This window comes from Talpa occidentalis, unplaced genomic scaffold (genome assembly GCF_014898055.3).
Source record: "Talpa occidentalis isolate TD23 unplaced genomic scaffold, MPIMG_talOcc4v2.1 talOcc4.4, whole genome shotgun sequence".
Taxonomy (NCBI): Eukaryota; Metazoa; Chordata; class Mammalia; order Eulipotyphla; family Talpidae; genus Talpa; species Talpa occidentalis.
In genome coordinates, this window is record NW_023604295.1 from 11,048,529 (window position 1) to 11,192,707 (window position 144,179).

At 36.3% G+C, this 144,179-nt stretch overlaps 1 long non-coding RNA gene and 1 pseudogene across 3 annotated transcripts; one reads left to right on the forward strand and one right to left on the reverse strand.

The window, feature by feature from the left end:
* Positions 1 to 24,321: 24,321 nt before the first annotated feature.
* Positions 24,322 to 74,471, reverse strand: LOC119256754 (uncharacterized). Of its 3 annotated transcripts, none has more exons than XR_005127876.2 (5): positions 74,385 to 74,471; positions 54,377 to 54,492; positions 49,895 to 50,082; positions 47,812 to 47,872; positions 24,322 to 24,400 (listed from the first exon to the last, which is right to left on the reverse strand). It is a non-coding gene; the product is annotated as an uncharacterized LOC119256754 (long non-coding RNA). The 3 variants fall into 3 exon arrangements; XR_008554078.1 differs by having other exon boundaries at positions 24,322 to 24,403; XR_005127877.2 differs by lacking the exon at positions 24,322 to 24,400 and adding an exon at positions 45,545 to 45,656.
* Positions 74,472 to 115,064: 40,593 nt separating this feature from the next.
* Positions 115,065 to 115,162, forward strand: LOC119258320 (U6 spliceosomal RNA; annotated as a pseudogene).
* Positions 115,163 to 144,179: the final 29,017 nt, after the last annotated feature.

A 144,179-nucleotide genomic window follows, 5' to 3' on the forward strand; every position in this document is an offset into this window, starting at 1 on the left:
ATTGGCCTGTAGTTTTCCTTTTTTGTGTTGTCCTTGTTCGGTTTTGGTATTAGTGTAATGTTGGCTTCATAAAACGTGTTTGGTATTGTCCCTTCCTTCTCAATTTTTTGGAAGAGTTTGTGAAGGATAGGCACTAATTCGTCTCTGAATGTTTGGTAGAATTCATTTGTAAATCCATCAGGTCCTGGGCTTTTGTTTTTGGGGAGGTTTTTTATTACCATTTCAATTTCGCTAATTGTAATTGGTCTGTTTAGGTGTTCTATTTCTTCTTTATCTAGCTTTGGGTGATTGTAGAGTTGTAGGAATTTGTCCATCTCCTCTAGATTGTTAAACTTGTTTCCATATAACTGTTCATAGTAGTTACTGATTATTCTTTTGATTTCTGCTGTGTCCGTTGTGATTTCTCCTCTTTCATTGATGATCCTGTTTATTTGTGCTTTTTCCCTTTTTTCCTTTGTGAGCCTGGCTAGGGGTTTGTCTATTTTATTGATTTTTTCAAAAACCAGCTCTTGGTTTCATTGATCTTTTGGATTGTTTTTTTAGTTTCAATTTCATTTATTTCTGCTTTGGTTTTTATTATTTCTTTTCTTCTACTGGTTTTGGGGTTTTTTTGTTGTTCTTTTTCTAGATCTTTGAGCTTCGAGATGAGGTTGTTTCTTTACGTTCTTTCTTGTTTCTTGATGTGAGCTTCTATTGCTATATATTTTCCTCTTATTACTGCTTTTGCTGCATCCCATACATTTAGGATATTAGTGTCCTCCTTGTCGTTCAATTCAAAAAATTTTTTAATTTCTTCTTTGATCTCCTCATTAGTCCAATGGTCTTCCAGTAGTGTGGTTTTTAATCTCCATGAGGTAGGAAAGTTCCTTGCCTTCTTTTTATGGTTTATTTCTAGTTTGATGCCTTCATGGTCAGAAAAGATGGTTGATATGATTTCAATCTTGGTGTATCTGTTGATGTTTGTCTTGTGCCCCAGTATGTGATCGATCCTGGAGAATGATCCGTGTGCGCTTGAGAAAAATGTGTACTCCGTTTTTTTGGGGTTTAGTGTTCTATAGATGTCTGTTAAGCCTAATTGCTCTAGGTCCTTATTTAGAGCTTTGGTTTCTTTACTTATTTTTTGTCTTGTTGATCTATCCATTGTTGATAGTGGTGTGTTGAAGTCTCCCACTACGTATGTGTTTTCTCTGATGTCTGTTTTCAGAGAGGACAACAGTTGTCTGATATATTTTGGTGCTCCTTCGTTTGGTGAGTATATGTTAATGAGTGTTATTTCTTCTTGAAGTATTGTCCCCTTGATCATAATGTAGTGACCATTGGGGTCTTTTTTTATCTTTTTGAGTTTGAAATCTGTTTTATCTGATATAAGTATAGCTGTTCCTGCTTTCTTTTTTGGTCCATTTGCTTGTAGGATTGTTTTCCATCCTTTAACTTTGAGCCTATTTTTATCTTTTGTAGCTAAATGTGTTTCCTGGAGACAGCAAAAGGTTGGGTTTTGTTTCTTAATCCAGGCTGCCACTCTGTGTCTTTTTATTGAAGAGTTTAGTCCATTTACATTTAGAGTTAATATTGATATGTTAACATCTGTATTTGCCATTGTGTTTGTCTTTCCTTTGATTTTATTTATTTATTCTTTTAATAACTTTTTTTTTTTTTTTGCCTTCTTTCATTGTTATTCGTCCCTCTGAGGTTCTGGCTTTAGGACTCCTTGTAGTATTTTTTGGAGTGGGGGTTTAGTTGCAATGAAATTCCGGAGTTTCTGTTTGTCTGGGAAGGTCCATATTCTTTCTTCAAAGAGGAAGGAGAGCTTTGCGGGATAGAGTATTCTTGGTTGGCATCTGTTTTCTTGGAGTCTGTTGACTATGTCCCTCCACTCTCTCCTTGCCCGTAGTGTTTCTTCGGAGAAGTCTGATGTCAGCCTGATTGGTTTTCCTTTGAATGTTATCTGTTTCTTCCCTCTTGCCAGCTTCATTATTTTTTCCTTGTCCTGGATTCTTGGGAGCTTTACTATTATGTGTCTTGCTGTATTTTTCCTTTCGTCGTGGAAGTTTGGTGTTCTTCTTGCTTCTTGTATATCAATTTTCAGCTCCTTCTTCACATTTGGGAAGTTCTCTTCAATTATCTCTTTGAATATTTTCTCTGTTCCTACATCTCTCTCCTCTCCTTCTGGTATTCCTATAACTCTTATATTTCCTTTCCTCATGGAGTCAGATAGTTCCCGAAGTCTTTCTTCGTTCTTTTTCCTTCGTACTTCTCTTTCCTTTTCTGTTTTGGTTCTTTTTATTTCTGTGTCTTCAAGATTACTTATTCGTTCTTCCATTTCATCTATTCTGCTTTCATTGCTTTTCCCAGAATTCTTTAGTTCTTCCATTAATTCTTTGATCTCCTGCATTTCTTTTACTTCCCTCTTTAGGGACTCAATTTCTTTCTTCTGACCATTGTTTTCCCTCTCTAGGACTCAATTGCATTCTTCTGATCGTTGATTATTTTTCCCTTATCATTGTTTTCCTTTATGACTTCTGTCAGTTTTTTAATCACGGCAATTTTAAATTCTCTTTCTGGAAGGCTCAGAAATTCTTCCAAGTTATTGTCTTTGCAATCTGGGGGCTGGCTTTCTTTTTGTGGTGTGCTTTTTCTCTGGAGAGTTGCTAGGTTGCGTGTGGTTCTTCTCCTCCCTACTGTCTGTTTTCTAATTTGCCGTATGCGTTGGGACACTGTGTTGTTGGGACTGGCCGGCATCTTGGGTGGGCTTCTCTGTTCCCCTCTGGTTCTTCCAGGAGTCATCTGTCAGTTTCAAGCAGCCTTTAATGGAGAAAGGTCCCTGTTCTAAAATGCCGATGTGGGGACACACTCCCCTGTGCGCCTGGTCTGCCCCGGCGGTGGGTTCCTGCTCCCCTCTGGGCTTGGACTGCAGGCCAGAGGGGGTCTGGCGTGGGCGAACTTCCCCCGCTCACCTCTGGCTCCTGAGGAAGCCTTCTGCAGGTAGTCTTTACTGAAGAAATGTCCCTGTTCTAAAATGGTGATGTGGGACACACTCCCTGCGCGTCTGGTCTCAGGCACACTCTTCTGCGCGCCTAGTCTGCCCTGGCTGTGGGTGCTCGCTCTCCCTGTGGGCTCAGACTACTTGTTCGGAAGGAGCCAGGTGGGGGCTAACTCCCCAGCTGGCCACTAGCTCCTTCAGTAGCCTGTGCTGGGGTCAAGTCGCTAGGTGGCGCCAGAGATCTCTCCTAGAGCCCTTGGGGAGCTGATTTTCCACCTCGTGGGACAGGGAGCAGAGTGGGGATGGTAGGGTACACCTCAACGGCTTTGGGGTGCTGTGTCTGCCTTGTGCCCCACCGTCGTGGGGAACCCACGCCCCTAATTTCGTGCCCCGGGTCTCAGTTCCAAAGCCCTCAGTTCCAGGACGCGGGCTGTAGCCCAGATCAGTGGCGCGGGAATGGCGCCTTTTGAATCCCGCTCCCCTGCCTGGGCGCCTTGTTCCTGCTCACTCAGGGAGGGCCTCCGCCGTCTCCCCGCAAGCCTAGGTCGCAGGCGCGGGGACCTGGGCAGCTGTGATCCAGTCTGGATCCGCGCCACTTTCCGCGCAAGCTTACCGGGAGGCCGGGGCTGTGTGCTGGGGCTGGTCTCCTCCTGGGCGGGGCTCTCTTTAATGGCGCCTGGAGCTCACCTCCGCGGCGGATCCTGCAGGGTTCGCCTCAGCTCCCGTTCACGGGGTGTGGTGGCTGCAATAGTTCCTTTCCACTCACAGTCCCGCTTGCTGTGTCCGTTTTTCTTGTTGGCCGTTTTGGTTTGTTGTTTCCCTCCTCTCTGCCGGTCGGAGAGTGCCGACTTTGTGGGCGGGGGAGGGGAGCAGGGTTCTGCGCTTCCCTCCCTTCTCGTCCTCTTTTATGGCAACTTTCTTCTTCGGGCAGTTTGCTGGAGTCGTCTGTTTATCTTCCGTGTCCCAGTTCTCACTGGGACCTGCCGCTTTTCCTCCCTATTAACTTTTTTTAATGGGAGATCTTACTCGCAGCGTCTCCTCGCCGCCATGTTGCTCCACCCACCCTCTGTAGATTTTCTTTAATTCAGGAAGCACTTTGCTGTCCTGACATAAACCATAGACTAATAAACACAAGGACTTAAATCTAGGTCTAGGATTTATAATGATTCAAGTGATTGATAAATTCCTAATAATCATATCAGAACGTTGATGTATGGATCCTATAATTCCTAAAAGAACATCAGATGGGAATTGGATAGTCTCTGGCACTATGACAATCCCTCAAACTGGTGATCACAAATTTCAGATTTCTAGATTTATCAGAAGAGACATACCTGTCTCCCCTGAACTATATCTGAGAAGTGTGTTTCCATTGTAATGTGCCAATGTATTCATATTGTGGGGCCTGAAAGGAAGCCAAGGAAATTCAGTCTCTTCTTATTTTCAAAAGAATTGGAGCTGATTTGAATCCCAGTTCTGCTCCTTGTCTGCCTGGTGACCAAGTTAGAATTTGAATGACTCATTCTTCTCTCAATTGACAGTCTCTTCAGGACAATGTGAATAATAATAGTGAAACTCTAGGGGGAGTGGTGAGAAGTTGAATTCTATGATGCATATAAAATAATAAGTTTCTAACACTGAATATGCATCTCTTCATTCTTTCCCTTCATTCTCTCTGAATAGCTCTACCCTTGTGCTGTTTTTCTTAAGCCTGGTGACACTGACTGGTGTCAAGTAAAATCAAAGCAGGACAGGATGATGCTGGAGAGGCACAGGTCCCGATGATGATGATCATGGCATTCTGTGTCTTGCCAGCTCTCCTTCCCTACAATCTCCAGTTCCCAGAGAAGGTCCTGAAGACAAGGACTAGGGGAGGGCCTTCCTTTCTTTGCCTTCTAAAGGAGGAGTTGCCAAACTTGCATCTTGAACTCCAGCACACAAGATTCTTTTGATTATTTAAATATTTATTTATTTATATATGTTTTACATCACTGTTCCTTTTTTTTTTAGAGGCATGTTTTATTTATTTATTTATTTGTTTGTTTGCTTGTTTTGTTTATACAAGCACTGGGCACAGTCAGAAGTGCGGGATGGTGAGAGAATTCACCAGAGCCAGAGGGGGGAGCAGAGCAGGCAGAAGGACCGAGGTACACTGCTGAGGGGAGCAGCGGGTGGCAGGAGAGGTCTGCGCGCCATGTGGGATCCTCCAGTGGCCGGGGAGCAGCCGGGGATCGAGCCGGTGCTGCGGGCAGCTTCACAAACCAGCGCTCAACCACTGCACCACCGGGGAGGCCCCTCACTGTTCATTTTTAAACAATGTTCACCTGTGCATCATCACCACAGTCCCCTGTGCTCCTCCCTCCCTCCCTCCAACCCTGATCCTTCCCCCTCCCCTGCGGGATGTTTCTGCTTTATAATTGTCTGTTTGTTTTATTTTGTTGTGTTTTGTACCATTATTATTTTTTCCCCTGATGTCTTATTTGGTTCCCCTATATTCCTCCTATAAGTGACACAATGCAATATTTTTCTTTTTCCTTCTGACTTATTTAACTGAACATAATTCCTTCTAGCTCCATCCATGTTGCTGTGACCGGCATTAGTTTATCTTTTTTTGATTGCTGAGTAATATTCCATTGTGTATATGTGCCACATCTTCTTGATCTATTCAGTCATCTATTTTTGGGCATTTGGGTTGTTTCCAGGTTTTACCTATTGTAACTAGTGCTACAATAAACATAGGGGTACAGGTGTTCTTTTGAATCAATGTTTTTGTGTCCTTTGGGTAGATCCCTAGGAGTAGAATTGCCAGGTCGTTTTTAGTAGACTGAGCAACCTCCACACAGCTTTCCATAGTGGTTGTACCAGTTTGCATTCCCACAAGCAGTGTAGAAGAGTTCCTTTTTGACCACATCCTCGCCAACATTTGTTGTCAGCACATGACACTCTAATTCAATATATCTGGGCTGGTCCTCAGCCTCTGTATGTTTAAAAAGCTTCTCAAGTGATTCTAATTAGAGCAGTATTTATTCATCTCTGCTCAGTAACAATGTTCAATCAAGAGTCAATGAATGGCCTTTGTTGAACAGATCCATCACTTTTATTTTGGAGAGTTAGTAATAGTAAAGAATAGAGTTTGCATTCTGAAGAAGATCCTGAATTCATTATGCTATCCTGAAATGAACTGGATTTATAAAATATGCTCGAGTGTGAGTGTTAGTTTTCTAAATTCTATCTCCAATTCTATGTTAACACGGCAACAATAAAACAACAGTAGCAGCAAATTTGCTGGATGAGCCTGGCACAAATACCAGATTATGACTTTCATGTTAAAAAAAAATTCTATAATGTAGATATCATCTGCTGACAGAATTAAGATGATTATTTCTCTGGAATCTTCCCTGAAGATATTATAACTTATTACCCTGAGATATAATTTTGCTGCTTCTGGCAGGACATTCAGTTCCATTTGTTGTTTAAATTGAATTTTATTTATGATCATTAACCTTTCAGTTTAAACTATTCTGGTAGAAATTCTTATTGCCATCCCTTGGAGTTCTTATGTGATACTATCCATTTGCCTCTTTTATTCTGTATTACGAAATAATTAGTTATAATACACTTCTGACTTTAAATTAAATCCCCATCTATTTGATTATAACAAAGTTCATGTTTGATATTAAATAGTATGCCTTTTCACATTCGGAACAATTACAGTACTGATTTTGCTCCTACACGATTTAGGTCTCTAAAACTATGTGTCATAGTATGTCCTATCACACTATAACTTGTAAGAATATATGCACATGGTGTTATGTTGCCAAGGAATAGTTTTGACTGCAAAGGAAACACATTTAAACAAAACAGTGACACTGCATGTGTATAAAAATTCACTAAGATTGTCACCAATCAATTACCTGATTTTAGAGGACAGCTCCCAAAATTTTAAGAAGCAAAAAATGTATCAACTATTTAAGCAAACTATTTCAAAAGCTGATTTGATGTGATTTAATTAAAAAAAATGCTGTGGCTCTAACAAAAAACAACTAAGTTGTACATATTTAATGCTCTTATTCATAATATTAATTCCTTTGCCTTTAAAAGAATTGGGAAACCTTTTTTTTGGTGAGGTTTGTGAGGCTCATGCACTATCTTGGGACATTTTGCCCAAATGAAACCCAAACCATATTGCCAAACACGTTTTCTCTCAAAATTTTCACATGTGAGCCAAGGAAAATGTAATCCTTATGCTTTTTATTTATTTACATTTATACTTAAATGCATCAAAATATTGTTTTACAAGAAACTTAAATTCTCAGGGACATAACAGGGCCCCCAAAGTCCAAAGGAAACACTCTATTGAAATTAAAATATTTTATCTTCTGAATATTCATTTGTCTATTTTTAATATATTCAAGAAAATAAAATAATAGAGATTACATTCCCTTTTGATTGGAATGTTCTATAATTCAAAACTAACCTAAATGTTAGATGAATAATGAATACAGAGTGCTAGCATCTATTGAATCCTTTTCCTTTAGGGATTTAAGACAAATGAGAATTATAACTCATCAATTTTTAAACCATTTCTCTGGCTTTCATATCCACATGGTTGTAATTCTAAAAATAGTTGCATAAAACTCACTGAACAGGAAGATTATGAACACACATACATCATAGAGCCCTGTGTGTGTGTGTATGTGTGGGAAATTCACTTTTAAAAGATTTTAAAAACGCTCTAGTAATGGACAATGAAACTGTATCAATAAAAGGATCTGAGCAGAGGTGGCCATGGCCTCAAATAAAATAGCATAAAAGTTAGTGCAGATGGGTAGTACTCTTCTTGACGTATCAGCTCCATAGCCCAAGGAAACAAAATTGTTCTAAAATGATGGAGATTAATTAAAGTATTGTCTAAGCACCAGTCCCAGTTTATATTACTGATAGGAACATCCTATGACACATTGTTTTAGAGACCCAGACATTACAGGAGCAAAATCAGTACTATAATTGGTCAGAATGTGAAAATAATATTCAATATCAATATTCAATAAAATTCAATAACCAAGTTCAAAATGTTGAACTTGGTTATTACCAAATAGATGGGGATTTACTTTAAAATCAGAAGTGTATTATAATTATCTTATTTCCTAATACAGAATAAAAGCAACAAATGGATGCTATCACATAAGAACTGCAAGGGATGCCAGTAAGAATTTCTACCAGTCTGGTCTAAGCTGAAATGTTAGTGACTATAAATAAAATTCAGTTTAATCAACAAATAGAACTGAATGTCCTGCCATTCCTTGGTGGCTGCTGACTCAGAGGAAACTTTTTTGACAGCTCAGAAAAAACATTATCATGTCTTGATGGACTGTGTTTCGGGTCTACTTACCTTCTCAGCCAGATTAATTTGTTGATGAAAAAAGTATGTGTCAAACTTCATCTTCCACCTTCATGAAGGTAGCTAGAAATTTGGGGAGAGAGTGGAAGAGAGCAATCTTTTCCAAAGAAAGTAAATCAAGAAATGGGGGGAACCCACATGGGGAGTATGAATATCACAAATGCACATCTGCCTGTCTTAGCCTTAGGATGGTGCACAGCCTCGGACTTGACCCTCCGATTTGTTATTTAAAAGCGAAATCTGGGCCTCTGTGTTGTCACAGGGGTTAAGGTCACAGAGCTATTAAGCTATTGCCAACCACTGTGGCCTGAGTTCGTTCCCAGGCTAAGGATCTGACCCACATGGAGCAGTAGACCTGTCCTGTCTCGCCTGAGCTTCCCTCACCATGGTATTTCAGTAGATCTACCTGTTCTGCTCCCCACTCTGCCTCTGGTGAATTGTCGTACCCCTGGCACCTCTGGCCTACACCCCAGTTCTTATATGCATAAATAAAAAATGAATTTTAAAAAGCAAAATCCTTGAACAGGCTGGCCATTTTGGATACCTGAACAGCAGCTAGAGTTCCCATTTAAGCAATGACTTGGGCAGAAAACTCATTTATACTATGATTTATATTCAATGTAACACACACTATGAAGTGTTTCTCACAATACAAAAATTGTTCCTAAGCTTTATCTATTTGACGGCAAGAAATTATCTTCCATTGAATTTTCAGTTACATTGTGCTCCATTGAGAACCACACTACATTTCTTCTATGGATGGACATTTGAGATGTTATTATTTTTTAAAGATTTATTTATTTATGCATAAAAGAGCTGGGGTACAGACCAGAGGGGTGTGTGTGGAGGGGTGAGAGGATTTGCCAGAGACGGAGTGGGGAGCAGAACAGGCAGATTGACTGAAATATACTGCTGAGGGGAGCAGCCAGGGAGACAGGAGAGGTCTGTCGTGCCATGTGGGTATCTCCTTGGCCAGGGATTGAACTCGTGCTGCAGAGGCTGCTGATAGCTTCATAGTGCTGTGCTTAACCCCTTGCACCACCAAGGAGGCCACTGAGTTGTTATTTTTACCGACAACTGATAAGATCCTTTTGTGGCTCAACAATAGCTGGATACTCTTTGACATTCTTCCCTTGTAAATGTCTGGACTCTTTCCTCCCTTCTTGGTCTCATTAGCCTGTGATGATGTCATCAATACAATGTAGGGGAAACACTTCCTTGTAGGTTTCAGGTCTAGGTCTAAAGAGGAGTTGCAGTTTCTCCCTGATATCTTGTAGATCTTACTATACATTGGTGTCCAACCCTCTTACTTCCTTCAACTCTCATTCTTCACTTTCATCTCTTGCCTACCAAAGGAAGTTCTTTCTGTCTCCAGACTGCTTGGAATATTATAATAAGTAACAATGGCAAATGATAACCAAATGCAATTTACTCCTACATCCTCACTGAGGCATGCCTTAACCACTTGCCAGGATTCAAAATAGAAGCTTGTTTTGCTGTATATACTTCTATCATTTTCAAGTTTTATGATAAACATTTTAAAGCAGTTGAGGACCTAGCTATCCACTCTTTTTCTTCAATGCAGCAGAAGGAACAGATTGCTACTTAAAGGAATGGGTTGTTCCTGAATATTTTGATATTTGTGATTTTTTTTGTTTATTCCAAAGACTTACCTACTTCAAGTGGAATTTTTAGAGTGAAGAATTAATTATTTTTCTAATATCTGTGGAAACTGAAAGCTAGAAATTGACTGACATAAACTTAGATTATAAGACTTACTTTCTTTAATGGTCATGCTTCTGAGAATATGTGATAGATTTCGACATACCTATTGGAAACCATGGTCTTGCCTCAAAAAAGTCATGTGTATGCTAATATTCAGAAACACACAGATTCCTGGCACCTCGGGATTCAGGTCACCCTGTACGTACCCCATCATTCTGTGATGAAGTCATTTATTGTTTTCTCAATTTGAAAGGCTTTAATTAAATAAAAATGTTCCCTCTAAGGAATTGTTTTGCATTCAAAGGAAGAATTCAAACATTTTTTTTTAAAGGTCCTTACAATATACTTCATCATAATTTACTTTGTATGGGCAAAATTCAAATAACAGAGATGGTCAATTCTCTTTTGAAAGCCTGCATACAGTAAGATATTTCAGAACCTGACTAGAAACATAGATGTTTTCTTATTATTACTTAATAATGCTGGAGTATATTTTAAGTCAGCCACTGTATGATATTCATTTAGAGATGAACGAATTGCATAGCTATCTGTACTTGAAATATTCCTTTTTATTGAGTTGAGTTGTGCTGTCTTCCATATGAGGACCTTGACAAAGATGTCAATTTATGCATTGGCCATAAAATTCATTAACTCATTCGTAATGTGATGGATATGAAAAGGGGTAAGAAAAGGCTGCTCAAAATATTTCAGGATAGCCTATACAAACCAAGCAAAACTTGGATGTTTGAACATACTGTTCAAAAAGATACTGTATAGAATGCTATAAATACTTTGAAGGCTGCCAATTTTCTCTCATGGTTGAAAACTTAAGCATCCTTTTCTCTATAATTCACTTCATTGTTTCTTTACAATAAATATTCTTCTTTTAAAAAGTTCAAATATGTTTATTTTCCCAAAGGTATAGAATTTAACTTTGTTTTATTTGTTAAATTTAGTTTGCCTTCCCTGGAATCATTAAAATTAAAGCTCATGACTAGCATTAATATAAAGATTTTTAGATTTATTAATTGCTTTTTTTTAAGGATTTATTAATTTATTTATACAAGCACTGGGTATACTCAGAAGCGCTGGAGGGTGAGAGAATTCACCAGAGCCAGAGCGGGGAGCAGAACAGGCAGACTGACGAAGTACACTGCTGAGGGTAGCAGCAGGCTTCAGGAGAGGTCTGCATGCCTTGTGGGACCCTCTCTGGCGGCCGGGGATCAAACTGGCGCTGCAGAGGCTGCAGGCAGCTTCTCAGCCCAGAGCTCAACCGCTGTACCACCAGGGAGGCCCTACAAACTGGAATTAATGAGGGGAATTATCACTCTCTCAGTGAACAATTGAAATTCCATGTGATCATGTTAAATCACTTCCCCAAGATGATAAACAGTTGGTATGTTCTATGTGTTGAGAATTGTTAACAAGTATTCAGTACACAGGCAAATAAGGTTATAGACTGAAATGAAATCTTCAGCGCTCATTCAGTATGATTATAACTTTTTGAGTTCAAGGCATGCCAACAACATTAACAACTAGAGATACTAAATTATAATTCAGATAATTAACACCAGAAAGGCATTCATGGTGGGGGGGGATTCCATGAGCCTGATGACCTGAAGCTGGTCTTCAAGAACTGGAAGATTTAAAATCAAGAATTTTTGAAGTCTGGTTAAAGGTCAAAAGCATAAAAATTGCATTTTAAAGTGCCAGTAAAATGTGATCTTAAAAGTCCACAGGCTGGTTTCTGAATCCTTTGAGATTGATCTCCATAAAGTAGAGAACTTGCCTTGCAGCAAGGCACATGTACTTGAATGTACCCTGGAAAGAAGCCTGCCTCCTCCAAGGGTCGAGCAAGAGTTTAGATGCTCTCATCTGCATTCCAGGCCTCTTCACTCCCTGGAGGTTGACAATCAGGGATTTGTGAAGTGGGCATTTATCCACTGCTAAGAGCAGTTCTGGGACAGTTTGTTCAATTCGGGCAAGCTACAGAGAAACCATCTGTGGGTGACTACTTTTGCATGAAATTTTGAATAAACTTGAAATAATGTCCTAGAGGCAAGATTCTCTTCTTTCTCTGTCACAAGTAATCCTGAGACAAATGAGCTCTGTTAGAACAAAATCACTCAAAATATACAAACAACTCTAATCTATTCTCCTTCATTTGCCTCTAAATATATATTACGCTCCTCCAGTTGGCTTAAAAAAAGTAAAATCTGGGCCTCCCTGGTGGCTTATGGGATTCAGTCTTAGCACTTAAGCTGTCCGCAGCCTCTGTAGCACAAGTTCAATACCTGGCCAGGGAACTAACCACATGTCATGGCAGACCTTATCACCACAACTGTTGGTAAAAAGAGTAAAAAACTTTTTGTAATGAACAGAAGACTAGAGATCTTCCTAGGTCTATGGGCCTCTGTGTGATCTATTAAAGAGTAGAGTTTGGATGTAGATTTTTTTCTTTTCATTGAGCATTTAATATTTTCTTTCTGCACCAGTATACCCAGAATTTAACATGTAGGAGAAGAGTTTTATGCTTCAAGCATGGCTACATTGCAGTGAATCAGTGGGTCATTTATTTATAAGAAAGCACAAAATATATGCAAACTGATCTAGTAGCTAGGTCATGGCAATAGAAACATAAAAGAAATGTTTTCTCTTTATGTTAATAAAAATTCATAGCTCTATCCTTCTTTGAAAGAAGGTTTAGAATTAAAGCATTGATCTGTATTGTGTAAAATTATGTAGCTGCTAAAGATTAAGAAAAAAGTTAATCCTTGGTAAGTATGCATGAAAATACCCTAGCGATTTTCATACAATGGTTCTTTTACTGATTTTTTCATCTGTAAAAGTTAACCTCTAAATGTCAATATCAATCATGCATTCCAATTTTTTAAAAAAGTTAAAAAAATGACTTAGATTCTCTTTTATTACATGGTTTTATAATTCAACATAAATATAAATGTCTATGGAAAAAAATTGAACTACATTTTGTTTTCTATCAATATAACTTGTGATAATGCCTAACTTAGCATACCATTTATTTATGAAATCGTAATAAAACATTTCTCTTCTTTATAGGGATCTTAGAGGATAACTTAGATTATATTGATGAAAATTCAGTAACATTTTCAAAAGAAATCCTTATGACCATTTCTAAGACATTCTTGTTATTATAAAACTTACTGAATGAATTTCTCCTGGGATAAGATGTTCTAGTTAATTGAATTTAATTTTCTGTCGAATGAAGCATTAATGGATAAAAACATTTTATTTTATTTCTGTTTACATTGTTAAAATGGTGTATAAAACCTCTTGGGACATAATTTTTCTTGCCTGAACATAGTTGAGTGAACATAAATAGTCCTTTACAACTGAGTTAACAATCTGATGTTAGTATTTACACAACACATTGTATGGAAAATTAAGCTAAACTTGTATTGACACCAATTGAAAAAGGTTATTGATTGATGTTTCTGAAAAACTTTTCTTTGTCAATGTTCTTGTGCTTTGTATTTTAGGTCTGATTGTCATCCACTCCCCTTAAAAGCAGTTGTAATACAAACTCACTAAAAATTCAGGGAGAGAGTATTATAAAATTTGAAGGAATTATATAGTGTATTAAGAAAATAGTAAATATAAACAAGCTCACAAAACAGATAAGAGAGTGTGTGTGGTGGGAGAAATTCTTTACCTTTACATGCCATTATGATCAAATCTCTGTATTGACCATTGCCTTCAACTGATAGACAACTTCATTTGGGATTGAACCTCTGTTCTGCCTTTTCTTTATTTAGTGGTTGATGTTAATCAGCTATTTTCCTATTCTTTTAGTAGGCAACTAATTGTCTGATTTTATTGATTGTGCAGATGAGATATATGATTGTTCCCAGCTTCTGACATTTCAATTATTATTTAAGTTCTTTAAATCAATGTATTATTAACAGAAAGCTAGTAAGTGCTAGTTCATTTTCCTAGTTCATTGTTGATGTATATTAATTAGTTTTTGGATTTTTACCTGGGGCCAAATCATAGACAGGGTATTTATATTTCTGGCTAGATGCAGAAAGCTGGAAGGGACATTTCTAACAATGAAATTAGGTCAAATTTGGTGCAAAATTATACAATTTCATTGCATTCCAAAGAGAAAAAGTCTCCTATGATAGAAGATAGAACATAAGAACAAAATGGAATAATTGGTATAAAAATAAATGAGTAGAATAAAATGAAACAAAATTTTAGCAAATTAAGGTTAAGTATAAACTATCTTCCATGGAAGATTGGAAAATATGGGCATATAGGCACTCTCTTGCAATTTTTTTAAAGTCATAAATCACCCTCAGTAAATTGAGAAAATCTGGAGGCAGGGAAGGAGATCTAAAAAGATCCTATTATTGGTACAGACTTGCAGAAAATGATACTTGCTGTGTTCTAAGGGAAGCAGGTAGTCCTTTGAAACCTTCTCCCAAGCAGCTCCAGTGCATAGTTTGGCTGATATGGGGAGGAAGAATTTTGAGAAAGCCTCTGAACTCCTGTAAGGGTTAGGCTTAGGCTGAACCTGGTTAACAGACAAGTCTTGTCAACCACCACTGCTAGACCAGAATCTAGCAACCGGCAGAAGCTGCATGCCCGTGGGACAAGGGCAGAGAGTAAGATCACATCTGTAGTGAAGGCATGAAAGAATGATGAAAATTGAAGGTGGCTCCTAAATATTGAGAATAAAACAACAACAAAAAAGTTTTCAGGCAGAGCTGCCATCACTTTGCGTGTTAGGCAGCAATCCAGCCAAAAATATGGGAAGCTCGTGGTAAATTATATAAAAGAATAGCAACAGCAAAACCCAAACTTTGTTCCACTGAAATGTATTCAATTAACCCCAGAGAAGGTAGGAAAGGGGAGACAGAAGAATAAAAAGCAAAGGGGAAATTAAGCAAGCAAATAATAAAGTGATAGGCATAATTCCAAACATCAGTAAGTACATTAAATGTAAGTACTCTAGAAAAATGGATTAAAATGCAGATAGTGGGTCTCCCTGCTGGTGCAGATGTTAAGCTATCACCAGCCACTGTGACGTGAGTTCCATCCCTGGCCAGGGAGCTGACCCACATGGCACAGCAGATCTCTCCTGACTAGCCCGCTGCTCCCCTCAGCAGTGTATTTCAATAGATCTGCCTGTTCTGCTCCCCACTCTCACCCCTGTACCTCTGGTCTATACCCCAGTTCTTGTATGCATAAATAAATAAAAAAATATATCTTAAAAATATATTATTAAAATACAGACATTGACAGAATAGGAAAAATCAAACATGTATTTTACTTATAAATATCTCACTCACCACATGATGGTATCTCTCTTGGACAGCTATAGTTGCCTCTCAAAGCTAGGGAAACACCCTAAGTGCCCCCAAACAAATGACTGGATCAAAAAGACAGGGCGTATATACACAATGTAGGAAAGATAAATTCATGCCATTTGTAAGCGACAGGAGTGGAGTTGGAGGGTCTTGTGCTAAGTGAAAGAAGCCAGAACAAAAAAAGATAAGCACCAAAGGGTGTCAATTACATGTGAAATACAGAGGAACTGAACAAAGGTCAAAGACAAACTTTAAAACCAATCCTTGAAAGCTGACCACGGAACTGAGGTAGTAGAGAGGGATGGTGGAGAAATATGGGTGCCCTGGTGGTGGGTGCTCTATGGTGGCTTCCCCTGAGAGGGGAGACCCTTTGCTTTCAAAACACTAACAAGGATATAAACCAGGGGAAACAAAGAAATAATAAAAAGTAAGATACCTCCAAGGCAGTTCTCGAAGAAGGTGAAAATTAGACTTTCCCTGCCATACTGCGACATATTGTTATAAACTTGATTTTACAAAACCATATTAAAATTTCTTTTATTCTTTCCCCAATTGGGAACTTGCCACCTGCTTCACTAAACTAATTCCTCTGTTTGGAAGACAAAGGAGAGGCGCATCTTTGTTCATTTTGAGATAATACAACGAATGTGAAGGCATTTGAATGGCCCTCTTGGGTACTAGGCAGGCTGGCTGAGTTTTGGGAGTTGGTGACAATTTTATAGTAACTTTATAGAGACGATCCCAGGTCAAAGCTTATTCTTATGAAAATGGGAGAAGTGAGAACATTCTGAGACTAGTAGAAAAGCAAGAGCTTCAACAACTAATTATGGAATGAAGAATAATTGCACTAGGGAACAAAAGGTGGCCAGGGGAAAAAAACAGTGGGAGAAGCACATAAACTCGCCGCCCCTTAACTGTGTTGGTGCAAAGGTACCCCTTCACCACTTAAGAGTTATGGACCATGTTTTGTTTTTTAATTGGGCTCCTGTCATTTACTAAGTTGCAAATATGGCTGATTTACATAATATCTTTTTGGTGCATTTCTTTTTTTTTTTTTTTTGGTGCATTTCTAGGCATCTGTACATTATGTTGATATCTGAATTAAATACCCTGTTACCACAAGAGATAAAGGGATTAAAATAATTTTTTTTAAAGATTTATTTATTTATGCATACAAGAACTGGGGTACAGACCAGAGATGTGGGAGGTGAGAGGATTCACCAGAGACAGAGTAGGGAGCAGAACAGGCAGATGTATTGAAATACACTGCTGAGGGGAGCAGCCAGGGAGTCAGGAGAGGTCTGCTGTGCCATGTGGGTTTTTCCCTGGGTAGGGATCGCTGATAGCTTCATAGGTTGTGTCTTAACCCCTAGCGTCACCAGGGAGGCCCCAAATCTCTACTTTAAACTTAAGAAAAAAAGTAACAACAAAGGAGAAATTTCATTAGATGTGACTTTGAGGCATATACTTAGATATCATTAGAATTATATCACAATTTCAGATTTTAGAAATTATTTCAACATTTATATATATTGATAGAAATGTTTTATGTCAGAAAAAAGTAAGCTTCAGAGTCATTCACCCAGTGATCTAGTCATGTAGTAACTAGATTCTGTGGATTCTGACTCTTAGTAATTTCATGGTGATTCTAAGCTGCAGTTAGTGTCTGATATTCCCTGGGACAGGAGAGTCTAGATAAAGCTAATTATTTAGGTATAGTAGAAAGAATGATCAAAGCTAACTGGAAACATGCAGTGTCTTCCCTGCTTCATCTGCACAGATTCTATGCATAGAATCTATATAAATTTCTATATTAGCAGTGTATAATAGCAGGGTGTGTTTACTTTCCATTTTATTTTCACTTCCACCACTGGCTAATTTTGCATTTGAATTTAAACAGTTTTGGGCCAGTGTTTCTATTTCAGGAAGATAGGATCAAGTCATGTGAAAAAGAGACTTGAATTCTCACTTATGCATGATTCATAAAAAATGAGGAAGAGACCTTAAAGAAACTCAGGAAATGATATAACAAAAATGAACCACTAGAGTTAAAACAATTTATTTTTGTTATAGAAATATTTCAAATTTGGAAGTCTGCATTCACCATTTTCAAACCACTGAACTAACTTATCAAATCTTGTATATTAAATAAATTGTTTCAGGAATATGTAATAAACAGTCGTTCCAGGGTATAGAAATGATAAGGGAAATTAAAAGTGCTGACTTTGTGAAAGATGGTTCATAGGTTGTGTGTAGTTTCACTCCAACTAATGATTAAAAGGTATCAACTGTCACCATGCAGTTTGTATGTAGGTTTTTTTTCCACAAGGCAGATGCCTAACTCAGCCAGCTGAGAGAAGAATTATAATCAATATTCTCCTGCAGAAAAATGCCAGGGACTTACAGTACCATGGGGGAGCAGAAGCAGTGTTGGAAGAATGACTGGAAGACAGAAGAGCAGTAACCAAAAATAAAGAGGAAAGGTTGTGCTGTAACTTAAACTGGAGTGAAGCAAAACCTTACTCCTTTTTCCTAAGCAAATAGGGCCAACAGTTATTTCATATTGCCTTTCCACCCCGGGCTCCAATTCCCTCCCCTGCCAGGACTGTGTGTGCTTTGCCTGGAGTGGACACAGAACTGTTCTTTTGCTTCTAATTAAAACAGTCAGGGACATTACTGATGAAAGGTGGGGAAGCAGAGAACTGTTTTCATTTTATTCCAAATGAGTTTGAGCCTACCCAAGATGAAAGGTTGCACAGACCTGCGAAAACAAACAGAAAAACAATCATTAGCTGACCCCATGGCATTTCTTGGAAGTACAATGACCGTGACCCTGGAAGACTGACTTAGCCACCGCCGCATGGGCGAGGGGTGTTCCCACCAGGGTGTGGCTCTGGGTTCCCTGTTTCTGAAAGTGCATTTTGAGGTTTTTGCAACACGTACTTTGGGCAGAACAGTCTCTAGCTTCCAAGCACAAGTGATTTACAACAAAACATATATGCACATGCACACACATTTTGCCTGTGGACAGGAGGTCACTTACCGGGGGTTTTATACTTTGTGCATTTCATTGGGATAGCCTTTGCCCTGAAAGCTCAGCCCGGGGTCGTTGGTGCTAGTGAGACCTCCTTATAATATTCATTATAACATGCCTTAAAAAAAAAAAAAATCTATTTGAAACAGCAGACTTTATTTTCTGGAGTCAATTATTTTCATCACATTTCCTTATTTTCTTTATTTCAGAGCAATGATAAATATCTACTCATCTACAATGCTAAAACTATCAGCTGCTTTTCTTTTAAACCCCAGGTCCTGGTTACAAAGTAGCATTAAACTGAGGGTGGAAATGAGCATCAAAGTGAACATTTTGGGTTTGGGATTATTATGAAAGTTTGGATTAAAGAAGACTGGCCAAAGGTACACACTGGTGCACAACAGTCAGCTACCAGTCCTTAACAGAACCACACATACCACAGCATAAGTCTGATTTCTCAGAAGCACAAGATGACTTCCAAACTGAACACTTAGTGCATTAGATTTATGACTTTTAAAATGCAACTGATGTTGACACATAAATGTATAATTTAAAGATGTGTACGAAATCAACACATTTTCACCAGTTAATACACAGCAGTAAAGGGCACTTTGGTCTTCTACCACCCCCGTAATGAAAACACAAATACTCAGTTTCAAGTATCAGAGCTTTGGAATCAGACTTTTGAAATGCAATGGGTCCAACACACGTGAATAGAGATCTTTAGAATTAGGTATTTTATTTTATATTTAAATTGCTTGGCAGATTCCTGAATCTTCTGTTTGAGAATATTTAGTGCAGTTTCTCTCTTAGGGAACTTTTGAACTGAAACTGAAGAGATGAAAAAATGTTTCCCCAATAAATATTTCACACTGTGTTGTAACTTTGTCTGTATTCAGTAAAAATGAAGAATGAAAAAGAAAGAGAAAGAGGAGATTAAGAGAAAACCAAGGACACTTGATCTAAAAGTTGAAAGAGTAGCTTTTAAAAATTATGTTTTTTTAAGTAATGTTGGTTTAAAACACTGTATTTTAGGGATTTGGATTCATACCTCCATAGATGTATCTTACCACACCACACCCATCACAAAGCTCCCATTCTTGAATTATGAACCACTTCTGAGTGTTACCCATTTTTCCATGAGTATGTCCCATATATACATGCAGTAAACATGTTAATAAACTGTTTTTCTCTTTCATTAATCTTTTTAAAAAGGAATTTAGAAGAACAGAGGGAAAATTTTTACCTCTCCCACAAATTCATTAGATTATTCCAGAAAATATGGAATAATCTTCCATATAATGGGTCATATTTTTCCTGTAGGGTTATAAACTCACGTATTCTCATATTTAAAGTGTGAACACCCTTGAGGGATCTTTATTCTCCCTAATACAGAATGTCAGCTTAGTTAATTTTTAAGAGAAGTAAGCATGTTTGATTAGTGTCAAGACTTACTGGGCAACAAAGTGGTTTGAGGTGGTCATTATAATTGAGCATCATGACATACAAACATTATTTTTTCTAGGCAATGAATTACATAATCTGTGTATGTAAGAATCTGTTGCCCAAAGGTGTAAGTTGATCTTTTCAGATAAGGAAGATTTAACAATGGGCACCCAGCCTTTGCATCTTTGCAGGGATTCTTTAGAAAGGAAGAGAAGAGACCCTGCATTTTCCTCTCACATCAGCATATCTTTAGATGAGAATAATTGACAACAGGAGTTCCTTCATCAAGAATAATCACATCCTTAATGTCAGTGACTCATTGTTTCTAGCTCTATAAACTAAATTGTAACATATTTTTTTGGTGGAACAGCTCTTACAGAGTGAAATCAAATAGACTGCTTCTCAGGTACAAATCCTCTTTCATTATCTAATAAACTCTTTGTCTAATTATTCTTGAGACTTTATTTTTTCAGTTAACAAAGTAAATAGGTATAAGTGACAGACCCTCAGTCCCCATGTAATTCTTTATTCAACTCAGATTTGCATGCACTTAGGATGAACTATATAATTTGATATTTAAATATACAGATATTTTTATATTTTTTATTTTTTACTTCTCCTCATTATAGAATAAATAAGGAAGAAAAATTGTAACCAAATGGGTAGGTGAGTTTCTCTTTACATGCAAAACATATCCTTGAAAATTTAGGGCCACTGAATGATGACTTATAAGGGAAAAGAGCCCTTTCAAATTTCATCAATTTATTTGTGAAATATATCCTGAGTTTATAAGCAGTAGGACAAGCACTTTGCTAAATTTTAAGGATTGAATAATAACCAAAATAGAAACAAGTGTGTGTTATATATTGGTTTACTGCATGATTCTTTCCACCAAAATTTGGAAATCTATGTTGGAGTGGCCCAGTCCAGACAAGAGGTCAAACTCCATCCCCTGATTTGCAGAAGCCACCCAAGCAGGAAGAGACAGTGCAGGGCATGGTCAGCGTGTGGTCTGAACTCTGCCTCTGACATCCTGAGCAAGTGGGCTGCTGGAAAGGGCTGAGGGACCATTTTATGAGCCTTTAAGAGGCAGTGATGCATATGGGTTTGCTCTTCTTTTATTCACTGGAGCTGCACTCGATACCGAACTCTGGCCTCAGTTTCCCCCAGCCAATAAAAGAAAACAGAGTCTGAGGAAAAGGAAAGTGGTTTAATTTGTCAACAAATGAGGAGGGCCGCAGACTCATGTCTGAAAGACACCATCCTGCTTTTTGGCAGCCTGCAGGATTATTTACACAAATGGGAAAAAATGGGTGGAGATGGGTAAGGATCTGCAAAGGGGAGGGGGAAGGAGTCAGCATGAAGATGGGTGGGCGCCTCCATGTCTCGTATAGGCAGGCTTCTTCTCAAGGGAACTTGATTTTCCTTCACACCAAATCAGTACTTTTTCATTTCCACACTTCCCCTATCACACTCCCTGGTGCCCTTGGGTGGCCCATAAAATGGTAGGCTTTCATTCAGAGCACCTCATCAGTGAGTCAGATCTCCCCACCTATGGGGCATGGATCTAACTATTTCCTGGTGCTCTTCTGCAGGGAAATACAGAAATTAGAGAGCTGTCTCTTTGCTGTCTCTTAGTCTCGCTCTATCCAGTTACTGAGTCAGGCTCAGTTGTTACTTTCAGTTTCACCTGTCCTAATTGACCGCCTGGGGAACCAGACCATTCACTTGAGAGCTTTATAATCTCAATAAATAGCATATAACTGAATGCTTACAGGTTAAAGTTTGAGACTTAATATATTTCAATCTTTTAAAAAAAATCTTTCAATTAAATTTTCACAACTTTTTATTAAATATTCACAACTTTTTATGAGCATGTCATTTTATTAGGAATTCTCTGTTTCCTCTCTACCTTGGAGATTTCAAGGTAAAATACTTATATAATAAACTATTAAGACATTGAATGTCATATAATTAACTAAAATAAGCATTTCAGCAAGATGGCAACACTGGCAATTAAACTTTTGAGTATTTCAGGTTCGTTTGTTCCCTGTAAAAGATCTTCAGCCTATGAATTTGCTCCCAAAATATTAAAATAATTATGGCCAAATTTTCCACTGCACTGTTCTGTTTACACTGGCAGTACTTATATAAAATAAGTAAGAAATACTGCATATAACAGGGAGTTTAATATAAATCAACATTATTTTGGAAATTATTAAGTAGAAAGTTGTAATTGTAAGTGCAATAAAACATTTAGTGCTATCTAGATATATAGGGACATGTATATCTAGTATGGAACATACTTCTTATGTGGGCAAATTTGTATATTTGTTTATAGGATATAGACAAGATACGACATAATGAAAATAAAACAAGGTATCTCAATAATCCAGAAATGCAGACAAAATAGATCAAGGAGATTCCATAATAGCCATTAGAGATAAGCATGAACTTGGGTTGCTTCACTGCTTTCCTAGATCTCATTGTCTTTATCTTCTGATATGAGTGCATAATGATCAAATTAATGTTTATCCCACAGCTTTGTATAAAGGAACAAGTAAGATAAAACAGCCAATTATCTTACTATAATACTGGGTATTAGTTCAGCCCTCAATAAAGACAAAGACTTACTGTGATTATTATTATAATAAAATCTAAATTCAAACACACACCAACTGTATGACCAGAGCTGCAATTTTCTTATCTGTAAAGTGTGATAAAAACATTTCTTTCAGGGATGTGAATTTGTGATGTTGGAGAAAATGATCACTAGCTAGTGACCCCAATTAAGTTAGAGCAATTAGTATTAAGTATAAAAGAAATTATCCTAATTTTTCTCTGAAGTGATATGTTTATTGACATATCATTTAAGGAAAAATTGCTCACATAAATATTGTTATCAGTATAGTTTATATAATACCAAATATATCTTCTATGTTAGTGATTATTGATTGATATCTTGTTAATATTTTTGATAAACAAACCATGCAGCTTACTGTTTTTTAGTATATTTTAGTCTCACAAAGATTTCCATGGTATTGCCTTACATAGAAACCCAATATATTAGCTATTATATATAATCACTATCACAAATACTTTTCTCCATTTAACTTGGGTCAGTGAATGTTCAATGCAGTATAAGAAAGTTCTTCGACATAGCTCCTGAGGTCAAAGTCACATGATTTGCCTTTTTCATTCTTGTCCTTTTGCATTTTCATTGACAATCTAGGTTTCTATGGGAATGAACATAGTTTGAACAGTGGCACCAAACAGTTAAATTACTCAGTGTTTTCCTGAAAATACTAATAATTACTTTTTTGAAAGTGCATGTTTACCCTAGGGTACTCACTGTTCCTGCCACATGTTAATTCCTGTGATTCTCTCAATTGCCTATTAACTCCCATTTTAGAGAGGAAGAACTAACCATCAACCACTGAAACAATTGGCTCAATATCATGACAAGTAGGTGGAGGAAAAAGAATTTAAACCTAAATAGTCTGGGTTAAATTATTTTACATATTTAAAAAAATAAAATATTAATATATAATATTATAGTGTTTCAATTCTGACCTTTAATACAACTGATTCTATAATTGCCTTAAAATAATTTGTTCTATTCCTTTTTCAATAACTTTGTTAAAAACCTCTTTGAAGAGTCACTCTGCCTCTCTTAAATACTTCCAGTGACGAGAAATTTATTACCATCCAAGGCAATCCATATCATGTTTGTGATGATAGGTCTCTCTGATTTTACATTTCTGTTAATTAATGCCATTTGGTCCATTTGACTTAGATCTGCAGGATTCCCAGAGGCTATAGAAAACACATATACCGTCCTTTTTAAAGGATGACTTTTCATATGATTGATAAAATTTGGCTTCAGTCAAATGAGTTTTATCTAATATAAAATTCTCAGTTCTCTGAACTATGCTTTATCACTTGACATTGAATTTCCTTTAACTACCTTGATCTTTTTCTTCTGAATATTATTCAGAAAACTTTTACAATAAATAGCAAAACATAATAGACATAAAGACATAGCATTTGAACAAAACATTTATGCATTTATTGTGCAAAGGGAGAGGAGATAATTATAGGTTGATTTCATCTTAAGGTGCTACAACTACTATTTTTCATCATGTTATAGGTAAGACAAAGTAGGATAAAATATGACTTGCTCTATTAGATATTCTCTGGTGTATAGTATCTGGTTGCTTAATCTATACAATTTTATATAGATACATCCTGTAACAGATTTTTGGCTCTAATATTGGGACCCTTCATGATTGCTGTAGAGAATTTATATCTGTTGATATATTCTAGATAAATTGGGAAGCAATACCACGGAAACAATATATTTGCTCAAAAAGAACTTGCCTCCATTCTTTTGCCCGTGGCCATCAAGTGCTTTCTCCACTTCACCTCTTAAAGTCTTTGAATTCAGCTGGGACTTTAGGTAACTGCTGGGAAGTATTAAAACTCATTACTTGCTTGACCAGAATATTTGCCCTCTCTTATTTTCCAATAATGCTCTCTGAATGGTTTCCTTAATACTTTTAAAAGATGTGTGCACTGCAGCAGAGTACAATGTAGGACAGGAATTATAGTTATCGTTGCAGATGAGGTGTGTTGAAAGGGTTCAGGATGACGCAGTTGGCAGTTTTCAGGACTTGCCTCCTTATTATTACCATCTGTGTCAACTTGGAGACTCCGTTTCAGAGAGGACAAGAAATTGAAGCTCTGGTTGTGTTTTGGGAGATAATTTTTTTCGTTATGATTGACCTTGGTACAGGCACTAAACAGGCGAATGAACTGAATAACTGTTCTAAGATATTGCTGGATATCACCTGTAACTATCTGCATATACAATTAGTATGTAAAAACTTTCCCCTTCTACACAATTTTCTTATAGATATTTCTTTAGAAACATAGTAATAGTCATGATAAAATATATCATTTTTTATGGAACCTGGTAAAATTTGCAATATAACCTCTGTATCAAATATATTATTACTGGCCAACAAAAATGTAGTACATTTTTTATAACAAAGCATATTGGCAGTAGAAATGAGCAAAGAACAAGTATTGTGCAGTCTATATGAAGTGCTTGGAATGTTAAACTATTTGGAAGAAATCTGACTCATTTCAGGGAATTATGTAAGTCAGAATAACCACAAAATGAAGAAAGCAAAGAAAATGCTGAGAGTCAACTTTTAGGTTTCTCATGTTGGATTTATAAGCAGATGACATCATATAAAGACTTTAATGTAGGGGCACAATGAAAAAACATCAATGCATAGCTAATCATAGGTATGAAAAGGCTAAACTGAGCAGTTTATTCTTCTTAACAATACACAATCATTTTTATATAGTAAGACTACATCAGACACTATTTTTTTTTTTTGGGGGGGGGGGGGCTGATGCACCAGACTATAGGAAGTAGGAAGTGTCATTTCATATATTAAAAAAGTATGGAATTTAATTTGAGAGTAACACTGTGGTATTTGTAGATTGTTTAAACATACTTACACTTAATTTATACAGTCAATAAGGGCTATATTTCTCCTTCTTAAGATATCAACAGATTTATCCATTGATTTTTCCTTAGTGGGTCTTTTAATTTATGAGTGGTATTAATCCTATCCAAAATTAATGTTTCTTATGACAAACAATAGCTTATGAGATGGAAATAAGTGAACAGAAGACTACTTGTAGGGGAAAAGAACGAGGTTTCTTAATAAGTGACGAAAAGTCTGGAAATAAAACATATTAAGAAAATCGTACTTGTAGGAAGAAAACAGTCATTTGCAGATACATAGAGAAGCTGTACTTGAGTCCACTTTCAGTTATATGTTCCTAGAAATCCATGGACTCCTGTGAAATACAACCTGCAGCAGGGGTGTCCATCAACGATTACAGGCTCTACAAGCAGATAGAGGATGGCCCATCAGGTGTTAAGTCAGTAAGTCTCCAATGTGGTATATTGATACATTCAATTTTCAGTGATGGGACTTGAGTGAGAACAAGTGACATGACCAAATGCTTGCAAGGCTTTGCTAACCTAAGTCTGCATCCCAAAGATTATCTCAGACCTCTTAAAATGAACTGCTTGAGAAATTCCAACACTTGCCAAAAGAATTTACTATTTCTTCCAAAAATCATCTGATTATACACAACCAACCTCCCTTTTTTAGAGCATTTGTTTTTGAAAACTAGAAATTATAAATTCCTTCTTTGGCCCTATTGAGATATAAATCCCCTACTATAAGGCAATAATTTCTCAAAGACCTAGATACCACCTCTTTGAAATGCTAATGTCTAGAGTGATTCCTTTAGTCTCTTAGTTCCTTTGGGGATGGGGGTGGGAGATCTTGTCTACTTTTATGTGCCTTGGTCCAGTTTGCATAATTGCCATAAAAATATGAGAAGATTGTTTCTCCACTTTAGGTAGAGTTGTTTAGAAAGCACAGAGGCCCTGATCACATTGACAAAGCCTTCTCTTCTAATATCCTTCAAAAACATTTCTTTTAGCACACACTGGCCTTTAAAAAGATCTCTTGCCATTTGTTTCAATGGAATTGACCCCAAGTTGACAGTCTAGTCTCTCTCTTTTACTCTGGTAGTCTGAATATAATACATCTTGCCATGCCCAATGAATTATTATTTTTTTTCATTTAGATGGGAGCTAGTTCATGAATGAGACCCTGCCAGCCTCAACATAAGGGAGATATTATGACAATGGCCACTAGCCAGGAGGTCAGTATGAGCAGCGAGGACTGAGATGTAGTTATGGGTGACCAGCATCGAAAGGTGTATACGACACAAAGTCTGACTCTTGTAGCAATTCTCTGATTTCAAGGACTGATACACACTGAAACCCTTAATTCAGTTTGATGTTTCTTACTGTAACTCATCAATATGTGGTATGGTGACATAGACACTGCAGTTGCTCAAAGAAGTTTATTGAATAAAGAGTAACTCCCATTGTATAGAAAGCAAACGTGCTACTTTCAACTGTAAACTTCCATCATGCAAACAATGTTTTGTTCTCCTTGATTAGATTTAAGCAATCTGACATCTATCACTTTAATGTTTTCTAAGACTGCATTTTTTAGAGCAGTTTTAGACTTACAGTGAAGATGAGAGGGAGGTTCAGCAATTTCTCATCTATACCTTGTCACTGCACAGGCAGGGCCTCCCCCGTTATGAATATCACTCACCACATTGGCCTGTTTTTTACCAAGCAAGAATATACATTGATACATCTTAATCACCAAAGTGCATAATTCACTACAGTAACATGTATTTTATGAGTTTGGACAAATGTACGATGACATATATTCATCATTATAAAATTCATACTGGTAATATTTGTAGAGTATTTTTACTTCTCTAGATATCCTCTCTGCTCTCCTTATTCCTCTCTTCACATACATCACCCTCATCTTCATGTTCCCAACAATCTTTGATCTTTTTGTCTCCATGATTTTGCCTTTTCTAGAATGTCATATTATTGGAAATATATAGTATGTAGCCATTTCAAGTTGGCTTTTTAAAAACTTAGTAATAAGTTTTGCCCAAGCTTATTCATGGTTTGGCGGCTCATTTCTTTTAAGTGCTTAATAATATCCCATTGTCTGGATATGCCAGTTTGCCATTTGCCCTACTGAATGATGTGTGGTTGCTTCCAAGTTTTGGCAATTATGCATAAAACTTCTACAAACATCTGTGTTCAGGTTTTTGTGTATTGTGAATGTACGTGTTCATCTACTTTCCATAAATACCGCATAGCACAATTGCTAGATCCTATATGGGAAAAGTGCTTTTAGTTGTGCAAGAAAATGGTAAACTCTCTTCCAAAGTGGTTGTATCACTCACATTCTCACCAGCTAAATATGAGTTCTTGTTGTTCTACATCTTCTCCAGCATTTAGTGTTACTGGTGTTCCTAATTTTGAGAAATTTAATAGGTTTATAGTGAATCTAACAGTTGTGTTAATTTTCGTTTCCTTGATGAAGTGATATAGATCACCTTTCCATGTGCTTATTTGTCAAATATCCTTTTGTGAGGTGTCTGTTAAGATAGTCAGTTCATTTTTTAACTCAGCTTTTCGTTGTTACATTTTAAGAGTTCTTTGTATAGTTTAGATAATGGTTCTTTATCAGATGTTTCTTTTGCAAATAATATTCTTCCAATCTTGGGATGAACTGTCTTCTCAGGCTCTTATTTTGTCTTTTTCAGAACAGAAGGTTTTTATTTTGATGAAGACAATTTTATCAATTATTTATTTCATGTTTTTGGTGGTGTGTCTAAGAAGACATCGCATACCAATTGTCAACCAGGGCTTTGCCTGTGTTATCTTCTAGAAGTTTGGCATTCAGTGTTTATATCAATCATCTATTCTGAGCTGGTTTTTATGAATAATGTAAGATCTCTGTATAGTTTCATGGTTTTGCACGTGGATGCTCACTTGTTCCAGAATCATTTGTTGAATTCACTATCTTTGTTCCACTGTGTTGCCTTTGTTCCTTTGACTATATTTATGGCAGTCTATTTCTAGGTTTTCTTTTCTGTCCCATTAATCTACTTGTCTGTTCTTTCATCAATACCATGCTGCCTTGATTATTGTAGCTTTATAGAAAGTCTTGAAGTCAGATAAGATCAGTTTTCCAACTTTGTTCTTCTATCACATTAATTTATTACTAACTCTTGCTTAATCAAAACCACTTTTAAAGTGCAAGATTACTTGCAAGTAACCAATGAGTGGAAGGAAAGATGAAAGAAAAATAATACATGTACAATAATTCAGATCTTGCCATGTCATAAGTTTTGGTGAGTTGCTGAGGAATTCATTCAGGTTTTCTGATTACTACCAGCTGGGAAAGCTAATCAATGTATTTTTCCCTAAGATTCCTTATCTCAAAAGTGACCAGTTCTTCAATTGCACTAATGAGAACACTCCTGATACTCCTCTCATATGTCATCATTCATATTTAGTATATCATAGAGCCTTGCCAATTTTACCTGTTGTATGTCTCTCAAATCTATACATTTCTCATTATCTCTACCACTACTAATAGGCCAGGTCATTAACTCTGGCCTGGACTATTACAAAAACCTCCCATCGAGCTTATGTTCCATCTTGTGATGAAAAATATATCCTTACATGACAAAGCAGAATATTTTATCATAGCACTGTCCCCACTTCACATATGCCTGGCTGTCAATTCTCACCTACATTTGCATAGTATTTGTTATCTTCAAACATAAAGTATCATTTATTTATTGTCTTGGCTGATATATATATCTGCAAATGTCTAAAACAAGTCATAGACTAGGCAAACGATACATATTTGTAAGATGAATATTAAATGTTCCGAAGATGAATAACAAAGATGGAAAACTTGCTTTTGCAGAGGCTCACCTGTCTCTTTATCAGTACAAAATCAACCAAGCCTACTGCTCCATTTTTTCACCTTTTTTTTTTAGATTTATTTATTCATGTATACAAGAACCAAGGGTACAAGCCAGATGTGCAGGAGGGTGAGAGGATTCACCAGAGACAGAGCGGGGAACAGAACAGGCAGACTGACTGAAATACACTGCTAAGGGGAGCAGCGGGCGAGTCAGGAGAGGTCTGCTGCGCCATGTGGGTGTCTCCGCTGCTGGCCAGGATTGAACATGCACTGCAGAGGCTGCGGACAGCTTTACAGCGCTGCTCTCAACTGCCTGTGCCACCAGAAAGGCCCCATTTTTTCACTTTAAACTAATTGACTTACTCCCTTTACATGAGCAGGAAGCTATTTCAGCAGGATAATTTGTTCTCTCCTTGCTCCGATGAAACCTGCAATACCCTTTAGTTATTGAAGATTTTGTGGATAAAAGACATATTCACACAAAAGCAGATAATACTCTTCTCTACACTACAAACTGAAGACAGAATTCCTAGCAGGACATTGTTTTTTTGAAATTTGATGAAAGGTAGATACGTAATTGGATACAAAGGCTAGGTGGGACTTAATTATAGCATATTGAAAGGGGGCAACTGACCCTCAAAACTCAGGGTGAGGGAAAGTGGTGAGGGGATGGTTGAAAACAGATGGGAGAAAGCATGTATGTGGTAGCTGCCATAGAAAATGAGCACTTGGAAAAGACAAAACTCAGAAGAGATCTTATAAGAAGTACTTCAGTTTAAAGTAATCCCCCTCTATAAAAAAAAAAAATAAAGTAATCCCCCTTCTGGCTTATTTCACTGAGCATGATCCCTTCCAGCTCCATCTATGTTGCTGCAAATTGCATGAGTTTATCTTTTTTGATTGCTGAGTTATATTTCATTGTGTGTATATGACACATCTTGATCCAGTCATCTGTTTTTGGGCATTTGGGTTGTTTCCATAGCTTAGCTATTGTAAACAGTGCTGTTATAAACACAGGGGTGCAGGTGCCCTTTGGAATTAATGTTTCTGTGTCCTTTGGGTAAATACCTAGGAGTGGAGTTGCTGGATATATATGGAAGCTCTATCTTTAGTAGGTTAAAGAAAAAGAAAAATACCGGATGGTCTCACTCATAGCAGGAATTTAGAAAACCTAAATAATGGACCAGTAAAAAGACTAATTGTAATAAAGTAAAAATCAAAATCAACAAGCAACCATAGACCAGAGACATACTACGGTGGTGGTGGTGGTGGTGGGGTTGGGGTGGGGGGAGAGGAGGTTGTTAGGGTCTAAATAAGGGAGGTGGGAATTGTATGAGGACTATAACCAAAATGAAAATGCATACACTGTGCAAAAATCAATAATGATGTAAGAACTATATAAAATAAAATAATTTAAAAAATTAAACAAAAAAAAAATAATCTCCTTCATTTTCTATAGCCTATGTTCCTGTAATCATACACTGTTGTAAATCAATGTTACCCAATTTAATACACTTTATTGTAAAAAAGAATCCTCATTTAAATAATTACTTAGTTATTCTATAGTTAGAATGTACATTGTATATATCTAAAACACAAATCCACATCTTTGGCTATTTATTTATATATCTATTTTAATTTTTTTAAAGATTTATTTATTTATTTGTATAAGCACTGGGTACAGTCAGAAGTGTGGGAGGGTGAGAGGATTCACCAGAGCCAGAGCGGGGAACAGAACAGGCAGACTGATGAAATACACTGCTGAGGGGAGCAGTGGGCGCAGCAGGAGAGGTCTGTCGCGCCATATGGGACCCTCGCCTGTGGCCGGGGATCAAACCGGCACTGCAGAGGCTGCCTTGCCGGCAGCTTCGCAGCCCAGCTCTCAACCGCTGCGCCACCAGGGGAGGCCCTGGCTACTTTTTAAATGTCAATTAATTTGCATTTTTTCAAGAACAATATGAGTTGACTTATGATTTTTCTAAATTCATTCAATAGACACTAAGCCAACATCTTTTTTTTTTTTTAATTTGCTTTGACATGTTAATCATTTAAGTGCAGGAGATAAATTAGTGAAGAATCATACTCCCTGCCCTCAGGAGATTAAATTCCTAGAGTAGAATTGCAAATTAGGAAATGCATCTATAAAATAGAGTACATAGATAGGAATGTAAATAGTGTGATACATTTTCAGATAACTTATGGAAAAAAGGGAAAAAAAAACTATGTATATAGGTCATGAAGGAAGGAAGACACTCCAGGGACAGAATGATACTCAGGAATCTTCCCAGGTCTGGCTTTTGACTTGGATTTGACCTCAAACCAGAGCTGCTTGCCTCCAGCGTTGGATGCATTTGAGACATCTATTCAGAGATAATATTCTGTCCCCAAACTTTGAGTTGAAATTTATATTTCCCCCCCTTTTAAATGCTGTATGCCCAAGTACTTTTAAATTTTCTGTTATTGTAAATGAATTTGTTTCTTTCCTTTTATTTTTTTCATTGTTCATTGAAAGTCTTTAGAAATACAATTGATTTGGGCATATTAATCTTGTATCCACAATTTCACTAAGTTAATTTTTTAGTTCTAAGGTTTTTGTGCATGTGACTTCATTAGTATTCTCTGTGTCCAAGCTCTGTCATCTGGTAATAGAGATAGTTTTATTTCTTCTTTATAAATCTAGATGCATTTTGTTCTTGCCAAATTGTGTTGGCTGGTACTTCCAGTACAATGTCGAATAGAAGTGATGAGACTAGACATCTTGATTTTTTCCTGAATTTAAGGGTAAAACTTTAATCTTTAACTGTTAAGTCTTATGTTGGCTTCAGGTTTTAGTAGGTGTCATTTAGCTGATCTAGCAAGTTTCTTTTAGTTCTAGTTAATTGAATGTTTTATTGATTTTATCATGGAAGGGGCTGGGTTTTGTCAAAGCTTTTTCTGTCTATTGAGATATTTAGGTATTATTTGTTTGTTAGTAATTATACTGATAAGATATATTACATTGATTTATTTTTAAATGTTAAACCATGTGTTTATTACTGGAGTAAATCTTCTGTAATTTTCCTTATCACTTACATGATAATGTGCTTTGATTCAAAATTTTTTTTAAAATTTTAATGAAATCCAATTTTAGGATCTTTTCTTCATTACTTATGCTTTTAACATCATGCCAAATGATCCGATGACAAATCCAAGATCAAGAAATGCTGTTTTCTACTAAGAGTTTTATGATTTTGGTCTTATTTAGGTCATTGAATCATTTTTAATACATTTTTACATGCATGAGGCAAGTGTATAACTTTTCATTTTACATATGAAAATATTGATGTTCTAGTAGCATTTGTTGAGAGGCTATTCTTTCTCTGTTGAATATACTTAGACCCTTTTGACAACCTTTACCCCAGAAGCACCGGCTAGTTTTTGTACAATAAATGTTATTCCATTGCTATTTCTGAACTGAACTTTATTCAACTTGGGTAATACTGGAATGACAGCAATATCAAGTTTTCTAATCTTTCCATTTATTTACATCTTTTTAAGATTCTGTCAGCAATTCTTTATAGATTTTAGTGTATAATTCTTTCCCTTTCTTGGTTAAGATTTTCCTATCTATTTTATTTTTCTAAGTGCTAATATAAATAGGATTTATACTTTCATTTATTTGTCATTTTGTATCTATATTCCTAAGGAATGTTGATCTATAATTTTCTTTTGTTATGAAGTTATTTTTTTTGGCTTTGGTGTCAGAATAATGGTGCCTTATATGATGTCTTAGAAAGTGCTCCCTTCTCTTCTAACTTTTTTGGAAGAATTTGAAAAGAATTAGTGTTTATTCTTTTAAAAATGGTTGGCTCAATTCACCAGTGAGTCCATCTGATCCTGGCTTTTTTGGTTGGGAGATATTGATCATTGTTTCAGTCTCTTGTGTTTCTGTTGAATTTTTTCTATTTCTTATTGAGGTAAATTAAGTAATATGTGTATTGCTATGATTTACCTATTTCCTCTAGATTATCTAATTTTTGTTACAGAATAGCTTGTAATATTCACTTATAATCTTTCTTGTCATTAGAGATGATTTCTAATTAATAAAATCGTGGTATTTTCCTATTTCTACAACTGTCAAGAGAAAATTTTTCAGCTTTTTATTTTTACGATGTCTTCCCTTTGAATATTATCCCTCCTTGGGGGTTTTGATAGGTCAGTATCACATAAAATACCAAATTTCAAAATCTGATTTTGAACCTTTTGTTGACAAATTTTTGGCAACAATAAGACACTAGTGAAAATTATTGACATCATTTTGGCTAGTATAAGAAACTTTACTTGAAGTGAAAACATTCAATTATGTCTTATTTTTATGCTAATACATTAATATTCATAAGCAATATGGTAATGTGCCCATATGTTGGAAGTTAAAGATGACATATGGAATTGAAGATATTTTACTTTCATCTACCATTCAGGGAATTATGAAAAATACATATGATCTGGGATAAATCTCTCTTCTAACAGTATCATTTGAGTAAGCATTACAAGCCCCCCTCGCCAACTTATGCATACACACACACCCTCTTCATCAGAAGTTAGTGTCCTCATACAATAAAAATGTGTCCTTCTTTTGTAGGTCTTTAACAAGTTCCAAAGTAGAAAATGTCAATATAAGGGGACATTTGCCTTTTGTCACTTGAATGAATGATTCTGTGAAAAAGAGTATTAGGCATTTTATGTATTGCTCTTTGTTCAACCAGAGAAGTTGCACAAATGCTTTACTCTGCCATCTATAAAGCCACCTGCCATTACCCAAAAGTGTCCAAACCAAAGGCAATCAATGAGATTTCCACTAGGTGAAAAGCACTGACTGGATGATGACTCAGATTCTCTTCTAGCCTAAAGTTCTTGGCATTAAAAATAGTCTGTGGTGTCTAGGGTTAAGAGATCAAATTGTGTTCCTTTGTCATTGGAAATCCCCATGTTAAGACCTAAGAACAAGCCATTCAAAATCCATCCAGAGGCAACACATTTGGTCGAAAAGCATGACTTCATTTTGGCATGATTCGTTTTTAAATCAGGTCAGTGATTTTCATGTGAATGAGTGGATTGTTCATGGGCACCGGATCAAATTAGACTTTCATTTATTTTTAGAAATTCATTAGGCTAATTATGACAATCACAAAGGGATGTCTTATGACTGAGAAGTGCAAATTACAAGAACAGTAATATTCTTTGTTAAGTAAAAGATGAAAATTTATGTGTATCTTATTGAAACCTGCTTCCTTTTATGAAAATGTCTTTTATGTAATGTAGACTTCGGGTAAAAGGCTTGAATTCTGAGGGTTCAACAAGCTGGTAAATTCAAATTGTTTGTAAAATAAATTGAGGTCAGAATTTATAAAGGAAATTGAAAATAGCAAGTTTCTCCTTTATCATTAAGTTCTTAGTTGTGCAAGTGGTACTAATTGGGTTTCAAATACGTGGAAACAGGAACTAAAGTTATTTAATGCTTTAGTCATTTATGCCCACATTTAAGCAATTCAGACAAAAATACCTAGTGTGTGCTTGAGTGAGAAAGAAAGGGCATGGACTTTCTAGTCTGATTCATTTATGTCTGATTGTCTTAATTTTTGACTTTGCTCAACTCTGAAATTTCCCAACTTTAATTTACTCATTGCTAAATTTGGCACACTACACATTTTTTTAAAGAATAAAATATCAGTTAAGTAGAGAACAGTGTGTATAATACTTAGCATATAAGTGATTCTTCCTAATATTAGCTATTTAATGTAATGTATCATTATGTGCATACATGTTGATAAAAATATTAAGACTTATTCTTCTCTTTGCAAATATTTAGAAACATCACAAACACAAATATTCTATTTGTAAAACTACCTTTTTATTTGCTGTAGTTAACCATTCCCTAATCACTTCAATCTCTCCCTCCACAAATAGCAAAAATAAATACATAAATAAAGATTTCTAAAACCAAAAATATTGGCATTGAAGATAGATTTCTGTTGAGTTTATATTTTGTTGTAACTGAAATCATTTAGGGAGAAAACATTAATCCTTTTGCCAGACTGAAAACAACCTACTAACTAATTCACAACCTACATGAAAAGTTTGTTGCTTAGAAAATCTTTGTTTAATAATTTAAGTTTCTTCATGCTTATTACATCCAAGTCAATGAAACAACTAGAAAAATAAACTTCTGAGTAATATTATCTTTCCTTAACTATTATGTCACACATTGGAGTCATCTTGATTCTTCTCATTAATTAAACCATGTAATAAAAACATTTACTATACTAATATATATTTTTAATTTGGTAATTTCAGTGAAAATGCAAATATAAACTGCTCTTATAATACATTTTATTGTATATATTGGCTTTACAGAATTGTCTAATTGTCTGATTATTGTATTTGTAAAGGGAGGGTTTTGCTTCATCTTGAGAAAACAAAACCAGTTAGCATTCATGGAAATTGTTCTAATAGTTTTAGAAGTCAATAGTTTTAGAAGGTAATGTTACCAAGTGAGATTGTACTTTTTTCTCACAAATAATGTTCTGGGACCCTAGTTCTTTTAATTGTGAAACCTATTTCAGATTAATATCCATAACTATATGTAACAATTGATGATATTATAATATAATCTTTCCAGTCAGAACAATATGATTTTGAGTTAGGGATTCAAGGGATTCAGATGCTATTAACTTTATCTGAAACTGTATAAACATCTGGTTTTGTGAGGGTGATGATTGATGATGATTATCATAGAATTGCTAGTCACTTGACAGTTTAAGTAACAACAGACTCTCTGTTCAGTCACAGCTGTAGATGACTGCCCAACTTCCATTTTCTTAGTATGTTATTTACAAGTGAGTCAATTATTACCATCACTAAGATTTCCCTTTTCAACTAACAGAGGATCTGTGGTTTCCATTGATCATACCCTAGGGTAGGTCTGTAGAAATGGAAGTTGTTAAAAAAAAAAAAAAGCTCTATTAGTAGCCAAGACAGTAACCAGAAAACCCATTTACATGCCTATTTCTCAACTGGATTAAATTTTCATGAATGTGCCAAAAAAACAAGTCCATATTCTAATTACCCTTTGTTTAATAGGAATAAAGTAATGTATTTAAACAAAATAGACTCAGGGTCCATTTTATATCTCAGAACCTTGTTTGATTATTTGTAGCAAAATGAGGTAGAGTGGGAAATACCAGGAGGTCAAAAGCACTATACACCCCGTAGAACAGAAGTTAGTGCAGAGGCAGACATTGCTCATTTAAAAAATCAGGGCAGTTAATACCAAAGGTAGCAGAAATTTGAATTCCAGAAAAGCAGTCATTAAAACTCTGTGACAGAGAATAGAATACTCTAGAAATGAGAAAATATTGGCCATGACCACATGACTAAAGCTGGAAAGCATGTTCCTTCCCAAGAGTCAATCGGGAATTCAGAAGGGAAAATAGACAGAGGCGCTTTGCACTTTACTAAAGAAGTATCCCAAATATAGGTATTAGAATGAGATCAAAGGCAAATATACACATTTGAATTGTCTTTTATGTATTCTATGATGAGAGAGAATCATACATTTTCCAGCTCTATCCAAGTTGCCATGAATGACAAGACTCTCTTTTTTGATTGCTGAGTAGTATTCCATTGTGTAAATATACCACATCTTGACCCACTCACCTGTTTTTCGGCGCTTAGGTAGTGTTGTAAGTAGCGCTCCATTAACTTATGTGTTAAAGTTTCACTTCAATTAATGTTTTTTGTATTCTTTGGATAGATAACTATGTGTAGAATTGCTGGCTCATATGGCAGACCCATTTTCAGTGTTTTTAGTAATCTCCACACTGCTTTCCAGAGGGCCTGGACCAATCTACACTGTAGAAAATGCCCTCAACGATATAAGAGAGCTCCTTTTTCTCCACATTCTTGCCAGCACTTGTAGTTTCTTGGCTTTTTAATGAGTCATTCTCACAGGTACGAGGTGGTAGCTCATATTAGTTTGATTTGCATTTCCTTGATAAGTGATGAACATTTTTTCATGTGTCCATTGGCTATCTGTGTGTCTTATTAAGAGCAGTGCCTATTTATTTCTTCAACCTATTTTTTGACTGGGTTATTTGTGCTTTTTTTAAAAATATTTGTTTCTATATGAATAACTGGAACTTTTAATAGTATTTTTTTTATTTTTATGTATTGCAGCAAATGTCAAAATAGATTTTTAGAGCCCAATATTAAGCCCAATATTTCTTGGAGAAAATGATCACATTCTAAATCAAAGAACAAAAGTACTAATAAAAGAGAGTATAATCTAATTGCTAGAAAATGATAAAACTCATAAATACTAAAAGGATCAACTAGGTTTTTTAATGGAACAGACTTCCCAATATGCTGCATACCTAGTTTTGTTTTTTTTTTTTTGCTTTGTTTTGTTTTTATTACTTATTTTTATTATATTTTGAATTAATTTAATCTTTCTCCCAGGTATTCACCTGGTATCTGAGCTATTGAGTGTAATAAGAATAAATACAACCCTGAGGCAAAAATGGATTCAGGGAAATTACATAAATTCTGGCATGCTTTCTTTTCTTAGGAAGGTTAATCACATGAAATTAAGTAAACCACTTTGAAGTAGAAAAAAATATTTATTGGAATTTTAAATGTAAAATGTTATTACAGAAACAGCAAATGTAATCCCAGTGTAATTCCTTTGCACCATTTCTCAATTTCTAAAGGTTTTCTTCTTAAAAACAAAAATTAGCTATGTTGCAGAAATCAAATCTCTAGCAATGTCAAGGTTATAAAGACTAGAGGTATTCCTTCTTTTCTCTGTTTATGTCTCAGTAGCTAAATGATTTTTTTTTTCCTTTTCATTTGGTGATGAGGATGCAAGAAGCACAAAATGCAAATTTAGCAAAGCTAAATTGAACTTTATACAAAAATTATTGAATGACTTTGGTGAAATGGCTTACTATAAAATATCATTATAATCTTAAGTTTACATAGTTTGCTGCTTTTGGAAGATGAGTAATTGTCTGTATGTCTATCTTAAAAATCATTTCTATATCAGAACATTGACTTATTTTCTGCTCATTTCACAATTTTAATTTCAGTTTTATGAGAGTTTGAAATATTAACCTTTGAATGCTTGACCTGTCAAGAAGAGCACAGACAGATGATTCAATCAAAAGTTGAATCTGACATGTTTTTCTTTGGGAGTATTTGGAAGGAATATGAATTTAAATAAAGCAAAATATGTTAGGTAGTTGATAATTATCCTATCCAAAATTTTGATCTGAGTTTGAGAGATAGTTTACATTTTAAATTCTACTATATTTGGCCAAATCACATAAATATATTGTATTATCCAATATTCACTCCGTCTCTTTCCTCCCTTCCTCCCTCACAATAAGTACCTTCATGTTACCCCATTTACATTTTCTACACATATGTGATTTTTTTTTTCTGTTCTCCTAGTAACCTCTCAAGTGTTAATTTGATTGTTTGATCAGCTTTGGGAGAACCTAGAGCAGTAGGAGGAAATTTATTCTCCACCACTACATCTGTGTCTAAAAAGCAAAATTTAGTCAAACAGTTTGAGATATCATTGAACCTGCTTTGATACTGATTAATGTCATTATAAGTCACTGTGCTTAATAAGTTAATCATGTCACTATACAGTGTTGTGGTAGAGTGAAATAAATACAGTATGTACAAATTTGTATGGATTTTTTATATATTTATACATAAAACCATAGCAGGGAAGAGGGAAGACATATTTTTAAATAACATACCATAATTAATTTGCAATATTATGAAATTCAACTTCCTCAAGCAAGGATTTACAGCAAATGTAATGTGACTTCAGTTCATGTCATTTGTAGTGAGATAAACTATTTGCATATGTGATAAATGCTTGAATAATTTGTTATTGAAAAATTACCTACCCTGACTAATGTCTATTTTTTGTAGCATGAAATGGCACCCCCATATGTTAATTAAAATAGCAAGGTTTTGAAAACCAATCTAATAGGAATTTTTCTCATTCTTCCTTTATGGGAAGAATATTGAGTCTATTCTTTCAACACTTTTTTTTGTTTTTGCTTTTTATTGTTCTTTATATCACAAATTACATCTATATTGTACATTCATGTGAAAAAAATGGAGTGAAATATGCACTTTTCTTGGAGTGTGAAAAGAAACTCCCTCCCCCTTAGAGAACACTGTAAGAGCCAGTTTTAACGGCCTCTCCCCAGAGTAAAGGAAAACCCTTTTATTTCTCACTATAAAAGAAAGAATGTGTCTATGTCAAGATTTCTTTAATAACTGGACCCATTCTGTCTTTATATGAACCAGGGTCAAGGGCTCTGGAAGTTTATTAATCACATGCCACATTCTCTTATAGAAGCTGAAACCTTGAAAAGGTATCCTGAGAGAAAAATCCACTCTATTTTAAGGTTACACTTCACTTGGAAAGATTTTATCTTTCTCCATCAATCAGAGCTAAACTAGAAATATATATAGATTACATTTATAGTACATGTCATATGTATTTTCTACTCCAAGGAAAAACATCGTATTTAATTTCATTTTCCTTTTGTGTATATTCCAAATTATAACTATTATTTAAAGGGACCACTGCTGGAAAATTTGGAGAATCAGGGATTAAAATCAATGCAAAATTAATGCTAGAGTTCAAGTAATGAAAATTAAAATAATATGGAATTTATTTGCTAATTGAACATCAATTTTGTCTCAAATTTCTTAAGATAGTATATTAGCTAATTTCAATGATGTTTTTCAAGCATATCAGAGTTACCTACATTCTAAAACTTAATCTGCTGGTCTTGATCAACATAAAAGTGTTCAAGAAACAGTAGAAATAGTCAACTAGAGGTATAGCTAAGGAGAATAAACTACTAGTTGTATTTTTCTTCATTCACACAACATAATGCCTAAGATCTACTCCATGAAGGGACTTAATTTTCAACTGAATATATCTCATTAAGGAATGTTTTTAAATTTTTGCTTGAGAATTCCAAATATGTAAGTATGGATATCTATGTTTCCCAAGAACTAGAGGAGTAGGAATTCTGTTTGCAATCATGTCAGAGAAATTTAATGGGAACTCTACCTTTTATAGCTAATATGCTTCATGTCAGGTCTGTTGATCTCTCCCTATGAGTAGAGTTAACACAAGGAGGATGGGCAGAGTGAAGCTGACTGATGAGTTCCCAAACAGAATTTTGTCCTGTCTACCCCAAATTTGAGCTTTGTTCATTAATAGGACAGTGATTACAGGAAAAACATCATTTTATCCTTAAAGAGATTAAGATGTCAGAAGTTTGTGCCTATGAGAATCAATGGATTTTTTTAAAGCTTCATTTATTTATGCATACAAGAGCTGGGGTACAGGCCAGAGATGCGGGAGGGTGAGAGGATTCACCAGAGACAGAGTAGGGAACACAGCAGGCAGACTGACTGAAATACACTGGAACAGCGGGCAAGTCAGGAGAGGTCTGCTGCGCCATGTGGGTCACCTCCCTGGCCAGGATCAAACTCATGCTGCAGTGGCTGCGGACAGCTCCATAGGTTGTATCTTAACCCCCTATTAAAATCAATGGATTTTAATAGCACATTTAATAGCCAAACATCTTTTCCCTTCACCCAAACTCCCTCCATCAACAATGTTCATATAGATTTACCTTAAGTTTCCAATAACCAGATATTTTCTGCTCATGTGAGCCTCATCCATTCTCAGCTTTTGTGAAAAATTATATGACAGGACCCTGTGCAGGCTTCTCTTGGCAGATTCCTTAGTTAAAAATTCATGTAAGTTTGAACATATTCCTACAACTATTTATAAATTTTATTGTTCTATTATTTCATATTCCTGGTTTTGGAGTGATGACTTTATAATAATGCCATTTATATTATTATTATTATACATGCTATATCACATATAATGCATTAGAACAAATGCTTTATGATGTAACAATAATTGCTGTCAGTCATTAGTCAACATGTATATAGCAAGTCTGCACTTAACATTGTCAATTAAGCATTTATTAGAAATTGCTACTTTAAGTGAAACATGTAAAGAAAATTCTCAAAAAACATCATTTTGTTCCACGTCAGCTGGGATTTTTTTTTTTTCTTATCAATGTTGCGTTAAAATGACACTTGAAGAATATAACATTATCCAACAACCTGCTGTATGTGAGTACAGGCAGGTACTTATTAGTGTATGTCATGTACCTTTAGAGAAACAGTAGGTGTGCTTTCATTAATGCTCAGAGATGGTCTTCCTGGTGGTGCAGGAGTTAAGTCTCATCACTATGAAGCTATTGGCAGACACTGCAGCACGAGTTCGATCCCCGGCCAGGGAGCTACCCTCATGGCACAGCAGACCTCTCCTGTCTCCCCACTACTCTCCTCGGCAGTGTATTTCAGTAGATCTTCCTGTTTTGCTCCTCTGTCTCTGGTGAGTCCTCTCATCCCCTGCACCTCTGGCCTGCACCCCAGCTCTTGCATAAATAAATAAATCTTAAAAAATTCCTCAGAAAAACTTTATGAAGAAACTGTTGTCTAGAGACAAGACTTCCTACGGAAGCACACACTTGTGGTGGATGCCGTGATATATGGGCCAATCCTTCTTCTATAGGACTTATTCCCCCAAGTATGGAGAACCTGGCCACAGAAAAGCCCTCAGCTGTCCACACACTCAAGAAATTGTCCTCAAATGAGAAGCACTGTTTTCTCCAACATAATTCTCATTCTTGGGCCCAGACCCCTTGCAGTGCATGGGATAATTCTCACAGCCCCTTGCTCCAAAAGGAATAGCTGTGAAGGGCCACTCCAGCTTCAGAGTTCCCTGTGGGCAGATTCTTGCTTCTTTTCCCTTCCCCTCTGGTAGATCCAGAGAATATTCCCAGTAAATTCTTTGCAGACTAGTCTCTACCTTCAGAGTCCACATCTTGGGGAGCCCAAACTGTTAACATTGACCATATTGTCCAAATTGAGGCTTGTTTTGTAAGTGAAAAAGTGGCCTAATTAGACAGAATGCAGGTTTCAACTGACATAAACTAGAATTTTCCCAAGTGAACTGAAAATTATGGTCCCTTAGGTTTTTGATAGAATCATGGGTTTAATACCACCTTACTGCTTGTGGAATGTTATGCTGATTATTAACCTTGCTATTATTTTTTTAAGATTTATTTATTTATTTATATAAGAACTGGGATACAGTCCAGATTCGTGGAAGGGTGAGAGGATTCACCAGAGGCAGAGAGGGGAACAGAATGGGTAGACTGATGAAAAACACTGCTGAGGGGAGCAGCGGGCACGGCAGGAGAGGTATGCTGTACCATGTGGGATTCTCGCCAGCCGGCCAGGATGGAACCAGCGCTGCAGAGACTGCAGACAGCTTCACAGCACTCAACTGCCTGTGCCACCAGGGGAGGCCCAAACCCTGCTATTATTAACCTCACTCTCTATCATGAAAAAAAAAAATGATACTTCACTGGGTAAATGTGAGATTTGATTAAGATAATGTGTATACACTACTGGTATAGGACTTAATGCATGTAGCTCTTTTCATGAGGTTCTGAGAGGTTAAGTAAACCCACGTGTTGCACATCTCACCAAGTGGAGTAGCCAAGAGTCAGACTCACTCGTCTGACACCAAAACCCATCCTGATAAACAAATTGCTAGATTGTTCATTTCATACAGCGTTTCTGGTCATTTTAAGAATTCCTACTTTAAAATCCAACACTTGGGGCCTCCCTGGTGGTGCAAGTGGTTAAGCACCACACTATGAAGCTGTCCACAGCTTCTGCAGCATGAGTTCAATCCCCGGCCAGCCAGGGAGCTACCCACATGGCTCAGCAGACCTCTCCTTTCTTGCCCTCTGCTCCCCTCCGCAGTGTATTTCAGTCAGTCTGCCTGTTGTGTTCCCCACTCTGTCTCTGGTGAATCCTCTCACCCCCCACGTCTCTGCCTGTACCCCAGCTCTTGTATGCATAAATAAATCTTTAAAAAAAAATCAACACGTGACTTCTCAAGTATCTGATTATTAACTACTATTTTTGACTGTAAATGGCAAAAAAAAAAAAAAAAGAAAAAGAAAATCAAACAAACAAACATGAATCAGCAGAGGAACTTGTTCTCTTGGGTAATAGGAAAGCTTGGGGGGTGGGGCGGGACTCTGCATTCAAGCCTGGCCAAAGATAATGTGATTTCATTTAGTTTTTTTCAGTTCCTTTGCTTTGCTTCTTTATATTCCACATCTGAGTGAAATCATCAACAATTTGTGTTTCCCCTTCTGACTTATTTCACTTAACATCACCTGCTAAGTTCCCTAGAAACCTAACTACAGAGCAGAGGCAAGGCTGGAAGTGTGTGTCGAGGTTGGGGGGCAAAAGGGAGGGAGTTCAGTGGACTATGGGGGAGCTTTGCTGGTGGATGTGGTAACCTATGTTTAAAGAGATGTGAGCCTGTGCTCCGACATCATATACGGTGCTGTAAACAAATGTTACCTCAATAAAAAAAGTTACAAAAAAAGGTAATGTGAGAATTTTACATCTCTCATTCCATATTTGGGCTGGTTTTTTCTGTGTTGGTTTTATTTTCACACTTTTCTGCATGTTTGGAAAGGTTGGTATTAGCAGCTCCACGGCTATGTACCATATGATTCCAGGGTGGACCAAAGCAAAACTCTTTCTTTTATTTTTTTCTTTTTTTAAATATTTTATTTTATATAATTCTCACATCATTTTTCATTTTTGCACATTGTATGCATTTTCATTTTGGTTATATTCCCCATACAACTGCACCCCCCCCTTATTTTGACCCTAATCCTTCCTCTCCCTACCACCCCCCCACTGTAGTGTGTCTCTGGTTTAGTTGTTTGTTGATTTTGATTTTTACTTTGTATTAATTTAGTCTTTTTCCTGGTCCCTTATTTAGGTTTTCTAGATTCCTGCTATGAGTGAGACCATCCGGTATTTTTCTTTTTCTTTCTGGCTTATTTCACTGAGCATGATCCCTTCCAGCGCCATCCATGTTGCTGCAAATGGCATGAGTTTATCTTTTTTGATGGCTGAGTAATATTCCATGGTGTATATGTACCACATCTTCTTGATCCAGTCATCTATTTTTGGGCATTTGGGTTGTTTCCATAGCTTAGCTATTGTATAGTAAGCCCTCAATAGGTATTTTTGCTTATATTCCCCTAAGAGTTTTATACTTTCCTCAAACATTTTCTCCTCCCTTTCTCAGCTGATGAGCTTTTCATTTTTTTCTTTGTAAATTCTTTTATTAGAGTAATATTGGTTTACAACAGTGATTCAGAACTCTAGTATCCCACCTCTTTAGATGGATGTTACCCTATCACACCTGATCTAATTGTGATTATCAATAAAATGGTGACAATAAAGGCTAGTTCCATTCAGAGTCTCAGATGAGAAAATTTGGTAATTAAATATCTTTATAAATTGTTAAACACTGTATATATATGTATAATAAAAATATACATATATAAATGAGTGTGTGTATATATATATAAAATGAGTAAAAATACAGAGGCAGAAGAATGTGATCTGTGCATGAGAGGCAGATTATATTTAAACTAATAGCATAGATTTTGAGGATGGGAGTCATTCGTCATATGTTATTTAGCAACCAGTACACATGAGGAATTGTATCCTGAGCTGGGGATTTGATGTTGACTAAAACAGATAAAATCATTGCTATCTGAGGTTTACAGTCTAAATACAGGTTGTCAAATGAATTAAGTCCAAATAGGGAGTTATTATTAACATTAAATGGATTATTCTTTTTTTCTGATTATTAGTCATCCTTTTGCTGATGCTGAGATGGCAGAGGTTTTATATATATATATATATGTATATATGTGTATACATATATACATATATATACATATATATATACACATATATACATATATATGCATATGTATAGTCATGGGTATAGTGACAGAGTATCTATTTGGTCATAGTAAAAAGACTTCCTTATTAGAAAGTTTGAAAATTCTATCATATACTCAATTAAAAGGAAAGTCCACTACCATATGCTTCTTGGAAGATAATAATTCCTTAGTTTGGCCTTAGTTAAAAAGTTATGAAATATGAAATTTGAAGGTTTTTATGGGAACATGAAAGAGACATTCATATACAGAAATGACTTCCCTCTTGTCAGATGCATACCAGAAATTAAACATGGGCTTGTCTTCCATGAAAATCATTGGCTTTAAATTCTTGACAAAGCCTGAAAGGAAAAAAAAAAAAATATATATATATATATATATATATTATTAAATTGAAATTATCAGATTAAAAAATATACTGAATCCACTTTGAAAGGAAACTAAGTACTAAGCAAAGTGGGAGGACTGGCGTGACACAACATGTTTCAGATAGGGTTAGTAAGGAAATTTCTTCCATTTTTGCAATCAACTGGAATGGTTAGGCTGGAAGCGAGGAGATTGAGTTGGGTGGCTAAGTTAAGACTAAAAGCATTCCTGGGCATCCCTGGTGATGCAGAGTTAAAGACAGAGCTATCAAGCTATTACCAACGAATGTGGCAGGAGTTGATCCCCCATGTGGGCCAGGAGCAGCCTACAAGGCGTAGCAAACCTCTCCTGCCTTGGAGGAGCAGACCGCTTGCTCCCCTCAGCAGTATATTTCAGTAGATCTGCCAGTTCTATTCCCCACTCTTGTCTCTGGTGAATGCTCTCACCCCCTGCACCTCTGGTCTACACGCCAGTTCTTGTATGCATAAATAAATAAATCTTTAAAATAATAAAAAACCCCAAAGAAATAAAGACTGAAGACATTCCTTTAAAATCAAGAGCCACACTTATCTTGCTGATGATATTTTGGGACATTGTTTCTACATCTCAAGATCAGAAAACTCATTTGGAATTCTCACCAGTAAGATAATTTCATGAACTTGGTGAAAGGGATGCTTCCCAGTATTCTTTTGCAGCAAAGTTTTTGCTAAAGAATGCATAAATAAATGAATCTTGTTAAAAAATGACTTCTAAAGTTTAGTATTGGATCTTGATTCAAGTCATAGAGTCTGTAATTTCTTGGCATCCAAACAAACCCAGTGGGTAGACATGAGCAGAATTTGGCCACAAACACTAGTAATCACCATTTTCTCTCGAGTTTTAATAAGAGGCCTGTGGTTGTGATGCTATTTGCCAATGGACAGCAGCCCTCCTATCAACCTCAGTCATGAATTTGATTTATTTTTAAAAGGAAGAAACTAGGAGCCATCCAGGCAATGCCCACAACTTGTGGTGTGAACTTGAGCAGTACATCAGAGCCACCGTCCAGGACCAAAACCTCTGAGTAAAGGGAAAATGTAAACTAAACAATAAGGAAAACATGGGCAAAGAGAGAGATAAAGTAAAACCTTCCAAATACTAAGGATCAGCATTAATGTTTTGTCCTGAGAAGTGGAATATTAATCTTCTCAAAAATTGTTGTCCAAAAACCATGTTAGAGTAATCGATGATAATAAGATGATTAAAATAATGGCAATCATTAATAATTATTCAGCCTAGAAACTGCAATGGACACTTTTTGTGTTAACCCTCCTGGTTCTCTCAAGTGAAAGCTAGAAAGGTAAATAACTGGCCCAACCTCTGAATGCTCCCTCTGCCACATTGCACACAAATGGTGGGATCCACATGCAAACATGAATTAACTATATATAAACCTTGCGTCGTGGGTACAAATAAAGCGATCGCATCGGGGGTTCTCTGCTTTCTAGTACAGCAGCATGTACCTTGGGTGCCCAAGGGTACTACTCTTCATCTACCTATAGTGCCCTTTGTTGTCTTGAAAGGCTGAATAATCAAAGAAAATTTCCCTTCTATCTCAGTATGCTGTATTTAACATTTGGAAACAATATCTTAAAAGCATCTTCTAAAATGATATCCAGTTACTCATTCAGGGCCTCCTTGGTGACCCAAATGTTCAAGTCTCAGCACTATGAAGCTATCGCCAGCCACTGCAGCACAAATTCGATCCCCGGCCAGGGAACTGACCCACATGGCGCAGCAGACCTCTCCTGTCTCGCCCGCTGCTCCCCTCAGCAGTGTATTTCAGTCAATTCGCCTGTTCTGTTCCCCACTCTGTCTCTGGTGAATCTTCTGACCACCTTCCCTCCTCCCCCGCACCTCTTGCCTACACCCCAGCTCTTGTATGCGTAAATAAATAAATCTTTAAAAAAAATAAATAAAATGTTACTCATTCATTTATTTCCCTACCTAGAATTTCCCCAACATGTATCTTAGGCAAGCATTTTGGGAACAGATATTCAGAATTGTCACATAATTGGCAGCAACCTAGAGACTGGTAAGATCTGTCCAGCTGATGAGAGGCTGGGTGCCCAAATCAACACTCTCTCTCACCTCAGAAGCTCTGCTGTTGCTGATGATACTTCACTGCAGCCAAACTGCATCCTGTAAATGCCTGGGGAGAGTGAGTGGTCATAGGATTAACTCTCAAAATCACATTCTTTCAAACTGAACTAAAAACCTAGAAATATTCTCAAATTCATTGTTTTTTTTAAAAAATAAGGAATCTAAGAAAATCCAAATTGAAGATATCTTCACATTTTCTCATAATGACAGTAAAACTTATTTTTTGAAGAAAGATCAAATTTTAAAAATAAATGGAAACAGGACCAAACATCTTCTAGAAGGCTGTTTCTTGTTTATTTAACACTGTGGGCAACTTTTATAAGAATGAGAAAATTGGATTTACTGAAAATGAAATTTTGATGAAGTGCTATTGAATTTTAATATTCTATGAAATCCCATGTTACTTTAGAAGGATCTAAATGACAACTGCTAGTTTATTATGAGACAAATATAATTTAACAGTTAATGCTCCCCCTAAATTGTGGGATGGTGGCTATTTTGGTGTTTTTTGTAACATGTAAATCATATTACTCAACATTTAAGTCCACATCATAGCCCAGTTACTTCATGAAATTTGGCTTTACTGCAAAAACCCGCCTGTTTTCCTTAGCTTCTGAAGAACTGCAACATTTAAAATTAATAACATGCAAGTATTTTCTACTCAGTGATAATCTCACATTTTTTCTTGTTTCTGAAGAACTGCAACATTTAAAATTAATAACATGCAAGTATTTTCTACTCAGTGATAATCTCACATTTTTTCTTGTTATATTCAGTTGTTTGTAAATATCTGGATCATGCCTTATACCATGACAACTTATCAATTATAAAACAAGAGGTTAGCTAAAAAGTCATATTGGAGACAAAATGTAACCTAAAAACAAACATGTTGAATTAATTGAAAACAAAAGAGGAAAAAAATGGAAAAAATGATTGGACAAGTAGTAAGCATGTCAACGTCAACATGGTAGTTTTACATGTAACTGTGTTGTTGATTACATTAAATACATATTTAAAATATTCTTAAATGTTAGATATTGTAAAATTGGATAAAAATGTAAGATGCTGCTACACCACACTGTTTTGAAGAAATTTACCTTAAGCATGGAGCAGCAGACCTCTCCTGACTCACCCGCTGCTCCCCTCAGCAGTGTACTTTAGTCACTCTGCCTGTTCTGTTCCCCACTCTGTCGCTGGTGCAAATTCTCACCCCCCACACCTCTGGCCTGTACCCCTCCTCTTGTATGCATAATAAATAAATTAAAAAAAAACTTTAAAAAAAGGCTTTCATCCATAATGAACTTCAGAAAATATCATCATGGACAATGCTAGCTATTTCATATTTACTAATATGTATGCACACAATAACTTCAATAGTTTGAAAACATAATAGAAAAACTATTATAAATGAATAGCATAACTGAAAAATCTCAATTATAGGTGGGGATTTCAAGAGTCCCTTTTCAGGAATTAATATAATAATTAGGCAAATGTCAATAAGATAAAGAGAACTTTACACGTATTATTGACCAAGTCGATTTAATTGAAACTTTAAGAGATGTTTTTTTTTAAAGATTTATTTATACAAGAACTGGGGTACAGGCCAGATATGCAGGAGGGTGAAAGGATTCACCAGAGACAGAGCAGGGAACAGAACAGGCAGACTGAGGAAATACACTGCTGAGGGGAGCAGCAGGCGAGACAGGAGAGGTCTGCTGCGCCATGTGGGAGCCTCTCGGCAGGCCGGGATCGAACCAGCGCTGCAGAGGCTGACGGACATCTTCATAGTGCAACACTCAACTGCCTGCGCCACCAGGGGAGGCCCTGATCCTTATGTCTTCATCAAGTTAGGTACCCTTATGAGAATGAAATCCTTCTGACTCATTGCCAAGCTCCTGTCATTGTTAAGTAACTTTTGGGTTACTTCAAAAGCAGACTCTGAGACAAAGATTTGGGAGCAGGTAGTCTATTCAAAAATTGCTTTCAGAAAACAGATGAAAGTGGGGCAAGTGTAACAGGGTATGGAGAATGACAGTGTGCAATGAGTTAAGACTTCTGTGTTCAGTCTTACCTGGGACATCTGGAACATGCTTCAGAATCTTTTCCGAGGCAACAAAATACACCAGAGCATTTCCTCACCTACTCTCATCTTCCATTGGTTGACAGTTGTCTAAGTGGCATTAACTCCCCATTTCTAAGTCCTTCTTTGCTCCTGCCTAAGGCTGAGGATCAATGATTAGCTGGGAAAAGTTCACAAGCCTAGAATCAGAAAATACATAGGCACAAGTTGAGAAGCTATGAATGAGCCAGAAACAAGTGAATTTCAGGTGAACACAGGGGTCCAGGAGATAGGGCACAAAATCAATATTGTCTCTTACAGCCAGTTACACTGAAGCACTGTGGAAGCCCTGCAGTACAGGTCAAAGGACAGTCAAGATAGGGGACAGGTCACCGTCTATAGGTTCTCACCCCTGCACTCAGCTGGAAGAACACTCAGGCTCAGGGTTCAACTACAGGGGGGTTATTTACAAAGGAGAGAGACAAGTTGGGAGAGAAGTTGGGATAAAGGAGAGTTAATGACAGGACTAGTGAAGGTCATAGGGTCTGGAAGTTTGCAAAGGTGAAGATTTCGAGGTCCCAGCAGACACGGCAACACAGCAGTCAGCACAGCAGTGAGGAATGTCAGGCCAGGCAGCGCTGAACATTGGACCAGAGGAGAGTCTTAGAATAAGATTGCATGGTAGACCAAAACAAGTTGTCATCCTAATCAGCAATAACACATAATCTCTAAGGTTATAGCCTCTTTCCCAAGAAATCTCCAAAGAAAATGTTTACACCATTTTGCAGCATCTGGCCTCTGATGAAATAGTGAATTGAAAGTCAAGTAGATATAGTTCCATGGAAAATGAAATAACCGTGTTAACTAATGCTCTAGTCTGGCATGGGAAGGTCATGCCACCCAATCTTTGCCGTATTTTCAAATGTTAATTTTTTAAAATTATATGCATCTTGAATTTTTAGTACATTTCAAGTTATATAAATTCTCCAAGTCAAGGGGGCCTCCCTGGTGGTGCATGCATGGGGTTAAGATGCAACCAATTAAGTTATCTGCAGCCAGCGGTTGAGTGCTGGGCTGTGAGGCTGCCCGCAGCCTCTGCAGCACCTGTTCGATCCCCAGGCCTGGTGAGGGTCCCACATGGCGTGCAGCCCTCTCCTGCCGCCCGCTGCTCCCCTCAGCAGTATGTTTCGTCGGTCTGCCTGTTCTGTTCCCCGCTCTGGCTCTGGTGAATTCTCTCACCCTCCCATGCTTCTGACTGTACCCAGTGCTTGTATGAATAAATAAATAAATCTTTAAAAAAAAAAAAAGTTATCTGCAGCCATTGTAGCATGAGTTCTATCCCTGGCCAGGGAGCTAACCCATGTGGCAAAACAGACCACTCCTGTCTTGCCTGCTGCTTCCCTCAGCAGTGTATTTCAGTCAGTCTGCCTGTTCTGTTCCCCGCTCTGTCTCTGGTGGATCCTCTCAGCCCCCCACACTTCTGGCCCATACCCCAGTTCCTGTGTGGATAAATAAATTTAAAAAAAGAAAGAAAAAAAAAGAAATTCTTCAAGTCAAGTCAGGGTTTATATTTCAAGTGTTTTCATTTATCCCTTTTTAATCAGACAGCAGTGTATTAAACAACTGTTTTTATCATATAGAAATGTAGTTACTTTCTGATTGCAGGACAGACAAGCCTGATGGAATTCCTGGAGAAATAAAATGAATCCTGGACATCAGGTTTAAAAACGTAGTGAGGGCCTTCCCGGTGGCGCAGCGGTTGAGCGCTGGGTTGCGAAGCTGCCCGCAGCCTCAGTGGCACCGGTTCAATCCCCGGCTGCTCCCCGGCCACCGGAGGAGGGTCCCACATGGTGCGCAGACCTCTCCTGCCACCCACTGCTCCCCTCAGCAGTGTACTTCGGTCCTTCTGCCTGCTCTGTTCCCTGCTCTGGCTCTGGTGAATTCTCTCACCCTCCCGTGCTTCTGACTGTACCCAGTGCATGTATAAACAAAAACAAACAAACAAATAAATAAACATGCCTCTATAAAAAAAAAAATGAAAAAAAAAATAAAAACGTAGTGAGACAGCTCCTATCTTCTAGTTTCCTCATAAGAAATAAAATTGCCAAAAATAGCACTAAATTGAAGTTGCCTTTCAATTTAAATGCATAGCAATAACAGACACAGCACTCCCAATCGTGGGTATAGTTAATACACATCTGAGTGTCTGGGTGTCATATTTCCTAATGAATTTAAGAGCAATTATCCAGATGGTAGAGGGGTAAGAACAGAGGGAAGGAAGCCCAGCGGAAGAAGGTGGCAGATTATGGGTAATTTGGTGGTGAGTGGGAATACTTCAAGGGGGAGCTCTAATGATACCCCAATTAAAAAATAATTATTTTTTAAATAAATAGATGCCACACAGATAAGAATTTGTGTTGTCTCAGTAGTAAAAATATAAGTCCTGCTAGGATATGGGAGAAACAGCAGTTATCTGAATCTTAGCGATTAGACTAAACATCAAGGAATGTTAAATGCCTCCTCAGTTATTTTAGTCCACAGGACTACAGCCACTGCTGCAGTTACCATGCACCTTCACATTCTTCAATCAGAAGGTGTAAAAGTTGACTTCGCACAGCTTCATTGTTTACCCAACAATACTTCAGATCTCTGCACATTTGTGACACCCAGACACTGTCTCTATAAAAGGGCAATGTCATTTGTGCACAAGAAGACAGAGAGAGTCTGATCAGGGCCTCCCTGGTGGCCTAGGGGTTAAGTCTCACTGCTACTGCAGATACAGCCCACCACCAGAGCCCACCACCAGGGCTTGACTTTGATCCCTGGCCAGGGAGCTACCCACATGGAGCAGCAGACCTCTCCTGTCTTGCCTGCTGCTCCCCTCAGCAGTGTACTTCAGTCAATATGCCTTTTTTGCTCCCCACTCTGTCTCTGGTGAGTCCTCTCACTCCCCACACCTCTATCCTCCACCCCAGTTCTTCTATGCAAAAAATAAATTAATAATATCTAAATAAAAAAAGGCAGCCCAATCATTCAAACCTGACTTAGATGACATCAACCTGAGGTGCACATTTCTGAATTTACATTTTGAATGACTTGGGTATAAAATAAATTGATATAAAGGTGAATTAAATGTTAGAAGTACCATTAAGTAAGCACATTTGCTTGGTATAAAAGATCAAATGATACAATGCAGGTACAGATACATAAAAAAAGTGAAAATAGAATGCTAAAATTTAGTCATTTACCATTTAGCACTTTTTTTTTTTTGTTTTTCACTGCTACCATGACTAAGGAAAACACTCAAGGAATATGCTATATGTTACCTAAATAATTGGCAGTGAATTACCAAAAAGCTAGGCCATTTAATTTCAGTCCTTACAATTTTGTCTCCCCCTTGTTCTTCCTCTCATTCCTTATTTCTTCTTTTTTGTATGTTTTTTAAGACATCATAACTTTTCTGGCATTAAAAAGATGTTCGAACAAACTGATGTTAACTCTGCCAAAAAAAGTTCGTTTAAAAACTTGAGGTTTAGTTAACATGAACAAATGTGTTAAATTATTAATAATAAAAAAAATAAGAAGTGCATCTGCTTATTATAACACATATCCCAAAGTGGGCAAAGTCAAGTTCTGTAAAAGCCAAGATTCTGCCTGTGTTGGCCTAGAAGTTTATTGTAAATCATTACTGAGCCAAGGACATTTAGGGGATCAATGCCAAGTTAGTATAAAGGTGCCAATGTAGAATAATCCTTAAAAGATGGAGGCACCATCGTTGAAGTAACTGAAAGTACAATTCATGTCATGTCAATTTAACTGGAGACATCTGTTACTAAGATCTAGAAGCATATCAGTCTATTAATTTCTAAGTAGAAGTATTCAGTTTGTGCTCACCCACTTAGTTTTAGTAAAGACTCTATAAAATTGTCTTTGCAAAGGTTATTTTTCATGAAGCCAAGTTTCAATCTCTGCTATTCTTGATCATTATTTCTATTTTAAAATATAGGTAGAAAAGGAGAAGTTGGTGCAGAAAGAAAACCCTCATCCCTATTGGAAAACTGATTTCTCAGGAGATAGTTTTCCTTCCCATAGTGAACCCTGGGTGTGTCCATGTTATCTTAGTGCATCAGGCATCCCTTGTTAGTCTATTTTATCCATTGTGAACACATTTTGTGAATGTCCTTTGAACTGGACTTGAAATATGGCAAGTTTGCAATGTGTTTATTCAATAACGATCAATTAAATTTTTGGATTCTATGAGAGTAAAAATATGATGAATAGGTTAATGGGAGAATTTCTGAAAATCAAAGGCTCCCTCAATAAGATAAAGAGATGGGGGGGAAAGACAAGGAGGCACATTAGTAGTCACATTTATATGGTTTAAATAGATGAATGTTAGAGATATATCAATAGGCAGAATCCCAAGTTTCAAAGAATAAAGAGTTTATATACTCTTTTTCATTCAATAATTTATTTATCAGTAGCTTGGCTCACCAAGGGCACATTTCTTCAGTGGATCATCTCACAATATAATTTGTAGTTTGATATTTTCTAGACAATACAATAAGTTTCATTCTCCATGATGATACACAACATCATATCCCTCTACCCTGAAACACACAAAAATAAGAATCAGAAATTACCTGCCATCTCAGATGGTTCTGAAACAATCTTGCCTTTAGGCAAGTTTTAGACAAGTTCTTCAAGGAAGGTTTTGACACTGGATGGGTAGCTTATAAAGTGTCTAATATCATCATAAAGTTCCCATATTGCTCCTGTTTGTATTGTATCCATGTAAGATTAGTTTATTTGAAGTAAGTCAACCTTGCTTGTCTCTCCATAGGTGCAGTATTGTAAAGATGACCCATCCAACTTACTGCAGGACTATAATAAATCCACAGAATAAGCAATATAATAAATAGCTTCTGCTTTTCTTTGGTTCTAAACAAACTTTTCTAAACCTAGCACTACAGTTAAATAAATTTAAAAGTATCATTTAAAACATTGAATTATCATAATTTACTCATTAGGTCTATTTGGATTTACATATTTCCATTAATTAATGTGATTTTTTTTAAATAAAATATGGAACATAGTATTTAGGATCTGTCAAAATCAGTTCTTTTATACAAGGGTGTATTACTCAGTATTGATTAAAAAATCTTATGCAAAAATAAGTTTTTAATTCTTTCGGGCTTCAGACTGAAGTCAGTTGTTTGGGAAGTGAATATTTAGTGTTAGATGACTAAGAATTCTGCTGTATATTTAGATAGTAACAGTTAAATACAGGTTTGGACATTAAATTTAGTTAATAGGGCTGAAAGTGACCTCAAATTTGGAGGGAAATTGTGTACACTTCCACCTCCTTATGCAAACCCCTGCTTTGAGATGAAGACTAACTCACTGGAACAAGACATAACTTTTCTATTTCACCAGCCTTTGACACTTTCTAGGCCAACTGCAAGCTTATATAGTATTTCATATTTCCATATTTCAGCTTAAATTTAAAAATATTATTTCAAAATTAACCAGAAATAATGGAAATAATTTTGTGCAATTATTTCCTTAATAGAAAGTTTTAACCTAATTTCTCCTTGTAGTCTGTGAAATTTTATTTTAAGTACTGAAATACCTGCTTACAAAACAATCTCTCAATTACATTTCTGAGCAGGAGCCCCTCAACTTTGTTGGTGAAATATGTATATTAATATACAACTTTTAATATGCTTTAAAAATCACTAATGAATTATGTGGAAAGCATTCTTTTAGACAATATCGTTAAAATAACTTTAACTTTAGACCTACTTTATTATTAATAGGCAAATTATTTTATTATGACTGTATTTAAAAAAGAGTAAACTGGTTTGTGTTTTCAACTTGTGACCATTTCTCTTTTTTGCACTATAATTACCAAAACCACTGATGTCAAGAACAACATCTGGACTGTTCTCCAGTCTCTCTTTGGCACTTGGGACACAGAAATAAGTCATTAGTTGCTAGCCAGTATGCAGAGTTGGGATCAGAAGTTGCCTTATTCTGTCCTCAAGAAGGTACCCCACCAAATTGACAGGAAGCACTCCAAGTTAACCCTAAGTTCTGAGTTAACCTTTAGAATAAATACACAGGTGTTGACATTCTAAATAACCTCTTCTTAGTAAAAAAGCTATGAAAACATAGCTCTCTTAAATAATGTGCTTGAGGTTAAAGGAGTCAGGGCAAAGTAAAAGACATCACCAACCTTATATCGCTGTGAGGTTAAAGGGATAGAAAGGACTTACTTAGAGGCTACACAATTTTTGTCCTGGCCTCTATCTGACACTTGTTGTTCACTATTCAAAAAATGAGGAGAGGAATCCTTATGTTATAATAATTTCCAAGGATGTGAACCTTATAGGAAATCAGATGAAGGTAGCATATAAACTAAATGTTCATGTTAGAAATAAATCTACTGGGCCTCCCTGGTGTCACAAGGGGTTAAGTGCCACACTATGAAGCTGTCCACAGCCACTGCAACATGAACTTGATCCCTGGCCAGGGAGGTGACCCACGTGGCACAGCAAACATCTCCTGTTTCGCCTGCTGCTCCCCTCAGCAGTGTATTTCAGTCAGTCTGCCTGTTCTGTTCCCCACTCTGTCTCTGGTGACTCCTCTCACCCCCCACACCTTTGGCCTATACCCCAGTTCTTGTATGCATAAATAAATAAATCTTAAAAAAGAAAGAATCTATTAATTTATTTTACTGATAGAGAAGTCAGTTGACAGTAATATGGAGTTAGGGATGGGGAGGTGGACAAATAACCATACAGACACATGTCATTTCCTCATAGTGCAACTGAAGGCAGAATACTGCTGAGAAAAATGGATTTGGATGTCTAGTTTGGGTCTGAGTTGTGCTGACATGTAAGAGCCTTGTAATCTTTTCTCCCTATAATTTATCCTCTTCATAATCTTTCAAATGAAATTCTTGGTTCAGATCATCAATAAACTCTAGAATCAACTTTAGTCAAACATATGAAATATTCAATCTCAGTTAATCTCTGATATTCAACTTCTTTCTGAATTTTCCTGTCTGACAAAATCTTAGACTTTTCTAGACTCATCCCTCTTTTACACCTCTGGTGAAGTGGATCCAGGGAACCACTTCTCCTGTGTTTGTGGCTCCTTCACATTTGTGTGGGGTGTTCACCCTTCAAGTGTAGAATTTTAATGATAGAATGACAGTTTTACATTTGGAAGATGTTTTAGATCAAATGAAAGACATTTTGAAGACTAAAACTCCTGGCTAATGTGGTTTGATATGTGACTGATGGCAAAGTAGACTTAATTTTACTTTAGAGGTGACATATATAAAGAAGTGGTTCTTCCACACCAGGAGTCTTCCTTCTACCCCCTAGACAGGTAAATGCTTTGATGGGGAGATCAGTGCACATTGGTAGGGGCTGAATTCAAATTTCAGGTTTGAATTTCTTTAGCACTCTGAATTCCCTAACCCTGACCTCAACACTTTTTCCTCTGGTTTTCTCCATGAACCTACTCATGATGGTGGACTACCCTGCCTCATTTATTTTAAATGACTATAGATAACTTTTTTAGACATATTTTAATGCATGCTAATTTAATGTATATTTGATAATTTATTTCTTTACACTATACTTCCTCTTGCCCGTTTATTTCATACTCTGTAATACATTCCTAGACATCTAAGAGTTGATATGCCTTGACTATTAAGACGGAGAAATGCATTTCTCATGGGAACGTTACTCCTTTATTAACTGAGTTTTCAATCAATGTGGATTGCATATGGTGAAAACGAACCTTGAAATATGTGATGAAATTTAATTTAAAACAAAAACTTGAAAAAGAGTGTCATTTATATCATAAAGCAATGTATGCATTGTGTAGAAAGTTAAATGGCTATTGGTGACTGTAAACGCAAACATCGAAAGAGATTGTAGAACCGACCTTTCCTGGTACCTGAAGCCACAATACCTTGGCCCACCAGTGAGACTGTTTATTTGCATGAAGTTTTCCAAATTTCCACCTCCAGGAAATGTCATGGCATCTTTCCAGGCTTCTCTGTCCCAGAACATTTTTAGAAGCTCAAAAAGGATGCTCAGCCTGAGTGTAGACAGAGTCAGGCAGTGCTCAGGATTTAAAGAATCTGGGAGCAAAATTCAACTAGTGTGTGGGGAAATCAGGAAATAAAACCCTCCTTCCCCATTCTTCTGGAGAACAACTCTCAGCTATTGTTTTTTTTTTTTTTTACTGTTCCTTTAAGAGTCAGTTGCAGGACTCATCCCATTTGCTACAGAGAAACCAACTCAATAATTAACTTGCAGAATTCCAGATCAAGTATTATGTTGAAACAGCCTTGATCAGTAACATAATCTTGAAGTTTTCTCACCCTTCTCTGGTTTTTACCCCTTCCCTGTCTCACTGTTTTTCTTTTACTTCTGTTTCTAAGAAAAGCTGAATAAAACGCATGTTGTAGGGAAACTGAGTGAAGGAAATTAAATAGCTTTATGCTGTCCCATACCTTTTTGCCTAAAGATATAGAACCACTTACAACACCTTGCTTGATCAATGTTAATCTTCTCTTAGCTTTAATAGACATTAGCTATGATATTTACCATCACAATACAATGTCACAATCACAACTTCAGCCCTATTAAGGTCCCCTCACATCTCTAATAAATGCCTTCATTTAGAGAGAACAAGTCTTATTCAAGCCTGTACTGTCACTGGTTAGTTTTAGTTTTAGTACTTAATAATAATTCCCCCCAAATTTTAATTTGGTTATACATTTTTTTTGTCTTTATAAGACTAATGGCCACTAGGTAGAAAATGATAACAATTAAGATTAAATTCAATGAACTCACAGAAAACCATTAAGAATAGTATCTGTTTATTGATTGCATATAATGAGACTACTTATTCTTTTTCTTTAAAAATAATTGAAATGACTAGTCTTATTGCTAAAATGCATTATAAAGTATAGAAACACAATCTGATATCAAACAAAAAACATAATGCTAATTTTAGTAATCCATATTCCACCATTATTAATATACACTTATCTAAATCCAGATTAGCAAGTTTACTTTAAATTACTTCTCATAGGCATTAGACACACAATGTACTTGTTTGCAGAGCATCTCCATGTTCACAACAAAACAATAAAATGCCAACAAAAAGTTTAAATAACTCTTGGGGTTGGTGGGGGCATAATGCACAGACTTAAAGGAATATTTTTAGAACTTCATCAAAGTAATCTCAATAGAGGAAGTTGATTATCTCCAAAATTCCACATCAAATGTCATTTAAGACAGAAATGATCAGTAACATAATCTTGAACTATTCTTATCTTTTAAAATATTCTTCTTTGAGGGCCTCCCCGGTGGCGCAGCGGTTGAGCGCTGGGTTGCGAAGCTGCCCGCGGCCTCTGCGGCGCCGGTTCGATCCCCGGCTGCTTCCCGGCCACCGGAGGAGGATCCCACATGGCGCGCAGACCTCTCCTGCCGCCCGCTGCTCCCCTCGGCAGTGTACTTCGGTCCTTCTGCCTGTTCTGCTCCCCGCTCTGGCTCTGGTGGATTCTCTCACCCTCCCGCGCTTCTGACTGTACCCAGTGCTTGTATAAACCAAATAAATAAATAAATAAATAAAAGACTGTCACTTTAAAAAAAAAAAATAAAAAAAATAAAAAATAAATAAAAAAAAATAAAATATTCTTCTTTGAGATAAGTTTTCTATTCACTACTTAAAAATTTCCAGTAAGAAACTAACCAATCACTCGTGGATAAGATAAATATGCAACAATACTTTCTCCATAAAATAATATATAATCACCTAAATACAATAATGGTGAATAATAATATGTTGATTTCATTTGTAAAATGAAAGACTCTAGATTATTTTGAATATGGAAGAATACATTGCCATTTATTCATTTTATCAGAAGTGCTTTCAAATGTATAATTTTTGAGCATTCAGGTGAGATTGGATTGAAGGAGATTGGATTTTTGAGACATATTCATACAGATAGTAAATATCTGGACAAAATTATATATATCCCATGTTAGAAAATGTCAATGTGAAACAATGAAGCTGCTTATGAAAACATCAGTCTTGCAATTGTTTTGCTGATTTCTAATCATTATTTGCACATTTGATTTATTATTTACACTTCTTTTCAATGAGTTTTAGAAATATATTGTATCTTTTTCATTTAATTGTATGAAGGAAATATTTTCTCAGTTAAAAAAGGTGAAAATGACATTTTTGGCATTCCAATGTGATTTGCATGAGTAGAAGATATAGGTTATCCAAGATGCGCTGAATATTTTGGTCTGATTTCCCAGGGGTGAAACTTCAAGGCCAGTGCAGCTGTTTATTTTATCAGAGATTTGTTCAACTTCAATTTATGTACTTATGGGTGTTCCAAGAATGACCTCCCATTTTTTTTTTTAAGTTTTTTGTCAGGTTTTTCTCCTTTGTATTGAAAGGCTCAATATATTCATTCATTAATCTCCATCAAAGTTTAATTTTTAGAGGTTATTCATTTATTGTAAATGCAATTCACAATGGAGTAGTGAGTATCTTTGACAAAAGTATCTGAGGATTTACAGAAAATGATAGAATGATGTGCACACAGGCATAGAAAACTAGGAAATGCAATCCTGGGGGAAGGATGCTCTGTTGTTTGTCTGCTGTAGTCATGTACAGTTTAATTTTTCCTTAGGTGAATAAGTTATTTCTGTAAATGAACTCAAATAGGATGATAGGCCTAATAAATAATTAATGAAAGAAGTGAGTGAAATATTATTATTGCATGATACCTCTTAGATTTAAGGAAAATATTACATGCCAGGTCTAATATTTATGTGAGTAAAAAAAGATATATATATATATATATGATTATAGAAAGGTTGTATCCAAGAAAGAATTTGCTGAATATTTGCAATTTAATTGACTTTTAGTCATATCTCATCAATCTTAAGACTTGTTGTATAAAGATATCCATTATAAAGAGTATCATTATAGAAAGCATAAACTTTTTCATGTGTAATACTTCTAACACATAATAAATCTGATTCTTAAAAGGCAATGGAAGGATTTATAAAATGAGAATTTGCTGCCCTACCCAGTGGTCTTTGCTGACATGTTGCTTTTATCTTCCTCTATTTCCTTAAACCACACTAGTCATTTAAAGGACAGAACATACCTCTGGGTCTGCACTCTAAAACACAACTGTCAATTAATGAAAAATTTGTTTTTTCCTCATTTAAAATGGGTAAGGGTATTTTTGTCCCATTGTTTCACAAACCCACCCTGCTGTTGTTGCCAGATAAGCAGAAACAAGATAAGACCACCATGTTTTCAGTCTCCTCACATCATTTCTCATGTCAGCCCTCACAGAACATTGACACTTGCTAAATTAGTCAAATCAGTCTTAATTCTTCCTTATCTTTTATTATTTTGACCCTCTCAAGATTCCCACAATCTAAATTTGCCTGGAAAAGTTATATTCTTCCAAGTCAAGAATGCTTTTTCCTCAATAGTACCATGAGTTGGCCATACTTTCTGGTCATTTGAATTCTTTGTAATTATTTTCCTTGACTCAAGAGTTGCGGACTAATTCACTCATTCAGTTAGTTAACAATTTCTTTGCCTTAGTTCAGATTCTCCCCTCTCAGTAATTTTCTAGTTAGTGCTTCCTGCTTCTAAGTTCTCCACATTCAATACCTTCTTTACTTTGTTCCTGGGATAATCTTCCAAAACTGAGAATTGTCTACAGAAATAAGTTATGTTTCTATAGCATGAAATATAATGCCCTTCACAATCCCACTTAAACCATTTGCCATTTCTCCTTATTTATTTCTTTTTCAGTCTCTACAAACATGACCAAATCACAAAGCCATGGAGTGATTAACAAATATGCTGGGAATTGTATGCTCATAGCTCTATATTTTGCAATCATCCATTTCTATATCTACATTGAATAATTTTTTTCTGAACCTTTTGCACATGGTCCACTCCCATGTAATTCTTTAAAGCCCAGTGCCATACCTTGTGGCATAAAGTTTTCTCTCAAATGCCTAAGCATAATTAATTTATTCTTTTCTTTGTATTTCAAAAAGAATGTTTGATGTACACCACTGCATTAAAGCGCTCATTACATTAGTTCCTTCATTTATGGTTAAATTGTGATATCCCTGCTAGATATCAGGCCAATAGAAATTATGTATTCATAACTTCTTAAGTTCTCCCCTATTCCTCAATTCAAAGTTGTTTTTTTTTTGTTAGAAGCCATGCCTTCCACAAAGTGTAAAACCACTTGCATCATAAGATTCTAGAAAAGAAACACTATGGTTTATATTACCTTACACAAACTGCATTGGATTTTTTTTTTTTTTGCCAAAGTGCTGTATTCTATGGATTGAAAATTTAAAATAACATTGTCATTGCCATAGAATAGTTCATTATATGCCATTTCCCAAATACTCAGATGGTGAAACGAAGTGAAATATGACATGTCATAATTTATAGAGATGTGCAGGTGCACAAATTAACATTTAAAAATAAATACATAGGGGCCTCCCCGGTGGCGCAGCGGTTGAGCGCTGGGTTGCGAAGCTGCCCGCGGCCTCTGCGGCGCCGGTTCGATCCCCGGCTGCTCCCCGGCCACTGGAGGAGGGTCCCACATGGTGCGCAGACCTCTCCTGCCGCCCGCTGCTCCCCTCAGCAGTGTACTTCGGTCCTTCTGTCTGCTCTGCTCCCCGCTCTGGCTCTGGTGAATTCTCTCACCCTCCCGCGCTTCTGACTGTACCCAGTGCATGTATAAACAAAACAAACAAGCAAACCAGCAATCAAATAAATAAAGCATGCCTCTATCAAAAAAAAAATAAAATAAAATAAATAAATAAATAAATACATAATTAAAAATACATTTGTACTACAGAATTTTAAATTTTGCTTCATTGAATGGTGGCCTTTAAGTGGTTTCCTTTTAGTTTTCACTATCCCAGGTATTAAATTTCATACATCTGAGAAGACAGATATTTTTCCTCTTTAATTCCTGAAGTCTATTAAGCAAACAGCAAAGAAATTATGTTGTTTTGATATACATTCAAATATTTTGACAAAATCAGAAACACTGAGCAAAAATGCATGCATCCAATTATCCGATGCATTCAACAAAATACAGTAAAAAGTTTTAGATAAGTAGCATTTTTAGCATCATTTAGAAAGAGGTAGATCCTACAGCTTCAAGGAGAATAAATCATGTATATGAAAGAAAAGAAAATCTGATGTGCAAGCTATTGGAAAGTTGATGTTTGTTCTAAAAAATGTCTCAGGTAGCAAGACTTTTTGGAATATTTTCCTTGTCATTCCATTGTTTATTTCACCTTTTATCATCACACAAATGACTTAGACTATCACAACATTCTAACTGGATAGTTCTATGAAAATACTATTCTGAAAAATGTTAGTAGATATGGAGTTTCAATTTCTGTTAATAATATTATAACTGAATGCATATTAAATTAGTTCAGTATTTTGTTTCATCTAGATACATGTTAGAAATCAATACTTTTTAATGTCGGGGGGAAAAAGACAAAATTAGAAAAAAATTCTAATTAATGAATTTTCAGTTTAAACTGATTATTCTAAGACAGAATTTTGTCAGTAAAATTTTTATAATCATATTTATATTTGAAAAAAACCTAGAATCTTTTTAATATGGACTATGTATGTAAGAAATATAATATAATTATATCCATGTTTCTTCAAGTTATTATCATTATTAGAATTATTAACATAATTTTTGTGTTCATGGCTTAAGTAGTTATATCAACCAGATTGTTTTACAACATGCTACAATAATAAATGAACTCAAAATCTTGAGTGCTTAAACAATTGTTTCCTTCAGAATCTAATGTCCATCATATGTTAGGGAAAGTATGGTTCTACTCACTTCAGTTTCAAAGTGTGTCAAAGATTGCCAATGCCACTTGTTGGTTTCAGTACCATAATGAAGCAGAGCACTGAGTCTCCTACCAATGTAGAAATGACATTCTCAAAATTAATTGGTAAGACTTAGTCACATAGCTGTGTGCGCAGAAAGAAGAGAGATAGATCTGTTCAGTGTATGGCATCAATGACTAACACTGCTTAAGAAATGCAAGGTGGACGACAGTGCTCACTGCCCTCAGCTTTCTGTAATTTCTCTTGCAATATAATCTTTGTAAGAGGAACTGACGAGTTATTTGGGGTCAAATAAAATGGTAAGACTTCCTATTTTTTATTCTTATTATTTAATTCACAAAGAATGATGAAAGAATTTCATAAAAGTTTGCAATGTTGGCTAGTTGACATTTTCTTTAAATGCTTGAGTAATAGCCAGCATACATGTTATTTTCAAGTCATTCCTATCTTAACTTCTCTGTGTCTCAGTTTTCCAAAGAAGCAGCAAGTGATCTGACCACATAATTCTACTTAATATTGCTGATCACATTGATCTGAAAGAGTCTTATAAATAAATCCAAAATGACTTGAATCCAAGTCTTTGGTCTTGATGGCAGCTAGTGAGACCCTAAGCCGAGGACCAATGAAGCTATGTTTTAATCCCATGGAAACTGTAAAATAGTATGTGGGAATCGTTTCAGCTGATAATTTTGTGGTAATTTGTGATATAGCACAGACAATTAACAAACTCTACATGAAGAGTTAGTTTAGGGACCCAAAAACTTAATTTTGAGATATGTTATATATATAAATTATACTATAAGCTGGAGTTATGTAAAGCTTTCTGGGATAAGTTTAAACAGATTGATGGAACTTCAGAAAAAGGAATTGGGATTTCTTTCTAACAGAATCAGGAATCCATAAATAAAGCAGTATTGCTTTCATTTAAAAGTGAAATTATTTAATGACTTACATGAATAAGACACATTGGCAGCTGTTTGTAGACTAGTGAGTTATTTGCATGGGTTGAAAATAGAATATGTTAAGAAAATAGTAAAACTTCAGGTTAAAAGGTATTTTGGAGCCTCGTTGGTGGTGCAGAGGTTAAAGACACTATCAAACTATCTAGGCACTATCAAGCTATCTCCAGCCACTGCAGCATGAGTTCGACCCCAGCCAGGGAGCTGACCCACATGGTGCAGCAGACCTCTCCTGTCTTGCCCACTGCTCCCCTCAGCAGTGTATTTCAGTACATCTGCTGGTTCTGCTTGCCACTCTCTGGTGAATCCTCTCACTCCCTGTACCTCTGGTCTACACTCCAGTTCTCTATGCATAAACAAATAAATCTTTTAAACAAAAAGGTATTTTTGGAGACCGTTAGATATTATCATAGTTTGTTTTATTTTTGAATATGTTTTTGAGTGGGAGGGAGCTAAGATGGTTTTCCTTTCATTAGTTTTGTGACTTTGCACAAATGATTTCCTTAAGCCTCACTTTCTCATCTAGGAAATAGTTAAAGAAAAGTTTACTCTTTTGATGTTTTGTACACTAACTGCAATGTACTTATACAATGACAAAAAAACTAAGTGTTCAGCACAGAGAAGAACTCTGTAGTGAATGTTATCATCTATATAATGTTTGGCTATAGTGTGGAAGATATGCTGGGGAGGAAGAAGAGATGACCAAGAGAAATTCAAAGGTACTATGATGGACTTGGACCATCATGAGAGATCAATACATGAATCTGTAAAGACATAAAGAACTAAGAATACTTGTCAATACCAAGCAGATCTAAAGGTCAAAAGAGTCCATCAAGGAGATTAATAGTTCTTTTTTTTTTTTTTAACTAAGCATGACTGTTTTTATTTTGGGTTCTATTTGTTGTTGATGTCATTATCATGGCCGGTATTTTCATTTTTACAGCTGCTCCCAGCAGAATTGATTTTATTGTTAATGGAAGTGATTGAACATTTTGAAACATGGAATAATGTGATCACACTATTCTTGAAGAGCACCCATGTCATGACATATGGATCCAAGTAAAGCAACAGTGGGTAGATATGCTGAAGTTCCTCTGTGTAACCTGGTAAAGCGACCAAGGGGTCTACATGAGAGTCATGATGGGGAGAATAGAAAAGCTGTAGTAGGTCTACACATAATCCAGAGGGAGAAGATAAATGAGTGACTTACAGAATAAAATCTGGAAGAAAAAGAGGTGATTCCAATGACAATCTGGGGAGAGTTTGCATTAACTCCCAAGAACATATTTTGCTTATCTTTGCCAAATTTCTGGCCAGTAAAAACAATATGTTATTGAATTAACTCTGGTGTGAGTAATCACAATAATGAAAATGGCAAATACTACACATTAAGACTTCTTTTTTTTTAAAATGGGAAACTAGTTAAGCTTGCAACAGCGCATTACTGAATAATTCTTGTTTTCACATGAATATTGAGCAATTATGAAGATAACAGTTCTATGAATTGGGAAATGTAAGTCAAGAGAAGAAAAAAATTGAATTGAAAAAGGTAATGACATAAAAGATTTATGATGTTCTGGTGGATAGAGATGGAGGAAAATAATCATCAGTTTGCTCGAGGGTCTTTTGGGTCTCAGGATCCAGGTGTTAGTACTCCATCTACTTATATTTCATTAATGTTTGTTGAATGACTAACTTGTATGCCCTCCAATAAGGAAATCCAGTAACATCTCAGAATGTGAAATTTGACATTAGAACTACACGCACAACTAGACATACACACACGCACATGATATAAGATCATTGATATAGGATGATAATTGAAGGAACAAAATAGAGGATTTCATTAAATGTGTGGAATGAAAATAAGAAAATAAATGAATTTTAATTAATTTGTGACCAAAGACTATTGAGAAGGAGAAAAAACTTGTATTGACAAAATCTAGTGAGGGGGGAGAGGAATTCCTTTTTTTTAAAGATTTATTTATTCATGTATACAAGAACCGGGGTCAAGGCCAGATGTGTGGGGGGGTGAGGAGATTCACCAGAGACAGAGCAGGGAATAGAACAGGCAGATTGACTGAAATACACTGCTGAGGGGAGCAGCGGGTGAGACAGGAGAGGTCTGCCACTGCATGCGGGTATCTCCCCACCCAGCTGGGATGGAACCTGCGCTTCAGAAGCTGCGGACAGCTTCACAGCTCTGCGCTCAACTGCCTGTGCCATCAGGGAGGCCCAGGAATTCTTGAGAGTTGGGATGAAGTGCTGTAAATCAGACAAGAAAAAAAGCTTTGAGGATCGACCAGAGGATTTGATGATTTGAACTTCCAGTAACCTGTGGGGTACAATGTGTGCAGGAGTTGAGGCAGACCATACATTTAATGTTCCTCAAAATTTACTCATCATAAGAAAACACCTGGATCAGGTAAATATTCCTGCAGTGAACATACTGGTGCAGATCTTTCTCGTGATTTTGTTTCTGTTGGGAGAACTGAATGAAGGTGGTCAAGGTACAAACCTCCAGTTATACTATAAATAGGTATTGGGTATGTAATATACAACCCAATTACTATAGTGAATACTGCTGTAGGTTTATTTGTAAGTTCCTATAGAGTAGATCCTAAAAGTTCTCATCAAAGGAGAAATTGTGTGTGTGTGTGTGTGTGTGTGTGTGTGTGCGCGCGCGCTCATGCATGGAAGATTCTGGGTGTTAACTAAACTTGTGGCAATCATTCACTTATATCTGTCAGTCAAGTCACTATGTTATATACCATAGGCTTAATGATGCTTACTTCACACATGATTGAAATTTTGAAATATCCTCTTAGGACAGTAATATATTTCATGCCAATCCCATTATAAACTTTCTAAATGTAGAAAAATATTTTGCAGACATTAAGTCATGTTGAAATCAATACATTTCTATCTTAGAAAGAAAAACTAAAAAGGACTCTGAAGTGGCATATTTATCTGTCATCTACCTATCATCTATCTATCTATCTATCTATCTATCTATCTAACTTATTATCTGTCCATCTACATTATATGTGTATAGCTATATCAATTTTGTTGCCACATGGTGTGTATGTAAATACTTATACATGTTCATGGTATAGAGAATTGTTACAGGAAAGCAAACAATACCGTTCCCCTCCTTTGAGATCATACTAGTCTCCAAAGTCTTCTTCCCAATGAACTTTCAATGCCAACCAGGCTCCAGGTCAATCCAATGTCTTACACAGGTTCTAAATTGTTATTTAACTCTTTTTGACAGTTTGTACAAACATCGAATCAGGATATATCAGAAAAATAGCCAAATAATGTTCAATACTAATATTTTTAATTAAACTACATTTTTTATTGTTGAGGTAACATAGTTTTACAATATTATCAATATTAAAGTGTAATATTGCAGGTGTAAAATTCACACCAAAAGCTACGCAATCAGACCCATGCCAAACACTAAACTGTTTTTGCTCCCAGTTTTAAAACTGCGACAAAACATATACAATATTTTATGTAGATACATTTCATGTATTTTAATTTCTGTTATGTGAATATATGAGACCTATAACATCAAATAACTTTTGGTCAATAATAAGGATACATAGTAGATCTTAGATAAATCGGAAAGAGAAAAAATAAAGAAAAAACTGGTAAATCTAGACTTTTTTAGAGCAAAAAAAATGTGTGGGTTGGAGGTAGATGTGGGACTTAGAACATATTCAATGAAACATCCAGTTTAAAAGAGTTTATAAAGATTCAAAACATTGTGTCAGCTTAAAGATGAAAGAGGAAGAGAACATAAGAAATTTCCTCTGAAATGTTGATAAAATATAATTGGTATTTTTGTTCTTCATATTATCAGACATTGAATTACAATTTCTGTGTAACACCTAAGATTAAACCTTTAACTTGGAGGGCTTCTCACCATCAAAGAAAGGATGTCTTTGTCTTCAGGATGATAAGATGAGGCCTGAAGAATTTCTGAGTATCCTCAGGGCCAAAGAGAATCAGTATTAATATTTGGACTATTTTATATATTTCTCTAGGGAACCCTCACATCTGTTTTCCTATTTTATCCTCACAATAACTGAAAAGCAGGAAAGACAAATATCACGGTTCTCATTTTATAGATGGGAATCTGGGGTCCACTAAGGTCAAATGACTTGGCTGAAGTAAAAAATAGAGATTAGAACCCAGGCCTTCTGAAGCTTCACCTAGAGCTCTGTCTATCCTTCCCTTTAGGACTATTGAAAGCAGCTTTGTGATATAAGGGTAAGTCAGTTTTCTTCCTTTGGATAAGTTCTTTTCATTTGCTTTATTTTCCTAAATTAGGAATTTTAAGCCAGCTAACACCTTAGTGTATGTACAATGGATTTTTCCTATTAGGTAACACTGCCCTTTGCTTCACCCACTGCACAGCTGGGCTAAGTAATTCTAAAGGAATGCTGTCATGCCAAAGACTCAAGGAAAACTAGGTTGAGTAAAAATCAAATTATTAAAACAAATCCAGGTTTTTTCATTGGTTACACTTTTAAATTTAAGAGTCCCTTGGTTAAACATAAGGTGTTCTTACCACAGAAATAAATAATAATTTTATGTGTTTGGATATATAGCAAAAACGTAAGAACGATTACACTTTCTGAAAATGTGACTATTTACAGAGCCTCAGAATGTGTACTTTCAAAAAGCTTAGAAACCAAACTCATAAAAACACAAACAACGGTGCTTTTGACACATAGACATATTAGACTGTAAGAGAAAGAGTGATTTTGACGATGAAATTATAGTGCCATATTTTTTTTCTCTTAATGATTAGCTCAGATGATTTGTTTGGGAAGTTCTATCAGATAACTGTCAAGATGGATTAGGTCCAGGTACTCATTAAAAAATAATAATAATAAAGATATTCATCAAGCAAAGATGAAGGTCTAGTCCTAACCCCCGCCCCTCTGGCCTAGAACTTGGCTTGTTTTGTTCCACATGAGACAAAGCTCATGTGATTTTTTTTCCTCCTGCAATCTAATCTGTCAGCATACAGAGGATTCATAGTAGTATTTCTAAAAGATCTGCCACTCTTAACAGCCTGTCCTCTTTAAATAGAATTCACTTGAGATGACACTAGAGTTTATATTTCACTCATGGCAGATAAACATTGACAGCCGAAACTGAGTACTAGATTTTCTTAGATGTTTCAGTGAATTTACAATGTTGAGTGAACTGAAACCTAAAAGGAGAGAATAATGCAGCTGCTATGAGGAGTGCCAGGAAAATAATGTGGGTCCTTTTCATTCTCTCAGGAGAGGAGGCAGAGTGTAACAACTTCTAAAAATATACTGTGACTTTAGGACAGCACTGCCTACGAGATAATATTGCAAGCTTGAGTATTCTGAAAGCTGGGTCAGCAAGTGGCAGAAGCCAGGTGCCCAAAAAAGCAAGTGATGGACGGTCAGATCAGAATGAAGGCAAGACAAGAACTCCAGAAAGTAGAGGGAAATGGTATGTTGGCTTTGCTTTTTGTGACAGCTGTTTATATCTCTTGAGTAAAAGAAAAAAGGTAATGACTTGAGACACCACAATCCGGCCGTCTATTGCTTAAATGGCGAATAATTAAACGGTGAATTTTGTAGCTCCATGTGACAAAACACAAAATGGTTTCAAAGCACAACAAATGCCCTTTGGGTGTAAAATCCTTTTAGGAAAAACAAAACAACAACAAAAAAACGAGGGCCTGCTAAAATTTAAAAAAAAAAAAAAATCTATCCAAGAAGTACTAGGAAAAGAATTCCCAGCTACAGCTCTACCCAGATGTCTGTCCTGCTCCAGGGTGGGTTTCTAGGAAAGCTCCAAGTTCACGTGCAAGGAATGTCAGCTAGGGATTTTCGAATTGTCCTGCTCTTCAATACTCCCTAGCAGCCTTGAGATGTCAGTACATACTTCTCTTATGGAATAAGGCATTTCCCCATCGTTGGCTTGACTTCAGTTTTCTGGCATTTATTTCTCATCTTGAAAGTACCTGCATATTAAACTGCGGACTGGGCAATTTTAGGGGGTCTGGGTACCTGCCACTTGTGTTGAATCACTGCATACAGCTCCGAGCTGACACTGGGGTAGCACTACTAGCATGCCAGGTCCTGTTCTAGATCCTTTCCTATAATAACTCACCTAATCACTCACAAGGAGCCCATGTAACAGAGGAGGAAACTGAGATATGGAGAAGACTTGTAGGTCATTGAAGGTCTGACAATTAGTAAGTAGCAGAGCTGCTGTTATTTCCCAGCTGGCCTGGTTCAGATTCTATGTGCTCACCCCAGTAGTCTACACACCCGCAGGCAGGTGAAGGAAGCAGCCCTGACATGTCATACTGAATGTTCCCACCTCTGCGCCATGATCATCTCATCTCGTCACGCATGCTGTTCTCTGGTGTAGTTTTCCAGACTAAATCTTCCCTTAGTCTCCTCAAATTCTGTAATACTCCATCATGGAAAGGTTCCCATTATTGCAACTTTTATTCTCCAGAAACACAAGGCATGAGAGAACTCTACAGCATCAGTAAAATGGACCAGAGCTTTAGGAGGGAGAGGATTTTCTATAAATTAATTCACCCTAAATGAGAGGTTATGGACAAACTTGCATTTGTACGACCAAAGGAGCAGAAAGAACTAAGGAATCTTTAATTCCTTGAATTACAAGAAATTACAGTTTTGCCTTTTGTAGGCAAAACTGGACATCAACATTCTCATTTGGGTCAACTAACAATGTAGGGTAAAGGAGGAGTTACTTGGTTTCACATAAAATCCAGTGCAAGCAATCAGATTCACTGGTGATAACACTAGTGTTTAAATCAGTCCCTCACATAGACAGGAGACTCCAGCACTATCTTCTAAGGCCTCAGGACACACCTTGGAGTGCTGCCATTTGTTGCTCCACCTGCTTTATTCACCAAGCAAGACTATTGTGATGTCTCTGGAGTGGGTACCTGGTCAGTAGGGTGTCCCCTTGAGAAGCTACCTTGTGAGTCCTGCTCCAAATGCTGAGCCCGTGCTCTGAAGAAAGAGACATTTTTCAAGACAATGCCTGAAGAAAAAGCTACTGGCTGAGTTAGCTGCTTCACTTGATGTGTTAGAAATGATTCCAGTCATATTTCAATACCAATGAAGAGTAAACAGGAATGTTTGCAAATTTGCAAAAAAGAGAAAAACATTTCCTATTGGCTATGAGAAACCTGTGTTTTACCTTTGGTAATATTTTGTTGTGAAATGATCTTATTGGTGCATGTGAGTGCACGTGCTTGTGTGTGTAAGTGTATTGCTTGTATTCCCCTAAATACTGCTTCTCAAAATATGGAAGAAGCATTGACATATCAAGGTGCTTAATGCCTAGACTGCACTGTTTTCTAGTCGTGTAAAATGGTAAACCAGCTTTATAAGGACAAAAAGATGATTTTTCAACCCTATTGAATCACTGAAGAGCAGCTAATGTGTCATCTATATGATATGAAGTTCATCACATTTTGAACAACAGTACTCAGTAATTTGAGTGCATTAACTGGTCATCTACTCATCACCCCACCAGGAATTTCTGTTCCTGAAACTTCCCTGAGTAAAGGAACTTTGACCTGGCTTTTCCACAGGTAGCTGGGGTGCAACTGAGCATGGTGTGGTGTTTCTCCTCCCTCCAAGTCCTGTTCTGGCCTCAAGAAGACTGCCCCCTCCCCTCACCCTCAGCTTATGGAATATGTTTGTCTTTGGCAACTGGCCACAACTGGCCACAACTGGCAACACCACAAATACTAGTAATAAACACGTAATCCTAGAATAAACTGATATTCACCCAGCTGAACTTGTAAGAAAATTTCATAGGCACAAAGTCAAGTAAATAATCATAAGAGTTGTATTTATATATATATATATATATATATATATATATATTTGCTCTAGTCAGTCACTCCCTCTATTCATCATGGTTTCTTTCAACATCTGTGAGATGACTTCTGAGGAAAAACATTTCCAAAGCTATTCAGATATTATTATTATCTACTGAGATAACTTTGAGTTTCACACACATTTTTTTAAAATAAAGAAACAGATCATTTCAAACATGTAATTTCTTAAGACTGATTCAAAGCAGGAAAGATTTTGCCTTAGAAGAAAGTAAGGAAAAATCTATGACTGGCTTTTTTTTTTTTTTTTTTTCCTGCCCTGCTTTCTCTACCAAAAGGAGCATGTGGTAAAGAGCTTACGCCACAGACACTGGCCTTTTCTTCTGGTGGAAAAAAGGCATTGCTGTTTTACGGTGGCCTGGAGGCCCGCAGCAGCTCTCTGCCAGCCGAGCTGTGCTAATGGCTTCACCAAGCACCGCACCAGCTGGGGAGCAGGCCATTTGTGTGTCACCTGGTGCTAAGGTTCTCTGCTTTCCAGAACCTTCCTCTCCCCTTCCTCTTCCCTGCTCTTACACTCCTACCTCTTAATGAGACTCTTTGCACTGTCAGAGGTTCCCCATTGCAATTGGGAGGGAAATGTTCTGGAAAGCGGAGAGCCTTAGCTGAGGTTGCAAATCAGCGTTTTTATTTGAGTTGACATAAATGGGATTAGAGAGAGAGAGAAAGATGAGTCAGATTAATATATTTAAACTCACAGACTTTTAGACCACATATGAAACTTTGATTTATCTGCTATTACTGTATTTTTGTTATTAATATTAGCCATATGATTTAGTGAGAAAAATGTTTACAAGCAGTGTCAGCCTCTGAAATAAATTTTGGCTCTGTTACTGAAGGGCCTTGTTAACTTTTCTCTACAACTCTTGCTGCATCTGCAAAATGCAGGTCTGAGATAAATATAAAAGATTACGTGGGAGTGTGCCCAGCTTTCACTTGGCATTCAGCACACAGTTAATTATTTGTGTTAATACAAAATAATTGTGTGGTGTGCTTGTTATAGGTGAAATTACCTTGTGGTCCTTTTAAAATTAATTATATTAATTAAATACATTTTAATTAAATACATGCAGTATTTTCCCCATGTGAATTCACTTTATCTTGTTATATCAAAGTATTAAATGGGGACATATTTTGGTAATACTTGAAGAAGGAAAGGTTCTTTTCAATTAGATTAAATTCAGAGGTAGGTTTCAAATAAGTCATTTCCTAAAATTAAAAAAAAAAATAAAAAACAGTATTTACTAGTTATTTTGGTCTTCACACCAAACAATGTATGCCTATAGTTTGCCAGTAGATTCTTGATTTGGAGATTTATTTAAAAAAAAAAATCTCAGAAACTAAGAATGTGTTTTATATTACAAGCTCTCTGCTGGTCAAACTGTGACTCTGTTATGATAATGTTGGCATCACCGGGGAACCTGTTAGAGATCAGGACCCAGGTATCAAAATCTGTATTTCACAATAATGTGTAATTCTACACAATAATGTGTAATTGTGCATCTGCAAATGGACAGCTTTGCCACTAGCGGACAATCTAATGACTGGAAATAATCCACCCTGAAGACACAAGAAGAAAATATTCTTGTGTCAAAAGGGTAAATGATGACCTTACCAGTCAGAAAGGTAGGGGACATTTCCTTCCCTCCTGGACATGTCTTCCTCATATAATTCCGTGACATCCACCTGAGATGTTGTGAGTGTCAGCAGTTCATTCCTTTTCATTGCTCTGCTAGACCAGTGACTTAATAATAGCTTTTCCACTTTTCTAGAATCTTAAGTATTCATAGAACACCTAAGGCTGTTGCTGGATGAAGGGTCCTGATCTTGTTAGGAAGAAAGGATGTCCTGAACAAACTCCATACAGGTTCTGTGGACTCCACCCCCATTCCAGACCAAAGCCATCAAGATACTGGGAACTACAAATCCCATCATCACCAAAGGGAGGGTTGCTGGGAACTGAGGGTGGAGTTAAGCAGCCAGGTTTGGTATAAAACCAGACATGTGAGCCTTGGGGGCCTCTTGGCCTCTTGACTCGGCTTTTCACCGGCTCTCTGCACGCCATTGGGATTCCAGGTCAGCGGAACTGGTAGGACGCACTCACCAATTTATCTCCCTCTCTTTCTCCCTGAGTTATTCATTTCTTCATTCCCCCTTCTTTTGTAAATAAACCCTTATTAACCGTTTTGTGTGTGTCTGCAGCTGAATCTGGTTATAAATCCCTTTTAGCCACAGGTGAGGACCCATATTCAGGCCACCCATTTCATATTGGGGTTGCCCTGTAACAAGCTCACCTTAGTTGTTTCCTACACAGCACAGGATAAAATCAACTGCTTGAAGTTAATTACAACATATTTTAGTTTTACATTAAGAGGGAAAGTAAATATGGCGATCTCTGTTTTATAATTTTAGCAACTGACCTAAAAATGCAGAAAAAGTTAATTTGTCCTGACTTTTTCTTAGTCAACTTGTTCTGGGTCCTAGTGACATTCTTTTATGTCACTAAAGGGCAAGGAAGGTGTAAAAGCAGGAAGGACACTGAGCAGGTTTTCTAGGATCCAGCAGACCCGGTAAAGGAGGAGTCCTGGAGCCCTCAGTGGTTTTTGCAGGCTTTTATTGGGATTTACCCGGTACACAGCAGGCAAGGGTTCTGGGGGGCCAGGAGGCTGGCAGGCCTCCCAGCCCCCAGCAAGTCTTCACTCTATCTGGGCTTTCCGGCCTTCTCTGCTTCTCTTCTCTTGCTTCTCGCTCGTTCTCGGCTTCTCCATCGGCTTCTCCTAGCATCCCTGTGACACCGCCCTTAAAAGCCCAGTCTTAGCCCAGGTGCATCCCATCTACCTAGGCCCACACCCTATTCCAGGTGCCCACCATCAGGCATGCATTCATGACCACAAGGATCCATCATCTATCCTGATGGCGGGAGGGCAGAATAGCCTGACATTTTCTTTACCCTACAGAAGGCACAAGGGATCATAGGAGAAACCCTGGAGTCACAGGCATTGTTCAGCATTCCCCCAGCATGATGCTAATGATTCCAAATGCATTGCAACTGGATAGAGCTTTTCCCAGAACCAAGCAAGTCTCTCCCACCAGCTGGGTGGAGCCATTGTGACACTATCTACCCAGAGATAGTATCAGGAATGTTCTTCTGAAGTAAATCTTTCTTGGTGTTGGCCCCCATCCTTGTTGAATTTGCTAGTTTTAGTAAGAATCTTCTAAGTTAGGTTAGACAGAACCCCATCCTCGAATTTCTGGGTGGCACCTGACCTCACCAGTCCCTGCCTGTTTTCTTGGTCTGTTTACCACCAGCCCTCCCAGCATTTCTTTGTGCTAATCACTATCTTTCCAAAGAATCCCTTTTACTTTTTTTAATATAAAGATTTATTTATTTATGCATGCAAGAGCTGGGGTGTAGGCCAGAGGTGCGGGGTTGGTGAGAGGATTCACCAGAGACAGAGTGGGATGCAGAACAGGTGGATTCACTGAAAGACACTGCTGAGGGGAACAGCAGGCAAGACAGGAGAGGTTTGCTGAGTCATGAGGCTCAGCTCCCTGGCCGGGGATCAAACTCGTGCTTCCGTGGCTGTGTATTTCTTCATGGTGCTTGAGACAACACCTTGCGCCACCAGGGAGGCCCAGAATTCCTTTTTCTTTCAAAATTAGTCTTGCTGTTTACAGTGCCAAATTTGACATTGTCGTTAATGGTGGCAAAAAGAATAAGATTCCCAGTACAGCCATTATTATTTGATGTCATTTTTTAAATACTGGCAAATACATTGAACAAAAGAAAAAAAGAATGATTCAAAAGTCTGAGAGGCACGTGGCTGTCAGCAGCCAGAGGTCAGGGGCCTGGAGACTGGTGATGAACTGGGGTTGACTTCTAGTGTTGGAAGACGGAGAGAGTTCTGGAGATGGTTGATGGTCATGTGAATGTACTTACCACTTCCAAACTATACATTTACACTAGTTGAGTCAGAAAATTTCATGTTCTGTGCAATTTGTCATTATTTAAGAAAATTAATTAAATAAACATGTTTGAAAGCCCAAATTTTCATTATTTGCACAATATATTATTTTATTTTCTGGAATCAAAGTAAGTCAGCTAAAATAGAAATAAAAATTATATATGAGAAAGCATAAAAGATATAGTATTTAAAAAGCTATTCTTCATGAAAATAATAATTAGAGAATATAATGGAGGAAAACATTTTATTTGCTATAATATACAAAAAAAAGTTTAAATACATATTCAGCATTGTGAACTTATAAAGTAAAATCTGAGAAAAACCAAAGAGAAACCTCATTTTTTATGGTAAAGAGAACAATTTGTAAGTCATTCTGTGAATTCAATACAATGACAGGTGAACTACTAATAGATATATTTTCCTTTTGGAATGTGAGACAATATTATTCACATCTGTTAAGAAAAAATAAGCATGCAAGATAAATAAACTTTTTGAAAAGAATGAGATATGACTAATCAAAATACTACTTTAAGAACCTATGATAATGGAAATGAATTAGTGCTAGTATGGTTATAAAACAGGTGACAATGAAAGAAAATGAACTGGTCAGAAAGAAAAATATGTGGGAATTTAGTATGTGATAAAGATAGTATTTTAAATAAATGCAAAAAAATATATCATTAAGCAAATATTGTGAGAAGATATGACTAAATATTTCAGTAATTTCAAAATGGATCAAATCTTTACTTGTTAAATAGAAGACCATGAAATGACTAGATGAACATAACTATTAGGTGAAAAAAAAATTAAAGGAAACATGGATAAATTTGACTACTACAAATAAAACTGATAAAGAAATATGGAATAATAATAACATAAACAAATCCCCCCAAATGAACTGACAACTGATAATCCAGTATCTGCAATACACATCCAGGCAAAGAGCTAGTTTTCTTTATGTACAAAGATTCCCTCCAAGTCAGTTACCCACTTAGAAAATAGCCCATAATAGTAGGAATTTCACATACACGTGGGTGTTAATAAATATGCAAATTGCTTGGGAATAGGTTTAACTAATAAAACATAAATAAAACCTGAGCTATTGTACACCACCATCCAGCAAAGATGAAAATGTCTCCCACAATTGTGCAGAGTAGTATAAACTTTCAAGGAGGTAAAATTGCATTATCCACCAAAATTTAAAACATAGACTACTCCTGATGTTATTTTGAAATATTTATATTATAGTTGGACCTACACAAATTCACCAAGTTACATGAATAAAGATGTTTACCTAAGCTTAATTTGTATTTTCAAAACCCCCTGGAAACCACCTTCAGCTCCATGAAGAGAAATTAACTACATGAACCCTGGGACAGCCAAAATATGTTCCTGTTAAAAAGAACTCTACCTAATGTACCAATTTGCTAATAGGTCAATGACAAATTGTTAAACTAATGAAGCATGTTTCAAAACTGTATGTCTAATGAAATTTCTGCCAGGTTGACAAAAAAACCAAAAGGTTGTGGATTTGCATTGGATTGAGGGGTTATTTTCTTTCTTACACTAAGTCCACTTAGTAATGTATGTTTTTTTCACAAGAAACTGCATTAATTTATGAATAATTATCTATGACTATCTTTTTTTTTTTAAGATTTTATTTTTATACAAGAGCTGGGATACAGGCCAGAGGCATGGGAGGGTGAGAGGATTCACCAGAGACAGGGTGGGCAACAGAACAGGCAGATGGACTGAAACACACTGCTGAGGGAGCAGTGGGTGAGTCAGGGGAGGTCTGCCTCGCCATGTGGACATCTCCCTGGCTGGCCAGGAATCGAACCGGTGCTGCAGAGGCTGCAGACAGCTTCACAGCACTGCGTTCAACCCACTGCGCCTCCGGGAAGGCCCCATGACTATCTTTTAAGCATCTAATTATGAAGGCTCAGTGATTATCTACCCTAAGTTACTGATAATCATTTCTGCTATTCTTGTAAACATTTGCAACAGGATTATTGCAAACATTTTAAAGATAGGAAAATATTTGCTTTTTCTGACTTAAAATATCATGGTTTGCCTTGTGTTGCTTGCAGAACATTTTTCCTCCTGAATTCTATGGGCACTTGATAACACTGATCAAAACTAGTGCTTACTTAGACAGCTACCAGTTGCCTTGCAGAAAACAGCACTCACGTCCCAACACATGCATTCCTTCTTCAATAACTTGAACTCACTGTTTGTTTCTTGAGCTTGTAAGGCTGCTGCTAAATCATTTGCTTCTCCACCCTGCAAATGATTATCTCACATAATTTCCCTGTGTATTTTGACCTTTCCTTGCTCTTGAAGCAATTCTGAAAACCAATTTTAGCCATTGACAGTCTTGCTTGCCTGCGCGATGGTAGTATTTCTCTATGGTGCCTGTAAGCAATATCTCTTTTTCTTTGCTTGATATTTTTTCTTTGCTTTGATATTTAAACATGATGTGTACATGTTCAAATCCACCCTTCGAGACTCAGCTGTGTGCTATTAGCCTTCTTCTCTATGAAGCCACTTTCTGCCTCGCAGGTGACACACTGCTTACGTTGGACAGTAGGGGTCACTAGAGGGAGATTGAAGGGCGGGCTGGTGGAGGAAATGAAGGCTCTCCTTTTTGTTTACTGTTCTAGCTTTTCCTTCCTGCTCCTATTAGCATCACCCCAGGAACACTTCCTCACTGTGCAGTGGGTATTGTTCCAATAGCAGCCTTTGTGTGGTCTTCCCAGCACTTACAAACACACTCCTTGTTTCTTCCCAGAGACACATCCACAAACCAGGCAGTGCCCCTTTTTGAGGTTTGAGTTTTCATTCCCTGAGGTTTCTTCCTGCAGCTTCTAAGTTTTTTAATAATGTGTAATGCTTCTTTTGTTCTCCCAGCCCTAAGGATGGTAGCTTCTTCCTACAATAGCTGTCTCTGAAACACTTTTTTTAATCTTTCCAGGCTTTAACACCAAATAAACAGCTCATCCTATTAACTTACACACACGTACACACACACACACACACACACACACACTTTATTGAGATATGATTGACATACCAAAAATCTGTACATAATGTGTATCTTGATAAATTTGGACATAAATATATACCCACAAAATCATCACCCAAATCAATACCTTAAACATATCCATTATTCCCATATTTTTCCCAATCATATTTTCTTTCTAAAAATTGTATTTATTTTATTTTTCTGTGATAAGAACTACTCCAAAAGATTTATCCTCTCAGCAAAGGTTTAAGTAGACAATACAGTATTGTTAATTGTAAGTATTATGCTATTCAATGTATTTCTAGGACTTACCTTGCGTAATTGAAAATTCAATTTGACCCACACTTCTTCTATTCACCTTCCCTCCTCCTTTGGCCCTTATTAACTACCCCTTTACTCACTGCTTCTATGAGCTTGACTATTTTAGTCTCCTCATGTAAGTGAGATTTTTTTTTGGGGGGTGGGGAGGCGAGGTTAATGGGTTTTTTTGTTGCAACTGAACTATATCTCCAATCACCTTTGATTGGCTGAACTGCCTGCATATTATATTGCTTAATTTTGCCTCTTCTAGCCCTGCTTCTGCTTGGCCCTGCATTTATCACCTTTGTCTATGGCCTATTCAATCCTGTGATGGTTTGGGGTAGACGCACCACAAGTTGGGCAGCTGGGATTGCACAGTTACCTGCAATCTGCAGCCATTTGATCTCTTTATGTCACAGCACAACTTTATGTCACTCTTCAATGGTACATAGTTTTTTAGTGAATATGGCCAAATTTCCATAGAATGCGAAGGGTCTATATTTTTATTCTCTTATAAAACTAGATGCAAGAGCCTTCAGTTCTCATCTACCATAGGCACCACTAGGACAGTTGAGGCTGCCACGTCATGTGAGTGTTGGCAGGATTGCAACATTGCCCTGGCCCACTGGACTCTATCAGCCTCTACTGTTACCCATCAGAAGAGTCGCAGATAATTCTCACATGGAGGATTCGTGCCTCTAGAATCCAGAAGTGCACAGCAAGCTTTGTGTTTCTTCCTTAGTGCTGAAGGTGCCAGACACAGTGATTTGCTCTTTTCCATGGAACATATATCTCAGTATACCCAAGATCATTGAACACCAAAACATTTACTGCTTGGACAGGTTTTAAGAATGATTGTGTCTGTTCTAGAGAAAGGCTCTGGGTGACACAAGGAAGTATGCCCTACAGTCTTATGACTTCCCATGTATTACAGACACACGTCTGTATCTTATGTCCTCTCCTAGATTAAAACATTTCATTTCTAATGTACCAGGGTATTTGTAAAATTATTTAGAACATTCTTTCTTGGACATAATAGGTGCTTAATGAAAATTACTGAATTAATGTCTATCACCCCAACCATTTAACTATGTAGGCAGGAATTACTCAGTAAGGAGAGACTGCACAGTGAATATATTGCCACCGCCAGGTATCCTATTAAATAATTCCAGGATAATGCTGTAGAAATTGAGAAAAAGTTAATTAAACTTTGTTTTCAGTGAATAACTTGTTTAACTGTTATTTTCAATATTAGAATTGCTTTAGTTGGCAGACAAGTGAAACAGTACAAAGAGTTGGAGAATGTCCCATGTCCTGTTTCTCCTTTGCTGACAACTGACATTAGCAGGAAACATTTGTCATGATTAATGAGGCAATAATGATCCATTATTATAAATCACAGTTCATATTTGATTCAGACTGGGTTTTTGTTTTTACCCAAGACATTTTTTTCTAGGCCAGGATCCAATTCAGGTTTGCATATTATATTTAGTCAACTCTCTTTAGGTTCCTCTTGGCTATGAAAGTTTCTCAGATTTTCTTTGGTTTTGATGACCTTAAAGACTTTAGAATCTTGTAGACTGTCATGTCAGTAACTTTTGATTCGCTGAAATGTAAAAGGAGATGACTACAGTGCTGGCTTGCCATTTGACTCCTTTTCACCAATCTTCATGTTCTTAGAGTGGGATTTTCCTGTTTTATTTTAGCCAAACTTACATTTCTGGAAGTGGTCACAGTGAATAATGAAATAAAAACAAACCAGCTGTTCACTGACTTTTGCAATGACAGTGTGTAGCTTATAGAGGAGTGAGAAACTTTGAATGTCGTGAACACGACATTTTTTATTTAATAATAAAAAATGCATATTTAATAAATAAGCATCCCTTTCCTGGCTTCTCCATCTTAAAGCTAAAAAATCTATTCAAAATTTTATTTAAAAGAAACCCTCCCTTTGTTGAGAAAGTTATAATGTGGAAGCATTTTGCAATCCTCACACAACTAACATTGCTTATCAATCTTCCTCCATACGAAATGATTACTTCATATAATTGTATTTTGCAAAAGCTGCTGCAATGTCGTTTCTTCCATTTATCCTAACACTTTCTTACAATAAATTTATCAACATATTCCAGGAACCATTTTTAATAGACTTTTTTTTTTATTACTGATGTGCCATTAGTTTATGATACTGTGTAAATTTCAGGGACAGAGCTTCACATCTTGATAAATGCATATACAACACTGCCCCCACCACTAAAATTCTACTAACCATCATTATCAAATTGGCACCCTCTATCCATTCATCAAAATGGAATTCACCATGTTCTTGTCAGAGATCCAAGGATTATTTTTGTTGTTTTGTTTGTTTGCCTTGTGTCTATATTCCACATGGGTGAAATCATTTTGCCTTTCTCTTTCTGATGTGTTATGATTAGTATAATCACCTCATGTTCAACCCATGTTGTCACAAATGGCAAGGTTTCATTTTTTCACAGCTCAGTAATGTTCCATTGTGTATATTTACACCATTTTTGTTATTCTGTCATCTGTTGATTGACACCTTGTTTGATTCCACATCTTGGCTATTTTGAATAGGACTGCAATACACTGGGGTATATATATATATGTGTGTGTGTGTGTGTGTGTGTGTATATGTGTGTGTGTGTATGTATATATATACACACACACATATGTATGTATTATATACATATATATGTGTATATATGTATGTATATATATTTGAATTAATTATATATACTTGAATTAGTGCTTTCACAGTCTTCAGATAAATAGAAGTTGAATTGCTGGATCATAACAGAGTTCTATTTTTAATTGTCTATATTGTATGTAATTTTTAAATATTTTAGTTACATCCAAGTAAAAACAAAATATTTGTAGGGTACTAGCTATTTATTTCATATGCCATTGCAGATGGGATTGGTAGTGTAAAACTACTATCATGTATCTTTTCTCCAGAGTCTAGGATAATGATGTGTATGAATAAAGAACTGAATTCAAAAGGGGTTCATGAGGTAAGATTTACTCATAGCATCCAGACTCTGTTATGATTGTTGCTCTCTCTGGTAACAAACAGTTAGGAGACTGTGATGTAGTTTCTACTTCCTCTCCAGGGATGTGTCCATCCAATCATGGTGGAGTGGAGAGAATGGAGGTGACCTGTGCTGAAACACACTTATTCTTCCTGCTCTAAGCTGACCCAAAATACATTTGCTGGATATACCTGAGTGTACTATGCCACCCCACCCCATCTCTACTACCACGCACGTTATAGTCCATAGTGAATACCATCCCTTGGATTTCTGTACACCTCGGCGTGCAGGGAAATATGTACAGTTAAACCATATATGAGTTACCCAGGAATATCAGAACTACTTGCTTGTTGTCTATATAAAGGGATTTATTTTATAGTGGTTGGAGTATGAAGATGATTATCCCAATAAATCTTTCAATAATTTTTAAGTTCTAGATTGATAGGCAGATTCCTAGAAAAATAAAATTTACCCAAGTTGATATAGAATTCAATAAAAATCTGAATGGCTTGTGATATTTTAAAGAAATTGAGTCCTTGACTTAAAACCTTCACAACAAAAAGATTCCACATCCAGATATCAGTGAATTCTTTCAAACATTTAAGGAAAAAATATAACATCCATCTAAACAAACCAATATCTTGTGGAAAAAGAGTATTAGGGGAAAAAAATCCCAATTTGCAGCTATTTGTCCAACTCCTTTACTCTCTCTCTACCTAGAGTCTCTTTCCCCAGGTAAACACAATATCCATCACCTTCTCTCTCTGGATTCCTTTATTTAAATTCCACCTTTTCAAGGAAACTGCCCAAAGTTTAATGCTATGGCATGAATGCCACATATAGTCCTTAAGTTTCCTAACATCCTTTTCCATTTCTATTTTCTTCTCATCAGTTATTGTCTGGTGTGCACACCTCACTGTGTTTATTCTCAGCCTATCCCAAGAGATACTAACTCTGAGATGATAGAGCCATTTTTTGTTATGTTTATTGCTGTCTCTTTAATGCCTGGTACATAAAAATACTTAAATAATATTAGTTGGATGAATGAATGAATGAGCAGAATAAAAACAGACATGAGTTAATGTTAAGAGTGTTCAGAATGATTACTTTCATATACTGAAATAAAACATCTGCAATACTGCCTCAGGTTAGAAGCATTCTATAAATCAGACAAACTAAAGTCTTAGCTGAATCATTTGTATATTTTTTATTGTGAAAGAAATAAGCAAGTGAAATGGTTTGTCCACAGCTTGTAACTGCATTACCTAGAAAGAAACCTTCTGAAAAGAAATTTGATGGCTTGATTTTACCTTTTAATAATAAAAAATGGGGATAAATACAAATTCTTATTAATCTTGGATTCTAATCTGCTGAACTTGTTTTGAACTTTAAATTAAAATACACACACACACACAAACACAAACTAACAAAGTTGTCCTACCTTTCAAGTCTGTCTATTCTTGGAGCTAAATACTCTTTTCACACATATGACAAAATCCCAAAGTAATTGAATTACTAGAGGGACTTTTAGTATTAAAATGATATTTTTCCAGACTCCAAAGTACAGTTTTGACTGGGAGTGATACCATAGTTTGAAAAGTTATTTGCTAAGCAAAATCTTTCAAGAGCAGTCATTTGGTTAGAACTGAAGCAGAATTACGTCGCACCAGGAGTTAAGGAAAGTGAGCCAAATAATATGAGATTTACTGGAATTTGGTTAGGGAGTAGCTAAGAAGCTTGTCTGATTCATTTCCAGTTATAAAAAGGATTTCTGCATTGCCTTTTCATGGAGACTTAACTTCAAAGAGTTTGTTAGTGACTGTCACTAGGAAGGTGTAGGCGGGATCCTAGTTCTCAAGAGCATGAACCCCTCACCATTTTTAACAACTAATTAGATTTTTAGAAAGGAGCTTGGCTTCTATATGAATATTTCAAATGTAAAACATTCTTCAGGCAGGAGTTCTCAGTCCCAGATGCCAAGTGCACACTTGTGAGCTTGCAAAAGAGCTGATGGCCAGCTTCCTACCTCTGTATTCTGATTTTATATTTTCCAGGAGTTGAGTCCAGGTGCTGGCATTGTTTCAAGTTCTTCTAAAACTTTAAAACTTATTTTAACGTTTTTTCAGATATTTGTATTTTTTTTTTAGTATTTGAGTAAGTGTTGGAATGGACACTCTCTGCTATCTTTATGGGAGTTGTGATTTCATTTCTGAATAAAACATTTGAAGACCTTTGATGGTTAAATATAATGGTGGTTAATGGTGGTTATGTGTAAACGGTAAAAAAAAATAATACATCCCTTGAATTTTAGTATCAACTTCTAAAGAATCTAATGTTTCCTAGAACATGTGAGTAATTTTATTCTATGAATGCAGATAGTATTTTTCTTTCACACAATTGTCTTGTAAAATAGTAGATAAGAACTTACATTTGGAAAGATGAAGATGACTTGGTTTTGTAATACTCTGAGTATTTCCTTTTCTTTTCTATCATTATTTATTCCTACTGAGCAAGGGAAAATTTTTATTTACTAGAAACATTTGAGTCTTTTCCTAGAATCTATTATAAATTAGGACTAGAACTTAATAAAAAACAAATTGAATAAGTGGCACAGAAAATCTACCGTAGTGATCATCTAGCAACCTTATTTTCATCAGAAAAGCAGGATGTAACTGAAGACATCTGGGAGGAAATGTGGTCATTCTTAGTGGTATCGATTACAATTTCTGGAGTACCCGCGGCTCTGCTGTGCTCTTGAATCATTCCTGGTAAAACGGTTTCATCCTTGTTATTAAATTTCTCGCCATGAACACTTTACTCAGGGCAAATCTTTCCCTTTAGCCAATGGAAAAATCCTTTGAATAAGAGTCTTAACACCTTTCCATGACATAAGACTCTCTTTTGGAAACTCTTTCTATGTTAGATCCCTTTCATGTCATGACTTCCAAGAGCCAGCTCTGGCTGGATTGTTAATTAAGGTTAGAGACAACCATTTAGCCCTCTCTTCCTTGGCCCACATGATTGTCTTTACCTAGTGGAGTGCTTTTGGGCATGCGCCTCGTTTCTACCTCCACCTAGTCTGTGGCCATCTAATTGCTTTTTAAAATCCCATGAGGCTGTGGCTTGAAGTCACTATTTTTCTTTTCTGTGAAGGCAAGTTTGGTATGTAGAATAATGTCACTATTTAATTTGGAATTTGACCAGACTGCTGGGGCTATGATCTGCTTTGAATGAAGTGTTGAGGGATTTCTTTTTTTCCAAATCACAAATAGTCTGCCATGTCTTACATAACTCAGAGTGCTCTCATAACTTACTGGAGAACTAGCTTAGTCCTCACTTGAAAGGTAAACTCCCAAAGACAAGGCTGTATATATATGACTTGCTGCAGGATCTGACATTTCCCATCTGAGTTCAGTGTGATAACTTATTAGAGCTTGTGGAATTATTGCTCCAGAGTGCATATCCTAAGTGACTGGAGGCAACTGGAACTTCTAGAAGAGTGGGTCTTATTTTTTAATACACATTTAAAAAAATAAAATAATACAATTATAATTTAGACTTATGACCATAAGTCTAATATTATAGACAGGAAATTCCATATTTTAGTAGAATTCAGGCAACCTATTTGTGCCATTGTATATGTATAGCTATTTATAATTACCTGAAGATTGAGACAATGTAAGAAATAACCAAAATAATAATAGTTATAGCCACCATAGATTAAATGCTGATTTTGCTAAGTGCTATGATGTGTTCTGTATATATTAGCTCATGTATCCTATGATACAATCCTATAAGTGCATGCAATACATATAGGCATTTAACTATGAAAAAGTAAAATTTTCTACAAAAAGATAAAGCAGCTTGTCCAATGTTACACAATCAAAAATGAATGGTCTGGGTTAATGACAGTGAATTATCTGCCTCTCACATGCATGCACATTTTTCAGTGGTTTTATCCCCACTATGCCTTCTATTCTACACCTCACATAGCTGAGAGGGACTGAACACTGAGTATAAAGATTTCTCTAGCATAGGGAGATTTACATTATTTATTTAAATCCTCTTTATAAATAAATAATCCATAGCAGAGTGCCCATTTGCTGATACCGGATATATAGCCAGTTGCTCAGACAATTAATATTTAGTGAGTGAAATCGGGCAATTTATGCGATCATGATAACCCTGATAATAACACAGCTATAGGTTTTCTGGGACTTTCTGGTGTCAATGACGAGGATCTTCCATCACCTTGGTTGTTCTCATTTGGAAATATCAAGGGTGTTGCACAGATCATTTGCTGAGTCGGCATGACAACATAAGATGGGGGTGGGGGGTAGAGGAGGATATGTGCTCTTTCCTTTTAACATGAACCAGAAATTGAAGATTCTCACCACTCACATTCCAAAGCCTAGTCCTTCATTCTCAGGCAAATCTACATGCAATCAAAATTGGAAAATTTCGTATATTAAAAAAAAAACTAAACTAAAAATTGAGCAAATAAAATGAAAATACAATGAATATGAGAGTAAACAGTTGTCTCTAATAACTGTACACCGAATATAACAGGCAATTATTTTGATGTACTTATTTTCTGATATTTGTTCATTTAATAGTTACTACAGGTGTGTATCTTGTCAAAAATGCAGAAAACAGTATCATGACTATTAGTGTTTTGTTCCCTCATCCCCAATAATTCTCGTTGCCTACTGATTACCAAGTGGACAAAGTGAGGAAAGTATTAATTTTGAGAAAACGGATGTAATTTTGTGTTCTAATGGACACATTTACCCACATAACTCACTCAAGGATTGATTAAATGAAAGGTGGATTTCAGTTAAAATGTAATTGCAGTGTACATGTTTTCTTAGAATTAGAAATCACACAAAAAAGTTTTGGAATTTCTGTATGTTCACAAAAAGGTATGATGATTTAAATACATTTCCAAATTTTATTAAATAAGATATTTTTTCTCTGACATTTACTTATTTCTGAATTTTAGTTTATGTCTTCATTTAGTCAACAGATATTTATTGATTACCTCATTTATAGATACTCTTGTATATTTACTGAGTTTCTCTTAATCATCGGATGTCATGGTAATAAAAGAAGAGTCATAAAACTTGGAAAATAGTCTTGAAAGAATCGTGACAGGATTGAAGACAGTCTCACAGGAAAAGCATAAAGGAAGAGTCACAAAACTTGGAAAATAGTCTTGAAAGATTTGTGACAGGGTTGAAGACAGTCTCACAGGAAAAACAAAACAATACAAGATTAAAAAAAAAAAAAAAAGAGTGCATGTAAAAGCACACTGTGCTTTTCCTGGCAGGCTGGGGGTCTGATTTGCAAATAAATCAGATGAGAGAGAACCAGTCAGAGAGAGCAAGCAATTAAATTTGACTGGCTGGCTGAGGAAGAAGTCAAGGATGAGATACAATTTTAGGGAGGCCAACGAAGAGCTAACTTTCAGGGTAAGCCCCTAAGGAATAGAGGGAACAATGTGACTCTAATTCTGGAGGATGAATTACCTGGATGAGAAAACTAGAACTAAAAGGAGACATAGGTGGTTCCCAAAGCTAGAAGACCTATGAAATATGAGAGGCAGCCTGGGACTAAAGCATTGTAGTCTTGTCATCCAGGGACAGACGATGGGTATTATTCAGAGCCTGATAAAGAGTCATCAGAGGTTTTCATGAATAGTTGGTGTGTGGTCTGATGTACATTGTTAGCTAAATATAAAAATAACACAATTTAACATACTACTGAGCATATTGGAAATGTTTCTATCATTTTATTAAACACAACTTTAAACTATTGTTTTGTGACATTTAAATTCTGCATTAAATACTCAAGGACTGAACCCTCTAAAGGAATTAATTTTGTTTATTAATAAATATAGCTAGCATATTAATGCCAAGAAAATATATAAAAGAGCTGTAAGAAGCAGTCAGGTTGATGGTTTCAGTATTTAGTGTGGTTCTAAGAGAGATATCTATTATTTTATTTCACAGAACTTGTTATTTTGGTCCATCCACAGTTTTTTCAAAGCATTTGTTTAAATTGTAAAAACATTAACGATAACAGTTAGTACATCAAACCATTTCTTGTAGGAAATTGAATGGTGAAGTATGGTTAATGATAAAGTAATCTATAATGGAAAATATAATTGATTATTTTTCTATGAAAGATGACCCTTTTCTTCTGTTCTAATAGCAAGTTCTTGGTTACCAGCAATAAGAAATATATGTAACATAATTAAGTTATCTAGTTGCTTAATGTACAAGCAATATTCTTTTTTTAAAGATTTATTTATTAATGCATACAAGAGCTGGCATACAGGCCAGAGATGCTGGGGGTGAGAAGATTCACCAGAGACAGAGTAGGGAGCAGAACAGGTGGACCGACTGAAATACATTGCTGAGGGGAGCAGTGGGCTAGACAGGAGAGGTCTGCTGCGCCTGGTCGGCTCATGCTGCAGAGGCTGCAGATTGCTTCATAGTCCTGTATTAACCCCTTCCACCACCAGGGAGGCCCCTACAAGCAATATTCTTGATAGCATTTAATTTCCTCTATTTTCTTTTAGCCATGACAGAACTATGACAGTGGTACTGTTTGACCAATATTTGATACATATATGTATCTATCTGAAATTTTAATTTTATTTCTCCATATATACATATATACATGTGTACGTATCATATATATGTATTGTATCATAGATACATATGATTTTTAAAGCCTGGAAATGGGAAAAAAATGCCTGATATTTGACCATTTATTAGATTGTTACCTCTTTATCAGCATGCTCTCACCTGTGTGGTAACGGTGGCTTTTTCATCTCGTCTGTAAAGAAGTTGTATTTTCCTCAATTCAAAAAACAATATGAAAAAATACTTTTCAAAAACAGAACTATATTGCCTTAGTCACATTTTATTCTCATATTTTTCTACTCTGCAAAATATCTCAAATTCCTGCATTACTTCTAGCATTGTCTTAATTAATTCCTTAAGATCGGATTTCTGCCCACATAATTTTAAACAAATCATATTAACAAAATTCAACATTGGTTCTTGAATCCATTGTTTCTAAACCTACTTCAAACCCAATAGACACAGTTAGAACAATGTATTTGTGAATTTCTCTGGCTCTATGAAATGTGCTTATTAGATTCCTATTCCTTGTCCAGCTTGTATGACTTATTTATGAGCTCATAATGTTGCTACTTCCAAAAGCCTAGCTAGTCCTGTACTGATTTACCTCCTACCCCTATGAAAGGCAGAGAGAAATTCACCACATAAGGTTTTCAAGACTGGAAGGGTGTCTTCTACCTTCAAAACTCACTGAGTTTTAGTTTCATATTTTCATACACTTATGGAACATTCCACTTAAATTATAGTAATCCATTGATTATAATAAATCCCCTTTTTTACCTTGATCTCATTAATCTAAATTGTAGAACTAACACTGCTGAGCAGAAAGATGGGCGCAAAGGGGAAAGAGACCTGATGGATGGGCTGTACTGGAGGACTATGGTGCTTTGGGGGTGGGTATGGCGAGGTAACATATATCTGAAGACCTGAGAACCTATACTTCTGAACGTGTTGAAAACAATAGTACCTCAATCAAAAATAATACACCTAGACAACAAGTAATAAAGAAGACAGAAAAAATCTAAATTACGTGTATTATATTTATCCTTCAGGTTACATCATAAGAAATGGTAAAATTTGGTATGTAACCTGAAGGATAACTATAATGTATGCAATTTAGATTTTTTTTGTCTTCTTTATTACTTGTTGTCTAAGTGTATTATTTTTGATTGAGGTAATATTGGTTTTCGATACTCTATGGTTCAGAAGTATAGGTTCACAGGTCTTCAGATATATGTTACCTCTCCATACCCACCCCCAAAGCACCATAGTCCTCCAGTACAGCCCATCCATCAGGCCTCTTTCCCCTTTGCTCCCATCTTTCTGCTCAGCAGTGTTAGTTCTACAATATTGCTTTATCTTCCTTATCTTATTCATCTTCCAACAATATCATACATCCCAGATATGAGAGCCATATTCCTTTTTATTTATCATTATTATTGAAGTAACATCGGCTTACAACATTGTACATGAGTTGCTATTCTTTTCACTCTATAATATATCTGGAAATATGTATGGGTAAAGTACAAACTTAGAGTGAATATTCATTTGTTTTCTTGTTTTCTATGACACATTTTAATAGTGGCATTCTTTCTAGAGAGAAACCAAGATGATACTTAGCTACAATTTTGAGGTTATTTTCCGACCAAGTTTTCCTCGTAACACTGGGGGTTGTGATCAATCCAAAATTCTTGAATCATTTTAACTTCTCATTATGTATAAAATCATTGAAATTGGGGAGGTAGTAAGTAGGAGCAGGTTGTTGTTGAACACATATTCCCAAACAATTTCTTAAAAGATGCAGATTTACTTCTGGGTTCAGGAGCTAGAAGTTGCCATGACAACCTATGAGGCATTCCAAGTTCAAAACCTGACCCATTAATTCATGCTACATTCATTGCTATAACAGTGCAGAGTTAGCATTTTTTAACTACCTTTACAATTTTGCTAGGAGGCAATAATCAGAGCAGCAGTTTTTAGGAGACAAACTTTTATTAGGATTTCTTTTCTCTCCGACTACAACCTTACCTCCACTTTCTTGCTATAGATAGTCTGGTCTCTTTTGAATATTAATAGGAGGATAACCATAAGGAAATCTTGGCCTTGAACTGTTGAATTTTATCCTTTTCCTATCAAGCCTATGAAGGCCATTTTCATCAACTTCAGTGTGTGACTTTTTATTAATGTCATTTCTGCATTCAAAGTTTTAACATGCCATCTTATTTCAAATCTTCCTGGAATTTCTTTATTTCAAGCATGTTGACCTTGTCCACAAAGAAAAATATGAGAAGTCAATTTGGCCTGTTTTCTACCATGAGATATGATGTGACTATAGCAATTACCAGATAAAAGGATTCAAAAGTTATCATAGGTAACTTGACTTTTCTGCTGATTTAATTTTAGCAGAATAAAACTAAAAATACATCAGAGTTCTTTCTAATTTAGGAAAGGAAATGAATCAAACGACCAAGATAATTTGAGTTTGAGTTGGGCTTCAGGGCGCCAGAAACAAATCTATTCCTACTCTTATTGTTATTTGAAACAATATGTTCCTTCCTCTTTTGAACTTGTCTCATACTAAAACACACAGAAAACCCTTTTATATGAGGAGTTTAAGACAAAGGGCTAGTCTATTTGAAGATTTTCATGAATGTGTGTTTACTTCTGACCCAGAAATCAGTTTTCAAATGAGAAGTAACTGGTTTGCAGGCCCGTTGCAACTAGAAGAGGCAAGAATTTTCAATTCCAACTTTGTCCTGGACATTCTGTGTGGTCTCATTTGCAGAATCCATCCTAGATCTGCGACCTACATCAGGCAAAATACACTTGCATTTGAAAAATGCTTGAGGGTGCAAAACCCTAATTACCAGGGTTGTTATTTTCTAATTAAGAAGTCTTTATTTTTTTTACAATTCTATTTTTTCATAACCATGCTCACAAAATGTAGAAACAATTTTTCAAATTTTTTTTCCACCAAACTATGGAAAAAATTATGTCTTAAAAATCATGCTGTTATATATGATGTATTCACTTCAGATTTTTTTTTAATTTAATATGATCTAATTCTTCTCTACAGTAACAATTTGTCTCTTAAAATAACAGTGGTGCCAGAGAGTCGTTCATAGGAATAAACTCAAAAAGTAATTTCTGTCTTCACTAGTTGGCCTTCCTTTTGAACCTTGTGCTGTTCTGTATGGTTCCTGTAGGAAATTATAAAAATAACTTAGGTCCTAATGAGAAAACATGTTTCCACAGCATTATTCTGAGACTTTCATTCCTCAGTTGCATTTATAGGTGACAGAGTTCTATTGTGTTATATCATTATTCATGATCACAAACTGTTCTAATTTCCAAGAAGCACCAAGCCAAAGGAGGATTTTAAATTCAGGAAGAATTTTTTCCTCTTTTACTAATAATGGAATTGTTGCTGGAAATTTGCTCCATTAGATAAGCTCCAGTTGTTTACTTGTGATGTAGATGCCTCTGAATGTCCTTTGTCACATAGCTAAAAAGATATTATTTAGGCAAAGGTTAGTCATAAGAATTCTCCTGACACTTTGAAAATGATCAGAAAATGTTTTCTAATCGATATCATGTAAAACATGGTGATTTTCATGTTATTTTTGCAAAGGGCATGCACATATCTTGGGAAATAAATTTTGCATCATTATCTTTTACATATATGCCCAACTGAGTCAGAATAAAGATAATAAAGCTGCCTGGTACTTTGGAAAATGAGATTGCACTTGTAAAGTTTTTCATATAACAAAGAGCATTTTAAATGTTCTATAAGCAATTTGCTACTTACAAGGCCAATTGCAGGAAAGAACATTTTTATAATTTCAGCAGATATTAGTATCAGAATAAACTACATTGGGAAAGTGCACTCAGAATCCTGATTTTCATGGGCATTTTAATGGGTAAAACTAATTTTGAAGACTTGTTAATGGTTAAGCACATACTTCAGTGATTCACTCTTCAGTTGGGCAACATCTAAAGAAATGTTCTATTGTATTTTTATAATTGTGTAATGGCTATGCAGAAATTAATTTTCATTTTGTGCATAGCCTTGGGGTAGAAGGTGAGGACCAATCCTAGTGTGTAGCCATGCACACACAAAGCTCCTGTCAGTGTATTTCTGCCTTCCCTCCTCTCACTTGTCACACTCAAGTGAACAGAAAGGAAAGACAGTGTGCGTTAACCTATCAACCTTCACATATATTCTGCAGTAATCATGTAAAGACTCAATCATAAATGTGTGGATTAATAAATGAATGAAAGAATTTTGAAAATAATCCTCTTACTCCTAATAAAACACTTGTTCCTTACCTGGGGGATGTTTATATTTTAAGTTATTCATTGTAGCTATAATATAAGAGAAGATTCTTAGTAACAATATTTATGAAATGTGTGCTGCCATCAATTAAAGTGGTTAAAAATCTTGAAAATTGTATTTAAATTAAACAGAGAGTTACACCTATGTACTCAGTGGTTGCTGAACTTACTTAGAAAGGTGACATGCATTCCAAATTCGGAAGTCTGAGACTGTTAGAAAAGTGGTGAACTTGAAGGTCATTTTCTTTGTTATCCTAACAGAGGGAAAACATTTCTATATGCTTTCCGTGATATGTCCCTTATTAAGTGATGATTCTTGAAATTCATTTGAGATACTGTATTTCTATCTTCCTTTCTACCACTGACTTGGTGACTCGTGATTTACCAGTTTCTATTAAGTCCTGGGACAACAAATTGAGTAAAACTATTGTAAACTCAGCACTTAAACACGACTGACACATCATGTCCCTGTGTTGTTCATTCCACTTGGCAAGGAACATCTACTGATCACCCTTGTGAAAATTCAATTTTCCTTCCCCATTTATGAGAATATTTTTGCCTTGTCGTCTGACCATTATTGTAGCTCATTTAGCTCCTGTGTAGACTCCATGTCTCTGGTAGCTGGAGAGTTGATGTGATATTCCCTTCCTCAATCATATTTTTCCCCCAGAATCATCCGTGTTAATGATTGTTTGCTCTGTTCATGAAAACTATGACTCTTAAATGAGCACATCATAAAGTAGCTGTCTGTAGGGGCACAGGGAAAATCCCCCCTCTCTCTGGCTGGTTGGGTAATCAATACAGCATCATGTTGGTAAAAGAAGATCAGTGTAATAGTATTCTAGGGGAATCTGCATAGGTTATGAGGATTTTATCTTCAGTTTGGGAGAAAAGGGATTATGTACTGAACTAATTTATGGGGTAGAGGCCTGGTACATTATATGGAGCAGAAGGTGAATTTGCACACAAGAAGTGGGGTGACTCGTGCGTTCCTGTCAAATATAGGCAGGTAGTTCAGACATGGAGGCCACTTCTGAAGATAATCTCACATCTGTTAATCACCCCCATCTTTATTCTTCTATATCATAAAGGAATAATGATCATTTCTTTGATTAGGGGAGGGGCAAGTATTTCTCTGTAGCCTTCAAGGTCTCAAGTGAAAGAAAAATAATTCCTGTGCCAGAATAGAGCACCCTGAGGAGACCTGCTCTGATCACCTTGGGGAGACCACTGTGAGCAATTTCAGGTCCTCTCCCAGTGTCTGAAGTTAAGTTAGTGCGTTAAAGCATATGTATTTAGCATGTTCAACCCAATTTTGTAGTCTCACACAAACTACTTCATAATAATATTCTAAAAATAATCAGTGACCCCCAAAGTGACCTTGAATTTTTGACTGTTCCACCTCCCCTGGACTTGAAGTCTCATTTATTTCTGCAGTCCCAAGCATTGTTAGCACTCTTTCTGCCAGGTACTCTCTCTCGTTAAGAGATTCTGACATGAATGTTCACTCTATATTGTAGCCTCGTTCCATTGTGTTTCCTACTTCTTTTGAACCATGTTTTTTATCTCTTTTCCTCCCTCTTCCTGCCCAGACTTTAACTTTCTCCCTTTTAGTCAAGTCCTGAACTTTGCTTCCTGAATCACACAATGTCTGTCCTTGACTGCATGGACAATAGAACAACAAACAACAAAACTGAGAGTGACATCTAGTTTGTTGGAATGATAGGTACAATTTTAACTTCCTTTATCTGACTAAACTACCATTTGCTACTGAGTGCATAGAATTTGACATTGCCTTGTGTTTAAGTAAAATCTATTCTATCAGATATGTGTATGAGAGAATGAAAGAGAAAGATTTATATACAGAGGAATAGATATACAAGGTAGTGTTTAGATCTGTTTATTTTTGTATTGAAGGTTGTAGCGACAAGATTATTTGAATATTTCCATTTATAAATGTAGCCAAAAAATGAACAATGGCAATACTAAAATATATGATGACAAAATATCATACCATAAGGTAAACAGTATAGATTGGGTCATTTTCTACCATATTGTTTTTCATATTATGTATTTTTCCATTATGAACGATCAGGAGAATTAGACTTTCACTGGTGGATATAAATTGTTCAAGACCCACTAGTGATTGTCCTGGAATCATTGAGTTAGTTTTCAGAGACTCTAAGATGTGTTATGTTGGGAAGCATGATTCCCATCCAGGCTTTTCTCCTTGGCTGGATGATCTGAAACAATTTGTTGCTCTTCTGTTCTTTCAGTTCAACTTTCCCTAAAATGTCAGACTTCATTAAACTTATCAACCAGTAAATATGTGAAAATTTAATTTTCTAATTAAAACAAATAACATAAAATGTATCTTTAATTGTTTTAAGTGTATACTTGTAGTGGATGCCTTTCTCTGCTAGTAGAAGTCCACTTTCAGGAGTGTCATGAAAAACCAGTAATAGGGAGGTTTTTGCAGAGCCCTCTCATTTTGAAGCTTTGATAGGAGTAGAAAGGGAAGCTGATGACCCCTGGATGCTGCAGCTCCCCTTGCATTGTCTCAACTAGGTGCTGGAGTAGCTATGTCCCCCTAGAGTTTAGTGAGAGTGCATGCTGGGACCAGCAAAGAAACTCTTCCAATTCCAAGGTCTCTGCTGGCAAATCTTACCTTCTGGCAATTTTTTGAAGGACTCATAATTCTTAGCCTGAGAGAAGAAAATGAACAGTGCAGTTGGATCTGGATGACAATAAGTTGATAACAGTGCCACCACCACATTCCTGAGAACTGGGGTTTTTGTAGAATCTTTTATAATTTCTGTTTACTTAATTGCTTTCTGGATGAGAACTTGTAATAATAACATAGATATTTGGCATTGTCTGTATCTAAAAATTATGCAAAACTGGTAAATGAGGCTAAAAGTGAGCAGCATGTACTTTTTGTGGCATGGGAAAACAAACATCATTCAGAATTTATGAACAGCAAAAGTTTCAGAAGTGTGGTGCCTGGTTAAGTTTCAGGATGTTCTAAAAATTTAGGTGAACTAAAATTCTCAGGTTCAATGCAAGACCTACTGAGTCAGAAGCTCTGGGGGGTGTGTGGGGAGGGTCCAGAGATGGTGTTTTACAAGTTGAGCCTCCAAATTGATGAGTGTGTGCTCGTTTGAGAACAAATGGTTTAGGGTAAATTGGTTCAATTCAATTTTTACAATTGACTCTAAGACTTAATGATGTTACATGTTATTCTCATTACTGAAAAGAAAGTTAGGAGTTTTTCTCTAGATGAGGAATAAAATAATGTCTTGTGATAGTAACAGTCAGACTAAAATGGCAGAGAAAAATATACAAATCTCCCATCAAAGGGGACATTATAAAATTAACAATTGATTAGATACTACAACTGTGATTTCCCTGGATTCTGGTTGGACTAGATTATTTGTATGATCCCATGTACATTAAAAAATTCAATTATTTTATGATCAAATATTAGGGAGGATTTAAATGCCTGAGGTTTCTAGAGTTGGAAACAGAAACAGAAACAAAGACAAAAGAATGGGGATGGAAGGACAAAAGTGGAAGAAATGCTGAATATAATTATAAATATGGGACTATTTTTTTTAAATAATGTTGGCACATCCAAGTAGGAAAGTCTGGGAGACATTTGGAATTACAGGATTGCATCTTAGGCAACATATTAGTTTTGGAGATATATCGCCTAGTGTTTTTCTCCAATGATTTCTTAATTGTGGGGTTCTCTGTAATAAAGTTATAATCCAATGAGCACAATTCCTATTAATTCTTATTCAAAACAGAGACCACAATGGGCACAAATGGAGTTGAAATGAATTACAAGAGACTCATCTGGATCTAATCATGTTGTGTTTGAGTTTGCAAACTGGCACTAATCATGATCACACTTGAGATGCTTGAATTTTGGTTTATTACTGAACCAGGAAATAAGCATTACACAGGATAGATGAATAAATAATGAGTAAAGAAAGTGGTTAGAGTTACACAGCTCTTCCAAGTTTCCCTAATTTGTCTTAAAGGCAGGCAGAACTATATTGGCTACTTACAGGTAGTAATGCCCATTAGGTAGAAGAAATCAAAGAAGTTAAGGGCAATGTCATTGAGATGGGAGAGAAGAGTCACTTTACCATTCAAGAAAAATATCAGTTACTCACAATTATGTGCTTGAAGTTGGGCTGTGTCACTTGCCATGACCTAAATCACCTTCCAGAAATCAGTTTCTGATATGTGCCCAATCATGTGTCAAACACCTTTATGGTTAAACAGATTTGAGGTCTGGTTAAGAACACAACTCTGGAGTCTGATACCAGTAATTTAGAATGAAGCTCTTCCACTTGCCTTCTTACAATGATGGGCAAGTTATTAATCTTCGGGGAAGCTTAATTCCTCCTATGCATAGTGAGATAATTATAGTACTTTTGTCAAGGCATTGCTGGGAGTATAAAATTATAGATGTTTGTAAAGGTTCAAGCAATGCTTGGCATAAAATAAATCTTCAAGAAATAGAGGACTTCTAGTATATTATGTAACACAATCAGTTGCAGTTACCCTGAGTGATATGTTGAACACTGTTCACAGATAAGAAGACTGATGGTGGGGTTTGCACACCCCCCAAAAAAATGAAGCTATAGGGGCCTCCCTGGTGGCGCACAATTGAGCACTGGGTTGCGAGGATGCCTGCAGCCTCTGCAGCGCTGGTTCCATCCCCGGCCACTGGGTGAGGGTCCCACATGGCGCGCAGACCTCTCCTGCTGCCCGCTGCTCCCCTCAGCAGTGTACTTTGTCAGTCTGCCTGTTCTGCTCTCTACTCTGGCTCTGGTGAATTCTTTCACCCTCCCGTGCTTCTGACTGTACCCAGTGCTTGTATAAATAAATAAAAATATCTTAAAAAAAAAAAAGAAGCTATAAAACAATGAGACACAGCTGGGAAAACTGAGAGCTTCTGGATCAGTTAATTTTTCCCTCAGAATGTTCATTCTCTGTTGAAATACAGGTAAAGAATTAGTCAAAAGATGAATTATGAAATTAATAATATAATCACAAAGTTTGAACAAATATGGTTTGGAATGAAACCCTTGATTTAAAAATATTTAATGTTAGTGCTAAATAGTATGCAGAATATCATAATATACTATATTTTTAAAATCTTCATATACCAGTGACAAAAATGTAAGTCAGTATTTAGCAACATATATGCCTCTGATTGGAATGTGGCATGATAGAGGACTCAGGAAGTATGGCAATTGTTTTAACCTAGGAGAATTTGGATTAATATTGTGTGAAAGAGGAAATAACAGTTACATATCCTGGCCACATATAAGGAAAAATGGAATTATAATGGAGGACAACAGAAGAAGAAAATGGAATAAATGAGCAGAAGGAAAAGAGGACTAAAGAGTTACTGATGGAATGCAAAGAAGCAAGAAGAAAGAGAGGGAAGAACTAACTCTCAGAGTACTAATCAAAAATTTTCCAGACCTCAGATGATACATTACTATTATTTTGGAAACTGCTTCCAAAGAGACCATTAGCTCATGAATTCTAAATTCTATAACTTCCATTATATTTTAAATTTGAGCAATTCCTCCTTGAATGGGGGTAGTCATTATAGTCTTCTCAAACAAATATCTTCATTACCCATAAGAATATGGGCCAGAGTAATGATTGATGTTCATGGTCTTTATATTCTTATCACCCACAAACAATATATGAGATTGGAAGAGACTTTTCTAGCTCTTAACAAGATCACTGAGGATTTTTTTTTTCTCTTTATGTAGTGTCACTATTGTAATCTAAACAGAAGTTGGGCAGATCATCACTATCCCTTCTAGAAGTTGCATGCCTTCTGTTCATATAGAGTATCTAGATATTGAGTAAATATTTTATTTTACTAACTGAAGGAGGGAAAGCTTTCATAAAAGGGGGAGTGAGAATATAGCATCAGGAAGTCATGAAGATGTTGGTTTGACTTTGCATTAGACATATATTCTTGGATGCACATAGGAGAAATACTTGGCCAAACTGAACTTACATTATAAAGGGAAGCAATTATTTTACAGCACATGATTCCCAGGTTTCACGAGGCCCTAGCTCTGGAAGTTGAAAGATCCGTCTCCATTTCTTTCTGGTTCTCTTGGCTTTTTCCTCCTGCTCATGTGGTCTTTACCCTCAGGAAAATATCAGTGTGTTTCCCGCTGTTCCAAGACTCAAGCTCAGACATAAAACACCCAAAGGAAGAAAAGGCAATGACCTTCATGAAGGGTGACAAAATCCCACCTAAAATAATCGAGCTACATACTTTCATATTCTAATGGTCAGAACTAGCAAAAGAAATCTTATACCATGGCTGATTCAGTCAAATCAGAATTTCCTCTGTGCCTTTCCTCCATAATTCAGAGCAGCCTGATATGTATAAATACTTGGGATAGAAACCAAGAAATACAAAAAAGGTCTACTGACTATTGAGGAACGACAACTCAAATATTATATGTTGCTACCACAAGTTGAAGCATTTTTCAGTGTGCAGGTGTATGGCAGAGAGTGGATGTTTTTTCTGCCTCATATTTCTACTCATTTTCTTCCACACTAAAGAGCAGCTGGCCATCATGACTGCTTGACTAAAGATTCCCAGCCTCTCAGAAAGCTGGGTCTGGTGGTTACATGACTGAGTTCTTGGAAAGTTGTGATTAAAGTATAGTGCTAAGAGTAACTTCTGGGAAGTTACTCTCTAAAGGGAGTGATTTTTCCCTTCTCCCACTCATTTCTTTTTTTTTCTTTTTTCTTCTTCTCTTTTAAAGTCATTTATTTGTGCATGCAAGAGCTGGGGTGCAGGCCAGAGGTGCGGGGGTGAGAGGATTTACCAGAGACAGAGTGGGAAGCAGAACAGGTGGATCTACTGAAATACACTGCTAGGGGAAGCAATAGGTGAGACAGGAGAGGTCTGCTGCACCATGTGAGTCAGCTCCCTGGCCAGGGATCCAACTCGTGCTGTAGTGGCTGCTGATAGCTTCACGATGCTGAGACTTAACCCCTTGTACCACAAGGGAGGCTCCATTTCCTTTTTTTTTTTCAGCAGGAAGATGGAGTTGGTGCACCCATCATGGACCATGAAGTAAAAACTGTGTGCTTATGATTGCAAAGCAAGTAATACATGTTTCTTACTTCCCTCTTAATCTGAAGCATTCATACAGCTGTGGAATGAGATTTATGTGACAGAAAAATCTATTCTGCATTGTTTGCTACATATTATTTGTGGGTTGATAGGTCAATGAAGAAATCAAAAAGGAAATTAAAGAGCATTTGGATACTAATGAAAATGGAGAGACAAGCTACCAGCTCCTATGGGATGTTCTAACAATAAAAGCAGTACTATAAGGAAAGTTTATAGCAATAGGCTTAAATAAAAAAAAAAGAAAGAAACAAAAATCTTAAATAAACTAACTCCACATCCAAAGGAACTAGAAAAAGAATAAAAGAGTCTAAAACTTGGTAATAGGATGGAAATGACAAAAATTAGAAAAGAAATAAATGAAATAGGTAACAAAAAGACAGTCCAGAATATCAGTGAGACCTAGAGCAGTTTCTATGGGGAATAAAACCAAACCAAACAAAACAAAATCAATAAACCCCTAGCTACGCTTACTAAGAAGAGAGAAAATTCAAGAAAGTAGAGTCTCAAGTGAAAGAGGTGAAGTTACAACAGACGCTGTAGAAATATTAAGGATCAGAAGAAAAACCCACTATGGAAGTCTCTATGTGAACAATGGAGTGAACAATGCAGATGAAATGGACAAATTTTTAGATTCCTACAACCTTCAAAGTCTGAACCAGGATGTTATAAACAACTTAAACAATCCAATCACAAGCACAAAATTGAAACAGTAATAAGAAATCTCCCTTAGGGACAAAAGATGGCTTCTCAGTGAATTCTACCAAAACTTCAAAGAAGATCTTTTACTCAAACTTTACCAAAAAAGTTGAAGAGTATGGAAAGCTCCCTAACATATTTTGTGAAGCCAACTTTTCCCTAATCCTCAAACCAAAAAAAGGCAGAACAAAAAAGGGAAAACTACAGCCTAATATCCCTGATGAGGATAGATGCAAAACTTCTCAACAAAATCCTAACAAACCAAATACAGGAACAAATTAAGAAAATCAACCACCACAATCAAGTAAGCTTCATCTCATGGATATAAAACTGGTTCAGCATATGTAAATCAATGTCATTCACCAGATGAATAAAAAAGAAAGTTGAAATTCACATGATTACTAAGCTTAATACTAATTATTATTAGTAAATATATTAAGGAGGAGCCATGGAGTAATTGATCAGACTCTACTTAGAGAAGGCAGATATTTAGTTCCTCCTGGCAACTTAATTGAAGACTTTATTCACTATATATACTCTACAGCATACTTGATCTCTCCAGTTTATTGTCAAAATTAAGAAAACAGTTTTTATAGAAAGACACATTCTGTCTTTTAAAAAAAAGGCACATTGTGATCAAAATTAGAAATAAAAATTTTGTAATCTGTACAGTTTTGTGACATATTGCACAAGTAATCTTTTCTTCATAATTTTGATCACAATGTACCTTTTTTCTAAATAGGATCAATACTGATTTTAATCCTGGTTGCAACATAGTTTCTTTACAAGTTAAGCTAAGCTTTGTATTTACTAATAAATTAAGGTATTTACTAATAATTGCTTTAATAATAGTTTAACACATTGATGCTCACATTCTATGCAATAATATAACCTTAATGAATTTCTAGTGTCAAAATTTTCAAAATTGGTTTCAAAGATGATTTCAACCATTCATCTATTTTCCTTATGTATAGAACTCTGGTTATGTGACAGTATATTTTAAATATTGCAGTAGGGGGCTATTGCCTGTTGTGTAGTGTTATATGGATTTGATAATATAGAAATTATTTCTTGAGTATATTTTAGAATACTCTCTGGGTTAAATCAGTGTGTTTTGAAGCATGTTGTTTCTTATATTGTATCAAGCATCTTTCAAAATAGACTCTTTAATCAATATTTCAATGTGAGTAACCAGTGTGATCTCTGCAATCATTTCCTACTACTATATTAAAATTCAGTAGTTTAAAAGACAAGAGAAGCAAATTATCATTTATCAAACAGTATATGCCAGATTTTCTTGTGTGTGGAACTTTACAACATTGTATTTTCATTCTGATCAAAATTCAATCTAATAAGAACTGGCATTCCCAGTTTACATATATAAGAAAATCTATTCACACAATTACATTAAATCTCAAAGTCTACAGAGAAGGAAGTAAACTTGGCATATATACCCAACTCTATTAAATTCCAAAGTCTTTTCCTTTTCCTTTCTTTACAAGAAATTAGTGATTACTCTTTGAGTCCTACTGTTCTCCTTCACCACCCTCTATCTAACTCAAAAGATTGGCATTTTTGAAAGTAAACCAATGATTCCCCTGTTCCTGGGCTTCTGGTTAGGTTCATCTAGCAGCAGAGAGATGAAACTAAGGTTATTACAGCTTATGTATAATTATGTTCAGGTTGGGGAAAGTCGCAGAGATAGGAGTAGACTCTGGAGGGAAGGAAGGTAATAGGGAATATCAAAAGTTTCATCAGAAATACTGTCATTTTACACATTTATAAATAATTGTATGTTCATATCATTTCTGATAAGACTAATGATAAAAACACAAATAAACCAACTTACCTGAACCCTGCCTCTAGTATGAAATATACAATCAATTTTTATAAACACTAATAAATATGGTTTCAAATTATGGTAACCACTTTGAAGACAAGCTACCAATGGAATGAACAACTGAAGCCGAGGATTTGACTTCGAAGGGGGTGTCCAGGACAGTTAATGCTTCGTGTCGTTTGTTCTGGGACCATTTTAATGAGAAGCATGGGTGAAAGGGTCACCATTCAAGAGAAAGTCAAGGAACAACAGAGGAGAAGGGTAGGAGCTGGAGCAAAAGACAGAAGCTGGAGTTGGAACAATACAGAAAAGATCATGTGGATCATTCTGGTGGGTGCGAATAGAGAAAAGGGGAGCTCAGTTTTATCCAACAAAAAGTGGAAACCCAGGTATAGAGATTTAAAAGTGAGGGGGTAAGGGAGACAGATTAGAATAATTATAATAAACAGCAGATCAAAAGCAAATATGTATATCCTAAGTGCTAGCACAAAATCTTTGGCAAAACAATTGTGAAGCATTTAGAGCATGTTTATCCTTCTCACATTCCTATAATAAAATCTCAAATAGACATGACTGAGGCTGAAATGTGTGGTCAGTTCAATTACCAGGAGCAGTAGAAGCTATATTGTTAAGTCTCTAGTCCATCATTCCAAATGAGCTATAAAATCCAATATCTTGGTCTGATATCTTAGTCCCTTTGATCCTGATCCTGCCTTGCTTTCTAAAGCCAAGCCAACAAGATGCTATGCAACGTTTAGTCTGGATTCAAAAGTGTTTGGCAGCTCTCTACACAGTAGCAAACTATTATATCTGAGGGAATAAACAATTGCATGGGTGGCCACATCCACATGCTCAAACTGGATTTAATATCTCCAGAGTTCTTTGAAGTCCTGACTTTTACAACATAAACAAACAAGGGAAGATAACACTGGTTGCAACCAATAAAATATAACTTAATTTTAAAATTGCCAAGGAAAGTTAAACTGTTTCAAGTGAAAACACAATGAAAATAAACATATGAAGATAACTGAGCAAACACAGCCAAATTAATGTCTCTATGATAATGGCTTATTCACGAGCACAGTTAAAAAAAACACATACACACATACAGGCTTAGATCTACACATGCATGCATACACACATACACAAACAAACAGCATTTTTCAGTTGAGACTGGAACAATATTGGGTTGGCCCTCCAGGCCAGAAGAATTGGGTACAGTGGAGAACTAAACCGGCTCGTAAACTGGGAATGCACCTAAGGAATTAGACCCTGGTGTAGTTTATTAGTGAAAAGTTTAATACAGCAAGTAGTGATCAGACATAAAGTAGTGATAGATATAAAGTGAGGCAGAGCCTCAAATCCTGACTAGCCACTTAGAGAGGAGACTCTCAAGATGGTTTTCTGATCTCAAGGGTCAGAGCTGTATAGATTATTGTGTGGGCAAGAAATACTTTGTTCTCTTGTGAAGTCATTGAAATTTCTTTAGAGTTGCTCAGCCTATCCTTCTAAGTCTTAATTTTATTATCATCTAAACTTAAGTAGACAAAGGATTTTAAACATTATTTTAAAAAGCCCAATAATGTAAGGGTGCATTATTGTAAGTCTTAATGGTACTTTAGTGTTTTATATTTAAATGTCTAAAGACTGAGTTTGATATAAAGGACACTAGTAAAAATGAATGTTTGCTCCTACAATCTTTATTACATCTAAATTCTCAGTGAATATGCTGTCTATAAATTATTTTAATGAGAACAAATTACCCCTTTGTATTTGAAGTAGCTTTTGAGGAAAAATATTCTCCTATAATACAGGAAGGAAGTGACCAAATAAATTAAAAATACTAAATTACCAAATAAGCAAAACATTTAAATTTACAAATAAAAAAATCATAGCAGGCAAAAATTCGCTAATTAACACAATTTCTAGACAATGAAAGACTAAGAAAAAAATGCAACACACAAAAGACAGAGGGTTAATATCACAAGAAACTTTTTAGAAATAGTTAAGAAGAACAAGTAATAAACAGGAAAATATGCAAAGGATATTTACTACTACATAGCAAATGAAAGGCAAAGATCTTAAATATATAAAAATGTAAGATTTCAAAAATAGTCAATGAGTTCAATGGAAAATGTGATAGGATTTTTAAAACATCATTTACTTATTATACAAACTCTAATTGTTTTCCCCAAACATTCTCAATGACACAGTACTATCCTTAAATAAAACACTTACAGCATTTAATGATTTATAATAATAAATGCTTATTGGAAAAAAATGGAAACATCCCTAATTCCCAAGAGTGAGTTAAATATGGTATATATTCATATGTAATACTGTGTAGCTTAAAGAATAATAGGTGAGATTTTAGTATATAAAGTAGATGTGTGGTCATGATTACACTAATGAATAAAAAAAACAAATATAAAAGTGTACAATATAATATCTGTAAAATGTAACACAAATGAATGAAAAAACTTAGAGATATGTATGTATGTATTCATGCCACACTCTTTCAGAGCCTCATATATTCCAGGCAGTATTAGAATACATTACTAAAACAAAAAAAGAAAATCTGCATGTGAAAAGCATACATTCTAATAAGGAAAGACAGACAATAACAATAAAATTAGTGAACATAAAATGTAGATTGTGTTAGAAAGTGGCATATTTTGTGGAAAAGAAAAAATAGATAAATAGTGTGTATGGGGGGAGAGGTAAACTGCTGTTTAGCATGAAGTGATGATAATTCATGATGATAATCACATTCTATTAGTGTGAGACCATAGCAGATATTAGGCCATGAAAAGTTGATAATGCAGAGCCGGACTGATAAAGATATGAAAGTCAGAATTAACACAAGCAAAATAAAATTAAGATTGTTATCCTTCTGTAATAACAGTGAATTGAATATATATATTTTGATAAAGTACTAGCTCTAAATTCCTTCATATTTAAGGAATAAATATTACATCAAAAAAGAAATTGAACAAAAAGAACAAGAATCTGTAAATTATTTTGAAAATATGGATGAAATTAAAACTACTAGAATATTTTATAATGATATGCTCCATAAAGCAGTTAATAGAACATCCAGCACCTATTTTTATTTAGATACAAAGTACATTGTGACTATTACTATAGATGACTGGCAGACAAAATCTTAGTGCAATAAAATAAGTGATAGTAAAGCAAAGTAAATAGATTAAATGTTAGAAGTCTTAAAGGAAAATTCAATTCAAAGTAGCTTAACCCTTAAAGAAAACATACTGTCTTGCTTAACTTGAAAATTCAGTTAGGGTAAGCTGCAGGCATGGCTTGATCATAGCTCTGGTGTGGTTTTCCAATTTGTCTCTCAGGATTTCTCTCCTCGTCAGGGTGAATTTTGTCTTGGCTTAACTTCTTTCTGGGCAACAAAATAGCTGAGATAGTTGCATAATTTACATTAACTCTAGACACTGTCTAGAAGAAGGAAGATTTCCCTTTCCTCAACTTGACTTGTGTCTGATTAAAGTAAATCAAATGTGTTCAGCACATCTGAGTCCAAATAGATAACATTATAGGGTTGTCTGCCGAACCAGGTTCCATTCTAAAAAGGGGAGTAGATTCAATCAAACATACTCAGATGGGTTAGTGGAAGGGTTGCAAGAAAAGTTAATCCAGGATGCCCAATTAAAAGAAATATATAGCAAAAGCAGCATGGTGAGAACCCAAATTAAAGAGAAGAAAGATTACATAAACCCTTTCAGAGAGCAGAAGGACTTCATTGGAAATAAGAGGGTATTTGGTACATAGAAATGAAGATCACAAAGAGACAATTTGCAAATTAGAAACAGAATACAAAAACAAAACTGGTAATCAATAACATAAGAATAGTTTCCACATAAGAAATGGACTTAGATTGAAAAACAAAAACTTGCATAAAATACAGTATGGTTATTAAATCAACGAAAAAGAAATGAGGAAGTATCTCAAGAAATTATTCCCAAATGACTTGAAATTAGGCACATTGTATTATATATTTTCCATACATGAAAATATATAATAGAGTATATAATAGAGTTACTTAGTTTCAATCCTCAGTATTATAAAATTGCCAGATAGGGTCTATATCATCTCCACTTGGCGCTTGAGGAAATCAAAGCTGCTGAGGACTTATACAACTGATAGAATTGTCAAGTTTCCATTTGAACCTAGGCAAATTCGAAAACAAAATCAGCATGTCTTCAATTGTCCCACTTAAGAAAGCAAAATGAAAGGACAGCTTGCCAGAAGTTTGAATAAAAAGTAGAACTCTGTTACAACACTGTTGCTGTTGATGTGAACTTGCAATGACCATGGAAACTAAATACTCATTATACAGATAAGGAAATAGGAACACCCCCCCTCTCCCCACAGAGTGACTTTCCACTGACATGAGCCAAAAGTGGTTTTAACTCACCCACACTTAGCAAACGAATAGTGTCCTAAAGTGAAAGAATCTTCCATGTGTTCCCTATAATAGGTGCACAAAACAGACTGGTAAATATTCACGTTTCTCTACAACTAATAAAGGGATATATTCAGTACTATTAAAACAAGTTAAAACATGGCAATGGAAAGATATTTTAGCAAAACTATTTCTAACTATTTCCAACTGCCAAACCACTAGCTTCCTTTAATTTAGGCTTTCCCCTGTTAATGCACAACATTCTCAGTGGTTGGAAAATCTTCAAAGAAAAAGCAAGAGAGAATAAATAAAACAAGATATTTCTTTTTTTAATGCCAAAAAGCCAGAGAAATATAGAATAATATAGACACATGACTATGTTTTGGTATAAAAGTTGATGAGACATTGTGTTCTCTATCTTTCCCAAATCTACCAGCTACAATACATTGACTTGGGAGGAAAGTCTTAGCATAGGATGCAAACAGTTTGCTAAGTATGGTGTAGTGTAGTATGCTTACCTTGTGCTAACCTTGACATTGAATGAGTCCTCTCCCTGAATTACCAGATTATGATTAAGCAGACATTCATTGTGTGCAGAGCATTCATTATGAAACAAACAGAACATTGTTCAACATCAGTTGTATATGCTGTGTATTGAATCATATCCCCCCTGCTAATCTGTGTGTTGAATTCTTGACCATTAGTACCTCACAAAGCAACTTCATTAGAAACAGAATCATTGCAGATGTAGATAAGTACAGACGAGATCATCCTGGAATAAAGTGGGCCTTAATCCAGTCTGACTAGTACCATAAAAAGGGCATCATCTGAAGAAGAAGGCAGGTGGCAGAGTGATACAGCAGTAACAAGTATGCCAATTATTGCCAATAAATCTCCAGAAACTAGGAGAAAGGCACAAGACAGATTCTCCCTCACAGTCCTCAAAACCCCTGGATCTTGGACCCCAGCATCGGGAACTGTGAGGCCGGGATTTTCTGTTGTCTCAGTCCTTCAGTTTATGGCACATGGTTATGGCCATTGGAGCAAAGGAATGCAGTTTGTAGCATACTACTCCTTGAGGTGCTGACTATGAAAATGATTAATGTCTGTGAACTAAGGACCACAGTACAGGTGTAAGCAGCCTATTCATCCCAGGTAAGAAAAAGAGAAGCAAGACCTTCAGAGAATAGAAGAGGCAGCAGCTGTGCATTCTGGGCAGGGGATGTGCTCTGGACCCCACGAATCTCGTCTCTGCAAACATCAGATAGTTTTCCTCTGGGTTTCTCTGGCCTCAGTGAACAGGCCATAGGAACTTTGCAGGGGACAGGAATACTCGTAATGATGCAAAACAAGACAAATTAGACCAAAAACATCTTTCTTCACAAAATTAAATAGAATTTTAATTAAATGTAACACACGTTACACAGATAACATGTGAACTTGATTAATTAGAATACTTAATATTCATCAGCTTCTTCATACTTTATTGAATAAGCTTCTGAAGGCGACAAGAGGTGATATGAGCTAAAAGCACTCAATTATGGACTGGTGTGTCCATGACATGAATGAACAATATTTTAAACAGATATTTGCTTCCTCCCACCCCTTCAGGTGTAGTCCCCACAGACTTTCCTTCCCCAATGCACCTGTGCACCATCACCTCAACAAATATAATTTTAAAAACACTCAAAAAGCAAAAAATCACTTTCAGATACAGTGTTTTTATAAAGCTACCTCTGTATCAATTTTATTCATGTTTCAAAAAATTATCAAGATTTTGTTTAGAAAGTCATGGTATTTTAGTCTTTCTGTAGGAGAGAGCAGAAGCCTGGGGGCAAGAAGAATAATGGTCCACCACCATTATGAAGTTTTTGTTCAAGAAAAACAATTTAAAAAGACCTCTTGTGGCATCAGTTGCAATTCAGTTCTGCATTTCACTCATCTGCATGACTTTTTCTTCATATATTGAAATCAGTATAATATTGACATTCTAAAAATAAAGATTCTTATATGTCAGTAATAAACAATGAACCAGAAAATACAAAAAGCTGGTGGTTGAGCATAAGGACCATCTTGCGCAAGTTGCTTAAGAACAGAAGCATACTCTGAGAGCATGAGGAAGGGCAGAGAGCTATTTAGATTCCATGACCCAATTAGAATCTTGATTTTATTCTACTGATTCTGCTAGTCACCTTGTCTGCTGAGCACAGTGGACTCTGTTTAGTTAGTTAGAAAAATCTTTTCATGAATGCCTCTAGGTGATTATGTATTTAATATACTGTTTGCAGGTAGAGTTACCTCTCCAGGACATGGAGAGCAATGAATGAAGATGAATATGAGGCTAGGAAAAAGGACCTACCACACAGACAACTTGGAATAAGAACAAACTGTGGCCGAACTTATTCTGCACAAGTGCTGACTCACCCCCAGTTATAGGAGCCTCTTATTCTTTTCCATTAAGCATATTCCGGCCACCCTAGAGCTCAGCATCTGAACTTCCCCATTGACTAAAGAAAACAATTTCATTGCCATCCTTCTTCCTTACCAAATCTAAAGAATACTGTTCTGGTGCTTGTTCCCTATCTCAGGACTCACTGCTTTCCAGATTGACTGGATTTGAGAATCCCATCCCTCATCATGGAAAGTAGAACTCTTTACTTACAGAGGTTGCCCTGCCCTAAGACTTCATGAATATAACCCATCAGAATACGTGAACCCTGCAGAGCATTACATCTGTTCATAGATGAGCTGTTCCACATAAAAATAGCTCCTGAGATGAATCCTTAATCATAGATTCCAGTAGATGTCAGCAATCCAGGGTAGGCCATCCTCATGGCTCCTCAACTAGCCAGGGGTCCCCATCTAATACAGCACTCTTGCTTCCAATATCTTGAATAAATGCAAAAGCAAGACCACACACACAGGGCATTTGCCAAGAAGCAATAGAAACAATAAATATAATTAGGGAAAGTACAGTCTTAAACCATATTTATAAAAGAAACATTTCTAAGTGGGATCCTGATCTGCAGACATAATGAATGAAGACTTTTATATTATTTGGTTGTGCAGCTTAGTCACTTGGAGCCAAGATGTCTGGAGACTCAACATCCCAGAATGGGAACTTACATAAATGTTGCATAATTGGAAACCCATTAAAGTGATTATCTGCAAACCATAAACTTCCCTGCTTGGAAGGTAAACTCAAAACTCCAACTTAAATATCACAGACCTAATTTTCAGTTCTGAAGTGTTAAGTGTTTCTGTTTTCTAATCAGGGTTTTTTGGGTTTTTTTTTGTTTTTTCATTTTATTTTTGGACAATATATGATTTCTCCCCACAGGTGTGACCACCATAATTCTCCCACCACCAGAGCACCCATAGTCCATCACCATATTCCCTTGTGCTCTTCACATCCTCTCCATTGTCATCTCTTCCCACCCTCTCTTCCTCCTCTCATGGATGCCTCATATCTATTGTCAGTTTTCAAGAGTTGCCTTTGTCTGATCCTTTGTCTGGCTTCTCTGTATTACACACATAAGTGAACCATCTGATATTTATCTTTTTCCTTCTGACTTATTTCACTTAGCATGAACCCTTCCAGTTCCATCCATGTTGCTGCAAATAAAATGAGTTTATCTTTTCTGATCACTGAGTAGTATTCCATTGTGTATATACACCTCATCTTCTTCTTGATCCATTCATCTGTTTTGATGAGTATGTGGATAAAAAGGGACCCTCTTACACTACTGGTGGGAATGTAAACTAGTCAGCCACTGTGGAGAGCTGTGTGGAGATTCCTCAAGACACTAGAAATGGATCTGTCATATGACCCAGTTAATCCACTTCTATGTATCGACCCAAAGAACACAAAAACATTAATTTGAAAGGAAATCTGCACTTCTAATCATCAGTAAAAAAGAACTTTAGTGACCAAAATCAACGTATAGAAAACTTGAAACTTTGTAGGAGAGATATTACAAAGGAAATATTAAGACGAAGGGAAAAGGATCAGTCTCAACACCAAGACAATTAACACATTGACCTGATAATTGCTAAATCCTCCCAGTTTCTTAGTCATAGGTCACATTGACCTATGGTAGTGGTTTGCATAACTGACACCTTCAAATTATTCTTCTCTTTTTATGTAATATTTGTGCTCGTATATGTTGACTAGGGCTGCCACCACAAAGTGCTACAGGCTGGGTGGTTTTAACAACAGAAATTTATTTTCTCATGAGAAAGGTAAAATCCAGGTGTGAACAGATTTGTCCCCCTGAGACCTCCATCTCTGACTTTCAGGAGACCCGGCTCCCCGTGTCCACCCGTGGTTGGCCCCCAGTGCATCTGTCTGCTCTAACCCCCTCCTTACAAAAACACTTAGAAAGTTGTATTAGATTAGGGCCCACCCTGATTACATCATTTTAACTTAATTTCCTCCTTAAATAGTATGCCAGATCCAGTTCATCCTGAGGTATTGAGGGTTATTGCAGGAGACAAGATCCAACCCATAACAACTTCTCTATTCCTGCTGGCTCTTTATCCGGACTTCCCCAGGAATGGCTGCCCTTTCTCCACCAAAGCAGTGCAGATATTGAAATGAATATTGTGGTGAATGTAATAGACACAATTAAAACTACATACAATATTCCATAATTCTTTGTTTGTCCTGTAAGTCTTTACCCTCAAATGAATGATGAGGACATTAAATGTCAAGAAATATTCAGGAAACTAGAGTCCAATGGATGTGTACACTGCACTGCATGATATAAAGGCATTAAAACCTTTGAATTACTTCTTGTTTTGATCATTCTGAATGTACATATTAGGTTTGCTGTTACAAATAGCACAATGATGATATTGATACAGAAATATTTGGGGGACATTTCATTAACCTACAAGATAAATTCATAAACATAAAAATTGTTCTTTCTGAATGTGAACCTGTCTAAGACATTAAAGCTATTCCTCCAAATTGCTTTTAAGAAAGAGGATATTCTACAGATCACACCACAGTAAATCTCCTGTAACAAAAACTAATGACATTAATTTTTTGTAATGATATTCGCAAGTGAGTGCTTATTGTCATTCAAATTATATTTCTTCACTTAGGTTCATTAAATGCTTTGGCATTTTAGTTAGTTTTTCATTTATACATATTCTTGCCCACATTTCTATTGATATGTTTGTGTTATGTAACTGATCTTTACAAAATCAGCATAAAGGTCAATTTGAAAATAAAATTCATTGACTTGTCTACACTGCCTTTTCAGTAAAGGGAATTCGCCTGATTGATCTATCCATATTTGATCTTATAGGAAACAAAATTAGAACATGTAGAACACATTATGCAATATAGAAAAACTGCCTAATTTTAAGTCTGTTTATTATGAGCATAAGAACACAAGGTTCAAGACAGTTTGGTTAAGTCTTTGTCCTCCTGATTTGTTTTATGTGTTTTTAGCATAAAATAAACATAAATTGAGCAGTTTCATTTTTTTCTTCCTTGCTTTACATGGGGGGGGGGTGCTATGTTTCTCTTAAGACAACAGAGAAATGGAGTTATTTTGCTATCACCCTCCCACATGGTTGTCAGTCAACTAGAACACTAGTTTGGAAAGTTTCCTTATGGGAGAATCAAGTCTACAGAATATCAAGGCAATTGAAATGCCCTAAAAAGATTAACTGGGGGAAAGAAGAGAATATACCCCAAAGAGAAGAGAAAGAGATGCATTTCGGACTGAGAGCCCACAAGAAATAAATAAGTGTTGGTGGAAACAATAAAGTTATGGAAGGAGTGATGTTATTTAATATAGAAGGGATTACCCTTTAGAAGAATGGTTAGGGTTATGTTCAGTGACCACAGAAATTATGATAATAGCATTACATACCATAGTAAAAATTAAAGGAAGGTAGAAATTGGTTCTATATGAGATGATCCAAATTTAGAGCTCTTGAAATAATGGACTATAAAGACTTCCTTGTGATGTAATGAACATCCATCTCTAAGAAATCAAGTGGTAGCTAAGCCATAATCTTTCAGAGATATTTTAGGAGAGGCTCACAGTCCAGAGTATTGGCTGAAATGAGAATAAGTGACTGTTACTATCTTCAGTTCATTTATTCTCAGTTCATCCTCACATATTTTGGCCATGCTTTTTACTATGAAAATAACAGGAAGTATTTTATTTATTGCAACATATTAAAATAGAAAAAAATATGCCAAATGAAAATTTATAATATAATTAGATGCCCATTTTTTATAATTACTGAAATCTTAGGAACATGTTTTTATTAAATTTGAAGCTACTGATTTAACTGCAGATAATGCAATTATGATGTTAAGTTCAAAAGAAGCATATAAAACTAGCTTTTGTCAAATTAATATTTGAAGGCTGGTTTTAATAGTGATATTTTATTACAAATTATATACATAAAAATAGGTGAAAAAGGGAATAATATGGACTCTGTGTGACTGTAAGAAAAATAATTGTTACAAAAATAATGTGTTGTAAATATGAATTATTTCATTTTTTCTTCTAGTTCCATATTCCCTTAAGTCTTCCCTATGCAAAGCTGACCCAGAAGTCCTGAATACTCCAGGAAAGCTGAAAGCAAGTAATAGGGTCTTTTGACAAACAGCAGAAAATCCATAAAATTTGTAAATGCAGGGATATTGGATAGAAGGTTTTTCCTATATTCCTTTGGAGTACTGAGAACCATGCCTGGAAGCTTGTGTGTGGATATATTCTTTAGTATGAAGAATGCACTACTTCCATGGTGACATTAAAACTAGTTTTGCAGAACTTGCTTTGGCAGCATATACAGCAAAATTGGAACAATACAGAGAAAATTGGCTTCTGTGCAAGGATGACACACAAATTCATGAAGTGTTCCAAATTAAAAAAATAAATAAAAATAATTTTGCAGAGTCAGCATCATATTGTTAGAGAATTATAGTTAGTTGACAAAAATATTGTAACATGAATCTTTTTGTTTTTAATATTTATTTATTTATACAAGTGCTGTGGTACAGGCCAGAGGTGCAGGAGGGTGAGAGAATCCAACAGAGACAGAGCAGGGAGTAGAACAGGCAGAAGGACTGAAATACACTGCTGAGGGGAGCAGCGGGCAAGACAGTAGAGGTCTGTTGTACTATGTGGGAATCTCCCCTGCCAGCTGGGAATTGAACCAGCACTGCGTAGGCTGCAGACAGCTGCACAGCGCTGCGCTCAACCCACTGTGCCACAAGGAGGCCCTGTAACATGAATCTTTAATGTCATTTTGATCTTCAGGTTAATATAAGGAGATACTTTTTAAAAAATAGTATCTCTTTTGTAATCTAGTAAGAATTCTGTTTAGTTAACTAAATGTTCAAACAACCATTTCAGTGTCATGAGTTTATTATAGTACTAATATTTTAAAATTGAATTTTATTTTTTTGTTTTTTAATTTGACATTTCTTTAGGATATCTATCTATTCATCCATCCATCCATCCATCCATCCATCTATCCATTCATCCATCCATCTCTTTCTCCCTAACTCTCTCTATATGTACAGGTTCACACCTCTTCATATGTATGTTACCACACCACATTCACCACCGAAGTACCAACAGCACCTCCATCACAGACCAACTCAGCCAACCTTCTTGCCCAAAATTGATCCAAGTATCCTTTTAACTTAAAATTTCATAGCAACTAGAAATTATCACTAAAATAAATACAATTTAGGCATCTAGAGATAGAGTAATGTTCTTGGGGAAGGAAAAATACTTGTGCAAACATGAAGAGATGAGAAAGAAGACAAATCACATGCATCCAAAGAAGTCTGTTTCATTAGTGTTCTCAGCATGGGATGCAAATTTCAGGAGCCTAGGCAGGAAGTGAGTTTAATATTGAAATAAATAATAGAAGCTGGGCCGTAGTTTTAGTGTGGGTAGAAATATAAGTTGAATTTTCTTTAGCTATTGTTTTTCCTTCTTTTTATTTTTCTGATAAGACCTACCAAGTAACATTTGAGAGTTTGCTTAATAATGTTATTTAGTACCTGAACATTTTAAATGCTTCAAGACTATATGGGCTTGAACTTTTTTTGAGAGGGAGGTTTATGATAATAAATTTAATTGAGTTAGAAACAGACTATTCAGACTTCCCTTTTCTTCCAGTTTTGTATATTTTATTTCTCAAAGAATGTGCCCATATCATCTAACACTTAACGTTTGTTGGAATAAAGTTGTTCATAAAAATTCTCCCATTACACATGTATTGTCACTAAGAGTTACAATGATAGATCTTACATTATTTCTGGTATTAGTAATTTTCTATTTGATTTTATCCTGTATAAACAGGAAAAGTCATACTTATGCATAGTTTTGAAGATTCAATTCTAGACTATAATTGGTACCCTATAATTGTGAATGTTTCTGTTGTCAAAAAAAAAATGCCATTGATATCCTTTTGAGCCTACCTTAAGACACATGAAAAGAATCGAAAGATTTTTTTTTGTCTTTGATGTAGATGATTAATTCCAAAGAGATTTGACAAGCAACATACTGCTTATGTTACTGATGAATGCCTTAGAAACTGGGTGGGCTCAATTCAACATCTGGGTCCCTGCCAGCTGCAAGGAAGCAGGGGAAGAGGTCAAAGTCCCGTTCTGGAGTTATCAAGCACTAGGTGGGGTGTCAATGTCCAGTACTTGGCGGGAAGGAAGAAGCTGGATGGAGAAAAGCCTGGGCAGATCACAGATACTGAAATTTATTCAAAATGTAATAAACATGTAGCTTGATCTCACACTTTTTTTTTTGTTTTTGTTGTTGTAAATCTGATTTTAGGATGCCATTCAACAATGGGATCTTTAACCAAAGAGAAAAATTGGTGAAATACTTTAAAAATTAAATTTCACATGTTATTATTTACACACTGAAGTTAGTGAGGATATATCCTAAAGTAACCCCATTATTTCTCTTTAGTGGAAAAATAAAATTTAATAAATGGCAAAAAAAAAAAAATCTGGAGATGACAGTCCCTTAGGATGTGACACAGCTGTGGAAGAAAAATTAAAGCTGAACCCTCAGTAAATGCTGAGACAATGGTTCAAAATTGGTTCAAAATTACATTGAATCATTTGGTAAATTTACTTGAAGAAGAACACATCAGCCTAGTAATATCAAACAGAAATGTATTTTGTATATATTACTTCTTCATTGGTTTCAGTATAACAGTGACACATAGATCTCGCTGCTATTCTTTTGATTGTCACAACCATTTCCATATACCAGAGATAAACATTCTTTTATCTTAAAAAGAAATTGCCTTATTTTTATTATTTTGAAATATTCAAAATTTAAGAGAAGCCCACTACAATCCTTTAAAAAATATTCTTACCATAATTAGAAGATTTTAATTGAAAAGAAGGAAAAATCAGTAACCCAATACATTATAAGTAGATGAGGATGAGGTGATTACCAATCATGACCATTATGTAATATTCCATATTAAACAGAATATTGAAAAAATGGAAAGTCAAGGATTATTAAATAAATGACTGATTTTTTTTTTTGGTTTCTGGGTGGCAGAAATATAAGAACTGTATTGGTGGAAATTTCATGACTATATACTGCACTCTATTATATTTCTACTCTTCACTGTCATCAACAAAGAAACGTCCAGATATTAAACATGGTGTATATTGTAAACAAACCAATCTTAGGATGAATTCCACCATTTTGCACTGTAGCATAAATAGCTACAATTATACATTCTTTTATCACAGAAAGGATAAGAGTAGCATTGGGTAGACAAAAAAAAATGATACAGAAAAGAGATAAGAACCACATTTTATTCCAATGCTGGAATAAACCCCAGAAAAGCAGAGAGAAGCAAATAAATGAGCCCGTCCTGTTGTCTGAGAAATATCTGATAAAGAATGAATCTATCTTTCACTTCTGCTCACACCCGTTTGCGGACTGTTTGGCTCAATAACCTAACAGATGTGTCATTTGTACACGATTCCTTCTTCCTCAGTACTTGTTTCCCTGAGAAAGGAAAGCTTTCTCCACCTAATTCGTGTTGATGAATTGAGAGGAGAGAAGTAGACAGGGAGGAAGGACATACATATTCAAGGAAGCAGTGAGGGGATCTTTGAGTTGAGTTGAAAAGACTTGCATGCAGAGAAGCAAGAAGGGAGCTGTGGTGGGACTCAGAAGAGAGAGATGTTAAAACACAACTGGTATCCCTGACTCACAATTCTACAGTGGGATGGAAGCATTTTCTTCCCAAGGGAGAAAAGTGTGGGATTAATACACATGGGCTTTTCGTGTCTGTCAGTGCTCTTTCCCACAGAGAAATAGTACCCAAACATTGTCTGCTGATGAGATTGGGGATTAGGAATTATCTGTGAATATGGAACCTTCTACTTTGTCCTCTTTCTGTTTTAATTAATATCTTCTTTCTCATGACACAAAGATTCCAATAGATTGTCTCTCTACTTCTGCGAAGATAAGTACTATTTGTGAAGGCAGGTGTTTTGAAGTCCAATTCTGCCAGCAGATTCATATTGATTCCTCCAGTCAAACTCATCTGTAAGAAATGGATGGTATTTTGAGCTATCGCCTGTTTGACTCTTATTTTCAGTTCTAAATTGAATTTGACTTTGAAGATTGGGTGGACAGGGGAAGGTCAATAAAATAGCATCTTTTTCTTGTAACACTTGTCTGTTTTTCTCACCTCTGCCTTTGCCATATTTCACTGTGCTTGGCCATATGAATGAATCGGTGAGTGAAATATAGGTGGAAGTAAAAGTGAGCCAATAAGAAGGTATTAAAGGGGCCTCCTTGGTGGTGCAAGGGGTTAAGATGCAACCTATGAAGCTATCTGCAGCCACTGCAGCACAAGATCGATCCCCAGCCAGGGAGCTACCCACGTGTGCAGCAGACCTCTCCTGACTCGCCTGCTGCTCCCCTCAGCAGTGCATTTCAGTCAATCTGCCTGTTCTGTTCCACATTCTGCTTCTGGTGAATCCTTTCACTCTCCACACCTCTGGCCTGTACCCGGTTCTTGTACGCATAAATAAATCTTTTTTTTTTTTTTAAAAAAGGTGTTAAAGATTGTTGTGTGCTTCTTACCCTCCTCCTGGATTTTTGACATTAACTATGATAAAGAGCAGACCCAAATAGCTTGGGCCCTGACCCACCTGGATTAGACGTGGATTCACCTTGCTTCCTGTGTAGCTGGGTTATCCCACATGACCAGGAGCAAAATAAAGGCTTTTTTTTTTTAAGTTAATAAGACTATAAGGTAGTTTATGATGCAATTAAGACTTCTACAAAGAGACCAGGAAGGACCTCAGGGTTGCCAGGGAACCAAATATCTCCAACAAGCAAGTTCTAGTTGTTGTTCCTCCCAAAAATCAAAGGAGAACAAAAAACAGGCCTCTTTATTTCCACTACCAATGGATGAACAATCACATAGAAGAATTTATTAATTTTTTTTTTTTTGTCTGGTTGGAGACTTCTGACCTTTGAGGACAGGAAAGAGAGACAAGCTGACATGGAGTTGTGAGCCAAGCTGCTGCTGACTGACCATTCTGATTTGACCTAGGAATTTCCAGAAAAGAAGTATTGAAGAACCACAATGATCTAAGTTTAAGGAGTTTCTATTCATCAAGTACAGACATTGAGGCTGAAATTAAATTCAGATCAGAAATTTTAAAAAATACATTACTCAACACACTCAAATAATAAACTGTGAATCACATGCTCAACACATTTTTAAGCAAGTTATAATATCCCACAATCCACAGTCTTTGGACAGCCAAAGGATGGATTTCCTAATGTCACTTACAAAGAAGAGCTTCTAAGGCCACTTCTCATGGCCGTGACTGATTGCTTGTCAAAAGTAACTGTTTGGGAGAATCTGTTTTTGTTTCTCTAGCTTGTTCCTGTCATATTTTTCTTCCTCATGGACAGATTCACTCCATCTCCCTATAGACCTGGGCATACCTAACTCTTCTGGAAATCTCAGATGTCATCAGAACATGTCTAAGAAAATTGTTCCCGCTTATCTGCATAAGGACTATATTATTTTGAGGTAAATGTGTAACTTTAGGAGTCCAACTTACATAAGAATTTTCTTTTCTTTTTTTTAAAGACTTATTTATTTATGCATACAAGAACTGGGGTACAGGCCAGAAGAGTGGGGGGTGAGAGGATTCACCAGAGACAGAGTGGGGAGCGCAGAACAGGCAGATTGACTGAAATACACCCCTGAGGGGGGCAGCGCGTGAGACAGGAGAGGTCTGCTGCACCACGTGGGTCACCTCCCTGGCTGGCCAGGGATTGAGCTCCTGCTGCAGAGGCTGTGGCTAGTGTTACAGTGCTGTGCTTAACCCCTTGTGTTACCAGGGAGGACCTGTTTTCTTTTTTGAGATGTTCTTGTGCCTCATTCAGTTAGAAAATATTCCCCTAATGGCATAGAAGGTAGTGTTTCTTAAATATTAGCGTATTTATTACTATTATTTGAATGTTTGCATCCCCTGAAAGCATATGTTAAATTCTTAGCATTCAGTGTGATTGTGTTGGATAATGGGTCAGTGGGAAGTTCTGGCCTCATGAATAGAGAGTACTCTATTCAAGAGAACTTATAGAAAAGTCTCCAGATTGCTAATATTGACCCTTTCCTCTGTAGGAGGACTTGGAGAGTAAGTCCTTGCTCTGAATGAGGAAGAGAGTTCTTACCAGACTGCATCTCTGCTGGAGCTGATCTTGACTTCCCAGACTCAGAACCAGGAAAATTAAATTTCTGTTCTTTATAAACCACCCATTGCAGTACTTTCTTACGAAGTCTTGAACTAAGCACTGATACAATCCCATTCTTTGTCTCTGGGTTTTTCATTAAGATGTGGAGTCACTAATATTAATCCCATTTTCAATTTAATGACCCCAATTTTACCTCCCCTCCTTTATGCTTTGTTTGAGGGAGAAAAAAAAAAAAGGAAGATCTTCTCTCCCAGATGAATCACATTTAAGCCTCCAGGCATCCGAAATCAATATAAATAATGGTCAATTGATTCCCATGAGACTTAGGGACTCATTAAGAAAATTAAGAACATAGTCTCAACCGTCACCATATGCTATGTTGGCAATATTCAGCCTATTTATCATTCTATCATCAGTATAATCTAAAATGTTAAACAGATCAAGCACTTTTGAGTTTTATAAGCTCAGCAGAAAAGAGAACAGAAAGTGCTTATTAGAGCAAAATTGAGAAATTTCTATTTCCAGGCAAACATAGAAGGTAACACCATTAGGAACTGAAAGGCTTCTATCTCAGTGTCTGAACAACATCATTGCCAGCTCCATCCTTCTAGGAACCCACCTACGTGTCAATTCCCATAACTTCAGAAGAGAGAACTGTCAGCACTGCCTGTTGAGCAAAAGAGGACAAATAAATATTCATTGTCTCTCCCTACATGTGGCACTCGAATTGTGAAATCAATGTCCGCATTTCAAAAACATCACCTAAATTTACCAATGTTGAGGAAGAAGCATCTTAAAACACTCTTTTTTTGGTCACTTAAGGATTCAAAAGAGAGGAAAGAGAAAATGTGAGGATTGTGAGAATCTAATTATTTATATTGGCAATGTAAGGAAAGGCAACGTGGGATTCTGGATGTCAGTCCTCAAACATCAAAATGTAACTGTGGCATATTAGGAAGGCTTTAGGAGGGAATGCAATTTTGTTCTAAACCATTCACTGCTCTACTTGTTATTAAGTTGCCTCAAAATATTTTGCCAAATTTGGACCACTGTTAGCAGTCCTCATTTCAATTTTCTGTTAAAAATATTCTCATGAGTTTAAAAGGTATGCATTGTGTATTCTTGAATGTGTGGTATGACATCTGAAAACAGTGCCAACAACTTTGGTTATATACACATGGGTAATCTAGGCATAGAGAATCCTAGATGGAACAGAAAATATATCAGCATGTTCAGGGGACGCTCAGATTCTACTTTCAATTTGAAATTGGGGCATTTGGAATATATAGAGAAGTATAACAATATAAAGGCCAAAATGGATTCAATGATGCCTTATGCACGATGCTTTAAACAAACATACCTCCTTTCTACGGTCTTTTAATTTCAGGATGTTTCAAAAGCAAAGCAGTCAGTGAAATGGTGAGACATACATTGTCCTTTCCTTTAACACTGTTCATCTGCAGCTCTTTAGAAAAAGCAAGTTTAGTGGGTTCCCGGGTGTGACAGACACTCTAAATATGTAAGCATATGCCTGAGAGACTGCAAAGGAGGTGGCAATTGATTTTGAGAATCATATGACCTTCGTTTGGGGAAGGCCTTCATAGTGGAGATTGTGATAGGGCAAAGCCCATTAAAGCTAATTGCATCTGAGGGAGGACAGAAATATAACAGGAAGAGGTAGAAAAAGGAGCACCATGGGAAGAGGAATGCGTGCTCTCTCTAATTCATGCTAATGATTGACATCATTGACTTTTTTCTGACAGATCTGTGAAGACATTTCCAGAACAGAAGGGAAGGTTTTTTTTTTATTATTATTACTAAGTGCGTGTGTGTGTGTGTGTGTGTGTGTGTGTGTGTGTATTACATTGGTCTTCCTTTTTGTACAATGCACACTTTCTCCTCTCAGGTGTAGTCCCCACAAAATTCCCATCACCAATTTACCCATGGACTGTCACCATAGTCCCGGGAACAGTATTTTTATCACCCTTTGACAGTAAGTTTCTTCCAGCCTGCTAGTTCTATAAATTCAAAGTAGTGTGTGACCTAGTATTTTGTTGGACTAACAAGAAAAGTGAACCAGAACTTGAACCTTGAAAAACTCTAAATGGTAATCCTTCAGATTAGGAGGTGAATGAGTTAGCCAATGAGTAATCAGTAGGGAAAAGAACAAAAACAACAAACAAAACCAAACAAAGACAAAACCAGGAAAAGATGGAGGCAGACAGTAAAAGGACTGCATCGCCTTCCTTGAAAGGGCCCAGCTAATAATCTAATAATGTTGAAGATTGCTGGGTTGTCGACGGAAAACCCTCCACTGGATTTAGAAACAGACTAAAGTCACTGAGCTGTGGGAAGAAATTATAGGAGAGGCACAAACTGTAGTAGTTTAGGGAGCAGGTGAGATGTAAAAAAAAACTCAAGATTGGCAGGGGACACTATTTTTTTCGTGATGTTTGGCTGAGAAAACAACAGAAAAGTAGGGCAGTGCCTGCTGGAGTGAGTTTGTTGGAGGGAGAAATTATGTCATCTTTGTTTTAGATATTAAAGACTTGGATTTATTTAAATGCTCATGGAGAAGGAGCTGCATAAAAAAGATCAAGGGAGAGAAACAACAATTATGACACCTAAGACCTAGAAAGAGGATAGGTTTAATTGTCACATGGAAAAAATGGGTCTTAGATGGTTGAAACTGTTTTTTTTTTTCTTTTCTTTTTTTCCTTAAAAAGGAATAGTGTGTATGGGTGCAGATGCAGGGAGGTTTATGGTTTATTGCTCTTCTTATTTCTCTATCTCCACTACAGGTTTTTGGGAGTCACTCACATTTTTAGGGCTTATCCCCTTGCAGGTATATTAAGGAAATACATTTGGATAACTTAATACTCAACCCTAAAATTCATTAAATTGTTTCTTACTTTCAATTATTCCAATACCACAAAAATCTTACATCTTGCACACCACTGGATTTTATATGAATAGTTGGTTTGACTATTAAAAATGACTATTTTGGCAAAGTGCATAATTCATAAAGAACATTTATGTGTGTGTGTGTGTGTGTGTGTGTGTGTGAGCGCTAATGTGATTTTTTTTATTGTGTTTGTTCTACATCATCAGATTTGCTGATGTGACCAGTGGTTAATTATGACATTTCAACCATTGCAATGGCTAAAGTGTGCAGGAAAATAAAGAAAAATTTGTAAGATGCTTTCATCTTGATTATCATTCTGCTTTCCTTTTATTGGTATTTTAGACCTTGTTTTTCTCCACTACATTTAAAAAACAGCTATCTTGAACTATAATTGGTACACAAAAAACTGCACAATTTTAATGTGTGAGTTTGGGCATATGCATGCCTGTGACACTGTAAGGATGACTATTTATTAAAAAAGGCAAGAAAAGAGAAAGAAAGACAAGTGCTGATACAAACATAGAAAACAGGGGAACCTTGCAGACCATGGACAGACTTCCGCATAGTGCTTTTGCTGTGGAAAACAACATGGAGGGGCCTTATGAAAATTGAACTATATTATGATCCAGCAATAGAATAAAAAATAGAATTGCACTGCCATGTCTATATCAAAGAACTGAAATCGGTATTTCAAAGATATGTATGCACACTCATGTCTCTGGCAGCAACCTTCAGAATAATTATTGTATTTTGAAGACATAGGTTTTTGATTGACGATATTTAAATGTCCCAAATCAAATCCTATTTATGATTGTTTAAATTCATTCTTCCAAATGACCTCAAGTTCCCCATGGTATTTTTTTTTTTAAGATTTATTTTTATTTATTTATTTATACAAGCACTGGGTACAGTCAGCAGCGCGGGAGGGTGAGAGAATTCACCAGAGCCAGAGCGGGGAACAGAGCAGGCAGAAGGACCGAAGTACACTGCTGAGGGGAGCAGCGGGCGGCAGGAGAGGTCTGCGCGCCATGTGGGACCCTCCTCTGGTGGCCGGGGAGCAGCCGGGGATCGAACCAGCGCTGCAGAGGTTGCGGGCAGCCCGGCGCTCAACTGCTGCGCCACCGGGGAGGCCCTCCCCATGGTATTTTAAAGAGTAATATGAATGATTCAATCATCGTGTGACACCAATGTAAAATTTAAGACCCAGTCCTTTTTTTTTTTCCTTTTATTTAAATTTTATTGTTATATTCTCCATACACTTACAACTCCCTTTTTTTGACCCCAATCCCTCCTTTCCCCGACCCCCTTCCCCCATAGAGTGTCTCTGGTTCATAGTTTTTTGTTGATTTTGATATTTTCTTTCTTATAGTTATTCTTTTTCCTGGTCCCTTATTTAAGTTTTCTAGATTCCTGCTATGAGTGAGACCATCCGGTATTTTTCTTTTTCTTTCTGGCTTATTTCGCTGAGCATGATCCCTTCCAGCTCCATCCATGTTGCTGCAAATTGCATGTGTTTATCCTTTTTGAATGCTGAGTAATATTCCATGATGTATATGTACCACATCTTCTTGATACAGTCTTTGTTATCTCAGAAAGGATGAAGTTATGTGATTCATGCATGATAGTCACAAATGTGTCTAAAACCATCACAAAACACATGATGCAGTGCCGTCAGTGTGTGGTAGGCACTTTACTTTTGCCTCAGTAGGAGGAGTTGTCGCTGAGTCCATTTTTGAACCAACAAAATTGAGTCCTTTCAAGCGCCATCCGCATTCTATGTTGCCCCAGCAGGCAGCATTAATGGCAAGGTTTTCCTCCAAAGAAATGGGTTGTGAGAAAGCAACACTTACTCTCTACAGTCCCATATTGCATTCTCCTTCTACGTATAATTTCTCGCAGAACTAGACACACAAATACTTTTGATCAGCACTGCAAAGGACAGCTTCTTTATTTCACGTATTTGCTATTCGATTGACATTAAAATGAAAGCTTGTATACAATGTTCTTGGCATCAGGTAATAAAATAGGCAGGCTAAAAAAGATTGCCCTTCAAACTGGCCAAGTCTGTAATCTTTTTTTTTTTTTTTTTCAAAGATGTTAGGAAAGAACAAAAGAATGCATTGATAATTTATCTGAATAATTTCAAAGTTGTTCTATTCTCATTATACCCCAAGCTATGCATTATTTTATCTTTAAGCATCATGTTGATTTTGGCCACTAATGGAAATGCATAGGGCACTACAGGAAAGTTTATCTCCAGTGTTAACAATAATTTATAGGTTACTTCTCAGCTGCTTTTGAAGAGGGCGCTGCTCACTCACAGCGTTTTCACAGGCTGATCCGGACCAGGCACCAGGGGGCAGGCTTGGATCACAAAACGTTGTCAGCACGCTTTCTAGAGCAATAAGTGTATGATTACATAAACCTTTGGAGCAATCATTTTTTTAAGATAAACTGGGTATTTGATAAGAATGTCATTTGTATCATGTATGCAAATTCAAGATCTATCATTCATATAAAATTTTGCATTTTTGTAAAATAAACAATAGACTTCAATTTCAACTTTCTGTTCTGTATTATTCAGCACACATTTGGATAGATTTTTTTTTTAACAGATACTAATTCCGTCTAACATTAATTTTATGTACTGAAAATTTTTGTAAGGCAAACAGTATATAAAAAATACTTAATAGGTTATTGGAAAATTAATTTGGGATCTTAGATTAAAAAATTATTTAGTTTTCTTTTTATTTTATTATAGAAACTTAGAAATTACTGCCATGCAAAAATGGAAGAACACCTTAAGCATTATACTTCCCAACACCAGAGAAAAACACTGTTAACATTTGGTGTATTTATATTAAAATATGTCTTTCAATAAAGATGCTTCTTTATAACCTAATCTGTCTTTCTTTCCCAAAGCAGATGAGGAGGTTGTGTGACCTTCTGTTCTTCACTTAATAACTTATTTTTAAAAATTCCCCTGTCATTGAATTTTCTTCTGTAACGTTACATGTAAACTCTCATAGTATTAGACTATGTATATATTTATGTTCATCTTTATAACTCAAGACTTTAAATTATTTAGATTATGTATAATTTTTTGAAAAGTTAATTTTTGTAAAAACAAAACTTTATTTGGTTATCAAATCAATGGACCAAAATACACTTGACATTTTTTTTTGTTTTCAGAACATTTCCAGAACATTGAGAAGAACAACATAGTTTGCCTTCAAAGATGACTTTCACAAAAAGATAATACTGAGCTTCCTTGGTGGTACAAGGGTTAAGTCTCAGCACTATAAACCTATCACCAGGGAGCTGCCCCATATGGCACAGCAGACCTCTCCTGCCTCACCTGCTGCTCCCTCAAAGTATATTTCAGTAGATCTGCCTGTTCTGCTCCCCACTCTCTCTGGTGAATCCTCCCATCCCCTACACCTCTGGCCTAGATCCCCGCTCTTTTATGCATAAATAAAATAAATCTTAGAAAAAAGGTAATGCATTAATTTACAATCCTGAAGAAAGGTGAATCACAACTTAGAGTACAACTTTCACACTCATTTCAGGTATTAATCATATAGTTCTCTTCTCTATTATATTACGTCAAATCACATTTAATGACTGCCAAAAGAAGTCATTTGCAATGTGGCTTCTCACTATGACTAAGAATATGATAAATGCACTTTCTTCCCATTGTTTAAGTCATCCATATTTAATGCCACTTAGCAACACCCTAATGGCCTGTTTTCCCACATTTCAGGGGATGTGGGTTTATGTCTACACTGATGCCTGTAACTGTTAGTGCTAATGAAAACGGAAGGGCTTAAAATAACTCCTAAGTACACAAAAGCAAGATTATTGGGGACTGTTTTGGTTTGGGAAGCTATAATTCATCTTAAACATGTTTGTGCTCATATAGATTATGCAAATAATTGTGAAATTAAACAATCAGTGATGACAATCAATGTGAATTTGGGTTGGCTGTTCACATCCTGAACACACAAAAGCAATATTACTGAGGACTATCCGTTTTATGAAAACTACAGCTCTGCATTCAAGATGTTTGTGTTGATATAGATTAATCAAATAATTATGAAACTATATAATCAGCAATAAGAATCAGTGTGAACTTGGGCAAGTTGTTCAAAACATCTTTATCTCTCAAGACACCTCTTTTGTAGAGCAAGGTTGGTTACAGCTGTCATCACAAGGTTACTGTGACTTTTAGGATTTTATTTATAAAGAAATTGTGTTGCCTGGACCCCAGTTACAACATTGAGAAAAGGGGAGGGCATAATGCTGTGCTTCATCCAGATGCTCCAAAGCTTCACCTTCATTACCAGTGGACAAGCTGAGCCTTATTCTCTGGTATATCCTCTCCCTCCCCATCAGGATCAAGGCTTAATCCACGCACTGGCTCTAAGATCACTGTCATTTCTAGATTTTCAACTTCAATTTCCATGGAAATTGAGATCCACACATTGGAACTTAATCCTGCCTTTGCATACTTCTTTGCCTTCATTAATTGTTCCACAAAATGCTTCCACCCCTATTAAATGGTTGGTGAGAATGTAAAATGGACCAGTCACACCAGATCAGAGATTGATGGTTCTGCTGGATGGTAAACAAAGTTACCATATGGCCCAGAAATTTCTTTTTTTTTAAGATTTATTTATTTATGCATACAAGATCTGGGGTGTAGGTCAGAGGTGGAGTGAGGGGGTGAGAGGATTCACCAGATGCAGAGTGGGGAGCAGAGCAGGAGGATCTACTGAAATATACTCCTGAGGGGAGCAGCAGGCAAGTCAGGAGAGGTGTGCTGCACCATGTGGGTAGCTCCCTGGCTGAGGATCGAACTCGCATTGCATAAATAAATACATCTTTAAAAAAATAAATAAATAACTCTCATCCCCTACACACAGGGCTTCACCAAAACCCCCTGGTATGTCAGGTACCAGGTTGGGTCTTGTGATACTCCCTATTTCTATTATTTCAGGAACCACAACAGTTTCTAGGACCCCAGGTTATCATTTTTTCCTTCTTCAAATCATGTGTTTAAAGCATGTCTTTTACTTTTACTTTTCTCCACTCCTACACCCTAAAAATCCCTCCACTTTCTTGCCTTAACAGGAAACCTGGATCTTTTCTATGTAAAAACACGGTTTTCCTTAAAACTCATTGAACTAGTATTTTTTTTTTCTTCTTACATAGACCTTGTTCCTAGAGATGTGGAGGTGATGTGACTGCCCTCTTTGCTCATGTATGTTTTCAACCTTAAATGCCATGCCATCAGATTTTATTAATTTGCTCTTATAGTATCATCCCTTGAAGTTCTTGATCTCCCAATAATTTTAGCTCATGGCTCACTGGCAGTGTCTCACCACTACACTTATTTCAATCTTGATAACTTGGATGGCTACAAAAATGACTCATTGGCCTTCAAGTTCTACTATTTCTTCTTCACTGCCATACCTAGTCCCACAACCATGTCACAATCTTGGCACCCAATATGACAGCCACCAGCCACATGTGTCTACTAATCCCTGAACCAAGATGTTCTGTGCAGATAAAATACACACTGGACGCCCCCCTAAGTAATGTAAAATATTTAATTAATTTTATAATTTTAGTATATTATAATGACAATAGGTTTATATTGGATTAAGTAAAACATACTAATAAAATACATTTAGCCATTAATTTCCTTTTTTTAAAAAATACTAGTAGCTAACTAGTAAATTTTAAACACACATGTGACTCATACTGTACCTCATATGCTATTTATAATGGATGGTGCTGCCCAAAGCCTTGGCATTACTAATAAGTAAGGCTTCTTTGTTATTCCAGTTTCATGGACCTAACTCTTTTTTTCCCTCCAAATCACTTATTTTATTTTTCAAGTTGCTACACTTTTTTTTGAGTAACATTGTTTTACACTATGGATATGATCTAGAGTTACAGACACACACCTTTTCAGATGGATGTCAATACATCACTGTGGCCCCTCTTGTGCCAAATGACAACACTTATCCAACCTCACCTTGATCTCCAACACATTGATTCTATGATCTTTTCACTTCCTTCATCATTTTAGTATTCTCTTTCCTCTTCTTATCCTGTCAAAACTCTGTGGATAATTATTAAAATAACTACCTGGTATTCCCCTGTCCTTCTCTTTGGTAGAGCCATAGCCCCAGTATAACACACCTTCTCACCTCCTAATCCATGACTCAATGCAGTTGGACGTAAACAGCCAAGAGTAGGTGCGTAGCCATGGTACTTGCTGGGACCACTGTCACTGCTCTTCCCAGAATACATTTTTCCTACATGTGCCTTTTGCTAAATGCTTTATCTTTTGTATACCTTTGTTCAGCTTTTGTGTTTCTGAAAAATTTAATTTAATGGCTCTTTTATTATTTTTTTAAAGATTTTCTTTTTTTTAATGCATACAAGAACTGGGGTACACGGGCCTCCCTGGTGGTGCAGGCAATTGAGCGCAGCGCTGTGAAGCTGTCCGCAGCCTCTGCAGTGCCGGTTCGATCCCGGCCAGCTGGCGAGGGTCCCACATGGCGGGGCAGACCTCTCCTGTCTCACCCACTGCTCCCCTCAGCAGTGTATTTCATCAGTCTGCCTATTCTGTTCCCCATTCTGTCTCTGGTGAATCCTCTCACCCTCCCACGCATCTGGCCTGTACCCGGTTCTTGTATAAATAAATAAATCTTAAAAAAAAAGAACTGAGGTGCAGGCCAGAGGTATGGGGTGTATGAGGATTCACCAGAGACAGAGTGGGGAGCAGAACAGGCAGATCTACTGAAATACACTGCTGAGGGGAGCAGCAGGGGAGACAGGAGAGGTCTGCTGCGCCATGTGGGTCAGCTCCCTGGCCTGGGATCAAACTCATGCTACAGAGGCTGCCAACAGCTTAATAGTGCTGAGTTGCAATCCTCACCTTTCTCCAGCCTCCCTTGATTCTCCTTAAAAATTTTAACTGCTTTCTTTTCCTTTTATAAAGATGGAATATACTTATTTATACTTTTGAATACAATCTCCACACAGCTTGGGTCTTAATTTGTGTAGACCAAAAATTCCAGAATATTCACTACTGGAGTATAGGCACCCAGCCAAGATTTATTTAGTAAATGAGTTAATGAATAAAACATTATATTTCAAATGTAAGCAAATTCCACATATCAACAAATTTCACAAATGTTTAAAATAATACAAGTCTGTTTTGGGACAGTTTTACACATTTTTCTTTTTGTTTCAGAATAATAAGCAGAGAATTAAAGATTTTTTTTTTCAATTTCCCCCTTGAACTCACAATAGGCATAGCTGACTGAGAAATTGAAATATAGTAAAGGTCAGACACACAAAAAAAATACTTATATGTTTTATAAATTATGAATATATCTTTAAGGAGCAATGGGCCAATACATAGTACCAATGTATTAACAGATAATCAATAAATCAATTAAAGAAGATCTCTCTTCCTTATTTTCCAGACTAATGGAAAAATAAAATAGCTATTTTTCATTTGGAAATACTAAGATATCCACAGTCACATTTGTAAATACTAGGAGATCTACAGTCACAGTTATAAAATTGGGGGGTGGGGAGCTTTATAAAAATTTCCTGAAATTTTGAAGGAAATTTATGTTCACTGAACAGTTTTTTAAGTTATACATACTACCCATTATGACAGAAGTTTCAATGAACTGTCCCTCTCACTTAGAATGAGCAAAGGTAAACATTCATTGTTTGTTTCTTGAGTAAAATTCCCCAGCGGTCCTCAATACTTTCAGGATAGACTCCTTTGTGTGACACTTGTGATACTGAAGTCAGTCTCTTACCAGGGCTCTGCAGTCAGAGTCCACATGTCTCAGACACTGAAAACTTTCTTTCAGTTTATTATCAAGTTATTTTTGAGCATTTTCAAGTAGTAGGATTGTCCTGGAAACTTAGTGATTCACCAGTTTCCCTGGTGCAGAAGCACCATAGAAGGGAATGTCATACACATGTGGGAGTTTATTACTCTATCTTCAGGACTCATAGGAGCTTTAGTTGAACTTTGTAAAGACAAGAGATAGTGAATAAAATGATGAGATCTGTCAGTCCAGTTCTTTGTATTCAACACTCTCTTAACACATTATAGTCATAAAGAAGTAAATCCAACCACATAAATTTATTGCTTAGATTTTAACTAATTCAGAGTAGAAAATATCCAGACAGGGAGAAAAGACTATTTTTTTCAAATTTGCTTATCCTATGTGGGAAAAAGGTTTTTTTAAATGGGTTATGTTTATTAACTATATACCCAGTTTTATCTTTATAATAGAAATCATTGATTACAATGTTATTTTTATAATCCCCTCCTATTTAAAACTGTGAAGACATTCTATTAAAAATGATGAATGATAACAAATAGATATGACCTCTATGAACACATATGTAGGCAATTCATGTGAGATGAGTTTGAAAACAAAGTATCATATTACATGAATAATTCACTTTTTATATTTATCAAATATTTATTTTAAAATAGTTTTCGTATTTTACTTTTTGATGAATAAGCTTCTAGCAGTCTAATTATTTTCTAACCTCATACTTCAAATATCAATGAACAAGTAAATTAAAATCAAACCCTCATATCTAGAAACTGCTCATAGTTCACAACTGTCATTTTTTTCACTAAGGTTCTTTCAAAATACCATATACTCACTTTAAAATATAGATGCCATGCTATTTTATGCTATATGAACAAACATAATAACAAGAGCATAATATACATTTTCTTTTTTCATTTTGCAGAATTATTGCTGTTGTTAAATATAATTTCTACTTTTTATAGCATTATCTCCTAGCTCTCATGTCTTTCCCTCAATGCCTCGCCCAACACAAACACACAATTATTGACAATCTTCCTGCCCTGCCAGTACATTTGATATCCTTATATTATTGGCTGAAATAAAATGGACAAAATTTTTCAAGCTGTTCAAATGGAATCACAAAAAATTAAAAGTCAGATAAAGCCAAATTAAAAAAAAAAAAACAAAAAACATAGCCTTTGAAAGCAGGCTATAGAACTAAGACATTCAGGGCCTCTCTGGTGGTGCAAGGGGTTAAGACGCAACATATGAAGCTATCCGCAGCCACTGAAGTGTGAATTCGATACCCAGCCAGGGAGCTACCCTCATGGTGCAGCAGTCCTCTCCTGACTCATCCGTTGCTCCCCTCAGCAGTGTATTTCAGTCAATCCACCTGTTTTGTTTCCTACTCTGTCTCTGGTGAATCCTCTCATGGCCCCTCCATAGCTCTGGCCTGTACCCCAGTTCTTCTATGCATAAATAAATAAATATTAAAAAAAGAACTAAGACATTCAGAGGAGGAGGGTGTTAGAAGGGTGTTGGGGGGCCACAGCAGGAGGGAGCACAACGGACCATGATGGAGGACTATGCTGGGGAGCATTATGCTAATAGCACCCAAAGGGGGAAATACTATAATTTCAAAAAGCAAACAGCCATGTAATTAATGTTACAACAATAAAACAAATAATTTTTAATAAAATTTCATCTGAAAGCAAAATCATTTTCATTTCCTGAGTTTCATAGATAGCTCTGTTATTTCAGTATTAGCCATCAAACTAAGGACATCCTCTCAATGAGGTCACCCAGAAGCCAAAACCACACTCCAGACTTGTGAGGATCTGTCTGAATAGTTTTATTAATAGGATGTGTCACCACCAACCCTCAGTCTGATGTAAAATTGAGTCTTAAAATGACACATATTCGTTGTGTTCTTCAGCTAACAAGGATTTCTTTTGCGTTTTTCCTTTTTTTCTAGTCATCTTATAGAAGAAAAAACAGCGACACAAGGGACTTGAAGAAACAAAGACAATTGTGTCATTTATTTTATTCCAGTGCATTCTCTTTGCTGTTATAACTGCTGTTGTGAAGATCTGACTAGTTCTCTTAATAAGGAAAACTGTCTGAGAAACACCCGAATCAGGGAAGGGAATTTGGAGGTCACTGAAAGTCCGGGAATAGTACTTCAAGCAGAGCAGGAATTGCAGAGAGTAGATGATGACAGTATAGAGAAGGGAATAAGTCCTAAAGGATGATGAAAATAAGTGATTGCTAGTAGCTGAGACCATAATGAAATATCTTTATCTCTATATGGCAACAAATTAAAAAAGAAGAGAGTTGTTAATTACATTTCTGCAGAGGAAGAGTATGTATATGAAAATTTTACCCTAGTAAAATTGTATCTATTGTATATTTTTTGTATGTTTTTATGATTTTGAGAATCATGCTTGTTGAAAAGAACATGATTTAAAGCCACTCTTTGAAATGGTAGATACTACTTGATCTATCTTTTGAAAGAAATCAAAATTGTTACCTATTTACAGCTAGCCACTCTGACTCACCTGTCTGAATCCATTCTTTTCTTCATTACATATTTCTACTGAAACATTATCTTGAGAATAACATGCATCCTCTTTCCTTGACCTCTGTCAGACGCACACTGTCATACTCTCAGACATACTCACACACCAAGTGCTGCAACTTGAGTGCAGTAATGGAACAGGAAACAAGTCTGAAAGTAATGAGAGTTGAGAGACTGTACGGAGATAAGAGGCAGAGTGTCACAAAATTAAGACCAGTCTCTGTCTCCAGACTCTATGCAGATAGTTCATGCCTGGAGAGAACATCTTCTTGCACAAAATAAGACTCCAGCATTAACTCACTAGATCTTTGGTGACATGGCACATCAAAGTGCATGTGATGAGTCCACCATAAATTGCACACCTGGAAGATTCCGAATATCATGACAGGAAGGTAAAATAGTGAAAACTTGTTTATTATCACAGCTTTTTCTGTATAATTAATCTGCTTGGATGGGTGAGTATCATTTCTGTGTCAAATTGTTTATACTAAAAACTAAGACTAAAAATTAGACCTGCAGTTGGTGGGGGAAAGAAATGGTAGTAATGTAATTGAGACAGTTTATACTTTTGGGGGGCTATTTAAAAAATCTAAATTAAAACATACATTTTTTCAAAAACAATTTTGAAGAAATCTATTTTTTTAAGATTTATTTATTTATGCATACAAGAGCTGGGGTACAGGCCAGAGATGCGGGGGGTGAGAGGATTCACCAGAGACAGAGTGGGGAACAGAACAGGCAGATTGACCAAAGTACACTGCTGAGGGGAGCAGCAGGTGAGTCGGGAGAGGTCTGCTGGGCCATGTGCATTGCTCCCTGGTGGGGGATTGAACTCGTGCTACAGAGGTTGTGGACAGCTTCATAGGTTGTGTCTTAACCCTTGCACCACCAGGAAGGCCCAATTTTGAAGAAATCTTAAATCAAGAAATAAAGTGGAAATAGATATTATCATTGTTTTGCTGTCTTTGTAGGTGACACATTATAAAATATAAATATAAATTAAGAGTTAATCCTTGATAACAGAAGAGTACTGATGAGAAAGTTTTGTTTTATGAATTTTCTGAATAACATATGAATCACTAAGTGTAAAGGCAAGTGATTAATTACCACCTACACACTACCACCCAGTTACTTTGAAAACAAAAATTCTTCCTCCTATTTTTCAAGTTTTCCACACTAGGCGGAAATTCCATCCATGACTTGAAGGGTAATATTCTAAAGAGCATCCTCAAGACATATGCCAACCAGTGCAATTGAAACTACTTTTTCTGAATTTACTTTCCAAGAGTATATACCTGCTTTTACATTTACACATTTACAAATACACATTTTTACAAATACACATTTACAAATACACATTTACACGCCATATTCTAGGATTTAGGTATATAATCTAACAATGTGTTGGAAAAGCAAATAATTTTTAGAAGCCTGAGTCAGACAGTAAAACTAAGCTGCTAAATAAATTAATATGAATGAATTTCATTGGGGATGTCCATAAAAACAGTGCCTGTTAGAAATGTAATCCCTCAACTTTTTTTTTTTTAAGATTTATTTTATTTATACAAGAGCCAGAGTACAGGCCACATGAGTGGGAGGGTGACAGGATTCACCAGAGACAGAGTGGGAAACAGAACAGGCAGACTGATGAAATACACTGCTGAGGGGAGCAGTGGGCAACACAGGAGAGGTCTGCCTCACCATGTGGGTTGCTCCGAGGCCAGTGGGGATCAAACCGACACTGCAAAGGCTGCAGACAGCTTCATAGAGCAGGGCTCAACCACCTGTGCCAACCTGGAGGCCATAATCCCTCAACTTTTAATCCCATTGCATGTTATATTCCCTTGTATAGAATTTGTCTACTTTTTAGCAAATTGATATGTGCTATGGCTAGGATTCTAACTAGAATGAAGCTTTTATAATTTTATAATTAAGTCTTGAGGCTGGGAAGATATTGAAAGGTCAAGGGTTTAGAATTCTTATGAAACTCTACTACACTCTTGGATTCATCACTAAGAAAGACAATTGTTGTGTGTCTCTCCCATCATCAAACACAGTGTTTGGCTATAAATGACAGGCTATACATGAGCCATAGGACACCAATCACTGATTTCTTTCCTTTTCAATGAAAAACAAGCTTTACAAATATTATGGGGCTAAAACTTAACTACTGTTTCCATGCACATTTTGCAAAGACTATTTGCTGAAAAAACTGTCAAACTTGGTGCTTTAAAGCATTGCTTTAGTGATTAGCAAACACTAATTAAAAGAAACTTAGACTGGTCATTTCATCACTTGATATTTTAATGATTACAATATTTACAGAATAGACAGATATGCTTTGCCAGGATGTCATGAGACTAGACATGTATTCAGTGGACAAAGGTTTCTACACTAGAAATAATTTCACCTCCAATTCAGAATTGCATTAATAACATAATAATTTGATATAGAGTCTTTTCTAGGGACAAGATATAAATAAATATACATACACATGTATACACATATCTGTATATGTATTTTTAATTTGGTATTCCTAAATTAAAATGAATAGATAGCATTTTTTGGTCAAAATTGATACTGTAAAAAAACTGTGTGCTGCATGTATAGACCCAAATACTACACAGTTTATATACATACACACTGATATTACACTATGTTCTGCTTAACCTACTAATTAACCTCCTAAATTGAAATTGTATAAAGTTACTGGTTGTAGAAATATGCTTTATCATCTTCTTCATCAAATATCCAGTGTTGCTTTAAAAATTTGATGTATTTGATTTTTCATTTTGAATTTATAATATCTGCTTAGAGTCTTTCTGAATATGACTGCTTCATCATTATTTGATTTTCTTTCGTGAGTGAGGAAAAGTCGAAAACAAATATATTGACATTGACAAGAGAATAATATTGATTAATGTTGTATGTTTTTATTTTACTAGTGGAATTTTATGAATTAATTTTTGAACATGAAACTGACAAAGACTAAAAGGTTTTGAAATCAATAAACAAATGCATATAGTAATATTTACAAAAGTACTTCCTTTGTATTAATCTATATACTTTTCACTAAGAAATACCACACAATGGATGGAGATGTTTATAGTCTATTCATTGCTTTATTTCAAATTATTGCCTAGTTCACTTAAATTATATTTAACCTCTGGAATTCGAGAGCATCTGTTATCGACTAGGTTATATAGTTCAGCAAGATATATTGACATCCATGCACTAAGTATATTTGATTTTTACCATAAAACGATAAGAAAGTTGGTGATTGAAAACTATAAAAGCTTCAGAAGTGATATCATGTAGATATCTTTGTCCCCATTCCTTATCCCAAAATAAAAGTTTATTAAAATAGCAAATGAATCATAAATTTAAGCAAAACACAGCTTGGAGACAAATACATTTTAGTGTTTTACCATAAAATTCTTCAGGAAAACCATAGTATAAATACCCACTTGAAGTAACGAGAAGAAAATATGTTCATATACCTTAGCCTATCTGATATTAGACTAATCTAATAGAGCATGTACACAGGTATTTTTGTTTCTGTTTTAAGAATGATAAAATTGAAAGATACACAACCTGTATATGACAAAGCTAAACTAGAATGAATATCTTCTGAATATACAACCATGACTTTATTCACTACAACCAGCTGCAGGTTTTTGGAGATTTACCCTCTTTGGCATTCAGAGTAGGAGAATAGTTTATAGGTGAACCTCTAGACTAGATACTTCATAAATGAAACCTACTTTGATTGGTATATAAAATGTATTTCTTTATATAAATATTTCTATATAAGGAACTATATGGATAAAAGTTCATTTTAAAGAGCATGACAGGGTGGAAATTCCAGAACAGTGAAGTAAGGAATTCCAAAAATATAGTCCTCCATAAAACCAATGAGAACATTGGTCAAAATTCCAAAATCAACTCTTTTAGAACACTTCACCAAAGGTTTAAAACAATCTAAGGAACATTTATTCAAGTAAATGGTTGAAACTTGTTACTTAGATTAACTTTTTGCCTGCTTGATCCATCACTCAGTGATATTGACATGTTAAGTTCTCCAAATACAATAATCAACTTTTCTGTTTTGCTTTTCATTTTATGTATGTCAACACTCCTGGTACATGATCTACTGAGGGACATCATCAAGAGGTTGAGACTGCTGGTTGAAATGCCAATCAGACCAGGCAACTACAGACCCCTGACTCACTCCCCTATTGCTGAAATATGTCCCCCTCTTGCATTCCTCTCTCCCAAAAACGTGTGATAGGAACTTGGCCTTGAGATAGTCATGTAGTGCTGAGACCATCTGAAAAATATATATGTGGCTTCATGCAGTTAACATTTCTATATAAACTTTTTTAAAAAAGATTTATTTATGCATACAAGAACTGGGGTATAGGCCAGAGGATTATGGGGGGAGAGGATTCACCAGAGACAGAGTGGGGAACAGAACAGACTGAGCTACTGAAATACACTGCTGAGGGGAGCAGCAGGTGAGATAGGAGAGGTCTACTGCGCCATGTGGGTAGCTCCCTGGCTGGCCGGGGATTGAACTCATGCTGCAGAGGTTGCAATAGCTTCACAGTACTGTACTTAACCCCTTGTGCCACCAAGGAAGCCCTCTAAATAAGCTTTTAAGATTTCTTGAGCTGAGACAAAAAAATTATTCTTGTGGACTTCCAAGGCAGGGTCCATAAGTAAGTTTTGTTCATTTAAGCTGTCACCTACCCATCTGAAATTATATGCCTTTTTTGTTGGTCTCTCCCGCCTTCTGTTTCCAGGGAATACCTCTGGATTATACCCTGGAAGTTCCCAAGGAGGTTGTAACATGCACTTATGTTCAGAATTTTGTGTCTTTTTGGAAAATTAATTCCCTTTTTATTTAATTAATGTCCTTTTTTATTCCTGATAATCTTTCTTATTTTGAAGTTTGCTATTGTGTTTAATGTTAATATAGGCCCTGCAGTTTTCTTTTGATTATTTTCAACAAATTGAAAATCAACTAATGTAAGCTACTATATAAAAAGAAAGCAGAAGTAAAATCATATGATATATTGTTAATGCATAAAAATCATTTAAAAAATCCAACACCTACTCACTATAAGAGAAAATCTCAGCAAAATAGGACTAGAAAGTTATTTCCTCAATATGACTTAAAAATACACAAAAAAGGCCTTTATTAACATCCTCCATTTTTGTAGGTCATTATACTCTTCCACTATTGAGAAAAGGCTAGGATTTATTTTCCCACTACTCATTCAACATAAGGCTATGCTATAAGTCACAGCCTGCTCAAAAGACAAAGAAAATATATATCTATATATAAAGTAAAGAGATTCTATCCAAAATATACAGAACAATAAGAAATAACTTAATTAAAAATGGGCAAAATATCTGCCAGGGACCTTGCCAAATATAAAATTGTCCAACAAGTATATAGAAAAGTATCCACTGTCATTTGTTTTAATGTGATGACACTTTATATCAGTTGGCATAGTCAGCAAGCAAAAACTGATGATACCTATTACTGGTGAAGATGTAGCAACAGAAACCTTCATTTATTGCTGATGGGAGAGCAAAATGTTATAGCCACTTTGGTAGACAGTTTCCCAGTTTCTTACAAGCTAAATATGTTTACCACACAATCCAGTAATTGTGCCCCAAGATTGCAACCCAGCTGATTTTTAAATGCATGTCACATATGGTTGTTTATAGCAGTTTTATTCAAAATCATAAAAAACTGGTAGCAAAAAGGGGAGAAGCAGGCGAGATAGGAGAGGTTTGCTACGCCATGTGTGGATCAGTTCCCTGGCCAGGGATCAAACTCATGCTGTAGCGGTGACGGTACTGAGACTTAACCCATAAGCCAACAGAGAGGCCCAGGAAATTCTTTTTAATCAATGACACAATATCAACCTAGCACCTATCTGAATTACATATTACAAAAGAGTTATTTTTTAAATAATTGGGTTATCTTATACATCCAAGAAAATAATCAGATTCCCAATTCATACAGATTCATGAATTAGGAGGTACTGGAATAAGACAGTTGTCACCAGGAATTGGATAGACCATGAAGATAATAACACCCATATAACTCAAGTGTTTCTGTTGTTTATTTTTTTTCCTGCTGCTCATATTTTTTTGTTTCTTTTTACTTTGGCCATTTGTAGAGTAGCCATCACAACTAAGATGGTTTGGGATTCATTGCCTCTTACTCATAATCTGACTTCATGTTCCAGTCATACCAATATTTGAGGCTGTCACGTTTCACGTAAAAAAGTGAAGTGAGGTGCACAGACCTCTCCTGCCACGCCCGCTGCTCCCCTCAGCAGGGTACTTCATCAGTCTGCCTGTTCTGCTCCCTGCTCTGTCTCTGGTGAATTCTCTCACCCTCCTGCGCTTCTGACGCTACCAGTGCTTGTATAAATAAATAAATATATATATTTTTTTTAAAAAAAAGGAAAGTGAAGCACGGGAAATTGAGAGGATAGCAACTTTCCACACTTTCTTTTCTAGTATTATGATGTAATCTGAAATTTCCTCATGAGTAAAGTATCAGATGTAGTCATCTCTGACAACCGATTTCTAGTGAAGGCGAGGTTGTTGGTAAAGTGAAAGGGAATTTGTAAACTCACGGCGAAAAGCAACATGCCCTGACTGAAGACAGGCTATGTTATGTAACTGGAATGGCAGCTTTTACTCACCGAGACATTCCCAGTCTCCATGTGTCATCAGAGAACGTGCCCCATGGCACAGAAGGAAGGGAAAGTGACTGGTCCCTGCATGGATTCTAGCACATCCATTTGAAACATTGTCCAGAAGGGCTATGCTGGGATTCGAACAGTTAAAACACAAAGGTGCATGTATCTTTCAGTACCTAGGAGGCTGGTATGTGTAAGAAGAATGAATTCACCAAATAGTTCTTGTCCTTTATCTCTTATTTTGTATATTTTAATTATCATGTAAATTTTAAAATCTAAGCCTTTGCGAATAGCAAAAACAGAAACATTTCAATTCCATTTCCTTTGGTCATTTCCAATGAAGGGATGAAATAACAATGTAGGGCCTCCCCAGTGGCACAGCAGGTTGAGAGCTGTGCTGTGAAGCTGTCCGCAGCCTCTGCAGCACAGGTTTGATTCCCGGGATGGCCAGGGTCTGCCACATGGTGTAGCAGACCTCTCCTGCCTCGCCTGCTGCTCCCCTCAGCAGTGTATTTCAGTCAGTCTGCCTGTTCTGCTCCTTGCTCTGTCTCTGGTGAATCCTCTCACCCTCCCACACATCTTTTCTTCATCCTTCTTTCTCCTCTCCTAGTTATTCTTCCCTCATATCCACAGGTCTCTACCATTGGATGTCTGGTCAACTTTACATCTCTGGGACAAGTTAGTGTGCCTTTGACCAACAAAAACTCTGCTCTGTAGCCATCACTAAGTTCAGAAGGGGTAGACACACTTTCCTGTTCAACATGGCATGGATATCAACCACATGGAACCAATGTCAGCCAAGGTCAAATGCCCCCCAGTGTGTTCTTTCCAATGGTCTTCCATTTCACAGTATCATTTGAAGGTGATAGCTGCCATCTTCTTGAAGTACCCATTGCCTTTGGTTTCTAGAATATCACTGCATTTCCTCAATGTAATTTGTGGCTATGCTACAATATAATTTGTTTATAATTCTATCTCATTATGTCCTCCTTTTTGGTTTCTTCTTTCGGTCCCTCCTTTTCTCCCTGACCTCTAATATCGAGGGTACCTCAAGGCACAGTCTACAGAACTTCTCTTTGTTGACTCTTCTCAACAAATGTAACTTAACCTGTCCACATGCTGAATACTCCAATAGTTCTCACCAAGGGTCCCTCTAGGCTCAACTACACGTTTGGACTCAAAATGCTATCATGAGTCATATTTGATAAGCTTGCTCAGAAAGCCATTAGCAGGGACCATGCTGTGTCAGCAGTTCAATGTTAGGTATTCCTGGAAGTAGTATCCTTGCAGCAGTCTGTAAAACAATCTACAGAAACCCAAGAAAATACGAACTCAGATGATAATCGGGTTCCAGGAGGCGAGACCACAGGACGAAGATGAGAGAACTGCTCTGACTGGAAAGTCTCTTGTCATACAGGAGCCAATTTCCCCGAGGGCATCACTTCCAGAGACTCAGCAGGAAACACCCCAGTTACAAGTCTTCATCCTGGGAAAGCCCATCCTGTAACCCTACAGGCATTCATAGTTCCTTGTTCATATGCAATTTACAAATTAGGAGTAATACCCATTTTATGTAATATTACCTAGAGATATAATTCAACTCCTACTAGATTACCGTGTCACTAGAGCCTGCAAATTAACAGATGGCCAAATCCTCATGCAAAAACTTAGTTTTATCTAGATTTAAATGTCTTCTTTCTTTTTCTCTGAACCTCATACATATAAATTCTACTGCTTATTTCACATTTTCACTTGAATATTTAACTGATGTTGCCAACTAATAACATCCATATTTTCATTCTGATTTTTCCCACCAAATGCATTCTTCCAGTCTCACCAATCTCATTAAATGTCATTGTATTTTTGCAGGCCAACATCGGATTCTTGGAGTCTTCCATACCTTCTCTCCATTATTCTCATTATGACCCCACACATCCACTACACAGATGCTGAATATCCAAAATCCAAGCATTTTTCCCAATTGTTATTTTTACCTTTCTACTTCAGATCACCACAGTTGTTTCCCAGTTTTTGCAATAAATCAATATGTAAAGTCATTCTGCAACAGGGTGGTCCCCATTCTACATGGGTTCTGCCATCCGCCGCATCAACACAAAACATAGGAGACTTTAATGGGAAGGAACTTTAATAAAACTAGGAAACAATACAGGTAAGGCAAAGAGTCTAGTTTCTAAATGAAGCATCCAGAGTTACCCTTCCCCTCATGGGTAAAAGTCCATCCAAATGGGATTGGCCCAGAACAAGGCCCCAAAGCCTGCTACAAGTCTAAAACATCTTCCAGTGGGGACCCACAGAAAAGGGTCACAAACAACTGGACAAGCCCTGAAGGAAAAGAGCAAAATCAACATCAAGATAAAAGCTGCCATTGTCACCTCCCCATGGGTCTCACACACATCTGTGTCACCTAGTCCACGACCAAAAGACAAGCGCAGTTTCTTCACGTGTCTCTAGGCTCCATGCGCCTCCTCCAGGTGTCCTTGCTCCATCCTGCTTCCTTTCTCAGTCTCTTCTGCAGCTTCTCCTCTTCCTGCTCAGCTCCACCCTCCCTTGGGTGGGGCAGGGAACCTCCCCCTTTCCTGGGGACCACCCTGTTGCAATTCTTCTTCAGCACATTGCTCTAAACTGCTCACAATATAGCATCATGAGTGATCTTTTTAATGGAAATATTTTTTTTGTCACTCCTTTACTTAAAATCCTCCAATGGCTTCTACTACCACAAAGTGAAATACTATGACATTCTTACACCTACAGTTTCTTCATAATCTGCCCCTAGTTACTGGTATATCCTCCAGTCATGCTAATCATAGTCTTGACATAGTTGTAAGCACCACACTGGCCTTCTAATTTAGCATTGAATACACTGAGTATAATTTTATCCAGAACTTTGCAAAATCTGTCCATACTATCTTGAGTATTCTCCAAAATATCCTCATTTTTTCAACTCACAATTTTAAGTTCTTACTAAAAATGTCCCTTTTTGGAAGAGTTTTCCCTGACACAAGACAGAACCCCAACCTGGAAATCCCTATGTACTTGGTATATTTTATTTATCTTCATAACA